Raw genomic sequence first — 144,179 nt, forward strand, 5'->3', positions numbered from 1 at the left:
AAATAAAATTAAAATGTAGGGGGAAATCTATTTTTAAAAAAATACTAAGATGTTTTGGGGGAAAAAAAGTGAAATGACATCAAATAGGAAAAGATACAATAAACAAAGACTTTGGTATCGAAACATGAAGAGCTGAACAGATCAATGGAGCAGAATACAGAGTTAAAAACAGCAGTTCACTTCGTGATAAAAGAAACATTTTAAATCAATGGGTAAAAGAATGGACTATTACATAAATACTGAACTTTTTCAGTTCCTTCTCTGTGAATGCAGATAGTGCCTTAATGAGTTTCCTGGGAGGATTAATTGGGATGATATATAAAGTACTAGGCAAAGTGCCCAACTTAACAAATGCTACTAGTTAGTGGTGGTAGTTAAGAGTAATACCGTGATCGGAACTAGTAACAAAAGACAGGAGGGTGTAAAAGCCAAACCATGTGGTATGTATTATTTACATTTCTACTTGTAGGCTACTGGAAGGCTGCAACAAGCCCCAGAAGTTTAATGTGGCCTTGCATTTCTACAGTGATTTTTGCTTTTTTTTCTGAGGCGCTTTTCTTACGTCATCTCATTTAATCCTCTCCATACCTGATCGACAGTTTCTAGGGTTTTTGTTTTTTAATCCCTCCAAGTACCATAAACAGGGCATGGATGGCAAATGCTCAGGCTTAGCAGAGCATAGACATCAGGATGGGATCTAGTACAATATTGTGAACCCCTCCCTCATTTGTGCCTAAAGATTTCCCCAGGGAGTCTCTGAAGTTGCCTTTTTTAAAGGCGGAGATGGAATGGAGAAGGGGCTTCCGTGGTCATCATCTTGAGCACCGTTTGAGCTGTGTCTGCAACGGATGGGTGTGGGTGTTGATGGCAAAAACACTGGTGGGGGTAGGCGGGTGGGCAGCAGGCCAGGCCAGCCCCCTCTCGGCAAGGTTGTGATGGGTCCGTTAGCATGTGGCACGGGGAAGGAGAACAGAGCAGGTGTTTTTCATGACCGCCCTTTTTGTGACACTCCTTTGTATCATCACCTTCCACCTTTACTTGGTTTTTCCTCTGGACACTGAATTTCTTTGTCAGGGTCTCTAGCAATGAATGAAGAGTCAAAAGCAGGCGTCTTCACAAAGGTCTTGTCCTTTCCCCCGTTGTAGGATGGAGTCCATTTCATACCTCTGACTTCCTTCTCCATGCTAAGTGCCTGCTTCCCCATAGCCTACCTCCCGCCTTCTAAGCTTTCTCACCCATGGCCAACCCATAGACAAGGACCCCTCAGACCCTGACGTGCCCCCTGCCACTCATCATAGCAGGGGATGAACTCATAGAGGCTCTCTGGCCATATGTGTCCCAGGGCCCAAGGAACTCTGTGGCCTGCAGGATTTCCATAGAGCTTCATGCTCTGTGAATCTGAAAGCCATCAGCTATACTCAATTTACAGAGGGGTAGGGGGGTCACAAAATGACTTCAAAAATAATTGCTCTGGCACCTTTTCCTTCACTAAATGACATTCTCAGCTCTCACCAGGGAGTTGAACTAAACCCAAAGTAGGAAACTGATATTTTAATTTGAATTGAAACTGAACTCAAATAACAATATTGTTCTCTCTTTGAAGTTTGAACTGGATCTGACCTGGACAAAATCCAGAAAATTTCTTACCCTATTCCTTCTCTCCAAAAACAACCCACAAGACAAGCCTAGATCATTCTGAATTCTAAACCTGCTTCATGTTTTGTTATATTTTTCCAACTCAGTAGAGTAGTATGTTAAATAATTTTTAAAAAGCTGTTTTATTACCATGATGGAAACATGACTTTCTAAATACAGACTCTATCTTTGCTGCTGAAAGAATAATAAAAGGAGTCGGTAAGCTTCAAGAGTTTCCTTTGGTAACCAGAAAATTGTTAAACGCTGCTATGGAATTTGAAGTTCCATACTGTTTTCCCAATTTTTGTGTTTCTTTTTTCAAGCGATGAGTTCAAGCAACTACACGGAAAATTTTTTTAACTTGGTGAACATTATATCACCATATTTTTGTTGCTAGGTCTTTAAGGAATTTCAGTATGAGAAGGTAAGGTGATAGTAAATGTAGATTTCTTGAGTCAGTGGTAATATCTTCTCAAGAGCTGGCACAGTGTCTACAACACAGCTAGAGCTCAGCACCTACTTGTTGAATGAATGAGTTGAGAGAAGAGGCCCCTCCGCCTTCTATTCAACAGTGCCCATGAGATTCTGTTATAGTGTAGACCTTTGGTCTTGATTTCAGATGTTTTTTCTGGTTCAGTCTTTTAGTCTTCAAGGCTTGTCTGAGGGTCTCTCAGCACTGTAACCACCTCCCTCATTCCCTGTGAATATCTCTGTTATTCATTTCCTTCCTGACTTGTTAATTCATCACAAGAGTTTGTGTGTGTGTGTGGTTTTTCTGAATACTTGATCTCTAACATGAGGTTATCGTTTTTGAATAACTCTTTATTAGAAGTTTCAATGTTACTTTCTTATATGGAGTTGTGGGGTTTTTTTCCTTAATGCACAAGAATAAAGGGACTATGTATGATTGAAGAATTTTTTTTTAGACACCTGACATAGGCTGGCTCTTACATTGTTTTCAGTTTGACTTCACACTTTTAAAAATTCATTTCTTCCATATTTATCTTTTCTCTATGGTTAGCGCTATTGCCTTCCCTTGGGCATAGCTAATTGGGGCATTTCCCCCAAACTGTACATGGAATCTCTGAAGAGCAGTGAACAGGAAGAAAGAGAAGTAACTTTCCCCTCTCTCCTCCAAACATACCTTCTGCCTTTAAGTTGCTCTTCTTGTCATTGCCTCCCTCTTCTTTCCACTGACAGTACTTGCTCTCTTTCTAATATTTCCAATCTCAATTCTAATGGCCAGCACTGCTATAAAATTCACTCTAATGAGAGCCAACAGGGACTCAAGGTGCCCCACACCCAACCAAACGTAAACACATGATCTGAAGTAAGCAAATGAGAATCTTGCCCCGTAGAAATTAGATCTCGAGCCATGTAACACAAGGATCCAAAATGGCAAAACAGGTTCATCTCAAAGGGGCAGGGCTGCTCCTTCCTTCTTGTTCCCTGGATCTCTGGAGCTGCCCTATTTCCTGTCGCTGCTGAGGCCTTTTTCTGTGATTCTCTGGGCTGCTGATCGCCTTTCAATATGCTTCTTTTTGTCTTCAGTTACCCAGAGCTCATCTCTGTTGTTTGCAGCCCAAGAGCCACAAGTGATACAAGTGTTTGCAATTCGTTAAGAGCTTCCTCTGTTTCTTCATTGTTGTGCTTCATCCAAGACTCTGCTGCTCCCACACAGATCAGTGTGGATTCTTCATCCTTGGCCACCAGATTGTTGGTCTCTTAAGCCCATTTTCACCAGCTCCTTTCCAGACGCCCGAGCACCCACCTTTGCTTCTCTTGATCACCATGTTTTTTAGAAGATGTGGAACTATCCTGTTTATATTAAAATCAGCTGTCACTTGGGGATGACAGGGTACATTTCACTGCCATTTGGAGACCAGTTGGAACTCTAGCCCTGTTTATTTACTTAAAGAAAAACCAGCTAAACCAGAATGAAATCAGCCTACTAGACTCCCTCCCACTTCACTTTCCACCTGGGCTCTCTCTGACAACAGGTGACCTTTGGGTGTAGTTGACACAAAACAGTGAGAGACAGGATTCCCAGTTGGATGACGTTTTTAGCACAGAGCAAGTCTTTGTGCGGCAGCACTGTGGAGAGCTTTCATGGGGAATGTCAGGCATCCTGTCTGGGACCCACACGGCCTGCCTCCCCCTCCCTCTTGCCTCTTCCCCTCTCCCAGCCTCTATTTCTGCTTCCCTGTACCTCTGGCCGGCTGAGGTCCCCTCTGCAGGGCAATGCCTCTGGGAAAGGCTCAAGGATTCCTCAAAGGCCTCAGATCAGAGTCAACATAGCCCTTCTGCGTGGCTGTTAGCTGGACCTAGCTGACAGGCTGGGTGGCCTTCAGCAACTATGTGGTGGGTTTTGTTTTCAGTAGTCAGCATGCACCCTGGCAATCTTGAAGCTTTCAGAGCAAAGTGCTTTAATATAGCTCAGTGTGAGCTTCTGGAGGGCAGGGTCTGGGTCTGGTTCCTCTCTCCTGGCTGATGGAATAAACAGGATAGCAGAGTGCACACACTATTTAACTTTAACCCCTGATCAGCACGGAGACACAAAAGTCACCTAAGCAAAGTGGAGAGAAGGAATGTTCCAGGGTCTTCCAGAGGAGGAAGGGTTTCACAGTGAGGGGCTAAGAGTATGAACACTGCACTCCAACAGGTCTGTGTATAAAGTCCAGCTCTGCCATTTAGCTGTTAATTTAGGTAAACTACTCATCTTTTCTGAACCTTGTCTCTAACATGGAGATAGTATTAGTACTTATCTCCTAGATTTTTTGTAATGATTAAATGAGATAAAACCTGTATGGAGACTGGTTCATAGTAAGAGCACAAAAATATTAGCGATTGTTATTATGGGTAGTAAAATCATCAATAACTAGCTTCTAGGGGAGGAGCCATCTATGTGCGTTTGGCCAGCACTGGGGCCTTTCTGGAAGCAAAGGCCTCCCCAGAGAGTTGGGACTAGCGACCACAGTGGGGGTACCCCCATCCTCACCCCCACGCCGCACGTTGCAACAGAGACCAGTATAGGGCACATCAAACCAATAAGAGTTTGTCCTTCGCCACCAACATCATGCTATTGCACAAGCCCTGAGGTTTAGAACTCATCCCAGGGAGAAGGAAGAGGCGAGGGTGAATCCTGTAGTTGCAGAAGTTTGTGGGTAGAAGACAGTCCTTGCTACACCTGCAAAGGTCTGTCCTGGTGGAACCGAAACAGTTGCCGAACTGTTTGGTCTGTGGAAGGCAGTGGTCCACCCCCCCCCACCTCTTCACGGCCGTCCTTTACCATCGTTCTGTCCTCAAGGGAAGAACAAAAGTCTCATCAGAGGAACAGAGGGACCCTGCTGCAGGGGTTCACTGGCATTCCGATAGAAAAGTCTGGACTTGGGGCGCCTGGGTGGCTCAGTTGGTTGAGCAACTGCCTTCGGCTCAGGTCATGGTCCTGAAGTCCCGGGATCGAGTCCCGCATCGGGCTCCCTGCTCGGCAGGGAGTCTGCTTCTCCCTCTGACCCTCCCCCCTCTCATGTGCTCTCTCTCTCTCTCAAATAAATAAATAAAATCTTTAAAAAAAAAAAAAAAGAAAAGTCTGGACTTGATCCTGTACGTAAAGGCCTCTGTTGCTGGTGGGGATGGACAGGAAGACATGGATTCTGCAGACATTCCTGAGTGAAAACTGTAGGGGATGCATGGAGGGGAGGAGGTAGAGAGGATTGGGGTTTTGAGCCTGGATGGCTGAGAGAAAGATGATGCCAGAAATTGAGACATCAGGAGGGACTGGCTTGAGGGTGAGTGGGATTGAGGAATATGCTCTCAGTCTAGCTGAGTTAAGGTGCTAACAGGATGCCCAAGTACAAATATCAGGAACACCACTGAAAAAGTGAGTATAAGTCCAGAGGAGTGGCTCTCCAACTTTCCATCTCAGGACTCTTTCATACTCTTAAAAATTACTGAGGACCTAAAGAACTTCTGAGTAAGTGGGTTTTATGTATCAATGTTTATTGTATTAGAAATTAGAACTGAGACATATACGGGCACCTGGGTGGCTCAGTCGTTAAGCGTCTGCCTTTGGCTCAGGTCATGACCCCGGGGTCCTGGGATCGAGCCCCGCATCGGGCTCCCTGCTCGGCGGGAAGCCTGCTTCTCCCTCTCCCACTCCCCCTGCTTGTGTTCCCTCTCTCGCTATGTCTCTCTCTGTCAAATAAATAAAATCTTTAAAAAAATAAAGAACTGAGACTATAAAATATTTAGTGATTTGTTTAAAAGTAACAATAACAAACCCATTACACATTAACATAAATAATAGTACCCTATTTTCCTAGCCAAAAAAGGAATAATCTTAGCCACTGCTGTATATTTTTGCAAATCTCTTTAATGTCCAGCTTAATAGAAGACCACTGCCTTCTCCAATCTGCTTCTACATTTAATTGTGACAAATTGTTTTAGCTGAAGTATCTGAAGAAAATCCAGATTCATGCAGATATTTAGTTGTCAAAAGGGAGGATTTCCTCTCTCCTCGGGGATCCTGGAATCGTACTTTGAGAACTGCTGCTCTAGAGAGAGGTCAGGGCTTTAGATGCTTGTTTTGAAATTCTCTGCCCAGAGATGAGAGTTGCTGACATGACAGCAGGAGAGCTCTTGCTGGGACAAGAGAGAAAGAGAAACGTGCGTAGAGCCAGGCTCTGAGCTGTGGGTACGTTTGTGCAGTTGGTCCTTAGTATTCACTAAATCCCATTCTGCAAATTTGCCTACTTGCTATTTGTGATTCCAAAATCAATACTGTGGTACTTTGGGGTCATTCCCAAACATGGTGCAAATAAGGGAAAATTGGAGTCACCTGATGCCCATGCGCCCAGCTGAGGTCACACCAGGCCACCCCCTGCTTTCTTGTTTCCGTTCTCATGCTGTCAACAAGTGTCCTTTCTGCAGCCTATTTAGTGCCACTTTTTTCCACAATTTTGTGCTTTTTGTTGGTGATTTTGCTGCTTAAATGGCCCTCAAGTATAGTGCTGAAATGCTGTCTAGTGGTCCTAAGCACAAGAAGATTGCGATGTGCCTTCTGGAGAAAATACTTGTTAGATAAGTTTCATTCAGGCATGAGGCATTGCGCTGTTGGCCCTGAGTTCAATGTTAATCAATAAATTGAATATAATATAAATCAGTATATAAAAATAGGTAATACAAAAATCAGTATCTTCAAAAGGTCTTTTTATTTTTTTTTAAAGGTTTTATTTATTTGTCAGAGAGAGAGATCGCAAGCAGGGGGAGTGGCAGAGGGAGAAGCAGGCTCCCCGCTGAGCAGGGAGCCCGACGAGGGGCTCAATCCCAGGACCCTGGGATCCTGACCTGAGCCGAAGGCAGACGCTTAACTGAGTGAGCCACCCAAGCAACCCCAATAAGTTCTTTTTAAACAGAAATACACCTGGGGCGCCTGGGTGGCTCAGTTGGTTAAGCGACTGCTTTCGGCTCAGGTCATGATCCTGGAGTCCCTGGATTGAGTCCCGTATCGGGCTCCCTGCTCGGCAGGGAGCCTGCTTCTCCCTCTGACCCTCCCCCCTCTCATGTGCTCTCTCTCTGCCTCAAATAAATAAATAAAATCTTTAAAAAAAAAAGAAAAGAAAGAAATACACCTAAAACCAGGTTATTTAGCAACCAATTGATGAAAATGCTGTGACCAGGGGCTGGCAGAAACCTAAGCTGTCTTTCTGCAGGTGCAGTGGTTCCACATTCATGGCCATGTTAGGGAACATAACTACCAGGCATAATGAGAATCTCTCGTCATTGGAGGGGAAGGGCAATCAGTAAGGATGTGGAGAGCCCAAGTACAGTCGTTCTAGTGAGAAGTGTCCAAAAGGAGGGGCTGGTCAACTTGTCAGAGCAGTGGAAGCAAAGTGGCGACGTTCAGCCTGTCCTGTCCCCAGCACCACCTGGAGGAGGCCCATCACCTCCTGCCTGGACAGGTTGCTCCAAGTCTTCTGCCTGCCTCTAGAAACAAGTAAAGCCTTCAGGCTTCCTGCAAGCAGAGGATGCATTCCTTCCTAGGAATGTAATGAGAGGGTAAGGGCTCCCCTTAAAAAAGAGGAGGAGAGGAAAATATGGCTGAAGACAAAGATGAGAGGACTAAAAAAGGAGGGTTCTGAGGCTTTGGCACTTTTTCTAAGTGCAGGAACCCTTCATTTTCTCAGAGGTGGACAGAAGGTGACATTTTTCAGCCAGAGTGCCCTGGGTTACAACACAGACCTTTCTTAGCCAGGAATGGCCAGAAAGGCAAACATCTTTTGATGAACTCCAGGGTGGAAGTGGCTGAAAGGAAAGGGGGTCCTAGCTGTCCCTGGTTTTAGGGTGATTTGCTGCAAGGTGAGCTCCACGGCTCCTCCAGCCGCTCAGACTCCGTGGGCATGGCCCACTTCCACCACCTGGTGACCACATACTTAAATTGCAAGGCCTGCTTTCAGAAGCCGGGGAAAAATCCTCTGGCTGAATGGAGAAAACCAATGAAATGAGCTTAGAGCAAACAGCTGCTAGTTCTTTTTTTCTTTTACCCAGAAATAATACTTGATAATTCTACACCACCTTACAGTGATCCCTCTCTTCTCTGGATTAGTATACATTTTTTGGTGTGTTTTTTTTCCACCAATATCTGGTAGACACTGAACCGTTCTTGACTTGACAGTCGATGTTGAATAAAAGTCAACTGACGTTCAACAGCAGGGAAGACCTAATAGCATCTTCTCCTCCTGGGTCCCTGAAGACTTTTAAACCAAGACCCCCAAAGAAGCTAGCACCTGGCTAGCTTCCTCCAAAGACAGGGTTTCGTTTTACTCCCCTGCTGTGATCTGAAAAGCCAAGGTGCCAAGGGCCCTAAAATCCCTGAATTAGTAACTAATTCTATTTCCTTTCTGAGTATTCTCTTTGAAAATGTAGACATCCATTGTTGAGGGGGGAGTTGTTAAGTCATTAACACTTTACACTTAACATTAACACTGTCTTAGCCATGCTCTTAGTGGGTTCTGAGAGGGGGAAAAGGGCTCAAAATGGGGAGATGAGGCCCTCAAATAAGGTCTCCCTGATTATCCTGGGGCCAACAGGGTCAAGGAGGACCCCTGGCAAGAACGTGCTTCACTCCAGCTTTCAGGAATGCTGACAAAACCCAAGTGGCTGACCCCAGGAAGCAGTGTGTGGTCTGACCGGGGAGGACACTGGGGGAAATGCTAAGGAAGACTGACAGCCTCAGGATCCCAAAAAGGGAGTTGAATCTTCTAGCTGGGGGGACACTTTTGTTTTCTAAAGCAGAGTGTGCAAGGCTTGTGGGCCCAATCCTCTACACTAATAGGATCTGCTTAATCCTCAATATTTAAAATTGGGGGATTTCAAATAAAAGTCTTGATTTCCAGCTTTTCCTGAAACAAGGATGAGAATGAGGATGATGAGGAGGAGACTGGCATTTTGCTATGACAGGAACTTGCTGGAACTGCATGGGGGCTGCTCCACTGGGAAGGATATGCATACTCCATTTTGCCACAGTCCCCATGCAGCCCAATTGCCTCATTCACCTTTCTGGGCCGGCTCCTAAAAACCATGTGGGGTGGCAACTCTGCTTTCAAATGCTGATAATAATGAGAAAAATGATAAGAATAATGAACACATCAGGGGCGCCTGGGTGGCTCAGTCGTTAAGCGTCTGCCTTCGGCTCAGGTCATGGTCCCAGGGTCCTGGGATCGAGCCCCGCATCGGGCTCCCTGCTCAGCGGGAAGCCTGCTTCTCCCTCTCCCACTCCCCCTGCTTGTGTTCCCGCTCTCATTGTGTCAAATAAATAAATAAAATCTTTAAAAAAAAAGAATAATGAACATATCAGTAATGACTAGTTACTTAATGCTACTACAAGCCAGATGTTTCGCTAGTAATATTACCCACAAATCATCTCTAATTCTCACAGAAACAATGGTGTTTATATTCCCGTATTAGAGAGAAGGAAACCAAGGGACAAGGAAGAGTTTTGTACTCACATGTTCCTTTTTATGTATGTATTAGATTATTGCCACTGTACGTTTTGCTGGCTATCTATTACATATTTTGTATATTAGAGACTCAGGTAAAAGTGAATAGTGCTACATTCCCTTTTAACATAAGCAACAATCTGGCTCTGTGTGTGGCACTTAAATTGCAACCCAACTGCCCGTCCTGCTCACCTCCCCTCTGCTGCAATTCAAGATTCTGAGCAAGATCCTTCCAGCCTTCCCATTCTGCCCAGGAGATAACGGGATTTCTGTTTAGCTACCAAGACTTGTTTTCTAAACTACAAATATGCATGGCTTTCCACTGGTTTGCGAATTCATTAACACTATGCTGCATTTCAAATGATCAAGTGCATTTGTGCCAATGGAGAGGGAAAAAGAGGTGTTTCCATGCATGCCCACTTATTTTTTTTTTAAGATTTTATTTATTTATTTGACAGAGAGATAGAGAGCACAAGTAGGCAGAGCGACAGGCGGAGGGAGAGGGAGAAGCAGACTCCCCGCTGAGCAGGGAGCCCGATGCGGGGCTCGATCCCAGAACCCTGGGATCATGACCTGAGCCGAAGACAGATGCTTAACCGACTGAACCACCCAGGCGCCCCCATGCATGCCCACTTATTACCAGTGGAAATCCATTTAAGTTGCTGTTTCTCTGTGAAGGGTGATCCCTAGGGAGGCCTCAGAGAGAGCCTCAGAGGGCAGCAAATAAGGCTTTCCTTTGAATATGAAAATAATCCTACTCAATTATTTGGAGCCCCCACCCCTTCCCATAATAGAGAGAGATCTTTATGGACTCAGTGCGCCATCCTGGTGCTCCAGGTAACCAAAGGCATGCATTTCCTCTAACTCTATGCTTTTCTTTCCAGGGAAAAAAAGCAATGTAGGAGAAAATTAGCCTATTTTTCTCATCTCATTAAACAAGCTTGGCCAGGGGCACCTGGCTGGCTCAGTCAGAGGAGTGTGGGACTCTTGATCTCAGGGCTGTAGGTTCAAGCCCCACGTTGGGTGTAGAGATTACTTAAAAATAAAAATCTTAAATAAGTTTGGCCAGAAAGTTAGTTTGATCATGTATTGGGAGTTTAATTAAAATAATAAAAATCTTTGGTATTCTAAAAACTTGGTAACTTCCTTTCCTTCCTTCCCTTTTTATTTGTTTCAAACCCAGTGATTTTCTTTTTATCAGTTTTAATTCCTATCAAAGTTATCTATGATCCTAAAGAGTGAGATACAAGGCTTGTTGTTTTTTTTTTTTAAAGATTTTATTTATTTATTTTAGAGAGAGAGAATGAGAGACAGAGAGCATGAGAGGGAGGAGGGTCAGAGGGAGAAGCAGACTCCCTGCTGAGCAGGGAGTCCGATGCGGGACTCGATCCCAGGACTCCAGGATCATGACCTGAGCCGAAGGCAGTCGCTTAACCAACTGAGCCACCCAGGCGCCCACAAGGCTTGTTGTTACAAAAAATAGCAGATCCCTCTCACTCCATTTCCTCATCCCTTTTTCAAATCTCCAAATAACAGTCCTGTACTATATGCTATGATTTTTTTTTTTTTCCGTTTTAGATCTTATTTATCCACTTCCTACTATGGAAGATAAGGACTTAGCTCTTTTCTGTGTCTCTCTCTGTCACTCTATGTCTCTGTCTCTCTCTCACACACACACACACACATACACACTTCCCAACCCCCCCTCCTTCCAAAACAATTGCATCAATTTTGGTTAGATAAGCATTCAGTGCTGAATTCATCAAGTCCAGGAGACAGAAACCATACTGTAATTTGTAGAGGGAATGCGTAATATAATATAATAAAAGAAAGTATAATATAAGAATTATTAATACAACATAAGATTATCTTATAGGCGAAAGAGAACTCTAAAGAAAACCCTAGAGATGAACAAGACTATTCAAGGAAGGAACACCCCCTCCTGTGGGTGGGCTGGCAGAGAAGGGTGCTGAGTTGTTCCAGGCCAGAGCCGGTCAACAGTCGCTGGACAAGCAGAAGATACTTCTCCAGGGTGCAAGTGGGAAGAAAACCAAGACCAGAACTGACAAGCAGAAAACACCTCTCCTGAGGGCTGGCAGGCCAAGGCTGAGAAGCAGGATTCTCTGGGAATCCACTCACAGGAGGGCTGTGGAAACTCGATGGGAGGCTATCCATGAGGGACTGCTGAAACTTACTGGAGGCCAAGGCCACTGGATGTCCCCCCCAATCCACCCACTGCTGGCAACCGAACGGCAGGAACAACAAGAAGAAAAACAGAAGACACAAGAACTGGGAAAAGACGCCCCTTCCTCCTGCACCATCCAGCCAGCAACCTCCTACTGACAAAGCTCTAACATCATGCCAACTGCAATGGAGAAATAGTTAAAGCACGCAGAACAATTTTCACAGGTCAGGCAATGAAGTTTGAATTTGGAGCCAAAAGGCAATAAATTGCCAACTGGCACAGTGCTTATCTTTGATGATTGTAAAAATCTTACTGACAGCTGAGCCGTGTAGTATACGGTAATCACTTCTCCTTCCCTACTTGACTTCCTGGCTTCTCTTGAATGAATAATTGACTTGGTGGCTTTTGTCTTTTTAATTATCATTAATCCCCAAACTCTCCCCCTAGTCATTTAAATCTCCCCTCCCACTGGGAGCAATAATCTTAGTCCTAATTCTGGCAACCTTTGGTGCCAGGACCACAGCTGGGGGAGGGAGACATGGCAGCAGAGACCAGTGTTATTATTTGAGGAAGTTGATGCATCTTCAGCAGGATTCCCCACAATGGCCTTGGGGCCAGTTTCAGAGGCCATTGACTCTTCTCTACCAGCTCCTTTCTTCTCCCCAAAGGTAGTCTCACAAATGCTGTCCACTCTTCTTCATCAAACCACTGATCTCCCGGTTTCTTGGCATCACATTTATTAATCAAACACAGCTATAAATATAGCTGATAAGCACGAACAGTGGGGCAACACACTGTCTTAGAGACAAGGAGAGGAACGAATGTGACAAAGTCAGACCCATACATCAACCTCCGGCTTCTTGAAAAGGTCCCCAAACCTTCCTGGAATTTCTACAACAGGCCTTTTCTTTATACTAAACTTTTAGCTTCCTTAAGAACTATCATTTGAGATAAATATGCCATGTCTTATTTAGCTGTACTGCTTTTCTCTTTTAACCACTAGTACATATCTGAAAGGTATTTCTCACAACAAATGTGTACAATTTCAGATACCTCTCATAGAAAGAGAACACATGTAATTTTAACCAAACCAAAAAACCCCCACAGCTAGGCTGGCTCTCATCACTACTTAGAATCTTATTTTTCCTATCACGTTTCTTTTCCTAAGATTTTATTTATTTAGCTGAGAGAGAGGGAAAGCGAGAGAGAGAGAGAGAGAGAGAGAAGGCACTTAGAATCTTATTTTTATAGTGACATGATTCCTGAGTATTGAACAACTGATTTAAAAACCAATCTTTCAAATTCAACACATTTGTGGATCGGAAACTGCTCATTTTCAAGGTTTGATCATGAAATAGTAAAATTGCTTTTACAGTATTAATTAAAATGTATCATGTAATATCACACCATATATACAACACATACATTTATATATTAACTCAACAAATTTGTACTGTGTCTCAAGTTACTTGCATCACAAATAGTCGTTTTGTTGCCCTGCACACTTTTTAGTCTCCCTTAACACAGGGCAAAGGCGCACAGTGGGGCACACGAAAGACTTGGGATTAAATGGAAATTTTAATCCAGTTGAATATTTAATCATTAAGATCATTTTACACTGTACTTGTTATATTATTACATACAGAGTTGTTGTTTTATAATCATTATTAATGTATAACGTACTAGTATTGTGTGTAGCTATTAATCATTGAGTCTGTGTCACAACGTTTAGAACTCACCCTTATGCGGGTGGGAGCTTTGGCCCAGCTCTTCACTCCCAGGCAAAGACATTTCATGCCAGCCTTGTGCAGGATACTAAGTGACCCTAACCGATGAAACCCAAGTGTTTTAAAGTCCAAATATCTAAATAGGTTTCATCCACAGTTAGGTTTTTTTCCACTGGTTTCAAAGATCAAATAACTCTGGGATTCAAAGGAATGTGAAAGCCGTAAGTACACATTCAGATGAACTGACCGTAAATTACTATACATGGAATGCTGGTCAAGCCTGAAATATTAAGGAAACGCATTGTTTCCTTTAAGAAAAGTTGGCTTTCATTGTTGGTCTTTTACTGAATGAATGGATTTTCCAGAGAGACAAAAAATAGTTTTCTACAACTAGCACAGAAAGGGGAGGAGGAACACGAGTTTCAACAGGCCAATATTTAGATGATGGCAAATCCAGAACCCCAGTCTCTGGTTAAAGGCTTATGTGCTTAGAGACGATTTTGAAGCTGTATTTAAAGGATAAAATGTTAACCAAAGTACTTTAAGTGGGCAAAAAACAGAGTCAGACCTTACCCCAAATTAGATTCCAGAATGATCAAAGTTTGAATGTAAAATAAGGCAGATCTATAAAAGTTTAAGAAGAAAGTGTGTGTAACACGCTAATGAACCTCTGGTGAGAGAGGTTTTGCTGAGCTAAACACATCACTGAAGCCAAAAAGCATTGAGAATATGATGAATAGATCTGACCATAGGAAAATCCAAAATCTTCCTGCTATGGACTGAATGTTTGTATCCCCACAAAAGTCATGTATTGAAGCCCTAACTCTCAATGTGATTGTATTTGGAGGTGGGGCTTTTGGGAGGTAGTTAGGTTGGATGAGGTCGTGATGGAAATAGTCCCTTATAAGAAGAAATGCCAGAGTGACCCCTGGGTGGCTCAATCAGTGAGGCGTATGCCTTTGGCTCAGGTCATGATCCCAGGGTCTTGGGATCGGGTCCCTCATAAGGCTCCTTGCTTAACAGGCAGTCTGCTTCTCCCTCCGCCTGTCATTCCCCGCTGCTTGTGCTCTCTCTCTCTCTCTGGCAAATAGGTAAATAAAATCTTTAAAAAAAAAAAAGGAGGAGAAGAAGAAACAATACCAGAGAGCTTGTTCTCTCGCTGCTGTGTGAGGAAACAGCAAGAAAGTAGTTGTCTGCGAGCCAGGCACCTGATCTTGGACTTCTGACCTCCAAAACGATAAGAAAATAGATTTCTCTTTTTTAAGGCACCCAGTCTATGTCTTCCATTATGGCAGCCTGAGCAGACTCATACACAGCCTAAGGAAAGTTTAAAAACCACAGAAATGTGTGTGTGTGGGGGGGAGAAATTGCAACATATGTAATAGGAAACATGTTTATACTCTAAAATATATAATTTTTTTACAAATCAGCTAGAAAAGTACAAATATCCTAATAGCAAAAGGAGCAAAGGACTCAGAGACAATTTATGAAAGAACTACATACATTGTCAACAAAAGAAAATGTGCTCTGTATCATCACTGTGATACACAGAACAATGGCCCCCAAGGAGATGTCATGTCCTAATCCCCAGAACCTGTGAGTATGTCACCTTAAATAGCAAAAGGGATTTTGCAGAAGTGATTACGTTAAGGATTTTGAGGTGGGGAGATTATCCTGGGTTACGTGGGTGGGCCCAAAGTCATTGCAAGGGTCCTTGTAAGTGAAAGAGGGATGGCTTTGGAGATGGAGGAAGGGGCCACAAGCCAAGGAATGCAAGTGGCCTCTAGAAACTGGATAAGGCAAGGAAATAGATTCTCTGCTGGAGCTCCCAGAAAGGAAGGCAGCCCTGCAGCACGTTGATTTTAGCCCAGTGAGACCCATGTGGAACTTCTGAGTTCCAGACTTGTAAGATAATGAATCTGTGTTCTTTTAAGCTAACAAGTTTGGGGAAATTTGTTACAGCAGCAATAAGAAACGGATACAACGACTTATCAAAGAAACAGAAATTGAAAGAGTGATATTTTTGCCTTCAGATCAGTATAAATGAAAAGTGTCGGCGTGGGGGAATACAGGCACACATAGGCTTTTCGCAGGAATGTATCAGTGTGCCCTTTCAGGGGAGAAGTCATTTGGCAGGATGTATCAGATCTTTAAACATGCATACTCTGACCGAACAATTTTATGTTTCTTTGACTATACCCTGAAGCACTGGGTTTCCAGCGGCATTTAGCGGTGGATCTCTTTGTTCACAGCAAACAGAGCAGGGATAAATGAACCTGTGATTGCTGAAGCAGGGTTAGAGGTGGCAGCCCTGACGCTTGGCCTTTACCTCACCCCTGCAGGAACCCCTCAGGCATTCCCCTGGGCTCTGTAGAACACATTTTGAGAACTGTGCTGGGGGAGTAACTATACAAGCAAACCAAAGACCCCAACACACAAGGACGTTTATCACAACACTGTTTATAATTGCAAAGAATTAGGAACCACCTACACGACCCTCAAAAAAGGGACTAACTTATTAGAGTTTATTAATAGTATATAATACTATGCACCTGTTTAAAATGATGAGCCATACCCATATTGAAATGTAAAGAGTTATGCAATGTATTGAATGAGCTACAAAATATTTTTGCATGCTAAGATTCATCTCTTAAATACATATACAGACATGTATAGGAAAGATGTATAAAGGACATAAAAAGATGTTCAACATCACTAATCATTAGGGAAATGCAAATCAAAACCACAAAGAGATCACTTTACATCTGTCAGAATGGCTAAAATAAAAACCGCAAGAAACAACAAGTGCTGGGGAGGATGTAGAGAAAAAGGAACCTTCCCGCACTGTTCATGGGAATGCAAACTGGTGCAGCCACTGTGGAAAACAGTATGTAGGTTCTGCAAGAAATTAAAAATAGATCTCCCATATGATCCAGGAATACACTACTGGGTATTTACCCAAAGAATATAAAAGCACTACTTCGAAAAGATATTTGTACCCTTATGTTTTCTGCAGCATTATTTACAATAGCCAACTAATGGAAGCAACCCAAATGTCCATTGACTGATGAATGGATAAAGATGATGATGATGATGATGTGTGTGTGTGTAATGGAATATTACCCAGCCATAAAAAAAGGATGAAATCTTGCCATTTGCAACAACATGGATGGATCTAGAGAGTATTACGCTAAATGAAATAAGTCAGTCAGAGAAAGATAAATACCATGATTTCACTTGTGTGAATTTAAGAAACAAATGGACAAATAGCCTCTTAACTACAGAGATATGTGATGAGCAGTGAGTAATATTGTTGAATCACTACATTGTACACCTGAAACTAGAACACTACACATTAATTATAGTGGAATTTTTAAAAAATTAAAAATAATTTTTTAAAAAGTAGAAATGATAATAAAAACCAAGTGACCATAAAAAAAGAAAGAAAAGAAAAAAATGTATAAAAGGATATAGATTAAAGCATTAACAGTGGCCATCTCTGTGTGGTGCAATTAAACGAGTTTTACTTTCTTCTTTATACCTTTATGTATTTTTTAAAAAATGAATACATATTTTATAATCAGAAAAAAATCTGATTATATATTGAATAACAGTGAGCAACAAATGAATGAATGGCTAGAATGTGTGTGTGAGAGAGAAAGAGGAGGGGAGAGGGATATAGTGGGGGGAGGTGGTGGGGTGAGATACAGATATTTTATGTGACGAGGTTCGAACGAAGCCACTAATGTTGGGTGCCTTCCATTTGCCCCACTAACTCCACTTTCTCCCTTTTCCTTTCTACTCTGTGTCCGGGGAGGCTGACCCATGTGGACGCCATTGATGATGACTTCCTTGCCTCTTGGCCTCCACTTGGGTTTTCCAAATGGAGAGTCATTGGCAAAGATTAGAGAGTGGGAGCATGAGATCGGGGTATACTCCCCAAGCTCCTTCCCTGTATCAGTGCCAAGGGTATGCTGCAGGCTGCAGACTGTGTCCTTCTAGCAAATTCCACAGCTCCTGTTTGGAGGCCCTGTCCGTGCAGCCACCATCCCCTCTGTGTCCCCCCCATGGACACCCATCAAGTGTAGTGGTGGTAAAGTTTCCCACTTTGGTTAGCCCCAGGGTACTGCATGATCCCTGATTCGTTTCTGGGAATTCTACCCATAACTTTGTAAATTACTCATTTTGAGTGGACCATCTGTTTCCAGCTGGGATCCTGACGTGTGTGTGTGTGTGTGTGTGTGTGTGTGTGTGTGTGTGTAAGCTATTATGAAGAGAAACAGTTTTCTTCCAAATATCCTACAGTCATATCTAAAAGTCCTCTTTTGTTCTATAAATATGCAGCCAGTATGTAACATACATCTCAGTCCACAAATACAGGTACAAAAAAAAATACTACTTTTGTCATTTTCTATAGCTCAATTTAATCTCTATTGTGCATCTCCATTCCACTGGGGTGGCAAAACACAGGGTCACCCAGCGTGGGACTTACTCCTCCACCTACTTTCCCCAGTTTCGTATCTTAGTAATGGGGAGCTTTCCTAGTGTTGAGGCACTGGGGGGGATGTCATCTGGCCGCGTGGGCAACTGCCGGGACACCCCATACCCCGCTCTCTTCTTGGGCAGCAATTCATGGGGTGTGGTGAACGCTTCTACTTCTGTGCTATCCACATGCTTCCATGCTGTTTGTGATTCTGGGGTGTAGGAGACTCTGGGGGGCTGCCTAAGCCCCATCCGTTGGGTCATGTGTACGGCCACTTTTTCTCTAGTCTTGCCACTTCCTCAGGGCTCCGCGGAGAAGCATGACACAAGTCCTATTGCTGCAGTCACCCCAGCATTCCACAGTGTAGCTCAGAGTCTCCCCGGGTCTCCGCCTGCGGTCTCTCGGAGACCCGCAATGCCCACCTGGAAATGGTTTCCCTCGCAGGGCTATTTCCCCTCCAGCCAGGGAAACTTATTTTCTAGTCTCTATTGTGGGGAAGCTTTCTCATTATGTATTCTCCTAAATATTTGGCTTAATGGTCGTTCCAGCTATGGATGTTCACCTGTGAAGCTAATTTGATAATAATGATGAAGCTGGTACAAAACCTAATCACTTCAAAAAAAGCCCAGCATTGGGACAGGTGAGTCTGTCGAGGATGTGAGAGTCATTCTACCCTAATTTTCTCTTTTACACACTCTACACAATCATGTGCATTTAACACTTTGGGAAGAACAGGCTTCAAGTAGGCATATGGTACTTTTTATGAAAGACAATCCTGTCCTCTTACAAGGGAAAATTCTGTACATTCCTTTTCTTTCAAAGTCGTTTCGTGCAAGGTCTTCCAATTTGGGTATATACAAAAGTCTCACAAATTAGGACTTCTTAAGTCACTTACTTGGAGAGAATCAGACAGGCCTGCAGATGTAATTTTCCGCCACTAGATGTCTCTGGATCTTAAAGTAGCACAGCAGTGAGGTTTGTGTCTATTTATACACACACATCACCTACCTCCCAGTTACAGAGTTTCATAATCCTCTTATGTAATGCTGGGTCGTCAGCTATAGTTATCATCAGTTGGGAAATGGGGGTGGGGGTGGTCCCAAGGGCTCTCTGCCCCCAAGACAGGGCCGGAAGTGTTGAGAGAAGGGTCTGCTCCCGTGTGACCACACACAACCCCCAATTCCAAAATTTGCCCACGCACTGGGCAGTGAACGCATGGGCAGGGAAAACAAGGAGCTGCTTGTGGCATGTGATCAGCTGGATGCAGAGACCAAATCATCCTCTTTCTTACAGTTTGGAACCAGCAGAGGAGCTAGCGGGCTGGGTAATAGCTCAGACTGCATTTCTCCCCTGGCTGCAGGCACCCCTCGAAACCCTCACCACGCCTGCCACACCTGCCCACCCCCACCACCACCCCGCTCCCCACCAGGGAACCAGACCGCCAGCAAATGCCATAGGATTCTCCCCCAGACTCCTACACACGTCGTCAGGGCATCTCATCGGTCTGTTTTCTACGGCGCTTTCCTGTACGCGTCTGCCTGCAGCCTAGACAGGCGGTCCCGGAGGGCACAGACCACCCTGTTCATCTTTGCAGCCCCTACGGCACTGCGCCCAGTGCTTTCTACAGTAGGCATATAGTGAATGTCTGCTGCAGCCCATGTGTGGTCATGGGAGGTGTGAGAAGGCTGATGAAATTATTCACCACTGATGAGATTTTGAATCTTAAAAAAAAAAAAAAAATAGCTCAAATCCTCCAATAACAGAAATCACCTTTAACGAATACCCGCCCCACACATGGTTATTTGGAGGTTGATTTAGGCAGCTCCTTAAAGCCTATCATTTCAGTGCAAGAGTTAGGTGGGTGCACTCTACAGTAAGACTGTCAGGGGTAAACCTGAGCCCCAATCTTTATTAGTTCTGTGATTTTGTGGCAAGAGATGGGCGATCTCTAGCTCAGTTACGGACAATCACAGTATTCATTTCAGAGATTTGTTGTGAAAATTCAGTAAGTTCGTTCTCATCACTTGCTTAGCACAGCGCCTGGCACACAGCAGTTGCTCAATAGTGGTTAAAAGCTGGGGACCAAAGTGAGACTGCCTCCAGGTCAAACCCTTCTGTTTCACTTAGACAAGTTACATAAACCCTCCAGGTCTCAGTTTCCTAGTCTGTAAAGTGGGGATAATGCTACTTAGTTCATAGGGGAATGACATAGGAGGCTACCAACCCACATTAGTTCGTATCATCATCACACTTGAGCTCTCCCAACATGAGGTAAACAGCCTGTGGACGGAGCTGCCAAGAGATCGGGCATCAGTCACTACACTACATTCACAATATTGACAACTCCTCGCTTTTCTTTTGTACCTTAGTCTTGGATAATTTTGTAAAGCATGTTTGTATTTACTATTTTACTTGGAGCCTAAAACCCTTCCAGCTCATTTTAATCCAGAGGATGCTGGTGATTCGGGAAATACATGGTTCCAGTCTGGTCACACATCAGACGACAAGGGAAAGCCAAGAATGAAGATAGTTGGGCAGAGGGAAGGAGGCGAGGAAGGAGACGTGGGGAGTTGTGAGCTTTATCTTCGTCAGTGATTCCTACCCTCTTCTGGTTGGTGGGGTTGTTCGTGGCTCTTCTGAAAATGCAGAAGCTGTGAATACTCACCCAGAAAATTGTACGCAAATGCAACATTTCCACAGCATTTGCACAGGGTCAAACTGAGATCTGTTGCAAGTGATAATTTAGCATCCCTTTCAAATGAATTTTTCAATAAACACTTGTTTAATATTCATTACTAGTGACAGGGGAAAACTAATTTTATATTCATAAAACTCATGTCCTCTTTGTGTTTGCAATTAGAATTTATCACATACATGCCGTTTTCTGAACTTCTTGAACCCATTTAAAAATTAGTTAAATAAATGACTAATTTCTGGTAGTTAGCACAACCCCCTGAAATACTCCATTGACTGCGAGCATTGAGCAGCTGCCCACTGGCCGGGCATGAGGCAGAAATACTCAACAGAAAGGACCCCAGTGAGGGACATTCTCTTTGTTTGCTTGAGGCTGAGAGCAAGGGCAGCTGAAGTGTTTCCACTCAGGTGCCATCTTTCTGCCTTACTCTCCTGCGGTTTGGGGGGCACTTTATAGATGGAGACCTCAGCACCTGCTGACCTACCTATCCTTTAATCCATACCTGGGTTCAGGGCCCAGGTGAAGACCCACGGGCTGGACAGTCAGGTTTAAACACCAAGGAGGTGATTAGGAGCTCTTCCTATATGCAAATGTCTCACTCCTCCCCTGAAGTTCATGGTGATGGGAAGAGGGGCTGGGGAGGGGAGAGAACAACAGGAAAACTGTGACACTCCCTGCAAGCCAAGGAGAGAGAATTCATTAGGCCTCCACGGAGGCTTTGAGAAGGGGACTCGAGTCAAGCGGGGCTGCCCTCGTGCACCCACACATCGTCTGCAGTGCTGACACCCCTGACCGCAGGCCCGAGCCGCTCCCCTCTGCCGGTCTGGGCACGCGCCTCTGGTTCAAGTACCAGGTCGGGGCGCAAGCTGTGGAGGGCCGAGGGCGAACACGCCGGGGGAGCGGAGAGCGCACTGAGTCAGGCGTCTGCTGCGCATGCGCAGCAGCCGGCGGAGTCCGGCCAGGCTGCGGAGGCCGGCCGAGGGGTCGGGTGGCTGAGAGGGCGGGGGGAGTTTTCCCATCAGCTTTCAGAGCCAGGAATCCACGGGTCCAACGTTATGAAGATTTGGTTCATCCCCCAAACACAGGGTGGTGCTTGTCAGCAAGTTCACGCCACAGTGAACGCTTTGTGCAGCCAGCAGGATCCAGTCAGAGGGCTGGGGCCCCCAGGGCTGTCGGGTGCGGGCGTCCAGGTGGTTTTGCTGATGCTGACCAACTCGGTGATGGGGCAGGCAGAAAAGACGGCCTCTAGGCTGCTCCCCGGCCGGGCAGGCAGCCGCGATTTGTCAGTACTGGGACGGTGACACGCCTCAGTGGAGAAGGCAATGCTCAGTAAAGCAGTGGCTCTGAAAGTGGGGCCCTCGTGGCAGCTAGCTGCATCGTCTGGGAACTCGTAAGGGAAGCACCTTCTCGGGCCCACCCAGGTGCACTGAATCAGAAGCTCTGGGGGTTACGGGGTAGGGTACTAATCCTTCCAGAGGATTCTGATGCATGCCCAAGTTTGAGAATCACCGAGATGGGCCCCACGGTCATGTCCTAGCCTGCCTTCTCCATGCGCCATGGGGGCTCCTGGGGGCAGGCAAGGATCTAGTTGTGCAAGATTCCCCCCAAATCACATACCCACCCCAGGTTTCACTCTTGGGGATCAGTGCAGGCCAAAGGCTTGTCTGTTAACCCTGCACTGCCCACAGCAGCTGGGGGGTGGGACCCAGGAGTGCAGGTGGGAAGGCTGTGTGCCTGAGGAATGCGCTGGTCCTGGCTTCTGGAAGGAGCTGAGGAGGGTGACCCCACACTCACCCAGGTCCTCAGGGAAGACATGGCTGAGGGGCTTCTGAGCAGGAGGGCGGGGTTACAGATACTGGGGGATAAACCTGCTTCCCTCGTCCTCTCTGGTGGCCCAGTTACTCCAAGGCTAAAGCAACAGGGAAGGTGGCCTGACATTTCTGTGACATCCTAGTAGCTGAGGCAGGATAAATGTTCATTGCTAGAGACCCCAGGCTTGGCCTAGACATGGAGGCACCCTGTGCTTTCGCCTATGAGCCAAGGGACCAGTCCTGGGGGCCAAGGAGGCTTTATAAGCTCATGTTTGTAAGGTACAGGTGGAGGTACTCTCTCAGACCACACCCAGCCGAGGGGACTCAGCCCCCGGGAGTCCAGAGCCTGCAGAGACAGGAGGAGCACAGAGGTAGCACGCACACCTCCTCCGGAGGGCCCACCTCATCCCTCTCAGGGCAGGACCTGCACTCAGAATGCTACAGCAGAGGAATCAAATGAGTGCAGAACACACATTGTCTGAGCTATCTGTCTTCATCTTGAGCCTCTATTTACTGGAACAGATTCCTTAGCAGCATTTCCACTGGAAGAGTCCAAAATAAAAACACACCCAAATAAACAATTCCCAAAATAAAGTCCTACAGCTCACCAGTTTTCACTTTTAGACATCCATTTGGCTGGAGGGCCGTACTGTCTTTGCATAATGGAATGGTGGGGCATATAAGCCCTGGAGTCAGACCATTTGGGTTTATAGCCCAATTCTGCCTTTTACCAGCTGTGTGACCTTAGGCAGTTTACTTAACCTCTCTGTTCTCAGTTTCTCCCTCTGTAAAACAGGGTTATTAATATCAGCTACCTCACAGGGGCATTATAAAAATGAAACGAGTAAATATTCATAAGATGCTTAGAAAAGTAGTTGGCGCATAGCTCTGTGTGTGTTATATGAGCGTCACGCATGCTACATGAGTTTTAAATAAGATTTCAAAGGACGTTGTGGTGGCCTTCTAATGCATCCACGTGGCTAGGCTGAATTTCCTTCACTGTATATTTTGGTTAGAGTAGGCCACAAGAGAGATTCTTAAGCCAAGACCTGGAGGGTGGAAGTGAATTGGCAACCAATTTGCAGCTCGAATTACCTGCTGGTTCCTCTCCTGGTGCGAGCAGTCACCAGAGATGCACCTGCTCGGCCTTCCCCTGCATCCTCCTTCAGCGGCTTGGACTCCCGGGCCAGGTAGGGTGTGTGTGTGTGTGTGCGTGTGCATGTGTGTGTCCCCATGACCACAGGCAGACCTGCCCACCACACCACCGAGGGCAGAGGCAGGAACCCGCACAGCTTCCACTCCGTCCCCGTGGGGCCCAGCTCGTGCTGTGGCTCCCCATGCCCTTGCTCTTCCTGACGGCCCGCCCTCTGGACTTCAGGCTGATCAGTAAGAGGTCCAAAAACAAGGAGCATGGAAAATAGGGTAGAAAGTGATCAAATGAATAGAAAGTAACTTTCTCAAGCTGAAGAACATAAATCCTCATGGTGAAATACTTATACTATGCCAAGGACCCTTGCTAACGGATAAGTATAGAAAAAGGGGGGAAAGGGGGGAAAAGGGACAACTCAGAGAAGGGCAGTTCTCAAAGCGACAAACATCCAAAAGGATACACAAACTCAGCAGAGAAGTGCAAAGTAAACTAACTTTATGCCTACCAGCCTGGAAAAAATGAAGATTCCCGCCCCCCAACCCGTGGATGCCTGAAACCACGGCAAGTAAGGAATCCTATCTCTACCATGTCTTTTCCTATAGGTTCATACCTAGGATACAGTTTGATTTATGAATTAGGCACAGTAAGAGATCCACAGCAATCAACAACTGTAACAACATACTGTAATACAAGTTATGTGAATGTGGTCTCTCTCAAAATATCTCATCCTTCCGTACTCACCCTTCTTGGGATGACGTGAGATGATAAAATGCCTACGTGATGAGATGAAGCGGCGTGAGTGACCTGGGCGCCGGGACGTAGCTTTAGGCCACTACGGACCTTCTGACCTCCCGTCCCAAGAAGTACCATCTGCCTTCAGGGGGCGGTGACCTCGGGGACCCGGGGAAGGGAAAGCGCGGACAGCAGAACGGCGGGTAAGGGGGGGCCAGTGCGGCTGGAGTGCGTTTGTTGGCCGCGCTGCCGAGCAAAGGGAGCTCTCCTGCATCGTTGCTGGAACTGCGAATGGTTCCAGGCATTTGGGCATTTGGGAAAGCGATGTGACAACAGCTGTTACGATGACAGATTTGAAGTTTTGACTCAGCGATTCCACTCCTGGGGTTCTGCCCCACAGAAGTGAAAGCACCCAAGGCTCACGTACAAGGATGTTTACAGCTTCCTCGCTGGCGACGGCAGAGGCCCGGGATGGGGAGGGGAGAGGCAGGATCACTCAGGGTGAGGCAGGGCGACACTTCATCATCGGGCTGGGGGCAGAGGACAGCCGCCACCTGGCTGGGCAGCCCGTTCTGTGCCTCTCAGCCTCCTTTTGGACACAGGCTTCTGTCTAGATGTCGGCACTGGAAATGCGAGCTGCTTTACCTTTACTGCTCTTCCCAGGCAGACGTTTGTTTTTAAATAGATTGCTCCTTTCAGGGCAAGGCTTGGATCTCACTGTTCGGTCATTTTATTCCAGAGTGGATACAATAGTTTACCTTACGTCACCCCGGGGACTGTGGGTGCTGAGCCCTCCTCCTGGAGAACTGTCAGCTGAGCCACAATGCCCACCGACTGCACAGACCCTCTGCTTTGTAGGAAGACTGAGAAGTAAATAAAAATCCTGCTGGGAGCCAGCCTTTAGTCATCTGATCTCACCCAGACTCGTCACTCTATCACCCGAGTCAAAATAAAGCACTTCTAGTTCAACTCACTGCTCAGGAAGAGAGATGCTTATTTGATCCCAAAATGAAACCCGTGAGTCCGCCAAGAGCCGACTCTGCTTTGGGAGTGTTTCCAGAATCCCTGTGCTTCATTCTACTTGGTATTAGGCAACCTGTCTCTCTCTCTCCTCGCTGGGAAGACAGCCTGGGATCCAGGCCCAAGTGTTCAAGATGTGGTCGTGTGCGGTTTTAAGGCAGAGTGACAGGACGGCAGAGTGACCCAGAGGAAAGGGACAGGCTAGCCTGGAGCCCGCTGTGGATTCTTCGGCCGGAAACTCTCTCTGTGCACTGGCTGTGGCCTCCCCTCCCCGCCCCCCCAGGCCTCTGGTCCAAGCCGCCCAGGTATTGCCCACTGATAAAGCTCCTCTCCTAAGATCCCTCCAAAGGAAGGGAAACACGTGGAGGGAGGGGGCTCTTCGTGGAGCACAGACCAAACCGCAGGCCCTGCAGAGCCGGGGTCTGCACACGCCCTTCTAGAAGGCTGATGGGAGAATCTGGACGCCCACGGGTCCTGTCTCTGGTTATGTGTTGTTCTCTGCAGCTGCACCTTCCTCTGATGAAGCACATTCCTTACCAATGCCATGTGAATTGTGCCATTCACCCCAATCCCTGGTGCAGGACGGTGGGGCGGTCAGGAAGGACACACCTTGCTGGGCAGGGCACAGGGTCTGCCGTCCTGACCGCGGTCCTGCTAGCAGGCCACGGCTTCTTGGGCTCCCACAGTGATGTCGGTGACACACAGGGGCACCTGGGCACACAGCGGACAACCCTGCAGGTTTCTCCTCGCACGCCTGCTACCCACCGACTGTCTGAAGGCAGCTCTCATGAACCCTAACTTATACAGGGGCAGCCTGACGTACGGGAAGGTAAGTGACTTATCCCAGGTCACTGGGCCGGAAAGTGATAAAGACTGGAATTTAAATCCAAAGTTATCTGACGGCTTTGCTTTATTCCCCTGGGCTGCTTTCCTGAACAAATGGGACTGGAGAACGACCAAGGACAAGCAACAGCTTTTAAGGACTTAAGGGCTGTGAGGAAGGGGGGGGGGGGAAAGGAGAAGCAGCAGCAGCAGCAGCAGCAGCAGCAGCAAAAGGCGTTTCTTCTCAGAAGTCTGGGAGGAATATATGCTCTGGAACCAGAAGATGAATGTGTGAGTGGATAAATGAATGTATTCCCTAGATACCAACTGAGCCATCCTCTGCTGCTTCCTTGCCCGTTTTCTCTTCTCTCCTACCCCGTGATCCCCTCTGCCACCCCCCGGGGGCTGCCACCACTCCCTTTCTGGGGCAGCATGGTGAGGGCACCCCAGGAGGGGCGAGAAGCCTGCACGTTGAATCCCAAGACAAGCGGCTCATACTCTCAGAGCTTCGGGTGCCTCCTCTAAGGGGGGTGAGAAGCACACCTCCAGAAGCTCTGGAAATCCACAGGACCCCTTTCTCCCTCCAGCCCTAGTCCTTGCATTTTAAAGTCAAGGCTTTTAAGGTTATTGCTTCTCTACTGGGATTTAAGAATGCCTCCTTAAAAATCAGAGGACAAGAATCTGACACCCTGTTCTTTAAGTGTCTGCCCTCTCTTCCCTGAATTCTGCTACCTGAGTGGTGGCCTGAGGGCCCTGCTATAAGGATGCATGCCAGAGATAACAATTCCTCGTCCCTCAAACCTTATTCAGCCATCTGCAGCCACCATACACAGCCGCTATGGGACGTGCGCCGCCCCCACCAGGCAAGGGGATGTGGGCAGGACTGTAATATTAGCCGCGTGTTAGGCAAAACAAATGTTCAATAAATATTTGTGACGGATTGACTCCTTCTATTCCCATCTATGAAAGAGAATACTACTGTAAAAGATATCATTGTGGGAGTTCTCTCCCTACTCCTCACAAAGCATTTTACAGACACTCATTGTTGAAGGAACACCAGACTCACTTTGTAAACTGGGACAGGAATGGCCCAGAGAGTCCGTGCCTCGTGCCTCCCTACACACAGCAGTGAGTATGGACGTGGGGGTGCAGAAAGAGAAAATGGACCATCTGGAACCACTGAGAGACAGGAGGAAAAGTTACAGCCCAAGTACCACAACCTTTCTTGAGTGCAGTTTTTGCGTTTCATCTGGGGTATGAGTCATTTCCCACTTTCTTCCCCTCAGCCTCCCCAAAGTCCAAGTTAACCAAAAAGGATCTCCAGATGGCTCACCCACGATCAGGTGTCCTCTGATTGTTCCGGGAGGATTAATTAGTCACCACCATGAGTACCAAGACCAAATCAAGAGGCAATATGGCAGAAAGAGAGAGAGGGAGGGAGTACTCGCCTGCCAATGAGGGGACCGCAGAAGGGCATGTGGCAGACACAGATGGTGTGCCATTCAGGAACTCTTCTGAGAAATGCCAACGTAGGTTGGACCAGGTGTGCCGCACAGTCCAGCCTGATGATTCATGGTCCTGGCCGCACCAGAACCACCTGGGGAGCCTTAAACATACTGATGCCCAGGCCCTGCCTGAGATACTGATGCGAGTCGTGCATCAGAGCCTGATTTCCACATTTCTTTTTTTAAAGCTCCCTGGATGATTTCAGTATGCACTTAGTGTTGAAGAATGCTGTTGTAGTGTCTATTTATTCAAGCTGCAGTCAAGATTGATGGCTTTTCCCCCAAGTATTTCTTATCTATCTGCCCAGTCCTGCCTTAGACACGACAGAGAAACCAAAGAAATGTGAAACTGGAAGGAACTTCGGTTTGGGAAATCAAATGGTTTGGGTCCAACTCTGCCACTTCCCAGCTGTGTGACTTTGGGGGAGTCACTTAAATTCCTTGGTTCTCAGTTTCCACACCCCGAAAGAGCTCGGGAAAGGGCCCAGAGAAACAAAAATGAGAAAACCTAAGGTTTACTCCTTCCTCAGCTCTTAAGCCACCTGAGTCCTCATCAAGAACAACGAACTATTTCCAGAATTTTCCTTCCTGTTGGAGCAGTGACATGCATTTCTAAAGCTTCTCCTAATATTTCAGTGATTTACTAGAATTTACGCCCGATAACTCCATGGCTCTGATTCGTCTTCCTCTGCTTCTTTGCATTGTTCTGATCCCCTCCTCATGGAATACCCCCCTCCCAACCACCACCCATCCCTGAAATTCCAAGGCAAGTTCCTCCTCCCCTTGAACCCCTGTTGGGGATTAATTCTGATCCCACGTACTACTCTCTCATCTTACCAGCTCATTGTCCCCTCACTGCAACATGTGTTATTTTCTCCTCTACTTTGACTCCTTGAGGGGTCATAAAACAAGTGTTCTCACCCTTCTATTATGCTCTCTACTAATTATGGAGCACGTACAATGTGCTGGGCACTGGCTAGGTGCTTCACTTCTGTCGTTTCTAATCTTCAAAGTAACCTGTAACAGAAGCTGCCCACATTGCACAGAGGAAGAAACGGAGGCTCTGAAAGACAACGTAAGCTTATCTGAGGTCCTGGTGTAGGAGTCAGGGCTCAGCCCCGGATCTGTCTGGCTCCCCAATCCATGCTCCTTCCATCACCTAACTCTGCCTCTGCAGCAGAACGTCTGTCAAATGATGGATTTAAATATCCATGAGGAAATATAAGTAATATATGTATAAACGACAACTTGAGGGAAAAGCAGGGAAATCTCTTTGGTATCTCCTCTGAACAAGAAACTGATACACTGACCCAGCCCCAGCTTGAACATCTGCTTGAGGTATTTGTCAATAAAGCTTGCAGATTATGTCCAAGCTGACATAGCCACTAAACTGACATAGCGATTATAAATTCCTTGAGGGGGTGGCATTATGAAGCAGAAAGAAAACAGGACTAAAATTAAGGGTCCTGGGTTCTAATCCCATCTACCTTTGCTATGAAATTGTTGTGTGACCTTAAATAAGTCATACAACCTCTCTGGGCTTCCATTTTTCTGAGGACAAAAGGAAGGGGTGAACTACATTAGCAGTTTCAGACCTGGGTTTGAGAGGCAGAGCCTTTGCGGTAGAGGTGTTTTGGTTGAAGAACAGGATGACAGGGAGACCCATATCCGTAGGGACCTCCACTTCTCCTTCCAGGAAATCCCAGAGGTAACCCCAGGGACCCGTTTGAAATCCACTGGGCTAGAAGATGTCCTAGAAAGGCCTATGATCCTATCTCTCACTTGCTTGGGACAACCCCTCCAAGCAGTATTTTCTGCACTTAGGTGCTTACTGAATACTTTCAGTTGCTCAGTGGGAACTGTTGCTGGATAATGTCCACCAGGCACATCCTCCTAAATGCACTGCTACTCCCTCCCCCCTGACTTCTCCTGGCATCCTGTCATTGATTAGTTCTACTTGGCAACTTTGTCTTAATTTCCAATCCTCTCTGCCAAGTGCTTCTTTTCAAAGCCAGGGATGAGCTGGCTTTGAGGGCAATGATGCATATGTCCACTGAGGATTCTAAAAAGGGACTTCCCGAAGTATGCATTTCTGTGATTTCCATGACCCTACTCTACCAGAAGCCCTTGGGCCACCTCACTCAGCCCTAAAATGGAAGAGTAATATTTACTCCATCAGTTAAGCCTGCTCCAGACCCCATTAAGGAGAAGGAGACAGGGTGTTTCCTCATCGATGAATCCTTTATTAAACTTTTATACCTCGCAAGCTGTTACAGGACCTAAATCAAAACCAGGAGGTTATGGCTACAGGGAGAAATAGAGTTGTCTCCAACTCTTTTGTGTCAGTTTGAGTCTTCTCAGAGGCAGATACCAAAATGGGATTAGGGGCGCCTGGGGTGATGGTGGTGTTTGATTCTCTTATAGTGCAAGCTCTGAATAAATAGCCTTTGACCTTATTTGATTGCTCTTCACTTATTTGCACAAGATGCAGCTCAGGAATTGGTGTTTTAATTTAAAAGTTCTCCAAGTGGTTCTAATGTACAGCCAAGGTTGTGAACCATGGCTCTAAATAAGTGGTTCTTTAAAAAAAAAAAAAAAAAGATTTATTTATTTGAGAGAGAGAGAGCATGTGAGCAGGGGGGAGGAGTAGAGGAAGAGGGGGAGAGAGAATCCTCAAGCAAACTCCCTGGTGAGCACAGAGCCCAATGTAGGGCTTGATCCCAGGACCCTGAGATCATGACCTGAGCTGAAATCGAAAGTCATATGCTCATCCGACTGAGCCACCCAGGCACCCCTCTATATAAAGTGGTTCTTAAAGTTTAGTCCTCAGACCAGCAAATCAGCATCACCTGATAACTTGTTACAAATGCAAATCCTATATGGCTTTTATTTTCAGGCAATTTCCTTCTATTCTCAGTTTGTTGGGAGTTTTTATCATGAAAGGACATTGAATTCAAATACTTTTTCTGCATCTATTGAGATGATCATATGATTTTTATCCTTCATTCTGTTAATGTGAAGTATATTAATTGATTTTCATATATTGAACCATCCTTGCATCCCAGGAATAAATCCCATTTAATCATGGTGCATGATCTTTTTAATGTGCTGTTAAATTCACTTTGCTGGTACTTTATTGAGGATTTTTGCATATGTATTCATCAGAGCTAATATCATACTCAATAGTGAAAAACAAAGTTTTTTCTCTAAAATCAGGAAACAAAGCAAAGATGCTTGCTGATTCTTGCTACTTCTATTCAATATAGTACTAGAATTTTTAGCCAGAGCAGTTTGGCAAGAAAAAGAAATAAAAGATATCCAAATACGAAAGGAAAATGTCTCTTCACAGATGACATATTATATAGAAAGCCCTAAAGACTACACACATACACTCATACATGTTAGAATTAATAAATGAATTCAGTAAAGTTGCAGGATGTAAAATCAACATACAAAAATCAGTTGCACTTCTGTACACTAATAATTATCTGAAAAGGAGATTAGTAAAACAATCCCATTTATGATAGCACTAAAAAGAATAAGATACTTAGGAATAAACTTCACTAAGGAGGTAAAAGACTTCTAGGCTGAAAACTACAAAACATTGATGAAAGAAATTGAAGAAGACACAAATAAAAGAAGGACATCCTCTTTTCATGAACTGGAAGACTTAGTATTGTTAAAATTCCCATACCATCCAAAACAATCTACAGATTCAATGCAATTCCTATCAAAATCCCAATGGCATTTTTCACAGAAATGAAAAAAATACTAAAACTCATATGGAGCCACAAAAGACCAAGAACAGCCAAAACCATCTTGAGCAAGAAGAACAAAGCTGAAAGTATCACACTTCCTGGTTTCAAAATATGTCACAATGCTACAGTAATCAAAAAAGTATGGACTGGCATAAAGACAAACATATAGATCAATGGAACAGAATAGAGAAGCCAGAAATCACACATATATAACACATATCCACACACATACAGTCAACTATCTTTGACAGGGTGCCAAGAATACACAATGGGGAAATGATAATTTCTTCAACAAAACCACCAGGGACATGCAAATAAACCCACAATGGGATATCAGCTCACACCTGTTAGGATTCCCAGTAGGAAAATAAATAAATACATAAATACATAAATAAAGAAAGGCGGCAGCAAGTGTTGGCTGAAGATGTGAAGAAATTGGAACTCCTTACACTGCTGGCGGAATGCAAAATGGTGCAGCCACTATGGAAGACAGCATGGAGAGTCCTCAAAAAATTAAAAATAGGACTACCATATGACCCAGCAAGCCCACTTGAAGTATTTATCCAAAAGAACTGAAATCAGGATCTCAAAAAGATATTAATTCGTACTCCAATGTTCATTGCAGCACTATCCACAATAGCCAAGATGTGGAAATCATCTAAATGTCCGCTGATGGATGAATGGATAAAGAATATGCAGCATATACGTATAATGAGATATCATTCAGCCTTAAAAAAAAAAAGAAGGAAATCCTGCAATTTGTGACGACATGGATGAACCTTGAGGACCTTATGCTAACTGAAATCAGCAGTCATAGAAAGACAAATATTGTATGACTGCCCTTCTTTTTTTTTTTTTAAAGATGTTATTTATTTGAGAGAGAGAATGACATAGAGATAGCATGAGAGGGGGGAGGGTCAGAGAGAGAGGCAGACTACCTGCTGAGCAGGGAGCCCGACGTGGGACTCGATCCCGGGACTCCAGGATCATGACCTGAGCCGAAGGCAGTCGCTTAACCAACTGAGCCACCCAGGCGCCCGCATGACTGCACTTCTATGAGGCATATAAAATAGTCACATTCATAGAACCAGAGAGTAGAACTGTGGTCAGCAGGGGCAGGGAGGAAGGAGAAATGGGGAATTGCTAATCAATGGGCATAAAGACTCCAGACACATGGGGAAGTTCCAGAGATCTCCTATACAACACGGTGCCTACAATTAACATATAATACTATATTGTACTATGATAATAATAAAATAATACTATATTGTACGCTTAAAAGTTTAAGAGGGTAGATCTCATGTTGTGTTCTTACAACAATAAAATAACTAGAAATTTAAAAATAAAATAAAAAAGAAATACAAATCCTTAGGCAGTATAGGACCTCCTGCATCAGACACTCTGGGGGTGAGGCCCAGCTGTTTTTAAAGCCTTCCAGATGATTCTGGTGCATGCTACAGGCTGCAAACCACTGCCCAAATAAAGTTTGAACAGATATTAAATAATATTGGTTTGAAGGGTCACCAAACCATTAGCTTCCTTAGGATGCTCGTGTGCCTTCATGTTGAAGGAATGTTCCCTTTACCCATGAGTAATAACTTATTGAGCACCTACTGTATGCTTGGTGCTATTCTAAGTGCCTCACATGCATTAAATTTCATAACACTCCTGTGAGGTAGAAACCATTATTATTCCTATTCCTAGCAGGATCCGAGCCCAGAGAGCCTGGCCTACAATGTCCCCTGTTCTGGCTCAAACTCTCAGGGAACATTTAGCTCACTGCCTGGCACAGTGTGTAATAAATTCTCATTAATTCAGAAAGTGAAATGTCAAGGATATGGGTCCTGAAAGAGAATTCTGATGGGGTGGCATGACTGGGGGGTGGGGAACTTCAGGGGTGGGCATGGGATGTAGTGGTAGGTGGGAAAGGAGAGAAGAGGAAGGGAAGGGGTAGCCAGGAGGCAATGTGGGCCAATCAGGTGCCTGGGAGAGGATACCGAAAGGAGGAAGAGAAACAGCAATGTCAAATGTCACTCCCTGCCAAGTTTTGGGGGTAGCCAAGGTCAGCCATGGGGTCATGATATCCTTGGGCTGTGTCGAATTCCTGACCAGAAAGGAAGCAAGGTCAAGCCAGAGCCTCTGAGGCTGAGGTGCTTTGAGGGAAGTCCAGAATGAGGGGGTACAGGTTTGATTCCTCGAGGCCCTCTATCTTTCCCCTTCTGAAACAGTCCCATATTGGGGCTACTTCTGAAGGCATCTCTACCCCAATCCATGTACCATGTCTATGCAGGGAATGCATAATTGAGATAACTAGCCAAGAACTTTGAGCCACAGACCTTCCTTTTACCAACATATTCAAGAAATTGTACAAATTGAGCTACAGACAATAGAATTGAAGAAATGAGGAAGACTGTGCCCTGCCCACAGGGAGCTCACAGTCTCATGGGGAGCCAGACACGTAAACAAACACGAAGTCAAGAGGGCAAGTTCCAGAATGGGGCATGCACGGAGCCTTGAGACCACAGGAAGGACTAACAAAAAGCTTCAGAAGAGAAGTAACGTATGAACACAGCCTTAAAGGGCAAGTAAGAGTGTCAGAGACCAACAAGCTATGGAAGGGGATTGCAGGCAGAAGGAACAGCATGACCTAAGGCACAGAGTGATGAGAGTGGGGCAAACGGTAAGCAAATGAGTGCTTTCTTGGCTGATGCAAAAGCTGAATGCACAAAAAGAAGAGAGGGAAGGTGGGAGAGCTGGTAAGAGAGATGGGGAGGAAGGATGGGGTCAGATTAGCTGGGTCTTGGATAGCATATAAAGACCCACTGAAGTTGGCTTAAGCTACAGAGAAAAATGTACCATAAAGCAACAGGAAATCTCTCAGAACCCAAAGGCGGGGACACACTGGGGAGTGCCAGGAAGAACAAAAACTTGAAGTAGAAGGTCAGGATGAGTCAGCCAGCGTTCACTCTCCATCTTTTCCTCGGCTTCTCTCTGCAGACAGGAATTGGTGTCCTTCCCTCTCCCTCCAGACACCATCCAGTACAGATCACAGAATACCTGTCCTGCTCAGTGCTCTGTAGAGTGTATGTGCTACAGACTCAGGCCCAGAGAAAGTGTCCCGATTCCCGTTCTTGGGGAGAGAACTCTTGACTGGTACAGCTCCAGTCATGGGACCTCCCCTGGTCCAATCTACTAGCGCTAAGGGGTGAGGTCACGTTTTGCAAATTTGTACCTGGTAGCCCAACTCATGAGGAGAGGACAGTGCCCAGAGAAAGGGGAATCTGTGGCTCATTTCTGGGTGACTATCCCAGAAATTCTAGACCACGGCATTGTAAGCCACAACAAGGAGTTCAGGCTTTATCCTGTAGGCAACTGGAGGGACTAAAAGGAATGATAAGACCGAACCTGTCTTTAGCAGTGTTGCAGACAGCATGAAGGATGGATCACAGCGGGAGAGACCGAAGGCTAGGAGTCCACTGGGGAAGTGTTGAGATATCCAGGCCACGAAAGGATGAGACCCAGAGTAGCGCAAATGTGGTAAGCATGGAGAGGCCTTTTGAGGACTGAAATATGAAGACTTGAAGGATGCCTGGCTGGCTCGGTCAGTAGAGGATCCAACTCTCAATCTCAGGGTCATGAGTTCAAGCCCCACATTGGGTGTGGAGCCTACTTAAAAAAAATAAATAAAGGGAACAAAGAAAGAAAGACATCTGAGGACTTGGTAACTGCTTGAAAATGGAGGCTGATGGTGAAGGAGCCAAGAGACTCCCTGGTTTCCTGCCTGCTGGGACAGGCAGGACAATGATGATGCTAAGTGGGACAGGGGCTGCAGAAGAAGAAGAACCGGGGAGGGGCACATCGAATATGGAGTGTGAGGAAGTGAGGCTAAGTTGAGAGCACACTGAATCTGAGAAGTGATGAAGAAATCGATGGTTCTCATTTCTCTTCCTTCCCCAGATCCCTTGAAATAAGCTATATCGCTAACATAGGAAAATTGGGTGGCATCATAAACTGATTCTCATCTCAGTTGGTAATTGTGAAATCAGGAGGAAGCTGGGTCTAAAAGACAGAGTGTGGGCTTTGGAGTCAGTCAATGTGTGTGCCAGTCAGCTGTGTGACCTTAAGAAAATGACTCAACCTCTCTGATTCTCAATTTTCTCATATGTGAAATGGTATATCCAGCTGACCTTACAGAATTATTGTGAAGAATAAGTGTGATAATATCTGTAGAGTTCTTACAATATAGATGGCCCTCAGGAAGTAGGTCATTAAGATCATACTGTTTTTCTCCTTCACATGAGCTGGGACTTTGCCCTGTGCTGGGCAGAAATGCTATACCCACAGCCTCGGGACTGAAGCTGGGTTTCCCTGAAAAACACGCCCATCCACTCCCTGCCATAAATGCCCCCTGAAATCAAATTAATCAAACCTACTTACCTTTTAACTGAACTCTTCTCTATATAGCTATGGAATCCTAAATGGATTCAAAATTTGGGTCTGTACTAGCAATCAACTGACTGAAGGAACTGATGAATTCGACTACGTAGATCAAACTGATGCTGACCACAATAATAATAACCATCTATGTTGGCTGCTCACTGCATGCTGAGCACTGTTCTGGGGCTTTACAGAGTATAAACTCATTAAATCCTCACAAACAACTCCATGCAGTCAGTACTATCATCATCATCCCCATTTTGCAGATGAGGAAACTGAGTTCACAGGCCACAAATTCTGCATACTTCACACTCTTGTCTTTCACCGTTCTTCCAGAGTACATCTTGCTGTTCAAGTGAGCCTTGCTTCCCAAGCCTGTCTCAGCCCAGTGCGAGGTATGTTGAGCATAACTTTTTTGGGATTGAGTCCCTCTTTAAAACAAATGAGAGCAGTTAGATCCTTCACCGGCCCTCATGTGCATTCGAATATTCTCTTAGGAGGAGGAAAGTGAGTCCTACTAAGGGAGCAGAGGTGGTTATGGCATTTTTGAGCCATCCTGGTGCCCTACTTCCTGTCACACTTTGGGGTGGAGGCTTGTCTCAGGCGACCCAGTCTCAGAACTAGGTAACTCGATCAAGATTCTTAACCTTGAGGGGTCAAGGGCCCCCTTGAGAATCCAGGGAAAGCTGCTGTCTCTGTCCTCATTAAAATGCAGGACCTTACATAAAATCGCATGTAGTTTGGGAAGGGCATAGATCCCCTGAAGCCCCTCCCTGAGCCCCAAGTTAAGAAGTTCTGACACAGAAGATAGACCAACCAGGTACTTTAATCATCCCTCCAAATTCAGTCTCAGCCTATTAATTTGTAATGTAACTCCCTGGAAATCTCTCTGTAATACTGAAATTCATATGCTGATTGTGCTCTGCCCTTGAGACACTTAGGAAGTTAGCTGCAGAGAGCGCTTTGGACGGGCAGGCACCATTTCTCACCCGACATGGCATTATATCAGGAGTTATGCCCTGCCTTGCCAGCCTGCGGTACAGACTAATGTATCTCTGAAAATTCAAGTTCGATGACTCTAAGCCCTCATCTTGATTATAATGGAAACTCCTTCTTATTAAAAGATTGTCCTACCCAAAATAATTTCTGAAACCCCTGAGAAATGGTTACACAGTCTACAGTCAATCCTTCTAACTGCTTCTGAAGCCCACCCCACCACCTTCTGGGACAGCGGTTGTGCTGGTCAATATATGAAATGCTCCATGCACCTGAGTAAGTCCGCAGTTCAGTAAGGAGTTCTCTTCAAACTCCTTAATTTGAAGAGTCACTGATAATTATCCCACCCTGTGGGCACAGCAGCAGCGATGGATGGGGATCTTAATCTTGTTTCCACTGACTAGTTCTTCCAGCTAACTCATTGCTTCACGTATTACTCAAGTGGTAGATAGTAAAGACATTCCATTGAATCAGGATCTATGGAATGGAGCTGCTCATAAGCTCACTATTCAGGAACAGAAGTATATAAATACAACGTATTTACTTATGCATTGAACCATTCAAGTGATAAATGATCTGTAATGATTTCAAGTCAGCACACATTACATACATTTCCTCCAGCTCTTCCCAGCAGGACAACTGCAGTCCACAGATTAAGTAGGCAGGAGTCAGGGATCAGGATAGGAAGGGCTTGGTCCAAAGACATCTCTCTTCTATGCTTCCCCAGGGCCTGAGTTTAATAATTGCAGTGCACTCGTACCTTAGGGGAGGGTACCTACCTAGCTGGCTAATCGTTTCACTCTCTCTTGTGAATGTGTTTGACTAGACAGCTATACCTCCAGGGGCTCACAGGTCATCCACAGCTGAGAGACTAGAAAGATTAATTGGAGGATTGAAAGGAAGACCTAAGCAAAGCTGGAAAACCATAGCAGGATGTTCAGGGCAGCCAGAGAGCAGTGAGTATCTGGGGGCTGAGGCTCCCATCACATCAGATGGGAATGATGGAGAAAGGAGAGAGACAGAATATCGAAGACAAACTTCACCTCATTCATAATTAGGCCCAAGGCCAGTACTTCTCTTTCCAGACTCACCCAAGAAGTGTCTAAACTAATAAATGCCTATTTCTACAAGGGTCAGGTGAAACTTCTTTCCCCAGAGCTTGATGTCGTTTAGGTCCTGCCTGACTTCTTCACATTGGACCTGTGATAAATGCTCATTTGCAAAGTCATTCTACAATCCCTTGCAAAACAAACCACCCAAACATAGTGGTTAAAACAACAACCATAGCTATCTTGAGTAACTTTCAAGCCAAGTATTTGAACCATCTATCCTGAAGCTAGAGACAAAAATTATCTGTAAACATTGAACTCAAGTCAGTAGTTCCATTTTGCTTTTTTTTCCTGCAGAGGTATGGGTTAACTATTTTGAAACTACTCTCTGTATATTCTAGGATTAAGAAAACATCCTAGATGATAGGAGCCAGGTTTTTTACTGTTGGAAAAGGAAGTCATAAACATGGAAAGGGAGTGAGTTAAAATGAAGCTCTGTGACGTTAGGTTGGAATTAGAGATATCAGTATAAACTTATGGTTTGAACTAATGGTTTTTAATGCAGACAGATAGATATAAAACAAAGTGTGGGTGTATGTGTATGTGTGTGTGTGTACGTGTGTATACAGAGATACTTCCTAGGTCTGCCCAGTAAGAAAGCTAAAAAGCGTTGACACTCCAGTGGCAATGGGCTTCCCTGGCACCCAGGTCTTGGTATCTAAATACCTTCCCCACTAAAAAGAAAGAGGGCACCTTAGGACAATGGTTGTTTCCAAGGCTGGGGCAGGGCAGTAAAACATAAGAGGCCCCAAAGACCAAACCTGGGACAATTTAAGCGTCAGAATAATTCATAATAGTAATAGATTATTGATTCAAATAAGAATGAATTAGTTAAAACTGATTTAAATAAGTAAGCAGGGGAAAAGGAAAGCTCTTTTTTTTTTTTTTTAAAGATTTTATTTATTTATTTGAGACAGAATGAGAGAGAGAGAGAGAGCAAATGAGAGGGGGGAGGGTCAGAGGAAGAAGCAAGCTCGCTGCCAAGCAGGGAGCCTGATGCGGGACTCGATCCAGTGACTCCAGGATCATGACGTGAGCCGAAGGCAGTCGCTTAACCAACTGAGCCACCCAGGCGCCCAGGAAAGCTCTTTCTTACAGTAGACTATTAATAAATACAGAAGGAAGGATGAAAATTAGAAAGTCAACATTTGGCGATCATCATGGTAATAATTGGTTCATCAATTGAATCATCAAATCATCCATGACTCCTAAAGCTAGTGGATCAAAGTGTCACGAGAAACAGGATGTTCACAGGGTCTCAACATATCTAACTCTGGGAGATACTTATTAATGAGAAAGAAAACTATAGTAACCTTATATGGACAAAACCGTCAGACACCATCATAATCCCGCTCAAATTTAACATCACCTGATCCGCTCTCTCATATTTCTGCCAAAAATGTATAGCCTGAAGGTAATGAGAAAACACCACATAAACCCAAACTGCGAGACATTCTACAAACTCCCGCCCTTCTCTGCCTCCTAGACCATCCACACCCAAGGACTGGGCAATAAGAACGCGTGTTCGGAATAAACAGCCTTGGGCACCGTCCCATACCGTCGTCTGTAATAAACTTGCGGATTCATTTCGTCAGCCAGGCGGGACTCGGAGCTTGCCAGGTGCCGGGCCTCATGAGAGGCCCTGGGGTTACCACACCAAGCAAAACCCGACTCGGGCCTTGTGTCCCAGACTGCTAAGGACAAGTCAGCCGTCAGTGGTTGCGTTACTGTCTGCATAGGCCCTGTACTAAGGCAGGGAACGTACACATTTCCTGGAGAACTTTTTGCTAAAAGAGTTAAATTCCTTTTTAAATCTCACTTACCCCGAAAAGCCAACTACTCGGAAGATCTCTGCTCCCAGCCTGCCCCCACCTGGCCCCGCCGCCAGCGCCAAGCGCGCCGGGCAGCGCTGCCGCTCCGGGGAGGGGGGCGGCGGGGGGGGGCGGGGGGGCGGGGGGTGTCTGCCCCGCCTCTCCGCCTCACTCTGATTGGCTAACGGTCCCTCCCCTTCTTAGTATTGCTTTCACCTGTTGGGTTGGTTTGGCTCCCAGCCCTCCTCCTGCCTCTGGTTACAAAAAGATAATTAACAGAGATTAAGAGAAAATAAGTGGTTGGCTAATGATTAAGTAGCCTTTCCCAAGAGCACTGAAGACAAAAAATTGTACACAGCTCTCTCCCCATTAGGTCACGCAGGCCTGTAAACTAGTGAGGGGTTTTAAATCTCTCCAAAGGGAGCAAGAGTGGAAAATGTACAATTTAAACCGAAACAACTCCTCTTGCGCCCTAAGAGCGTGATGGGGTTGGAACGTGCCTTCATTCCCACTGACACCCTTCCTAGGGAAAATCGAAGCGAGGTGGAGAGCCAGAGCAGAGGCACTGAACACACGGCCAAGGCTTTTATGAGTGTCTCTGGCCTTACATATTAGAGAACAGTGCTCTGTTTGGGTTATTGTTGTCCTGGGGGTTACAGCTGGAAGGGGATGAAAACATAGGGAAGCAAAGCAAACACTGGAATACACTCTGTGAGTTGTTTGAAATCCTTATGTCTATTCATTTCACACAAAAAGAATTTTTGTGTTTTTAAATTTAATGCTGAAGAGTCTCGACTCCTTAAAAAACAAACATGAGCTGTGGTCTGAACGTTTGTGTCACTGCGAAATTCCTGTGTTGAAATCCTAACCCCCAAGGTGATGGTATTCAGAGGTGGAGCCACAGGAAGTAACTGGTTGGAGAGGGTGGAGCCCCCATGCGCGGGATCAGGGTCCTTATGAAAGAGAGCAGAGAGCTTGCTTGCTCCTTCCGTCTTGAGAAGCCGTGGTGAGAAGACCACCATCAGAAGACCACCGAGGAAACCAACCCTCAACAGACACCAAATCTGTTGGTGCCTTGATCTCGGACTTCCAGCTTCCAGAACAGTGAGAAATAAATTTCCGTTGCTTGTTGGCCCCCTAGTCCATGGCATTTTGTTACAGCATCCCGAATGGACCAAGACAACCCGGAAACTCCAAAATGTGCAGTAACTGTGAGGACTCACCAGTTAAAGTTGTCTCCCTAAGGCTGGAGGGCAGGAGTTAGTTGCTGAGTGTTGAGTGGCGCTAACCAGCCTCCTAGAAGTCCCCTCTCAGTGTGGCTGTGTGGGTCCCAATGATGACTTGATTTCAGTCGATCCTCATGAGCATCACCCTCTGGAGGAATGAAGTGACGTCACCGCTGCTCCCCAGTATGTCTTTCTGTGAGGGAGGATTGTGCTTCGTTGTCCCCTTGAAATAAGGTTTGGCCACTTAACTTGCTTTGGCCAATGAAATGTGAGTGAAAGGGACACATTTCGCTTTTGCATGGGAGCATGCAAACTCTGTCTTCTCTTCCAACAGTGATCTTGGAAGCGCGTGTTGATATAGAGGTGCCTTAAGACCAAAGCACCCTGGAAAAATGAACGACCCCATGGAGAACAGCTGCCCTGGAAGATGACTATACCCACAATAGACTTTTTTGCATGAGTAAGAAATAAACTTCAGTGGTATTAAGCAACTGAGATTTGGGGGGCCTTATTACTGCAACATAAAATAAACTTGGATCACTATGACATAAAATAAACTTGGATCACTATGACATGGTGGAAATGACCCAAATGCCAGTTCTTGTGACAGCCCTTGGATGGTCTGGCCTTTTCCACCTCCTGTCTCTTGGAAGCTAGCCGCCATGTAAGAAATGCAGCCTCCCCCGAGACCACCATGCTGTGGGAATGTCAGCCACGTGCACAGGCCCTGGAGGACGAGATATTGCCTGAGAAGAGAGGGGCCATGAAGCACTAGATGTGCCAGACATTCACGCAAAAGGCCCTTTTGGTAGTGGGTCCCCCAGTTGCTCCAAATGACACTGTGTAGAGCAGAGATAAACCGTTCAGCCAAGCCCTCCACAGATTCCTCACCTACAAAATCAGGAGCAAAATAAATGGTTGTTCTAAACCATTCAATGTCAGGACATTTTGTTTCCTAGCTGTACGCCACCAGAATACTGAATAATAAATATTTTACAGTGACCAACAGCTCTTCTGTGAATTGCCCTGTATTTAGCATCTAAGTCATGCTGCAGGCTTCTATAGGCTATGAGTTCCAAATCAGATCAGCATCGATGTCAAAGTACAGTAGCTCTGAGCCCCCAGCCCCTTGACTGCAGCCCTATAGACCCTGCCATCATCCTTTCTCTGTTCTGTTCTCCCAGTTACTTCAAGGAGCCCCTCTGTGCCCTCAAACCAATGTGTATTAGTCGCCATGGGGTACTCAGTGTTACTTCTCCTGTGCTCCAAATACCACGCACTCCTGTCTACTGCCCAACATGCCACCAAAAACTGTCTCACCACCGCTGCTGCCCACTGGTCTTGTCACAGGTGCTGTCCCTGGGTGTCATCTCTCCAGTGGCCGCTACACAATGCACAGCCCCCCACCCGCTCCTCTCCTCTACCACGCACCACACCAGCAGCTCCGGGGCAACTAGTGGGTGCAAAGGAGCCATCAGAAGGAATGCTGTGATCCTTCTCCCAGCTGCCTCGCCAAGAGGCCCTGTTTGAACAATTCACAAGCATCTTGAAAAAAAAATAAGCAACAAACAAACGAAACCTCTATGTGTTGCTACACACAAACCCTTTTTAAGCATGGTGGAGAACTAAAAGAATTCTTAAATACACCTTTCACCTTTAGCATCTCAGCCTGTGCTGGACAGCAAGATAGAGATGCAGGAAACTGTAAAATCTGGAAGGTATCCACGCCCGATGACAGGAAGCAGCCTCGGAGAAAAGAGGAGAAAAAGAAAATGAACACCAAAGGCAGAGGGGCAGGGAGAAGGAGTGAATGGGGAAGGCATCCAGCCTGGAGCAGGATTCTCCAGCACTCAGGGGCAAGGCTGTAAGTGCCCGCTAAATAATGAATGGAACCAGTCAGCTCCGCAGGGAATCCCTGGAGCCTCTATTTCTGAGATTGTTGAATTATTGATGGAAAATATGTGATGTTCTGGCCCGAGCTGACAGCTGGAAGACAAGCCGCTGCAATTTAAATTGATTCTGCCCCCAATAAAATGGAGGCCACTTTCTGATTTTCAGAGATGCTCAAGGTCCCCATGGGCAGAGAGGGTGAGGGGGTCCAGGTTTTCCAAGGGTCCATGACTCTCCCTCAGGTCTGGAAGCAGCAGGAGACCTTGGCCAGAATGATGGGCTTACCCAGTGCTGTTTCTCACTTATGTGTGAGTCCCTGGGGACCCTTGATACTTCCTTCACGTCTCTGAGCACTTCTCAACAGCTCCATGCCCTGCTCAGATCTGCTCCATCTGGCTGACTTCCGGTTGCAGCTGGGGCTTGGGTAACAAAGCACCCCAACCTGGATGGCTCCAACAACAGAGCTCTACTGTCTCAATTCGGGAGGCTGGAAATCTGAGACTGAGGTGTTAGTAGGGCTGGTTACCTCTGAGGGAGGTTCTGTTCCAGGCCTTTCTCCTTGACACTAACGGTTTGTTGGCAATCTTTGGTATTTCTTGACATGTACATGTATCGTCCCGATCTGCACCTTCATCTTCACATGGCACTCTCCCTGAGTGTGGGTCTATCTCCATGTCCAAATTGCCCCTTCTCGTAAGAACACGGTCATGTTGGACTAGGGCCCACTCCAGTGACCTCATCTTAACTTGGTCAAGTGTTTGATGATCCTATTTTCAAATAATTATCCAAATAAGAGTCCAGAAGATTCTATTCATTTTGCAATTGATATCAAATCAACACATTGTACACCTTAACTTTACACAATGTTGTATGTCAATTATATCTCAATAAAGCTGGGGGAGAAGAGGAAGAAAAACAAAAAGACCCTATCACAAAATAAGGTCACATTTGCAGGTACTGGGGGTTAGGACTTCAACATCTTTTGTGGGGGACACAATTCAGCCTATAACCAAGCCCTTTATACCAGACCAGGCTTCCTTTTCTCTGCACTGCCTCCTGGCCTCCATCGATGTAGAAGACTCTGCGTTCTACCTATCTCTGGAACTTTCTTCCCTCACCTATAAAACACATGCCCTGAACTAGGGATCTCCAAGCTCTTCAGCACTAAGAATCAGGACAGGCAGGCAGAAATCAGGCAGGAAGTATGTGCTATGTAGGATGATATCTATTTTCCCATGAGACAGGTTCTTGGGTATAAACTTAGGGTCCAGCACACTGCCTGGAGTATGAAAGGTGCTCAACAGGTATTTGCCAGCTAAATAGAAGGATCAATGAATTACTGAATGTCATGGAAATGCAATGTTTTCATAAGTTCCATTGTCTTTACCTGGTCTGAGACAAGCTTAAGGAATAGGATTTCCTACAGGCTAGTTGACTAGATGGACACAGCTGCAGCACTGGGGGGCCTGAGAGCAGGGACCCCGGCAAGGAGACCGAGGCTGAAGGCTCTTCTCAAACAAGCTTTGTCTTCCCGCTTCTCAGATACTCTTTTCCAGCTACTGCTCACTTGTCCTCGTGTGGACACACCCACTCTCTCTGGCATTGACTCAGCACGGGAAACTCTAGCATGTAGCCATGGCCCCATCCCAGGAAGATCTCCCAATAAAGGGGAAAAACACGGGAAGGGAGGAAAACGCCGGGGCATGGCGTCACTGCGCCTGTTTGCAGGGGGCAGAATTCAAAAGAATGAAAAAAAAATCCCTCAGTGATGAAAAAAAAAAAGTGAGATTTTCTTTCTCCCTCTACAATTTCTCCTTGTTGTCCTTCTCCCACCTTCTAGAAGTAGCTCCCCCTTGCCCCTGCCCAGGAATAGAGAAATGAGAAGGTGGAACAAGTACAGGGAAGATAGAGGCAGAGGGAAAGGCATGGCCTAGAGAATGATTAACAGAGTTCTGGGGAGTTTTTCCTCTTTACCAGAAAAGGGAGGAAATTATGATGTACTGGCATTTCCACAAAAGAGAACTGGAACATTCTAGGCTCTCCCCGCCCCACAAAGCTCTTGCATAACTACCTTTCAGACCCTTTGCCTTTCAGAATGGCTTCGCCCTGGGTCCCCGGACCTCCCTCCTGGTCGGATAACTGCCTCGGGAGCTGGCCGGGGATAGGGTACAGCTTCATTCGGGGAGCAGGTATTGAGGTCACGGGGCAGTGCGGTGCTGGGGATTAGGGAGGCCAAGATGGGAAGGCAGGGTCTCTGCCTGCCCGCACAGGCTGTAACACAGGAGCTGAGACTTGGAGGATAAAGAGGGGTTCACCAAGCAGAAAAACAAGGAGGACCTTCCGCCAAAGGGAACGGCATGTGCGAAGGAGCCCTGAATGTTCTGTCAGCCAGAAGCAGTTAAGTATTGCTGGACTGCTCGGCTCAAGGTGGGAAGGAGCAGGAAATGAGGCCAGGCTGAGAGCCTCAAGTAACAGGATACAGAAAAGGGAGTCGGTGAGGTTTGTAATCCACGGAGAGCACTCCTCAAGATGATGCAACCGGGAAGAGAAGGAGTCCCTAGAGTTTGAAAGTTTGTGTCTCCCCCACCCCACCCCACCTGCAAATTCATATGTTGAATCCTAATGCCCAATGTGATGGTATTAGGAGGTCCTTAGGGAATGAGGGTGGAGCCCTCATGAATGGGATTACTGCAAAAGAGACCCCACAGAGCTCTCTCGTCCCTTCCACCAAGTAAAGACACATGGAGAAGTCTACAACCTGGAAGAGGGCCCTCACCTGATCATGCCGGCACCTTGACCTAGGACTTCCAGCTTCCAGAACCGTGAGAAATAAATTTCTGCTGTTTATAAGCGACCCTGCATATGGTATTTTGTCATAGCAACCCAGTTGGACTAAGACAGGAGCCAAGAAGAGAATGCAGATCTAGAAGCAGCACGGTGAGGTGAAGGTCGGGGGTTGGCAGTACCTGGCCACTGGACAAGTTCCTTGATCTCTCTGGGTCTCTCCTTTGAAATGGGCATAATGGCATCTGCACTTCATGGCGTTGTGATGACGAGAAATCGTGCAGGCGCCTGGCGGGGAGGAGGCCCCCCGTGCCCAGAAGCCATGAGTAGCTGTGCAGCCGAGACCTACTTAGTCCCGCTGCGGTCGTGCAAATTCAACTATCTCTGCTCCGCATCCCTGCCCCCACCAAAAAAAAAAGTGCAAGAGGAAAAAAGGATTTCATTTTACTTATTGTGGTGTTGTAAGGATGGCCACCAACTCTCTGACACTCCTCCCATAGGTAGGTGGGTTCCGGGTCCCCTCCCCGGAGTTCAGGCAGGCTCTGTATAGCCACACAACGGAACAGTATTCAGCCTCAAAGGGGTGAAGCACTGACAGATGCTCCCTGTGGATAAACCTTGAAAATCCCATGCGAAGTGAGACAAGCCAGACATAAAGGGTCTCGTGTTCTCTGATTCCATGGACATGTAATATCCAGAACAGGCAAATCCACAAAGACGGAAGGCGGGTCGGTGGCTGCCAGGGGCTAGAGGGAAAGGGAAATGGAGAAAACTGCTTGATGGATCTGGGACTTCCTTTTGGGGTGATGAAAATGTTGTGGACCTCCACAGAGGTGGTATTTGTACATCACTGTAAGTATACTAAAAGCCACTGAGGTGTTCACTGTAAACACGGAACTGTTCGTTTAAAAATAATTAATCTTATGTTATGTGAATTTCACATCAATAGAAAAAATAAATGTAGTTGCTTTTGTGGAGCATGACAAAGTATTTATCACAATCTGGGGATCTTTTTTCCCCTCATACAGGGCTTCCAAAAACATTTTGCATTTGTCAAAAATGACACATGACGCATGACTGAGTGCAGAATATGAGAATAAGCCATTTTGACAAATTCAGTAGCTTTCTAAGTTTTACCAAAATGCTAAAATGATTTTTATCATATTAATTATTGGGATGTACGCAGATTACTGATTGGGATGTACCCAGTAGTTTTAAGTATCTTATATGTAGAAAAAAAATCCCCTAAATGTGAACACTCGGAATTTGGGGATTCCACCTAAAATCCTGCAGAGAACTGTTCTCTTATTAGGAGCATATGGATTAAAGGAGAACATTTTGAGGAACAGACATCCCACACACTAACATTCTTGGGGGGAAAGTGGTGAATGGGAGCAGGGAAGGAGTGAAGTTTGCTCCTGGAGCTTGCGTGTTGCATTCAGCATTCTCCGCAGTGCGAAGAAATGATGCATTGGGGGGGAGTCACCAGGAATGCTTTGGCAATGAGCTGGGTGCGTTGAGGGGGAATTCGGGGAATGGGGACACCGTGGAGTTCTGAGGCCTGACTCTCATGGTTTTGTGAGGGGTTACAGGCCCAGGAGAGCACCAGGGAGACAAATGCTGGTGCAAAGCTTTGAGAGGACAGGGCTGCCCTAATTCCAGAGAGCCGATGTCCTTTAAAACCTTGCCCTAGATTCACTGATCAGTCCCCAGAGCATAGGTTAGGGCTCTCGGAGGTGGGACGAAAAGCTTTCTTCGAGGATTGCCTTGGTATTTTGGGGATCACACAACCTATTTCATAAAGGTGGAGGTAAATGCAAATATACAGGCTATGGGTACAGGAATACCCCAATTCAGGGTCAGGGGACCTGACTTGCAGTCCTAGTTATGTCACCAACTGTGCAGTGTCAAGCAAGTCACTGAACTTCTCTGCTGCCCACTGTCGTCAAGCGAGGGATAGCCACAGAAGTCTTCACCAGCCACCAGTGTCACATCTGTGTCATTCTAAGAAACACACAGTGAGGTGGTTTGGGTCATCTATAAGCTAGAAGCCTGGGGATGAGCATGTTTTATAAACTATAAAGAGTACGCAAAGATAAGGCATTTTTATTGGAGCTTGAAAACACAGGTACATTTAGTTCTCTCAGTCAACAACCATGTATGAGGCAACAGATCTTCAGTGAGCTCCGTGCTGGGTGCTGAGGATACAAGGAAAAGAGGATAAACCCCTCCTTGGAGGAGTCTGGAACTGAGAGAGCGTGACAGCCAAGTGCCGTGACAGCCAAGTGCCGCGACAGCCGGGGGCCATGTTGGGGTTGCACGTGTGCAGAGCTGGGGGGTGGGGGGTGGTCATTCAGTCTGAGTCCCAAAGGAAAAAAATCCAGCCAAGGCTCTTTTGGCTTCAAGCAATAGACATCTCTTCAAACTAGTTAAAGTGAAAAAGGAGCTTTTACAGCAAGGATTGAGGAATGTCATGGAACCCTAGCTCAGGAAATGAGTTACATAGCCCTGGGTTATTGAACTGGAACAGGACACTGGAAAGACTAGAGGCCCAGTGGCTCCCCAACCCCCTCTTTCCCCTCCTTCCCCTCCTCTCTCTCTCTCTCTCATTTCTCATTCCCTCTGTGTCTCTTCCTTTTTCTCTGTAGATCAGCTTCTTCTGCCTGCTCATCAGCTTGGAAATGACCCCAAAATGGCTGTCACAGGCTTCAAGCCTAGAATCCAGATACACTTCTAATACCATTTTTTTTGTTTTGCTTTTTCTTTGTGTGTTTCCTCCCTCCCTGGCCACAACTTACACAGAATTAGTTCAAACGCTAGAAAGAAACAGCGATCTGATTGACCCAGCCGAATTCTTGCATCCAGGACACTGAAGTCACGAGCCAGACGGTGGTTAGCTGTTCGGGGCTCAGGGGACCACCTCCAGTCCCATCGGCGGAGCGATACAGTCCTTGGGGCTCTCTCTTCCAAGGGCCATGGGCCAGGCAAGTTCCCCGGGAGTGTTGGGTTGGTTTGCTGTATAATCTGGCGGAGGAGGGACAAGAAAAGAGGTGGAAAGGGAAGGAGGGCATACCTGGCCAGGGGGCAGCACGTGGGAAAGCCTGGAGGTGGGACGTTCCTGGCGGCTGGAGGCTCCCGGAGAGGCTCGGTGAGGGCCGCCTTCGTCCCCAGCTGCTGTCTGCACTAACCACACATCGGACCCCCGGTGGGCCGGGGGCACCAGCCAGTCAGAATGGGCGACAGCTGTGAACAGCGGGGATGGCAGAAATGCCTGCCTTGATGAGAAAACCTCCCCGTGTGTGCATGTGGAGGGAAGGCTGTGGCCCCCTCCTAGCCTTGCGGGGCCTCACCTCCTCCGCTACCAGACGCACTGCCCCGAGAGGGGGACCAAGCGTTGGCTCGGTGGGGCTCCGCCAGGGCTGCGTGTCACCCCCGGGTCACCTGTGGAACGCGCAGGGCAGCCGCCCCTTCCGGGGGCTTCCTGGGTCTTACTTAGGGCGCTCGGTCTGCCTGAGGAAGTTGAGAAGCCGCTCTTGCTTTTCTCAGCCTTTCGGAGAAGTAAGAGAAGGAGGAAGCTGAGAGTCGGAGGCCCGCTGGAGGCTGCGGAGAGTTCTGCGCCAGTAAGCACTACAAGCGTGGGAAGTTTCTTGAAAAGGCTTCTCAGCCTCTAGCGAGTCACCGCCGTTCTGTGCGGACAGATGACTCATTGGGGCTCCTCTCTGCCTCCGTGGGGGAAGCCAGTTTATCTGCGGCTTTGTGGACGGGGGTGGGGGCGAAGGGACTGGCGACTGGTACTGACCGAGCATTTCCTCTGTTGCAGACACTGTGCGAGCTGCCGCCGAGACATCGTCGTATTCAATCACCCCGAATTCCTGGTGACGGCTCTGTCCCGATGCTCGGGCTCCGCAGCCCGCATTCGGACCCACTACATGAACTTCCCCATTCTTAACATCCCCAGAGCCCACCTAATGCATAGGAAGATCTGGGGACTGTCAGAAAAAAAACATCCAACGCTTGGAAATAAGGCAGATGAGATGGACGTCTGCCTTCAATCCTTCAGTATAAGAGCAGGTCAAAGACCAGCTGACGACTGGCCATGGAGCTCCTAAAATGTGGCTGGTCTGAATTGAGATGTGCTGTTTAGTGAAAAATCTACATCAGATTTCAAAGACTTAGTTGGAAAAAAAAAACTAACATATTTGATGATAATTTTATGTTGATTACATGTGGAAGTGATAATATTTTGAAGGTATTGGGTGAAATAAGATACATTATTAAAATTCATTTCACCTGTGGCTTTTTTATTTCTTTTTTAAAACGTGGCTACTAGAAAATCTAGTTACAGTGTGGTTTGCATTATATCTCTATTGGAAACCTTGGTCCAGTGCAATGTAGTGCATCTCATTGTTTCCTATTGATCAGAAGTCCCAGACTTAGTGTGAGGTCACTTGCTAATTTGTATATTTTTGTCCAGTAGAGATGCAGGTAATTTCTGTTGACTAGAACAGAAAACCCCTAAGATTTACAGCCTGTTGGACATTAACCAGTTTTATATCTAACCAAGCAAATGCATCCTAATATTTTATTGTTAATTTGTCTATAAATAGTTTAGCTTTTCGTATGTCCTTTGTGCTGGTCATAATACCTTATTAGTTCCTTCATTATTAATGAGCCTTCAAAAATTCTTGATACATGTTCATTTCATATTTGTCTGAGATTTGTGATTATCTTTTAGAACAGCACTGATAGAAACAGAATGCAAACTGCATGTGTAATTTAGAATTTTCTAGCAGTCACATTAAAAAGTAAAATTAATCTTAAAAGTGTGTGTTATCCAACTCGAAATGCCCCAAAGATGATCATTTCTACATGTAATCAAGATTAAAACATGATCAATGAAATACTTTATGTTCTTTTTGCATCCTTCAAAAATCTAGCATGTCTCAGTTCGGACCAGCTACATTTCAAGTTCTTAGTAGTCGCACGTGGTGAGTGGCTGCTACCATACTAAACAGGGTGAGTTGTGACTCTCTCCTTAGAAGTAAAAGAATATGGCCAACAAATAAAGGCAGCTCTGGACATCTAGGGTTCGTGTGTGAGCTGGAAGGCAGCTGTCTCTGCAAAGACAACATAGGTCCAGGGGGAGCGAGAATGTACCTGGAACGATATTCCAGTCCTCAGGAAATCCTTATCTCACCTTCGGATACTTTCTTCCGTTCTGCCCCCCAACTGCATGGCCTTGAGCCGGTCACCTCCATTCTCTGGTTCTGTTTCCTCATTTGTAAAATGAAGGGGTTGAACTTGAAGATCCCTGAGGTCCCTTCTGGCATCCTTGTGAATATTCTCTGAATGTGCTTGGGTAGCACATTCTGCAGAAGGACGCTCTTGGAAGTTTTCAGGTACTTTTGAGAGTCTCCTTCCTATTGTTGGGTTTGCGTTCCGCAACCTCTACAATACGTGGTGCTGAGAGGCTGGAAACCGGATCGGGAGCTGCCTGCTCAACCGAGAAGGGGCTGCTCCCTTTGGGCAGGTGGGGAGATAAGAGTTACGACATGTAGGACTGGAGGCTTGCAAGCCGCGATGATCTTCCTCCGTGGCCTAAAAGTGTATTTTGTGGGGCGGGGTGGATCCCTTGCTTCGTGGAGTTCTGTAGTTAATCTTAAGCAATAGAAGATAAAGGAAGTTAATTCCCTTCTGAGGATCCTCAAGAGAGTGTGCAGGAAATTAGAAGTGAGGGTATACTAAAGAAGAAAGAGAAACTGCATACTGATTGCTCCTTTAAGGAGGTGTGACTAAGTCTTGACTTCTGCAGGTAAAAGTCACTGGAGCCTTAGGTTAAGACAAGGGATTAGTCTGTGGATGTTCCTTTTAAATAAATCGACGAGGGGAAACCAAACTGGATATGCCTTTCCCAACCTAACAAAATGTATGTCCCGTGGGGACCCCCCAATGAAATAAGAGAGCGGGCTTCCCGGGGGTACCGTGAGACTGGCCCCGCACACGAACGCATGGACGGGAGAGAGACGCAGAAGACAGAGGCCGGCCACGCCAGATTGGGAGGTGGCAGGTCTAATAAGCGAGGGAACTTACTTACAAGGCTTGTCTCGGGCGGCGGCAAGATGAGTAGATCTCCGCACCAGCCGGCCAAATCGTAAACATTTATATAGAGGCCTTAACTGGGTTGAGTCCGGGATATCTGTGGGTGTTCTCACCATCACAGCACTATCTCTAGGCTATGTCCGTGCAGCAGGCTCTGGGAGTGGGAAAGGCAAAAGAAGACCACATTGCAAGGGCACGGGAGGGGGTGAGGAGCCTCTGATGGCCAGGGTCCCGCCCCCGGGTCAACCAGAGGCTGGGTCCTCTCCAAGACCCCTCACAAGAACAAGGGCAGTAGAAAATCAGTGGCATGATTTGTGAGATGCTAGGGAGGTCTCCCCCACTGCCTGAAATCCCACCATCCGGGGTGCATTCAGAACTCCTTTGTGTCTGGAAGGTTAGTCTAATTTTAGGAGCTCTCTATCACAGTGCATGTAAATCTGGAGGCGCGGGCATCCTCGGGCTTCTCAGTTTGTGCATGGAAGCTGCGGGCAGCGGAAGCAGCTCACGCCTCATGGCCCCATAGGAAGGAACCCCAGCAAGCAGTGCCTGAAATACACGCTGTCCTTCTCCCCCGACGCTCCACAACAAGCTCCCTGGAGCTGGAGGATATTCATCATCCCTGTTGGAAAATCCAGGGCCCTACGCATCTTCTGGGGCTCCCACCTGCCTCTCCATGCCTACTGCCTGCCCTTGGCTTCCATGCATGAACCTTGGTTTCCACAGACATGCCTCCCACATTCCCCTCCCCGATTGTCCCTTCATGCATTCCCCTTCACCTGGCCTGCTCTCCCCCTCCAAACCCAGGCTCCAGCTCTGCTTGGCCAGCCAGGACGTCGGATTCGGAGCAAGCAGGTTAATTCATCTAAACAGTTTTTTCAGTGTCAAGACGGGGAAACTATTATCAGCCCCATTAACCTCATAAGGTGGTAATGAGAATTTCCCGATTGTAAAAATGGTTTAAGATTTCAAAATGCCACACAAGTGTAAAGGATTACCGTAATAGTGATGTTAAAGGGCCAGCAAACAGGCACGTAAGGTAATCCTGAATTTTTAAAGTCTGCTGTGATGTCTTAGAAGGAATTTGATTTGTGGGATTGCTAACTCTGTGAAAGTGTGCCTGTGTAAAAGGTGTCACATCACTTTCTCATGAGGCAGGTGTGTTAAATGTGAGAAGGAGAGAAGAGCCTTCTGTACTTTTTCCCTGTTCCGTTTTTATCATGAAAATCTAGTAACAGTTCCTCTGGACTTTGGCAGATAAATCCACAGTAGATCGTTTTTTTCTTTCTTCCAGGCTAAGAGTCTTTGATGGGGAAAACATTGTATTCTGCAGTTCTAGAGAGATGACATGAATAAGCAATGACTTTTTTCTCTTTTTTTTTAATGTCTTCAGCTTGTACACCTGAAGGACAACAGCAGCTGAAAACAGCCCCCCAGCCCTATCTGTGGAATCCCAGCTTCTTACAAATCCCCTTCCTCTTCTGGGAGGATGTCTGATTCCAAAGCCCATGGTTAGAATCCTTTTAACAGATGAGGAAACTGAGCTCATTAGCAAGAAAGTTGTCACTTGGACAAACTCACAAGCAAGCAGTGGAAGGTGGGCTGAGGCCTGATCTCCCCAGTGGCCCAGGACGAATGCTCAACACCAGATAATAGATTCTTTTCAAAGGCTGTTTTATTCACTTACAATTTATACACATGGGAGCTTAAAAGAATGATACCTGGGTCCTACCCCAGATACTGATAAGTAGAAGGTCTTGAGTAATACTGGGGTGATTCTAATGGGCAGCCAAGTTTAAGAACCACTGTTCTAGAGTTTTTATTCCTTACAACTCTACGACTCATTGTCAGTGTGGGAACAGATGGATATTGCTTCTCCCCACACCTGAGACTGCTTTTTCCAAATCAGGGCTTGCAAATTTCCACTGGGTCTACTATCTTCTTCCCTCTGTCACACACACACACACACACACACACACACACATGGGCCCTAGAAGTTTCATTTGTATCACTGCTGTCACCAGGTAAATGTGGCTCTGGTCCCAGCCTGACCAGGTCACACCTAGAGACGAGCTCTACATTTTCAAAGACTAAGTCACAACAGAATCCTGAGACCACAAACGAGCATCAGAACTATGGCAAATACTCGATAGATCCAACACGCCAGTTGTAAGTCAAAAGGAGCAAAACAGATCCTAGTGGAGGTCAGGGAGCAGAAAAGGCCACAATTCCATGCCTCCATGTGAACAAGAGCAGGGCCCACCAATCCCGAGGATGGACACTTACAATAAAACTGACCTTGGACTAGAAGCCAAGGGCATTTATCACTAAAGTCCTTTCCAAATCAACCAAGAACTCAAAGGGATACTACTGTTATCAATATCCCTGTGACATTTTTTTAATATTAAAAACCAAGTGGCTGTTAAAATACAAAACAAACTTGATTCTGGAAATAAGGTCTTGGGAACTGGATCTTCAGTTGCTTGTAATTGCTATGTCTCCTTAGTCTCCTTAATCTGGAACGATTTCTCAGTTTTGACTCTCATGACCAATTGATTTGTAGAATGTCCCCGTTTTGTTTTATCCTGATGTCTTCCCATTAGTTTCCGGTTATGCACTTTTTCCAGGAATCCTACTGAAGTGATGTCAGGTCCTTAGGGCATTGCAAAAGGAGGCACATGATATCTCTTTGTCCCATTACTGATGCTACTAAAGAAAAATAGCTTCTCAAGAAAATGGAGGACACATTCAACATTTTCATTGGTTTAAAACCAACCCGAGTTGCATTCTGCACTGCAGAAATTTCTAGTCTTGCCCCTCGCCGACTGGAAACATGTCCACATTCTCTGCCTCCACAAACGTTGAGAGAGCAGGCGATTCCTAATGCCGTTACCTCTCCCCACTCTGCCGTTGGCAAAGCCAGCTAGACACCATCCTTTGACTGGAGAATGTCCAATGAGCCTAACTATTGTCACTATGTGCCACATGGATTAGATTCTGGAATAATCTGTGAAGTATCCCCATTGGAACACCATCCCCTCCTTCACTGAGCAGTCAGGTGATGGTGCAGAGGAATGCCCAGCACTCCAAAGCTTTCTCCAAATTCTTCCATTTCCAAAATTTTTGGCTCAACTCTGACCCCTTATTAAGTTCTCCAAGAATGGACTAAGGTCTCTAAAAAGACTTTCTGGGAAAGAAAGAAAGACAAATCCTGGGAAAGAAAAAAATAAAGAACCAACAACCATATATTTTATCTAGTACTATTTAAGGATTATAGATTCTGTACCTTCAACTCTCGTCAGTAGACTTTTCCTACAGAAACCAGTTAAACTTTTGAAGAATCCCAGAGGAATATGAGAAAAAATAGTGAAAATCTTGCCTTGGCTATTCATGAGGTGTGACAGATGCCTCAGGGATTCAGGACTGAATGCAGTGCATTTCCTCTAAAGGTTGAGAAGTGCGGAACCTTCAGACAGTCTGAATTCACTGAAGTGGTATGGCTGGTAGAACAAAAAATTCTTCAGGCCCGACAGAGATAGGCTATGTGCTACCAAAAGTTCTTACAGACTTCCTTGCTCCTTCATTTTGGTGACCTGGACTTTTCACTAGTTTCAGTGTTTCCTTATAATGTCTTCCCAGCTGTCCTTCCTCTGACTAAATCTCCAGTTCTTGCTCCCTGCTCCTCCAGAGTCAAACAGAAAGGACAGTAGGACAATTTTAGGGTGTAACGACTAGGACAGCAATTAACCATCTTGTGTGCTGTTTCTTCAAACTTGGTGATTACTTTTCATATTTTCTCTGCTAATCTTATTACCATCAAGCAAGCCTTTGACTACTGAATTTACTGGCCCACTGTACTGTTCCGCTTTAGTTCTTTTCCTTTGTGACCTCTAGTGCCTAGAGCTGGATTAAACATAATCCTTGTTTTATCCCTATTCTTGAATGGATTGCTTTCTAATGAGTATTTGTGAACTCACCATCCCATTCCCACGATGGTCACATTACCTAATAACTTATATTTACCGATGTCCTTCTGTCCTAGCCTGTCTCCCTGCTTCTCCATAGGTAACCTCTATTCTAAATTTTGTCTCAGGAATATCCATGGTAGAGGAAAGAAAAGTTTTATCATGTATATGTATGCTTAAGCAAGGCATTTTGTTCATTTTTATAAGGATATCATACTGTATTATGTTTTTCACTAAATATTATTAAAATCATGTTACCAACTAACTGGGCAGTAGTTTCATTTTCATAAATGAAGATTATGTCATTGGGTAAAATAACTCTATCCGTTCTTTCAATGGACATTTGGATTGTCTCATTTTTTTTGCTTAAATAGTGCAGCTGTGAATTTCCTGGTGTACAATCCAAGTGTTCCAGGAGATACACCCAGGAGAGAATTGCTCAACTGTAGGGATGTGAATGCCAACTTTGAGATAATGCCAAATTATTTTCCAAAGGGATGTAATAAACTCCCATCAGTACTGCGAGGTCTCAAACCACATCATCTCCAACATTTGGTATGACCAGACTTCCAAATTACATTATGTGGGGGTAAAATGGTATCTCATTGTGGTCCTGGTTTGCATTCCCCTGGTTAAACCTCTCTTCATATATCTACTGGTCATGTATTTCCTCCTCCACAAAAATGCCTGTTCAAAACCTTTGCCCACTTTCCTATTGTTTATATATGTATACCAATTTTTTACGTTATATGTTACTTTTCACTTCCAGTTATCTAAATTTTTATGTAGTTGGATTTATATTAAGGCTCATATACTGAGTCTGAGTTTACGTATAATTATCCTAGTTAGGCTTCGTGTGTCCATTTTAAGAGATGTTTCCTCACAAACTTCGTATCACCTACATCTTATGAACATCAGAGTTTAACTCTTTCATTCTTCTGTATTTGATTTTTGTGCATGGCAGGATTTAAAAGTGCAAATGGCATTTTCTTAAAATACTCAAAATCGTTACTTTTCTCTCAACACAGTTGAAGTTCTAATATAGTACCCGCTCCCAAACTAAATCAGTCATTAATGTGGAGAACCTGTTAGGACAGGTAAACTTTACCCTTAATTTCCTTGCTTTGGGAATCATCTGCCAAGGAGAGCCACAAACTTTTGCTTTAGAAATAGCATTTTTTGACTCAAAATGTAATCTTACACACCTTTGTTTTGCCAAATATTATGTGTTCCCCATCCCCCTACAGACTTTGGCAGCATGGACAATCATTACAGCACATGGGAACCTATTTCTTCTTTCTACAGAGTCCCTCACTTTTGAGTGCACGGAAGTCTTTCAAGTTCTCGTAACTTGATGCCTTTGCACATGCTGCAACCTCCATCTGGATCCCATTCATTCTGCTAAGTCTTGACTCAAACATAAATCTGAGAAGCCCTTCTTTAAACATTCAGAAAAGTGGCTGGCCCAAACCAACATCCAGTAACAAAAAATGTCAAGCACCCTCTTAAAATACTGATAGCTTCTAAGGAATTGGAAATTAATACTTAAGTCTTTTAAGAACATTTGGTTAAGTTTGGGCTTTCAGAAATTTCATAGAATGAGCTCAAATACAGAAGAAAGGTACTCATTATCAACTGAGTCTCTGGCATTACCTAGGGTCGGTAATAGCTGTGCCCAAATATATCCACTTTCAACTTGGTTTCTATACCCAAAAGACACATATACTTGCTTGTCCAGGAGAGTCATTCTTATAAACTAATTACGGGCAGGTACAGATGTCTCCCCAAAGTTAGCCTATCAAGTCTTGCTACTTCAGTAACTTCCAAGTTCTTTAACACTTCGGGGCTGACAATCATATATAAAATAGACTTCGAAGAATCCAGGTTGAGTAGCATGATCAGATTTTGATGTACTCAGCAATTTTATGCTTTTCAAATTCTTAAAGCAGATCTACTGTGATGAGATCTTGAATACCATATTTTGTCATTCAAGAGTACCATTTTCCTTAGAGGCCATTGTGAAGTTTCTTAAAAGAAATACCTATACAGACCCAGCAGTATCTTTAATTTTAGGCCTTTAGTCTAAAGGAGAGCTAGAATTAACCAGTAACACTGTGACTGCTGTAAGCGACACTAAAGAGAAGGGAAGAGTACTTTATTGACATTAATTTCACATTTAGAAAAAGACCCACGTCTAGCCATCTTCCAAACGCCCAGTTTCAGAGACCCCCTTAAAACTATAGAGGTTTCAATTCCACCACTTATTTTCCTACATACAACAAAATAAAGCAATTTATGGTTCCTTGATCTTTCTCTGCAGGAATGTTTTGTAAGACTATCTTCTCAGTACACAGCACCAGTCAGGAGGAAGTTCCTAACACACTGTATAGACTCTCATGCAGTGATTAATATACTTGCATCCAAATGAAGTGCTGTTCTCCCCTAATGTAGATATGAAACTGTTTCAATGATAACTGCCACTGCTGGAAAAGTCTCCAAAATTCTTGGATTTGCACCCAGAGGCTTTTCACTGTTGGTAAGAGTTCAATTATTCAATCGAAGTTTCACTCTCAAATGCAGGTTTAACCACAAATAATTGAAGACTGCAGATTCCAAACTGGCCATTATTAGTTTTAAGTATGTTTTGGGCCATGGCAGGATTGGTGACTATTTTGTAGGGAAGACAGGAAGGAAAAAAATTGGAGGCCCTCTAGTTAAACTACTTGACATTCTTTTTCTCTTATACTCCCCCCTCACCCCTCACCATTTCTATGATCTTTAGAGCATGACGTAATAGCATAACTATTAAATGGAAAAGCTAGGACCATAGCTAAGAGCTGTAGCCAAGTCCATCCTTTCAACTGATCTCAATGGGGCTCCTCTCTCAAAAGGACAACTGTGAAGTGGACATTTTTTTTTTAACAATCCCAATACTCCACACACAGAAAATACATTGTTTTCTCCAATTTCCTGGAAATATCAACGTTATAGTGACAAAAACAGACATGAAGCCTGGATTTGGGACAATTAAAGAAATGTCATAAAAATTTATTATTCAAATCCCAAGGCAAAAAAATCTCAGGTTGGAATCTTCCTTCATCTATTGGGCACTAGTACGTAGAAACATTAACAGCTAATATTAAGTATTATCACAATTTATTTCAGAATCAAACTAGTTTAGAAGACTAATGCACATAAATAGGCAAATGTGACAAGCTTTAGTTTTTATTTATACTTGAATGAAATCCATCTCAAGTCTAGTTTAATGCTCCTTAGCTATAAACGATTACTTCATGTCCTTGGCCTGGGGGTCAGGAGAAATCAGTTTAAAAAAAGAGCCATGAAGATGATTATTTTGCCCCAATGCATAAGAGATCTTTTCTCCTTGAAAGAAAGACCCCAAGGCCTCCATTGCACTTTTATTTGAATGTAGTATTTGGGACAACTGTGCCAAAGGGCTGGTATTTCCCAATTTAATCTGAGGTCATAATAAAACAAGCAACAAAACAGTTATTTGGGATTTCCGTCTCTCACCCTTATCATCAAGACTCACTGCCTCCCGTCATCAATATTTATTGAGCATTTACAGTGTACTAGGCACAATAGAACATACAGAAAACATCGTCCCTGCTCTTGAGGAGCTTACATTCTAAAAGAAAAAAAAAAAATACACCTCTTTTAAAATGATATTTTTGTTTGGTGTTTTCTGCAAGGTACTGAGGAAAATAGTCTGAGGGTGAGCTTTGGGTATAACTTAGCCCCATCATTATTTAAAGAGAGGAAGAGGAAGGATTTTAAAGGCAGACAATGACAGACCATTCAGAATAGGTAGGGCTTACAAGGAGATAAACACAATCTCATCAACTAAGGAGAGATTTGCTGCAGTAAATAGGATGAGGGAAATAGTTTGTGGGATGCAAGCAAAGGAAGCAAGGTATCCTTAGACACTGAGTGGAGCCAGAAAGATCATGCGGCCTTTTTTCCAAGTACACGGCCACCAAGTAGGAATGGTTGGTGACAAGACAGAAGGCTAAAAAAGGTAATCCTGTGCACCTGACAAATAGAATAAAGGATCAAAATTGAAGGCAGGCTATAACAATATCAAGAAATTCTTAAAAACAAAAGTGATTTGGAAGCACAAAACTTAATGCTACCCAATGTCATGATGGGCCAAGGACATTGTGGCTTCCTAAGTTAGAAAATGCCCTATACCAAAATTTTAAATGGAACACATTACTTTTTTCCAATCAATCCCGTCTCTGAAAAAAAAAAAAAAAACAAACCAAAAAAAACCCCCAAAAACCAAACAAACAAAATACAAAACTTTCTCCCCCCGCCCAGGGGAGGGGAGGAATATGGGACATGGTTGGGAACAGTAGTAGTTATATTAGTAGTATTTTGTTACGATAAACTTTGTATTTAAACTTGGTAAAAGCCCATTAGCTGCCAAGAGGGAATAAGGAATAAATTTCCAAAAATGTACAATTTAGAGAAGTTTCAGAACCAGAAGACTAATTTACATGAAAAGCTGTAGAGAAAGTAGTTGAAAAGTCCATTCATAAAACTTTTATTCCACTTACATGAACTTAATACACGTGTTCTTAACAATTATGCTTGGATTGTTCATGAAAATTTCATAAGACATTAAACAAAGCTAGCCATCATCTCAAGTTATTTCCCTGTTAACTATTTTTACAGCACATGCATGTTAGGCAAGTATCAAAAAAAAAAAAAAAAAAAAATCACAAAAGCAAAAAAAAACCCCAAAACAAAAAACAAAACAAAAAAACCCTAAAAAAAGTTAAATACATGGGATTTTTATTTTGCTGCTGTACTTGATATACATAAAGTAATGGATATCAAGCAATTCATTTTTACTGCGTCTTTACTTGTACATTTGTTCTTAGGTTGCCTAAAACATTTAAATACAAATAAAAGGAGTGTAGCAAAAATAATGAAAGCAAACAGCAGGTAACTTTACAAATAATGGAATGTGAACCGTTTCTGCCCTTATCCAGAGTAAATTGGGTCACAATTAAAGGAACACTTCTGCAACTGTAGTCAAAGGTGTGCACATTGAGAGTATTCCACAGATACTCATGGTTCAATATGTAATATCTACAGAATACCCATTTCTACTACAGCCTTATAAGTGCTCCAAACCTTAAAGTACCCACAAAAACTACACCTGTATCTGGAACCAAGTATCCCTTTTATTCCCCACCAGGACAAACCAATATGTAGGCAGTTTTCTTTGCTTAGACATGGAAGCAGTTTTAACACTGGCCCTTGTGAAGCCACAATGTACCAAAAGTACTATGCCAAACATTTATAACTAGTATAAAAATTCCACATCCCCATATTGGCCACCTCAAGATGAAAACAGATAACTCCCTAAATGTTAACTGGCTCTACTCCCCTAATATTCAACATAAAAACCACATGGGAAATATAGAAATTCAAATAGAAGTAACATAAACCTGTCATAAATCGTAAACAAAAAACTATTTGTGGGACAGCATGGATGACAAATGGTCTACTATGTAAATTTTAGAATGAGGCAGACAAAAGTTGGAAGGCCGGTTAATTTTCCCCTCCTTCTCCTGCTTCAGCTTCGTCTCCTTGGGTGTCCGATGTCCACAACTGGCAAAAGAAGGAAAGATTTTTCAGCATGTTTCAGTTTGAAAAAAATCTTAATAAATTTGTCAGAGTTACCAGAATATAACCACAGCTTTTGCTGAAAGCTTTCTTTAAAAGATTACAGCAATGAAGACAGCTTCAAGATACAAAACACCCTCATTTTCTCCCTAACCTTTTTGTGTCAAGCACAAAGCAAGTTGTCTTCAAATAAAGTCAGATAACAAGAAACTCTTGGTTATCATAGAAGAGAAAGCAAAATAAAAAATACAGAAGTGCTACAAAAATGAGAATATCAAACTGCTCTGAATAGCCCCAATATGAGAGACGGATGTTTAAGTTTAGTGTACCTAAACGAGAATCATCTTAATTCAAACCCAAGTTCAAGCTCAGGTTGATTTCTTTCGTACAACATAAGACTCCCACTGCAAAGAGAATCTCACACTCCATGAAATTTAAGAGTGAGAATATCAAGTCTGAACTAAATTACAAATTTAGCTTTTCTGATGTTTTTAGCTTAGAAAAACATACCTTTTGAATCTATAGCATTCAAAATAAATAGTTGAACAGAAAACAAACAGTATGGTCAGAACCCAATCTTCTAAGAGGTAAAAACTGAATTGTCCCATAGTGTTAAGACTATGGATTCTATTTTTTTCATTAATGTTAATTTTGCAGGTTAAAAAAAAATCTCAAAATTATTTCAGCTTCTTCAAAAATTAGTATATTTTACAAGTCTTAACAGTCCATAATGACTTTTAGATGTAATTTTTTATAAAAGGACTGCTTATACAATGAAAAATGAAGGAAAAAAATGCAATAATACTTTTCTAACTCCCAAATCATCCATTAGCTTTATTTATTTATTTTTTAAAGATTTTATTTATTTATTTGAGAGAGAGAGAATGAGAGAGAGCACATGAGAGGGGGGAGGGTCAGAGGGAGAAGCAGACCCCCTGCTGAGCAGGGAGCCCGATGCGGGACTTGATCCAGGGACTCCAGGATCATGACCCGAGCCGAAGGCAGTCGCTTAACCAACTGAGCCACCCAGGCGCCCCCATTAGCTTTATTTATTAACCAAATAGATCTCTGCCCTGGAAAGGAGATTTCTTCCAAGGTCATATTAAGCTAAATGACCTCTGGAAGTCTGTGTGTTCCTGTTAAACGGGTTTTGTAAGATGAAATTATCTTCTAACATCTCTTCCCAGTTTTAACCTTCTAGGATTCTCAAATTTTCCATAAACACCTGAAAAAGTTGATACATTTTTCTACCAGGGTTATGTGTTGGCAATTTAGTCAATCACATCCAATCTCAAATACTAGGTAGTTTTGGCAAAATTTCTTAACAGATAAATGATCCAATCAACCTATAATGATAACAGGTGATATTACTAAGGCTCAGAGAAGACACACAGTAATTAGTAACAGAATCGGAATGCAATCCTTGGTTCTCTTTTCAGTTGTTGGGAGTATGCTCTTTCATGCTATAATAATAACCAAATCAGCTGGAAGTATGTATTTCAAGCCAGGCCCTCTCAAAAAGTGATGACAATGTAACAGCAAGTAGGTCTCAATTTTTACCTTTTAGGAATGACAACCATCTCATCACTTCAAATCAGAAAATAGGAAAATTCTTAATATTAAAAATACCTAACAAAGTGCTTCTTTCCTTTGACATAAAAAATTCATTCTTTAAGAAACTACAGGTTATTCCCTTGACGAAAATAAAAATCCCACAAATTTGTAAGTAGCCCCCAGTTACACTTTCTAAAATAATTTTAAGTGTTTAATAATAACAAAGTATACAATGTGGTTCAAAAAACTCTTTGATGATGATAACAACACCAGAATATAGACCTGGTTCAGAAAATTGGCAGTGAATTAGAATAAAGCTGGAAGTGAAATGTATAAAAGGATATACAGTCCTCAGGCTCTACACTGCAACTGTTCACTCCTAGCTCTCATTACCTGGCACAGCAGGTACTTGATAATTTTTTCACCTAAGATTCAAAACTTCAAAATCAGTATTTATCTGAAGGAGAATGGGGAAACCTATGGGACTAAAGAGACATATCAACCACTTTGCAAGGTGTAGACTTTATTTGGATCCCAATTCAAATAAAAAACTGTTTATTAAAGACAATTTAAAAAAGAAACAACTTGAATGAGTACTGTTTAGATATTAAACATTATTAAGGAATTACTGTAGGTTTTTTCAATGTGATAATAGCATTACAGTTCTTTTTTCTGAGTCTGGAGTATGCTAAGGATAAGCATGACATTCCATGACAAGTCTTTTTTTTTTTTATTAAGAGGCTAGCTAGCTAGGCAAAATAGATTTCCATTTGAATTCCGTAAGGTATATGAAATTTTTTAACTGAAGTTACTGATGGAGTACCATAGCTGTATAAATATGGAAGCAACTTTATCGTCAAGAAAACGTTTTTTTTAAAAAAGGTTTTATTTATTTATTTGAGATAGAGAATGAGTGAGAGACAGAGAGAGCAGAATGGGGAGAAGGAGGAGAAGCAGGCTCACTGCTGAGCAAGGAACATGACATGGGGCTTGATCCCAGGACCCCAGGGATCATGACCTGAGCCAAAGGCAGATGCTTAACTGACTGAGCCACCCAGGTGCCCCAAGAAAACCATTTTTAATGGAATTTAAACATGAAGAGAACTTGTATAATTTTGAATATAGAAACTATTCTGTGACTAAAATGGAACAAATGGAAACACCCAAATTGAATTGGAAAATAAAACAGCCTATGTGATTGAAAGTCCAAAACCAGGGCTTCCAAATTAATTTTAAGAACTAAAACTCTAACAATAGATATGTAACTAACTAAAGTATACATTTTTGGTCCTTGATCTAATCTTAGTTTCTATAAGGCAGTTTTTCTTCATAGCTTTAACAGCTGATACAATTTTATATTCAATAAAGAGACCAGAAATATTCCTTGTAATAATCTATAGAACATAATTTCAACCACACTGGCCATTCATGACACTGTCATGTACTTACTGTCAAGTTGTCTCTCAGTAATTGCATTATTAGCGTGCTGTCTTTGTAGGACTCTTCACTTAATGTATCAAGTTCAGCAATGGCTTCATCAAAAGCCTATGATGAAAGAAGGACATTTCAGTGCTCAAATAATAAGGATTATTAAATTTCCACAAAACAGGTAAAATACGTACTGTCTTTGCAAGAGAGCAAGCTTTCTCCGGGGAGTTCAGAATTTCGTAATAGAACACAGAGAAGTTAAGGGCCAGACCCAATCTAATAGGATGTGTTGGTTGCATTTCCTTTTTGCTGATTTCAAAAGCTTCTTGGTATGCTTGTTGTGACTGATCCACAATCCCTGGAAAATAAAACATGCCAAAACGTATTGACAAAGTTTGCACTTCATCTTCACCCCTCAAGCCAGACCTTTAATATCCAATGGTATGCTCTGAAATACTGTTGTAGCAACCTTGATTGAATGAGGATCTTAAATTAAAAAAAAAAAAAAAAAAAAGGCTTCTCGAAGGAACACCACCACACTAACCATTGGTCACTGTCAATACAACAACTCTTGCAATCATCTCAATTAATAACTAGTTTTCACTGCTCTATAGTTACGCTGTGATCACTATCTCTTAAAATTGTGAGGAAACGGGGTGCCTGGGTGGCTCAGTCGTTAAGCGTCTGCCTTCGGCTCAGGTCATGATAAATAAAATCTTAAAAAAAAAAATTGTGAGGAAACATTCCTATGCACAAAATTGGCTTTTCAACAAGCATGCATTTTAGAACACCAGTATTAGGCAGTAGGTATACATTCTCAGGACTTAAAAAAAATTAATTACTGGAGCACATGGGTGGCTCAGTCGGCTAAGCCTCTGACTCTTGACTGGCTCAGGTCATGATCTCAGGGTTGTGAGATTGAGCCCAGCGTGGAGCCTGCTTAAGATTCTCTCTCTCCCTCGCCCTCTGCCCCTCCTACCCCTCCAAAAAAGAAAAAAGTTAATTACTGCTCTTCATTTAGAGCTCTAAGCAATTATGTTTAATTGTAAACGTACAACTGTTTACCTTTCAGAGAGACTACTTCCATACTGTGTTATTTTATACAAGTTCAACAAACATGTTTAAAAACAGTTTACCTTTCTTGTCATCACCAGCAGCAACCTCGGCCAAGTAACGGTAGTAGTCTCCTTTCATTTTCAAATAGAAGACTTTGCTCTCTGCTTGTGAAGCATTGGGGATCAAAAACTTTTCCAAAAGAGACTTTGGAAGAAAAGAAACAGTCACAATAAGAATATTTACAAGACTGAAAAAATCTTCACTTCTTAACAGCATACTACAGCCTAATACCCAATTATTACCAGAGTACAATAGTTGAACTGCAGTAGGCTCATAAATTTGTGGTTTAAAAGCAGAATGCGCTAGGGCGCCTGGGTGGCTCAGTCGTTAAGTGGCTGCCTTCGGCTCAGGTCATGATCCCAGGGTCCTAGGATGGAGTCCCACATCGGGCTCCCTCCTCGGCGGGAAGCCTGCTTCTCCCTCTCCCACCCACTCCCCCTGTTTGTGTTCCTGCTCTCGCTGTCTCTGTCAAATAAATAAAATCTTTAAAAAAAAAAATCTTTTAAAAAGCAGAATGCTTTGGATAGCAATGCTTAAAAAGTGAAGTTAGTGTTGGGTTTATTACTTAAGGACACATTTTGAGTATGTGCCTCCCCCGCACAGTGCTGTTTACATGCTGATAAAGACCACATGCTTCAGTGAATGTGAAAGCATGAGAGCTCATAACAAGCTTTTTCTACTAAGTTGACAAACTTTCCATTTTCAAGGTAGTCATTAGAATGGAAAGAACACAAGAGATAAACTTTTGGGACTCTTGGAGGATTATGACTCAAGCAAAAACCAATCATGTTAAGAGACACTACCAGAGTCCATAACCGAGAAAGCAGAACAAAACTTCATTTAGAAGAACACAATTCAAGCAAAACCTCACAACAGGTAACAAGTTGTTCAAAGTCAAAGTTTCACTGTTCCTAATTAAAGTTAAGACAGTGGTATGGGGCACCTGAGTGGCACAGTCGGTAAGCGTCACACTCTGGTTTTGGCTCAGGTCATGATCTCAGGGTTGTGAGATCCAGCTCCCCACCAGACTCCCCACTCAGCAGGGGGCCTGCTGGAGATTCTTGTCTCCCTCACCCTCTCCCTCTCTCTCAAGTAAATCAATCTTTAAAAAAACTAAATAAAGACAGTGGTAGATAGGTTTATGAGAATTACAGATCTGAAGAGTAAACCTTTTATTAATTTCCTTAAAGTGATTTTTAGCTAATAAAATACATATTTACAGACCATACCAACAGATAAAATTTCATCCTGTATAATTTTGTTTAAAACTATTAACAATCTAGACTAATTTAAATCCTAGCATGCTAATAATTATATTCTACAATTGATTTAAAGCAAAAAAAAAAAAAAAAAATCAGATCGTTGTATTAACGGGAGAAGGCACAATAAACTAGTGGGTTTTTTCTTTTAAGAGGAAAAAAGGTAATTCCAGTAGTACAATTAGGCAAATGTTAATAAAAATACTCAAAAAACAAAACCATCTCACCACCCCCAATTTTCCTCCTAGCTAAAAATACCCTAGGAATCAAGGTGAAAATCAGTTTTCAACTGGGCTTAGCCCCAACTAGTCCATTTTTACAAGAAGAGTTATCGAATTCTTGATTCTTGGTTTCTGTCCTTCTGGCAGTCATGCAGTTTAGTCTACTTATATGCAAAACAGTTTGAAGCTACAGATAGTTTGAAGCTACAGATACCCACATGAAGTGGGTAGGGGCCAACATGGCAGTAGGGCCAAGCTGCACTGCATTACTGGAAGGGGGTCAAGGTGAGAAGTCAAACTACTACGTTTCCTGTGGTTATTAACCAATATTTGAAACTACTGGCCTAAAATCAGATGAACACTTTGGTTAGGATAACAAAAACTTTATTATACCACAGCCATACCTTCATATTCAAAGGCCTCTCAGCTGCATTTGTCCTTTGAACACCACGCTCTTTAGGACATAAGCACTCTTTGTTTTTCTATTTTTATTTTTAAAGATTTTATTTTATTTATTTGACAGAGAGACAGTGACAGAGGGGACACAAGCAGGGGGAGTGGGAGAGGGAGAAGCAGGCTCCCCGCGGAGCAGGGAGCCCGACGCGGGGCTCGATCCCAGGACCCTGGGATCATGACCTGAGCCGAAGGCAGACGCTTAACGACTGAGCCACCCAGGCGCCCCCATAAGCACTCTCTGAACACTGACTATGGCAGCTCTTTTGGGATCTGCCTCAAAAACAGAAGATAGTTCCATTTATAGTAAGTGGATTTTTCACTTAAGTGAATATGAATTTTTCACATAAGAAACAAATGACCAGGCCTTTTCAAGTTTTATATCTTAATACAAAATACATTATTCATTCAACTATGGAAGATGGTATAGCATAATGGCTTTGGAGTCCCTCTAATAAATGGTGGCATTCCACACTTTAAATGGTAAATTCAATTTCTGACTGGCTAAGCTGAAGGTTAGACTATGAAGTCTAACTAAAGAAAAAGTAATAACGTGACTAACCAGAATTCACAAATAACTTCAAACAGCAAAAGAAAAATATATAAATTTAAAGAAGGCTCCATATACATGTCTTTGACTCATTTACATAAGATTATACTAAAATATCTTCAAATAAAACTGACAATAACTAAGCCCAAACATGAAAGTTATTTTTCACTTATGCAGTTCTATTTCATATTTTACTGCTTAAACCTATTTTTCACATTCACTTAATTCTCCAAGTATTTAAATGCCCCTGTGCTAAACACTGAGAAATAAATGGTGGGCAAGGTCATCTCTAACTTTGTGTTAAGTGGTCTAGCAAGGAAGACAAATGAAACTGAGAACAACATTGCCTAGTCACGTCCTTCAACTTTGCTTTTTTTTAAAAAAAAAAAAGATTTTATTTATTTGACAGAGAGAGACACAGCAAGAGGGGGAACACAAGCAGGGGGAGTGGGAGAGGGAGAAGCAGGCTTCCTGCTGAGCAGGGAGCCCGATGCGGGGCTCGATCCCAGGACCCTGGGACCATGACCTGAACTGAAGGCAGATGCTTAACGACTGAGCCACCCAGGCGCCCCCCGTCAACTTTCCAATGACTTTAACCCATTCTATGTCAAGATGAAGGCCACAAACGTGTAGTCAAGGTGACAAGAAATGTTACAACCCATCTTTAGTAACACATCTTTTATGAGTACTAACTTCTATATCCCTAGTAACATTGTGTGTAACTCACAAGGAAAATTTTTTAAACAGTAGTTAAGCACCTCTCCCCCCAAAGTGAACACTGCTTTAGCCGTAACATATAAAACGTAACAGAAACAACTTTAAAAGATATTAACCAGAGGGCACCTGGGTGGCTCAGCTGGTTAAGCGACTGCCTTCGGCTCAGGTCATGGTCCCGGAGTCCTGGGATCGAGTCCCACATCGGGCTCCCGGCTCAGCAGGGAGCCTGCTTCTCCCTCTGACCCTCTCCCCTCTTGTGCTGTTTCTCTCTCTCTCTCTCAAATAAATAAATAAATAAAATCTTTAAAAAAAAAAAAAAGATATTAACCAGAAACTACAAGTAATAGGAAGGCAAAACAGTAATCAAGCAGCTTACTGACCCAACGAAAGACCAAAAGGACCAAGAGTTAAGTATCAACGGTGGCAAACAAATGTTTCCAGTGAAATGCTGACTACAAGTTGAGAAAGCAAGCTCATTAAACTGTACACTACAAAAATGTGCAGTTCTTTGTATGTCAGTTATACTTCAATAAAGCTGTTACAAGTAAAAAGCTGAGAACGGGATAAATGGCATACTTTTGTCTATTGTATCTTCTGATGACAAAACTCTAAGAACCATTAAAACTTAAAACACAAGAAGACAGACTGGATATTAAAGATTAAATAAATATTTAAATAAATATTATTAAAGATTAAATAAAGGGGCTAACACTTGGTTCAACTGGCTAGGAAAAAACAGAACTGTGGTAGACAATCTCCAAAGACAGCCTCCACTAACTCCCTTGCCATCCCTGTACACACATATGCCATTCCTCCTCTTGTCAAGATGTGGAATTTATTTCCTTTCTCCTGAGTCCGGGCTAACTTTGATGACTTGCTTTGACCAAGAGAATGCAGTGGAAGGGACTCAGTTCCATTTCTGAGCCTAACCCAAGAAGACTGGCAGCCTCCCCTTTCGCTCTTGGAACCCTAGGCTAGCATATAAGAAGTCAAACTACCCTGCTGGAGAGAAAGGCCAAGCTAGCCCCAGGAATGGGACAGGTTAGGTAAAGCCATTCAGGTGTTTCAGCCCCAGCCAAATGCAGAAATGAGTGACTCCAGCCAATACCATGTGAAGAGCTGCAGTTGAGGCAAACCGCAGGATCACAAGAAAGAATAAATCATTGTTTTAAGTTACTATGTTTTGAATGGTTATGCAGCAATAGACAAGAAAAAAGTTTATAAAGCTATTTCAATAATAAAGATAACACTTCTAATACTTACTTTAATTTGATCCTTTCATAAACCTACCCATGAGAAACTAAACTACCCTACAGAAGACAATGGAGCCCAGCTCAACTTGTGAAGGTACAACTCCAACTAGGCAATCTGACCTGTACTACTACAATTATGCTACATTTTTTTCTGCCCTAATAGGGTGCTATGCCTATGAAAAAGGATAATGTGATTCCAAGATACTAATACAATTAGGAATCAAAATTAAGGAAAATGATTCAGTTCTATAATGTACTAATGAGACCAAAGCTATAGTATATTGCTTCTTTAAGAAATTTATCAAGACAGGCATTGACAAACTGGAGAATATCCAGGAAAGCAAGCAAGAATGGTAAAGAAACTAGAAACTTGTCATGAAAATTGAAAGAATGGCTCTAGACAAGACTAGTTAAGTTCAGCAAGAGGCAGATTTCTGCTCAATAAGAGATTTGTATGAGTGGTCCAAACTTGGAATAAGCCACCTAATCAAATAGCTCCACCTACTCTTACAGAGATTTTAAGGAAAAATAAGGTGATTACTTGGGGTATTTTATAGATTCATAAATCAGATGTGGTTTCATTCAACTAATGGAAGATATGGAAGATACAGAGTTCATTCAATTAAGTTAGTTTTAGCATTAAAGAGGTGATTAAGTATGTTAATTTGTCAAACTGACCAAAGAAAAATAAAATATACATCTTCCAGATTTAGAAGCCACAGGAAAGAGGCAAAGTAGGAAGACCAAGATGGAAAGAGTAAGAACAAAAGGAAAAAGGAAGCAGCACTTATCAGAAAGCAGCAGTGACAAGGAAAAAATTGGAGGTGAGCAAATTTAAAAATCAAATAGAGGAAAGGACTAATAGCTATTTTCAAAAAATACAAAAACTTGAGAATATCCTACTCAATATATAATGCAACCTTCTAAATTTCATTCATTTACTATAGTATAATGAAAGTGATGATTACTCTGGGACACTGTTAAGAATCTGAATTTCTAAGGGGAAACAGCATTATATAAGTGGTAGATGAGACATTACAACTTCCAATCATAAACAAAGGGTAGGCTGACTACTGATGTACCTCCACTTACAAAATTCTTCATATAACATAGTACATTAACTTTCTAATCCAAATGTAATTAAAATGGAAAAGGATATTTAAGTCAAACACAAAATTAAAGAACATCTTACACTCAAGCACCGAGGCTATTAACCCGTATGAATCTTGCTAAAATATAATTTGATTAAAAAATTCACGGTATTGCCTCAGCAATTTAAAAATCTGCTTTTGATGACAACCACTGTCTTTTAAAGATACCATGGCCAACATTTTCAAAAATATCTATGATTAATCTGCAAAATTAGAGTGAACGCATATTCTGACTTTATATATATATAATAAGGTAAAATGGGATAGGAAGCAGCAAGATGCTATTAGAAGCCCATATTCAACATCTTTCTGTAAATGGTTCATAATCCAGTGCTAAATGATATGTTCTTAAGAAAAGACACTGAAACAACCTATCAATGGATAAATTATGTGACCCTTGAGATCTTAAAAAGACTTTTCTCTCTTTACAGGCACAATTAACCTCTTAGGTTGTGAAAACACTTAAGATATATGGGGACAAGTAATGACTTCCCCCCCCAAACCAGTCAATTTACCAGAGCAGAATATATTAGCAAGTTTCTTTTTTTTTTTTTTTTAAAGATTTTATTTATTCATAAGAGACAGAGAGAGAGAGAGAGAGGCAGAGGGAGAAGCAGGCTCCCCGCTGAGCAGGGAGCCCGATGCGGAACTCGATCCCAGGACCCTGGGATCATGACCTGAGCGGAAGGCAGACGCTTAACCATCTGAGCCACCCAGGCGCCCCTATTAGCAAGTTTCTAACACATGCTTTGATCAAAGGATGATCTACATACCATAAATGCTTTGACTTTGGAGTGTATTCAAATTAAGGAACCATATGAACATGTCATCTAGTTCTGACTGCCCTTCCTGGGGTAGGTTCAACCTGCCTTCTTCATTAACAAGAACTTAACATTCAATCCTGGCTGTGGTCAAATATTTCTAATGAAAGGTTTATAAACTGAAAAATCTATCTCTATTCTACTGATATACCATACCACTGGTCCTTTAGTATGATTATAGTCTGAAATTAAGAGTAAAACATCACCTTAGGCAACAATTAGACTAGAAACCACCTAAAACACCAAAACTACTACCTTAATTGGTAGCAAGACCCTAATCTCTGGGTATCCAAGCACTTCCTAGAGCATCAGCTTGGTGTAATAAAGCATAAACTCTAAAATCAGACAGACTTTGAATGCCTCCCTCATCATTAATTTTGAAATATTAGGCAAATTAATCTCTCAGAGCTAATCTATAAAACTAAATGAAAATCTAGTTATATAAAATGATCAACATGAAAATCTACTTCAAAAGGCTGCTATGAGGTCTAAATGAGAGTATAAATAGGAAAATCATAGTTCCTGACAGAGCAGGCACTCTATTCAGATGTAACATATGAGATCTTGACGTTCAAAAATCTGCTCTAGTGGCTCTTGTAATCTCATTTTTAACACTTTGAGTTCAGTAATCTAAATCTGTGTAACTATTAAGAGGGGTAAAATAATGTGAGTTAATATATAGAAAGCATTTAGAACAGAGCAAGAAGGGATACCCTTTGGAGGACAGAACAGTCTAATCTGAACTAGCATTCTCTAACCAACTATTTTCCTTCAAGTACTGTCTAAACTAATCAAGTAAGTAAGTTATTATAGGAAATATTTGCACTATAATTAACTTTAAAATGACACCTTAACCAGCCAACCCACCAACATCCCAGAAACCCACCTTAGTTCCAGACTCCCCCTCCTCTTACATGATCTAATTTCCTTATGTTTAAAAAATGCTAACTTATTCCTCCCAACCATAGTACTTATTCTTTCTCTCTAAACATACACTTTCGGGGTGCCTGGGTGGCTCAGCCAGTTAAGCATCTGCCTTCAGCTCAGGTCATGATCCCAGGGTCCTGAGATCAAGCCCTGCATCCGGCTCCCTGCTCCTCCCTCTCCTCTGACTGCTGCTCCCCCTGCTTGTGCTCTCTCTCCAAATAAAAAAATAAAATCTTAAAAAAAAATAAAAAACTAATCAGATACATGTTCTAGAAAAAAACTAAGTAATAACAATAAATGCTCCATATTTAAGGTTTAAAGATTTTTGGTTTTAGGACTGCTTTATACTCATTAAAAAAATTTAGAAAGCTGGGCACCTGGGTGGCTCAGTTGGTTAAGCGACTGCCTTCGGCTCAGGTCATGATCCTGGAGTCCCGGGATGGAGTCCCACATCGGGCTCCCTGCTCAGCAGGGAGTCTGCTTCTCCTTCTGACCCTCCCCCTTCTCATGCTCTCTATCTCATTCTCTCTCTCAAATAAATAAATAAAAAATCTTTAAAAAAAAAAAAATTTAGAAAGCTGTCAAGATCATGGAAGTGGTGGATACAAGTTTTCCAAAATTCTCATTTGTGTTTCAAAGCTTAACTTTATCACTGGTCACAAATACCATTTGTTTTCATCAAAGTGACAAGATCACTTCTTCATTTTCAAGATGTCTGCCAAACACTCAAGCCTGAATAACCATAGCTTGCCTTTCTGTCATTCTTTGAAGTAAAGAGTGTTCTGTGGGGTAAAATAAGGGAGCAGCTAGTTCAGCTCATGATTCAATCACAAAAACTTTTCCTGGAGGTTAACTGTTATACTTCTCATTATGCCTCACAGAATATTAAAAAGATTATCTACATAAGGGCTATTAATGATTTTATAGCTTCAAGGACAGTATCCACCCCCCCAAAAAACTAGATGGGTGGTGGTGAGGAATACATAAATTACTAATTACTAATACAGTATGGTCCCACTCTTTGTTAGTATTAGGACCAGCAGTTTTTGCATCAGTGCTAATGTCCACACAGTGAAGAATCAATGGTGACTCAGTATTATCATGAAAATAATTGTGACCTCAGGGACCCCCTCTAAAAGGAGTCCATGCATCACTATTGATTTAAAGCAATCTGTGCTAAATACCATCCACCTTTAAATATCCAGCTCTAATTCTATGTTCTCCCTAAAGCTAATTCTCAAAACTATTCAGTTTAGGCCTATGTTTTCTATACCTCTAGTGTTTAGTGAAGAGCCTTTTTTTTTTTTTTTTTTTTAAAGATTTTATTTATTTTAAAGACAGAGCAAGCAAGCAAATGAGCGAGCTAGCACAAGCAGGGGTTGGAGCAGAGGGAGAAGAACAAGCAGACTATGTGCTGAGCAGAGCCCAACATGGGGCTCAATCCCACAACTCCTAAGATCATGACCTGAGCTGAAATCGAGAGTTCGATGCTTAACCAACTGAGTCACCCAGGCACCCCAAGAGCTTTTAATTAAAGAAGAAAAAAAGGAAATATCCTAATTTGTCAATAATGGACTAGTTAAATAAATTATATTACACATATATACACATAAATTATAGTACACATATATAACTCTACAAAACATTTTAAAAATGAGGTGTCAATATGGAATAAAGCCTAAGACATACACCAAAGTGCATATATGTGTGCACAAGTTCCAGAATACTTTGGGGAGTTTTTTGGTTTTGCTTCTTTCTTAAAGATTTTATTTTTAAGTAATCTCTACACCCAACGTGGGGTTCGAATTTACAACCCTGAAATCCAGAGTCCCATACTCTACTGACTAAGTCAGCCAGGTGCCCTCAGAGTACTTTGTGTATGATCCTAACTCATGTGTCTTCTTCAAGGATAGAATTGTTTGCATAGGAACCATAAATTCCCAAAAGGGTAAAAATAGGACTAAGGCTAATACAGATTACCTCTGAGCAGGTAGGACAAAAATCAGAAAATTTTAATTTTTTTTTTACTTCATATCCTATGCTCTATAACATCTAAATTATTATCCAGAGTAAAAAATTTAATTTTATACCTTTAACTTTTCACATACATATCTATTCTTAACCTACTTATAGGCTCTTTAAAGAAACAAGTTTTATACATATTAGGCACTTAAATATTAAATCCCCAGGCTGAATTACATATGCATAATTCAAACAGTTTCATTTTAATAGAACAGAAGAACCTAGAATAATCTTGAGGAAATAAACTTAGTTCAGCAACCTGAAAACTATCAAAAGTTCATCATCTTACCCAACTTCTAGTTAAAACATGATAGAAATTCTTAAGGTTGGTACTGTATGTTAGATAATGATTATTCTGCAAAAAAGAGAAAAAACAATATTCTGTTTTCTCTAAAGACCTAAGACATTGCTCCAAAATGACAAATGTTTGGGTGTTATAAGCACATATACAGATGACCCATGAACAACATGGGTTTGAACTTCATGGGTCCACCTAGAAGTGGTTTTTTTTTTTATAGTATGGTACTATAAATGTATTTTCTCTTCCTTACGATTTTTCTTAACATTGTATTTTCTCTAATTTTAAGAATACAGTGTACAACACCTATAACATACAAAATATGTGTTAACAGACTGTTTATGTTACTGGTAAGGCTTCCAGCCAACAGGAGGCTGTTAAGTTTTTGGGAAGTCAATAGTTATACAATTTTCAACTGCATAGGGGGGTGGTCTCCACCCCAACCCCCACGTTGTTCAAGGGTCAACTATATTCAGAAACAGCAGCCAAGGGGAGGCTAGGTACATATATATCCTAATATGCTTGCAAGACCCCTGGATAAGCTGCAGGGTTCTATGTAATGACCCTGAAGGAGGCTAAGGGAGACAAAAATCCAGAGATAAAGTCTTCCTGCTTTTCACTCCAACATTAATTTCAAAACCTCCCAATTTTATCCCAGGAAAACTTCTCTAATGCACTTCCTATCCCACCACTATTCATTAGATTTTCTTTAAACTTAAGGTCACTTTTTCTTCCTTTCTTTCTTAAATGAGAATCAATTTATAGACTAAAGGTCCTTAGACTAAAATCTAAAAAATTAACAAATACCCATTAGAAAATACACATTTATTTCAGCCCTAAAGAACAGTGACTATGCACTTAAATTAAATCACTGGCCTCTAGGCTGTGATTTGGGCTTGCCAATTAGAATACATGAAGCCAGCTAGCTAGTGAACTATGTCTTTCAAAGCAAAATTACAAGTTACAGAACTGGGATATCTTCCCTTTTCAAAGAGTAATCCATCAGAAAATGACATAATCTATTCAGAAAGTACTTTGGCAAAATACACCCAGTTCATAACCTTTGACAAAACAATCATACTATGTGGCGTCTATCTTAAAAAAAAAAAAAAAAAACTCAACTGATTAATAATACTTTTGTATCATACAGCGTTTCTACAAGGCTTCAGTGGTTTAAATTAATGTCCTATCTAGATATCTTGGTGAAGTAACAGGATAGTATCACGTGTCTCCTAGAGGGCACAATATCACTTCCAGGAAATGGAATTCTTCCCAAAACGCACAATCTGAATTATAAGAACTCACCGGAGAAATCCAAATTGAGAGACAGTCAACAAAATAATAGGCCAGTACTCTGAATTAGGGAAAATAACAGGCCAGTACTCTGAAGTAGGGGTTATAAGTGGTACTATCTGTGAATAAATTCTCTAGGTTATACAGTTTATTTCATCAGTTATTTTACAAAATGCTAATTTTGATAATTATACTGTGGTTATATACGACATGTTAATACTCAGGGAATTGGGTAAAGGATATATGGGAAATACTTCATACTATTTTTCCAATTTTTTTCCCTACATTGAAATTATTTCAAAATGAAAAGTTAAAAAATAAGGTAACTGGTTAGAAAGAATTTAACTACCATATGTAAAAATAAAAAGGCTATTTTCCATTTTTGTTATTTAATATTATATAAAAATAAGTTTTAAAGAAAAATCCTTTTTAATAGTGACTATTTCTAGAACATGACAATACCAGTGAGTTTGCTCCTCCACGCTCAGACCATTTTTGTGCTCAATTGTATTTTTCAAATTTCCTTATTTGATTGGTAAAATTTGTATTTAGGAGAGAAACAGCACAAAAACAAGTGCTGATACCTTTGTAAACAAAAATATGAGGGGTAGAAAGGAGGCTCCCACTTTTTCTTAGTATTCCACTACTAGTACTAAATTTTATTTCCATTAAGATAAATATGCATGTCATTACCAAACAGTAAATAGCCCCAGAATATCAAAGCAAAAGAACCCCTAATGAGACATTTATGGACTGCAATTTGAAAATATGCCCAGAGTATGTCTCCTTTGACTTGACCTCACTAAATACGTGAATGGGAAAGATCAAGCTCCCATAACCCATTACTGTTTTAGATTGTACTTCCATGGCCCTCTCCTATGAAAACAAATGGAGAGGTCAGGATACAGATATTCTACTTTCATACAAATCATGTATGAAAAATGCCAGTAGTTAACAAGAGAAAGGGGGGCAGGAAACTGAGACACAAAGGCTTTCACAAATGAGATTCTCATTATTTTCATTTAAGTACAGAATCCTAAAATGCAGTCTAAAATTGAAGCCACTGTTTTTAATGAAATTAAAGTAATTTTATCCAGTTATTCCAACAATCCTCAATCCCTCCTAAAAACTCATGCATTTATAGCAAAGTAAACATCATGTCTCAATCTACAACTAAGGTGATATATAATAAGAGACAAAGTATTATGTTTATGGTATGACCTAACATAAGTCATTAAACCTCTGAGCTTCAGTTTCTTATCTGTGAAAATAAAAAATCTAGGATGGATGCTGCTTCAAACCTAAAATTCAATAAGTCAACTCCCAGTTTATTTTATTATTTAGTTACAAAACTTTGTAACATCTCAAAGTCATTTTTAATAACAACCTCAATAGGAAATCCAATTTTACAGCACATTGTGTAAGTTCAAATTTCTAGTCTTGCACAATTCCCTTGTGTAAAGAGTTTTCTCAGAACTTTCACTTTATTCTGCAGAGCCACTGAGCCTTTTATCATTCCTAAATCTAAAATTCTAAAAAGCAAGCAGGCTTTTTGTGGCAACTGGGGCCCACTGACTTGGAAATTAGTCTCTTGCTCCCCCTTGTGGCTGAAATGGCCTCTTTCAACTGCAACTTCATTTAGTTGCTTCCAACCAACCAATTAAGAAAAGTGCTCCCAGAAATGCTAATGAATCAGGCCATGTCAAGAATTAATTTGCAGACATTTTGACTTAAACTCATCTTTCTATGCAATGTTGGCCTACAAGAGTAAAATTTTAGGTGTCCTATAAATCAGGTCATATAGTATGAAAAGACAAAGCCACTTAACTTCAAGGATGGGATCACAGAGGAGTGTAACCAATCACTTAGCTGAATGCATTTTCCATTAATAAATAAATGGCAAATCTTCACCATTTAACTTCTAAAAAATCAACAACTGAATTTGAGAAAACCAAGATATATTAACCCTGGTGTTTAAGGAAATGTTAAAGCCAGCCTTTAAAATTTCATCTTAAATCCTGTTGAAAGCTAGAGTAGTTGCTCCTTAAATTTTCCCCAAAATGAATCAAAAGATACCTGCAGAAAACTTAAAGCTGATAAAAAGCCTGGTGTTCTAAAACATTTTGTATGTATGTCTTTAAAAAAATCACCTCGGTGGGGCGCCTGGGTGGCTCAGCTGTTAAGTGTCTGCCTTCAGCTCAGGTCATGGTCCCAGGGTCCTGGGATCGGCCCCCCACATCGGGCTTCCTGCTCAGCAGGAAGCCTGCTTCTCCCTCTCCCGCTCCCCCTGCTTGTGTTCCCTCTCTCACTGTCTCTCTCTCTCTGTCAAATAAATAAAATCTTAAAAATAAATAAAAAAATAAAAAATCACCTCGGTGAAAAGACTCAAAATAAGTGGGATGAAAAACTGCTAAATTAAATCAGGTTCAGAGAATGTCTGCCTTTGGATTCTTAATACTAGGCAAAATAATCCCAGGATAATCAATGTTTTTACCTCATATTCAAAATGTAGCTCCTAATGATAAAATGATAAATGGTAGAAGGTACCAAAAAGAATTTATAGAGCACCAATTGATAACTGTTAAAACTGTTCTAACATGCTTGGGGGCTTTCCTCCTTCTCCCCTGACGCAGAACCCTTTTTATACTTGGCATCAACCCTGACCAGGGCTGACCACCAACCAAGGCCCCATTTCTCAGTATTTCCACCACAAAACACTTTTTGTTTAAAACACCTCATTTTTTATAGTGTTTTTCAATTTGCACATGCACACTGTATTATATTATTATAAACTCCCTAGTGGGACTAGATTTTATCAGTTGCTCTTTAAAAAAAGGTGAAGACCAGCTCTTTCATAGTTAACCAAACACGAAGTCTTTCTGTTGTATTATTTGGGTATGTGCCCACTTCCCTAAGTTGTCAAGATTTTTTAAGAGCAGAGGCTTTTAGTATTTATTATATCTATATATATAATATTTATTTGTATAAATATTATATATTTATTTTTCAATAACATAGGGAGCTTATAAAATAATTATTAAATATACAGAATTTATGCAATTAAAATTCTCACATTTAACCTCAAAATTAATAAATCAAGTCACACTGAAGTGATATCAGAGGTACAAAAAAAGGTAAGCAGTATATTTGCTTACCTTTAATATCACCATGGGTGTGTGTTAACTCAGTAATTCTCAAAACATCCTCAAGGTAGATACTATCACCATTCCCATTTTGAAGATGTGGAAACAGAGTCACAGAGATGGAATAACTTGCCCAAAGTCATAAAATGAGTAAAAATTTCAAACCCCAAAAGTTTGCATAGCCTGTGCTAGATTCTATCATCCCTTTAAAGGTAGTATACATTTAGAAAAATTACACAAGTTTATTCTTCAAGTCTTATCCCTGTGATCTAATTAAGTCTGATGAAAAGCCCCTCTATCAGATGAAAACCACCAAAGGAGAAACTGGAGGGAAAAGTCATTACTCATAGCAAAGAACACAATCACTTTAGGATGTCTATTTCTGAACATCTTCCAAACACAGTAGTAAAGTACTCAAATTATTGAACTGAGAATTTGTTCTAAGTATACTACAGCCTGCCTATATATAATACTGCCCTCAACTGTCAATTTCACAGAATCGCATTTTAAAAGTAATGCGTTTGGGGTAGGATTTCACCAAATGTCCCTGGGTTAAATGTGGTCCAAGCATGTCTACGTCCTCCTAAACTCTGGGCAATGGTGTTTATTGTATGTTTTAAGAAGCAAAAAAATTACAAGCAGACAATTCATGAGTCTTGGATCAACAAGTAGGTTTTTCTCAGAAAAGCATTTGCAATTGATCAAGATGAGACAATACACAACTCAGACTGGGTTCCTTGGTAATACTAATTAAAAACAAACAAATAAACAAAAAAAAACCCCTCTTAGATCCCAAAACTTGTTTTCAAGATAGGAATTAACCTCCACTAAAAAACGTTTTTAACTACTCATTAAACAATTCAAGTAAATGAAATCCCAATACAACAAAATTGGGCACTCCTTGAAAATTAAATGCAATAGGGTCTTTCCTACATTTTTAAAAAAATGAACAGGCATACAGGTCAACCCATTGAACAAAGTCTTATTTTGGTCTATTTAACTCTACATATTAACATTTGACAGACTGTCCTTACATTCTTAACTTGCCATCCTATCTGTGGCTAACACCACTGTAAGCGTATCTTTATTTGGGAGAAAAGAGAAGAATGCTCATACAAATTGTATCAAAAGAAAAGTCACAAAAGTTTAGATGTTGAAACCTTTTAGTAATCTATTCGAGTGTAAACAAATGTAAACAAATGTGCACGTCCGTATCACAGGATCATACTGATACCAAATCAGCTATACCTCCATGCTCTGTTGCCTTAAGAGCCACACTGTAGCAATAAAATAAGCCAACAGAAAAGAAAAGTGAACTCTGACAAGATATAGGACTCTTCTACAGAGCACCTGGGTGGCTCAGTTGGTGAAAAGTCTGCCTTTAGCTCAGGTCATGATCCCAGGGTCCTGGGAGTGAGCCCCTCATTGGTCCCTCTGTCTGCAGCTCCCCCTGCTTGTGTTCTGTCATATAAATAAAATCTTAAAAAAAAGACTATTCTATACACATTACTACTTATGTCACATTATCTTACCAGAAAATGCACAACTAAATCAATGACAAATGACAACTGGTACTACATTTTTGCAGATAGAAGTTTTTCATTCAGAAAGAACAAACGAAGAATGACCTGTAGCACAGCAATGTGCCTAATATCATGGAAACTGCTGAGATATGGTGGCTAAACACTCCATTCCTCCCAAGCCAAATTAAAATCTGTGCTACTTAAAAAATACTGATATGCTTAATATCAAATTAAATACCACAAACATGAACCGTCCATTCTGTTTTCAAGGAGAATGAAAGAATGGAGCCAATCCTCTGAAGTTGGAAACAACAAAAACAAAAACAAGACTAAAGTAAATTCTAAAGCAGAGTAATGAAGCAGAAATGCTCAGGCCATAAAGATGGGAATTAGCAATGGCTTGTGTATCAGGGACAGTGGTTAAGACCAAACTAGAGCCAAAGGCTCTATGTACGGGATTTTGGCAAAGATCGAACAGAAGGACAGAAGGGAATCAGGGCTTTACAGAAATAATAAGAGCTGTATGCAGCACAGAACTGCCAAAATTAAGTCGATAGAAAGGAGAGGTAACTTCGAAAGAAAGATGAACTCTGGCTTTTGGCATATTGAAACTTAGAGCAATTCCAAATCCCCTAAAGAGCATTGTTTATTCTCAATGTAAAACCATCATACTAATCAAACTACAAGAACCAGGATGAAATCACAATAGGGATCTTAGAAATTCTAGGGGGGAAAAAAATTTCTAACACCTATTATAATTTCAATGGAAAAGTTTTTTTTAATATGGCTGACTTCAGAACATCTATAATTTTAACTTTTTAAAAGAAAATTTCTCATATGCATATACATTCTTCACTATGAATGCGCCAAAGATCACTTACTTTGGGATCAAAAATGTATAGTCAGATTAATCTCAATGGCCCAGTAACATTTAACTCAGTATTGTAAAGGCAAAACTATTTCACATACGGGAGTCCCTTTATATGCTAGAACCACTTACCAGGTATGAAAAGATACTATATTTATGGGGGAAAAAAAAACCCAAGTCTTTCATAGGTTAAAGCCCCAGGTATAAAAACAAGATTAATGTATAAACAATGGTTAACTATATATCCATTATATGGGCACTGAGAATCTATTCTGATACTAGTAGAAGAAAATGAGTCCAAAGAACCAGATCAAATCTTCAAAAAATTTGTAAAATTATAAAAGCTGATTTTCCTTATAAAAACAACTATTTTTTGCATGTCTACCAATCTACCTTCTAAGAGGCAAAATTTGGTGTCACCTTCCAGGGCCTTAAGTTTTTCCACGGCCTTTGAAGTCCCCCACTCCTTAGTTTATAACATTATGCTAGCTATGTATGATAGTATAGTATAATCTAGCCAGTACCCATCTCTCCTAGTCTCATCTCTTGCAAAATTATTGAAAAAGCCTTTTAAAGGAAGCATTGTTCCCCCCACCTAACGTTCTAATAGAATGATCTAGAATGCAACAACTCTTCTACAAAACCTTAACTGCTGGATTAACCAAATTTCACTTAATTGATAACCGGGATTATACTATATTCTTCACTTCTAGGTAAGCAAACCCGACAATGCCCACGACTTAGGCTAAATGCTTGAGGATAGACTTTTCAGCTACTCTCTGGACTCCCCCTCAGCTTCTATCAGCAGTTATTGACATTTGTTAAGATATCCAACCAGTAGTCTGATATTTGTTTCCAAAACCATGCCACTATACAGGCTATAATTACTTAAAATGTTCTGTTATTTAAATGTTAGGATACACAAGTGTGAAAAGATATGTTACTATGAAAACTAAATGGAGTGCTTTGGAAGAGCATTTTTGGGGGGGGGTGAGGAAACAACTAGTTTTTAAAGGGAGTTACATACAGAAAAATAGCATGGGTTGGGCAACTAAAAGATTAGAAAAAATCACACATTTCTAGAGGGATTCTGAACTGATTGCTTACCAAACATTTAAATTCTCACTCTACTATGCAGACTCAAACTGTATTTTATAAAGGATACATCATTGATAGGGGTAGTTAGCAAATTATTTGAAAAGGCCTTCGCCTCACATTAAAAATGGACAAATGAACATATACATCTGTATTTTAATTTAAAACAAATGTTTAAAACAAGTATGATCATATAAACTACTTTTCAATTAACCAATTAGGATGCTTCTATTGTACCACTATTGAGGTGTTACCACTAGGATTTCTTTACTAGTAAAGCTGAGTGTTCTTAAAAGAACAAATGAAAAGCAAAATTACTCTTGGGGAGCTATTATAACTCAAAGGGAGCTTATTTTCCACCTTTCTAATTCAAAATGCCTCTGTGGGGGCCACATACAATTTCTTCCTTTTTCTTGGGTAGATTAAGAGTTGAATCATTTTAAGTGTGCCTGTACTTCCTATTCTTGAGATTTTAACTCAGGTTTTTCACTCTAATTCCAATTTCAAATCCTTTAAACTTTTCCTCTTAGTCCACTTTTAACACACTAATCATCATCATCATCTTCACAGCTCATCACTAAAACTAAGCATCTCCATCTTTTACTAGAACAGGTAGAAAGGCATTCTTAGTGAAGTACTGCTATACTGAAAAAGGATAGGTAGCCTGTTGCTCTTAAGTTGTTGGTTATTCTTCCCCTTTCCACCAAAGAGCAATCACCTGCCTTTCTATTTTCATTCCTTTATTTCCTTTCATTTTCACATCACACACCTCAGACTTTCCAACTGTATAAACTACCTTACCAGGTGCAATACTACTTATCATAACTCTCCAAAAATAATGAATTTTATTATCAAGAAGAATCTGTCCAATGTATTCCTCCCTGGAAGAGACTGCAGGTGTATCTACTATGCAACAGAAGGTCTTTGTATTTTCAAACATACCAAAAGCCATCTGAAAAAAACATGTAAATATATTAAGTAATAAAGATAAGTATGACACTGCAGAATTCTTTTGAGAAGCCCTTATTCCAATAAATAAGCTGCCTAGTGGTTGTCAGCTTACAATTCCAAATAGTGGTTTTTAAAGCCCAAGGCACACAATATATTCAGACCAGCAAAGCCCCAAAAGCTACCTGGTTTCCTAGCTTGTTCCTGCTTAATGGCAGTTCTGTAGTCTACAGATAAAAACCAGTGCCCAGCAACCACACCTTAAAACTGCCTGGGGCAAATAAAAATGTAGAGCATAATAAAATGGAACTCAAGTTAACTGAGTAACTATTGCTATTACTCAACTACTGTTGCCAACTGTTCCAGATGCCAGATTCAAGATTTTACTGCTTCACCTCCTATAAGCTGTTTTTTGCCTTATACCAGTGGCTTTCAGATTTTTTAATGAAACTCTGGAAAATTTACTAGTCAAAATGGACCCTCTGCCCCACAAAAATACAGTTTTTAAGGCTTCCTGGATCTTTTAAATCCCATTCCTAGACTCTAGAGTTAAGAGCCTCCTGATTTTCATTCTCTGTAACAATCCTATGGGGTAGACATTACTGACATTTAATTGAACTCAGTTTTCTCAGAGGAACTGATTGATTTCCTTAGGCCTTGTAACTATTAGATGGTAAAAAGTTGGTTCGACTCAAAATGTGGTGTTCTTTTTACACCACTACATTCTTCTTAGAACTGGAATTAGGTTTTCTAGTATGTATTTTGTCATTTCATGTTCAAGACAAAACTATCCAGTTTTTGGCTGCTTCTTGTGGATTTATGCAGAGGAGGTAGTAGAGATCACTAGTGTTGAGTCCTTACCCTACTACCAAAAGAGCTTTTGTCTAAGATCTGGCAGGAAAGGCAGATTGCATTAGTTCACATACTGCAAACTTCAAATTAACAACACAAGGAAGAACCCCAAGTTCTCTTGCAAAAAGAGAAGTCCATGTTGTGAAGAATATGCCTGTGACCATTTTCCACAATAATGCTCTATAACTCTTACACAAAGTAACAAGACTACCTTTTCTCTGTTTAATAAATGATATTAATTAAACACTTGATAAACGCTTATACCAGAATGGCAGTAACCATTTAATAAAAGACTAAACAGCTCTTCAGAAAAACTTAGCTCCTTTTTATGGGAAGAGGTCTTGGCCAGTATGATGCAGGTGCTCAATAGAACAATGAAGTCTGTTTCATTACTGATGCAACTGATCAGTAACATTAATTCTGAAAAAGGATTACCTGCTTATTGTTCTCAAACAGTGGGGAGGGGATTCAAAGTTCAGAAAAAGCTAGAATAAAAATTGTGATTATATATATATATATTTTTTTTTTACCATGTAAGACCTTACAATATAATTAAGGGAAACTTTCCCTGATCATCAAATATATCAGAAAGTTTTTTCTCTAGGAGAAATGTCAGTTCTGCTCTATTTTATTCTTCCATTTTACTCAAAGAGGGAAAAGGAATTTTATGCAAGATGTTTCCACAGCCAACATGACCTGTTTGAAAAAAGATGATGGGTCTACTTGAAAAAGAACCACAGTATCTGTAAATACCGAATTTTCCCAAGATGAAACAGAAAAGGTCTTGGAAAATTAGCAGTGCTGCTGACCTAGTTCTATTATCCTCTTTTCTGAAGAAGCCTTTTTGTTCATTTACTCCGCAAATACCTGAGTAGATACTAGATGTTAGGAAGCGTGAACTATGCAAAGATCACTAACAGAGCAGAGCTAAAAGATCTGCTTTTAGGTCACTAAAAGACCAAGGCTGGAAGCAAAAATTTGTTTAGCTCTGGTATGGTAAAGGAATTAAACTTTCATTTATCTATACTCTCAAGATGGAAATTTCATTTAGACTTAGTGAGAGGCCAGTACTCTTCTGAAGAACATGGATAGTCACCAATATCAAATCCCCTTAATAAAGATCAAAGATCAATCAAAGATCAATCAAAGAAGCTAGAAATTAGTCTAGTTATTACCATCCACTGATCCTATGCATTTTTTTTTTTTGATAAGGAAACCAAAGGGAAGCAAAGTTAAAACTGCTAGTCTTTTCCTAGAAAAATCCTCTCAATGACAGGAGCTTTTATACTTTGTGTAGGAAAAACATGCAAATACCTACCTGGAATAGCAAAGAAGCTTGTTAGTAAAGAGTAAATGTTACTACATCCCCTTTTATTCCTAAAATTGGCTTTTGTCTTAAGTTATAACTCAACAAATTCTTTGAAACCAAAATAAAAATTATCAGATGTAATTGCAGGAAAAACACCAGCGCGAAAATTCAGTAACATCTACACAGGTATTAGTCCGCATAGAGAGCAAGGGAGAAAAAAACCCAACACGTTTTATTATTATAGAAAGATGTATTTTTGAATTTTAAATATTACTACCTTAGCAAATCACAAGATAAACATGTTATTTAGCCTTAATAAAAACACAGAATTCCTTTCCCACCTTAGAAATAAATGACGCCTATTAATGTAAAGATTTAAAAGAAAAAAAAAAACAAAATAAAACCACAAAACCCAAAAACCCCACCCAAGACAGACACTACATGAGAAGACTTTGTGAGCCCCTGTTAAGATAAAAAATACTGTTCTTTGAAATACAGCCTAAAGAAAATACCATTTGAGAATAATTTAGGACTTAAAGCTATCCCATTAGTAATTAAAAACTTCTGTGAAGGAATCTTAATACCAACCCAACTTTAACAAAAGCCCTAAACCTAAAACCACAGAAATAATCCTATGTTGCTCATTAGAGTACCCCTTCCATGAACAAGTTTCAAGTAAGTGTGCACCTGGATTTCTATTCTGAGTCCCAGAACCAGTAACCTGTCCAGAGAAATTGGGATGCTCTCTCTATATATAAGTGCCCCACCATACTGAGTGAGACCCAAGTCCTATAGGTAATCATTTAATAAAATCAGTCCTGGTTCATTAAAAAGAAAAAGTATTGATGTATATGTTATATACTAAATGACTGGATCTCCTACCAATTTATCCTAAGATTTAAGCTTTTCTCAATGAGAAAGCTATCATTTTTAAGAAGGTTGATTAAAACTAGCTAAAATGCAATGTTCAATTCTTTTAAGCTTTTTAGAGAAGCAGTGCTTCAAAAACAGTATGTACTAAATTCTTAAAATACTTCTTGATTGAACCTAGAAAAATCAAGTTTGAGTTATTCATAATCTTTTATTGTGGTTGTCAGTGTTCAAAGTTGACTTCTAATACTTAAATGCAGGAAGAGGCAAAAAGCAACTCTGAAGCCACAGTTTTTTGTATAGCTGATTCATTACATTTTAGTGGCTAAACCAGGGAAGGATATCATGTCTACAATGAGTCTCCTACTACCTCTCTCTTACATAAAACAAGATACGTAAAATTCCTGTATCCGCAGATGTACAGTTAAGAAAATGAGCTCTATAACTACTACAAATACCTTAACCATAACTGAAATGATAATAGTTTATTTTTTCAATTAGCACAAAATACACTACTAGTCTTTTTTAGTCTACCTGAACTGATAATCAGTACTGCATTTATTTTATACCAATTTACCCACAACTGTTTTAATACCTTTTAGTAATGACACCCTGAAGACTTGAAAATTTAGAACATTCAATTTTTTAAAGGAAAAGAAAAACCAAAGAAAGAAAAAGTTGAAAGTAACACTTGACATTCATTACAGGAGCCCTATATTATAATGAAGCTAGTCTGAATGATTCTCACCAGTACATCATTGCAGATATCTCTTAGCTCGGTCTCAATTTTCTCTCTGTATTCTCGAGCCATCTGCTGTTTTTTCTCAGCACCTTCCGTCTTTTGCTCAATACTTGAGACGACCCTCCAAGATGACCTACGGGCTCCTACAACATTTTTATAAGCAACTGAGAGAAGATTCCTCTCCTCATTGGATAATTCAGCTCCTTGCTCAGTTACAGACTTCATGCAGGCTGCCATGTCATCATATCGCTCAGCCTGCTCGGCCAGTTTGGCCTTCTGCACCAGCTCATTTTTATCCATGACTGGATGTTCTGCAGGGAAAAAAAGTAGCATTTAGATTTTTCCACCGAACAGACTCAAAATTATACCTTTTGTAAATAAGTTATATTAACACTTCAAACTTTAATGCCTATGGAAGAATCTTCATGTGAGGAATTTAATGCAGCCTCACAAAAGGATGACCAGAATAGGAAAAAAAAAGGGAGAGGGCATACTCCGCATTCAGGGGACAAATTTAAAGCCATAAATACAAAGCAAATGAGAAGCAAAACTAAAATTGCATTACACCATCTTTGTTCAGAAGATCCTCATTTCACATAAAGCCAAAGCACATTTGGTAAAGAGGCTACCTTAAAATCTAACCCTTACCTTACTTGGCCCAAATCTCAATTCCAATTTCCAGTACCATAAGTAATCCAAAATTAAGCAGTTGTGTTTGTTTTTTTAGTGAAAGCACTGTCAACAAACAACATTACAACCTCTACCGTACTTCCACAGAATCATGATTCAGGTCAGTTTAATGTAACTCATGTCTTTTTACTTTAACAATACCTACTATTCTTGTCAGAAATGTGTAAGTTTAAATTTTATTAGTATTACCCCTACCCCAATTGCCAGCTGATCACAGCATGACAATTTTCTGGGAGAATAGGCCAAATTGCTTGATTTAAGGCATTCTGAATATAAAACAAGCACCCACATTCGCTAACAGATCCTAAAGCCTCATTACCTGTACCTTGTTTTATGCATACATGCTTCAAAAATACATCCATGAGTCCTACAACTTACCATGATACATGAGCACTAAAATGTGTATGTTAAGTGCTTCTAGTGCGGTCAGTGTTTTCTGTCACTGCTCCAGTTTCAATATAAAATTAGTGTTTCTAGTAGTCAAAATTTAACTGTCACTCAAGCTGCCTTTACCCTAACTTCTCACCTCATTCTTTCATTTTAAAGCTCCCTAGACCTTTTAATTTACCCGTTACACTTTTCCTTAAAGATATCCTTTTGAAAGGTGCTAAAACAGCACAGAAAGATACTAAGCCATACACTGATCCCCACAGAATAAGTGATTTTAAAGATAAATATACAGCCTGAAGTGCACTATTAAAAGGTGAACAGAAGAGCCACAGTCACTATAGGAACAGACTCCCCAGTATCACATCCTTTACCTTCCCAGGGAAATCCCATAATACCTTTTTTAAAAGCCAAATCGAACAGGGTAAAGAAGTAATCAGCTCGCTTATGTGTGAGGTATACCGTGCCAATGCAAAACTATTTAAAATTTATGATCTCATACCCCCCCCACACACACCCCTGAAATTACTAATTTTTCCCTTAGGAACTCAAAACGCTCTCAGGTTAATGCTGCTTCTAACGAAAAATTATCAAAAACCAGTACAAAGGTTTCTCTCCCCAACCCCTCGGGTACAAGGGGAAGTGCATTTCTCACAGAGTAGTACTCCAAAGCCTCGCCTCTGTATTGCGGAGAGGACTCGCCGCACCCATTTTAACCCTTAACCAACCTAAGACGTCGACTGAGGTGAAACGAACACCGACAGACCTTGACTCTAAAGTGCAAATCCTTCCGTGCGCGCTATCCGCAACCACCCCTCCTTGGCTCCGCCCAAGTCCCCGATTCTCCCTCTTTGTCATGGCGGATCTGTGTCAAGGAGCCCAACCTACTGCTGAGTGCTAATTCCCCCCACCAGAGCGAGAGGGAGAGGGAGGAGCAGCGCGCCCCCGCCCGAGCCGGGGGAGGGGGGGAGCCGCCCGCCCGCCCCGGGGGCAGAGACGCCAGCGCCTCCCGCAGAAGCGGAACCAAGACCGGCCGGGCGGCGGACACACCCCACTCTCCCACCCGCGTCTCCTCCGCCACCGGACACCAATGGTGCTCATTTAGTCTATAAGGACCCGACAGCTGCAGCAGGTGGGGGAGGGGGCAAGAGCCACACCCAGGCGAGCTGGGCCACCGCCGGCTGTTAGGCTCAGCCTCACCCGCCCCGAGAGGAGAACAGCGTCTAAAAAGCCAGCACGGGGACCCTCCCGTTCAAGCCCACCGGGCAGGCGAGCCAGACGCCGGCCCACCGCCTTCCCCATTCTCTCCTCTATCCCCACCTGGGCTCGGAGCCCCCCACTCACCCTGAGGGGGAACAAAAAAAACACACAAAAAAACCCCCACCGCAGCCCCATCCCCCACCCCACTGAGGAACCCAGGAAATTCGGCCCCAGGTCCCAGGCCAGCCCCACCCCAGAGCCGGCTCCCCCTCGTGCCAGAAACGAGGCCTCGCCCTAGAGTACCTGGCGGGCGCCTCCGGGCCGGCCTCGGCTCGCGGCCCGGTCCCCAGGCCCAGCCCTGCTGCCGCGCCGCCGCCCGGATGGGGGAGGGCTGGGTGCCGTCGCTGCAGCGCTGGGCGCGGAGGCTGCGCGGAGGAGCGGGCGGGAGAGGCAGGGGGAGGGGAGGGCGGCGAGGGGAGGGGGCGGCCTCACCTGCGCCACTGCAATGCCCGCAGCCACCGAATCATTATCTCGGGCGGGAGCGGGGCGGCGACGAGGAAGGGGCGCGGGTGGGAACGGATCGCGCCCAGAGGAGCCTCGGCCACCCCCGGCAGCCGGCGACCGGGCGGCTCCCCGGGTATCTAGCGTGTGGGCGCCCTTACCACCCCCGGGACGGGGTCCGGGAACGGACGCTTATCGGGGCCGAGGCGTCGATCCGGAAGCAAGTAGCCCGAGGCGGCCGCGAGCCGCCCGCCCGAACCAGGCGGAAAAGAAGCCGCCGCCCGTCTCCGCCAGAGGAGACTCCGCCTCAGCCCAGCGCCGCTACCGCCGGGCGAGCGGGGCTGAGGCGCTGTGGAGCGGAGACGGCCCCCACGCTTTCGGAAGCTTGGTCTGGGAAAGGAAGGAGTGAGACTAGGCGGCGGCGGCCGGGTCCCTTACCTGTGTCCGGAGTGGGTGGCGGCGGACGGACGGGGGCTCAGCAGTCTCTGGGCGGCAGCGGCGAGGCTGAGACTCTGTCCGTGGATCTCGCTGCTCACAGGCTACAGCGGCTCCGCAGACACGGGGTTTCCTCCAATCACCAGCCCCGACAGCAGGGGCACCACACGCACGATGACGTCAAACGCTGCTATGGCAACCGTTGATTGGTGCCCACAGCTCTGGGGGCCCAGTGTAACCGCCGCTCCCTAGCGCGCGCGTCCTGCCCGCCCGCGCTAGAGGGCGAGCGGAGGAGCGTACACTTCTCCCGCTACCAACGCTCCTCCCCACCCCGCTCAGCTTCCAACTTCTCTGCTCTTGGGAGAGTGAGCCCGGGTAGGAAGCTCCTTCCTTTTTCCTTCCACCACTGCCTGCCTACCTCGCCTTCTCGAATCCCCCGCAACCTCCACAGGCTCACTCTTCCTCTAAACCAGCAAGGAAATTCCTCCCCACCCCCACCTTAGCTTTCCGTGCGGCCCTTCTGCGCCTGTGCCAGTCACTCCCTCTAGAAGGGGCTCCGGTTCAGCAACATCCGGGACCTTTCACATCCCCCCCAACCCCTCCCCGCGCCCAGGCCCGCCCCGCCCTCCGTGCTTCGCGGTGGTAACTGCCTCCTGGGTCGTCCCGGGGCTGGATTACGCGAGTGGCTCCGCCGCTCTGGCATTGTGATCAGGATTTGGGGGTGGCAGGGGAGGGCGCGGTCAGACGGTCGGGGAGGGGCGGTGTGGCGCGCTACCCCCCCAGCCCGCCGCACCCGGTCGGCAGGCGGGGCCAACCTTAGCGCGTGGCCCCTCCCTTCCTCTCTTCCGCCGCGACTTTTACCTGCTGGCTCGCGGAAAGCGGCCTTAGACCTTTTAAGGCTCGGAATAGAGAGAGGAATCCGGCCACGGAGTATGGGCTGAGTGACGGGAAAGTTTTCCAATAGAGGACTCGGGATCTGTGCGCAGTGACAGCTGCGAGGGGACAATGGGGGCGCGAAGTGGGGGTGAGGTGGGTCGGGTGGGGCGGAGCTGGTGGGAGGTGAGGCGGCCTCTTTCAGAAAGCCTGCAGCTCCGGCGGGGAAACGGCAACCTTCTTAGATGGAGGGTTCGGGTGATCGTGGAGGCCTTAGTATGAAGAGAGGCAAAGAATAGAGGTTGGCCCGTACCGACTCGTTTCTCGTAGATTGGATTTTTCTATCCAAATAAAGCGTCCACTGGAAGACTTCATGTTGCAGTGATTTAAAACATAAAGATCACTACCTGCTTTCTCCTGAAGCAAGGTTTGAGGGACGTGGTAGTTCCCAGGGCCCCCGTTGACCCAGCTGGCAGTGGAGCAAGGACCTGGAGCCAGGAAGAGGGGGAAAGAGAAGAGCGGAAATTGCAGGTGCCATACAAACGGGCCAGCCTAAAACGGTAGAGCCTCCACCCAGTCAACTTAAGGAAGTTCAAAGAGCTACATGAACAGTGTAAAATGCCTCTGCCTCTTCTCCCTTTAAATGTTAGAGCTAAGAAAAGATTAGTGCTGGCATGACCTGCAAAACCAGCTGCAAAAGTCATCTAGAGTTTATAGTTAGCAATGAGAACTTAGAACTCTTCCTACTACCCCTTTGCAAACTCCATTTTGGCCTTACTGAGTTTTCCAGCATATCCTTTTTTAAAATCATTTTCCCTTCACCTTGATAAGTATACTCTTTAATGCCCATTCCCTATTCCCCCATCTCCCCACCTACGTCCCCTATGGTAACCATCAGTTTGTTGTTCTTTGTAGTCAAGAGTATGTTTCTTGGTTTGTCTCTTTCCCCCCCCTCAACATACCTTTATTGAGCACCTACTAGGGGGCCTGCCTTAAGGCACAGGTGACAAAGGAGCCTCACAAAAGAGTTCAGCCTCAAGAAGTGCAGAGGATTGAATTTATCAGTAGCAGACACATAAAGTCTGTCCTCACTCTTCCAGCACCTTGTCTGTTCTGAATGTTGGATACAGTGTTTCTGCCACAAACCGGTCTACAAATTACATTTTGCCTGAGGCTCCAGCTGGCATTTAGATAGTAAAGTATAAACCAGGAAGAGAGTTTTCCAGTGACCAGTTCAGTTTCAGGGTATTTTATTTTTTCCCAACTTTCCGCATCAGAACAGATTCATACTAAACTTGATGAACAAATTGATCGGGGTTTTATTTCTGAGATATTAAAGTCATCGTTCTTTTGACTCCCAAGTAAAGTCTTTTAGAGAGTGACTCATTTAAAATATTAATATTTCAACCCCCCCCCCGGCTTTTTAAGTTGTCTTTGGTTTTGTGCTAGGCATGGCACCAGAAATTTGACAGAAGATACTAAGTTAGGGGTACCTGCTGGCTCAGTCGGAAGAGCATGCAACTCTTGATCTCAGGGTCATGAGTTTGAGCTCCACATGGGGTGTAGTGATTACTTAAATAAATAAAACTAAAAAAATAAGTTAAATCTTATTAAAATGGAAATTGATGTTTCTTTAATCTCAACTATGTGTCTAGATAGAATAATACCCTTTTGTTTTAGAGGAAGTTTAGGGATTTCTTTGCATCAATAAATTGTGGATTTACTTTAGGAAACAGCTAAATTAGGTGTTTACCTCATGTTTTAAATAGCAAGGCATGTGTGTATGAAACAACAGGAATTATTAGGTTTACAAACTCAAATCAAGGAATTTGAGCTCATGGAATAAAGGTGTAATGCAGTTGCAGGGAAGCAAGAATAGAGAAAGTCATGAAAGCCCAAGTGATAAGTATTTTGAGGAATAGGAATATATATGGCAAGGATAATGGCAAAACAAAAAATAAAGAGGACCTATGAACTTGAACTCGGGAAAATTACTGGGAGAATTTCATGTAGCCTGACCTGTTTTATTTTCTTCACTGCTCAACTTTGTTGCTTCAGTCAATTTACTCAACCTTCTATGCCTTAATTGCCACATCAATAAAATACTGGTAATAAAAACACTTAGCTTGTTAAGTGGTGTTGAGGATTAAATGAAGTTTTATATATATGTAATATATAAGATGTAAGTATCTTATATAAGTACTTATAATTATGTAAGATGTATCTTACATAATTATAAGAGAAGTAATTATAATCATATATACATTGCTTAGCACCATTCCTTGCACAAAGTAATTGAACTATTATTATTCATTAATAAGTGGACATATCTGATGTCTCTACTGTTCAAAGGTTATGAAGATAAAATGAACGATATGGGGCGCCTGGGTGGCTCAGTCGTTAAGCGTCTGCCTTCGGCTCAGGTTATGATTCCAGGTCCTGGGATCGAGCCCCGCATGGGGCTCCCTGCTCCACGGGAAGTCTGCTTCTCCCTCACCCACTCCCCCTGCTTGTGTTCCATCTCTTGCTGTGTCTCTCTCTCTCTGTCAAATAAATAAATAAAATCTTTAAAAAAAACAAAATGAACAATATATTTAAGATGTCTTTAAAAAATGAGGTATAGGGGCGCCAGGGTGGTACAGTTGGTTAAATGATTCTTGGTTTTGGCTCAGGTCGTGATCTCAGGGTCCTGAGATTGAGCCTCAAGTTGGGCTCCGCTCAGCACGCAGCCTGCTTGAGATTCTCTCTCCCTCTCCCTCTCCCTCTGCCCTTCCTGGTTACGCTTTCTCGCTCTGTCTCTAAAATAAATAAATACAAATCTTTAAAAAGAAAAAGTGAGGTATAAAGATGTTCCCTCTGGAAACACAAATTTGTGTTAGTTTGTTAGCACTAATGAGACTTAAGGGATGAGACAGTGAGTAGGCACCACTCATGTACAAGGGACTGTCGTGACCTCTTCAGATCTATGCCCTACATTAAAATAAGAGTCCAGGGGAATTTGCATAGGTGCATTATTCAAATTGGAAAAACTTCAAAAGATGGACTCTACTGATGAAGCAGTAGTTAGGTGATCTTTTAATTTTAATTGCAATTCAGTCAGGTTATAGTCTCGCTTTATCATGATTTAATTGGAGAAATGCTGCATAGGGCAGTGGGCTTTGGAATCAGAATTGAGTGCAAATCTTGGTTTGTCTATCAGAGCTATGTTACCTTTGGCTACTAAATTGCACATACTAACACCCAATCCCATCAGATTACTGCAAGCATTAAGTAAGAAAGTAAGGAGAGAGCTGAACAGAGTGCTCTAGATCACGATTATCTATTGTTGGAATAATCTGGAGTTTGCGGCAGAGACAGACTTGTTAGCTCTTGACCAAACCCATTCTGCTCCATCAGAGCACAGCTGGACTCCATTGCCTGGGTCTCCCTTGCTGTTCGGTGTGGCCATGTGAGTGAGCACTAACTAATGGTATATGACCAGAGTGATGTGCTCCACTTGTGGGCCTGTCCCATAAAATCTTCCAGTTTGAACCTCTGTTCAGTCCCTGAATCAACCTCTCTCTGCGAACTGAATGGAGAGGATTGCAAGGCTTTAGAGGAGAGTGGGAACATGAAAGGATCCTTGAGAGCCTATTTGCTGATCATTTTAGACTTTATTAATTAGACTTAATTTTTAAGCTACTGAGAATTAGGTTTATCTCTTATAACAGCTAGCATTGTAGTATCTGTAAATGTCATTGGCAAGTTCAAAGCATGGAAAACATTAAAAAAAAAAGGAAAGAAAAAAGGGGGAGGAAAAAAGTGAAGTTAGGGAGTAAGAAAAAGGAAAGTGATCTTGTGGTAAGCTCAACTACTCTGTTGACTTCTAGAATGACCTTTAAAAAGTAGCATTTCCTCTCTTAATTCTAAATTAAACTAATTGTGTCACTACTTACTCTATTTTTTTAAATTTACTATTTACTTACAAAAAAAATGAAAAATAGAGCTATCATATGATCAGGTAATCACACTACTGGATATTTACCCAAAGAATACAAAAACACTAATTTAAAAGGATATGTGCACCCCTATGTTTATTGCAGCATTATTTACAATAACCAAGATATGGAACCAACCCAAGTATCCATCGATAGATGAATGGAGAAAGAAGTGGATTCAAGAAGGGATATTACTCAGCCATAAAAAAGAATGAAATCTTCCCACTTGCAGCAACATGGATGAATCTAGAGAGTGTAATGCTAAGCAAAAGAAGACACCATGTGATTCACTCATATGTGGAATTTAAGAAACAAAACGAACAGAGGGAAAAAAGTGACAAACCAAAAAACAGACTCTTAACTATATAGAACAAACAGATGGTTCCCAGAGTGGGAGGTGGGTGGGGGGATGGGTGAAATAGGTGAATGGGGATTAAGGGTACACTTATCTTATTTTTTTAATTAATTTTTTTGAAGTAATCTCTATGCCTAGCGTGGGAATCAAATTTATGGTCCCAAGATTAAGAGTTGTGTGCCTTACTGACTGAGCCAGCCGAGTACCCCAAGAGTACACTTATCTTAATGAGCACTGAGTACTATATAGAATTGTTCAATCACCGTATTGTACACCTGAAACTAATTTAATACTGCATGTTAATTATACTGGAATGAAAATAAAATTTAAAATAAGTAAATTAATTTACTCTTGATGTCATCCTCATTCCTTTGTCTATTACTTTAGCTTTGTTTTTCTAAAAAAAAATTATATTTTTTCAGCCCATATCTTTTATTTATTTATTTTTTAAAGATTTTATTTATTTATTTGAGAGAGAGTATGAGAGACAGCATGAGAGGGAGGAGGGTGAGAGGGAGAAGCAGACTCCCTGCTGAGCAGGGAGCCCAATGTGGGACTCGATCCCAGGACTCCAGGATCATGACCTGAGCTGAAGGCAGTTGCTTAACCAACTGAGCCACCTGGGCACCCCACAGCCCATACCTTTTAAACTCTAGCCTCACATCCCACACTCTGGCCCTATGTTCTATGATACTTTGGTCATAGATGGGGTTTTTTGTACAATGATTTAAAAAACAAAAATGTAAACAAAACCAAGGCAACTGTGAGCTCTCATTTCATACATTCATCAAGCACTTAATGAGGACCCACTGGTTAGGGGTTATGTTGCTCACTGGGGATAAGAATGTGTAGATCATGGTCCCTCCCTGAAAGAACTCATAGTCTCAGACAGACACAGACACCAAATGCAATTACAGTGAAGCACAGTGAAGTAACAGCTAGTTGTATGTAGGGAAATCTGAGCTGTAAGCATTAACTGTCCATAGAAAGGTGAGGAAGTTTCCCTGAAAAAACTCACACTCATCCTATAAATTACTGATTTGATTATCAACAGAATCTATTTTGCTTTCTTGCCTCCAATGAAATTTTTAATTCCCCAGTGAAATTTTTAGTTTCCTCGCATTCTTAATTGATGGGTCACTATTTGATAGATATCATGTCTCCTTGCATTCTATTAAGGACACAGACATTTTGTAGAGTATTCTTTTCCTACAGTAAGTCATTTTCAGATATATGCTCTTCATTGGAATCTTCAGATAGTGTTCTGTTTCCTTGAACTGTAGAATTTTTGGTCCCTCTTATGTTGTGGTGATGATTGTTTTCCTATTACATGTCAACGAGGGAAGTTCCTTCCAGTCTGAGTTGGCCAACAGATAGATGAAATTTCCTCTGCTTCTCTTTACCATCCTCTTGAGAACTGTTAGGTCTAAAGTTGTAGGAGGGTACAAGTACATGCTCCCTTGGCCAAATTCTGGAATCCAGCAGACGTTTACATTTATCACCTGTCGAGCAGCCACGGGGTAAGATCTTGTCCTGACTCACTGTCCAGTTGTCTGCAATGAGGAGACCTTATGTTGTCAAGAATCAGAGGTTATCTGTGGTTCTTTTTTAATCAGCTGTGATAAATGTAAAAACTACAAGCATGAATACTGTGGGCTCTCAGTGTGCTTCCACGTGCTGCTTCATCTGCAGCTCTTTATTCTTGGGGCCTAGCCATCACATTTTGTAACCGGCCTCACCCGCCTCCCTAGCCCTCTGTACTTTGTGGTGCCACCTTTGGGGATTTGTAGATTCTGATTGAATAACAGTTTGAAGGCTTAACTTCTACCTTGCAAATTTGCTCTTCTTTTTTCAAAATTTTTTTTGAATTTTTATTTTAAGTAGGCTTCACACCCAATGTGGGGCTTGAACTCACAACCCTGAGAGAATAGTCACATGCTCTACCTACTGAGCCAGCTGGGAACCCCTGCTCTTCTTTTTCAGAGGATAAATTATCCATGATAAAGTTTCTAGATTTAGCCTCCTCCGTACTGTAAGTGGAAATTCTTCTTGTAAATAGTTGACTCTTATTTTTCAAAAACTTTTTCATGGTATTTTAGTGGGAAGATGAATTTAGCTTGACACCGTTTTTAGCATCTTAACACTCAAGTCTCCAGTCAGTTGTGTATACACACACACACACACACAATTTAATATATATATATATTAAATATTTTAAAGAGACAACAGGCCCCAAATGGAGTCACTTGTACTAAGCCCACATCACTAAACCAAGATTTAATCCCTAATGTAATTGCATTTTCAGCTTCTCCCAGGAATGCAATCTTAACCAGACAGTTTGGAATTTCCTGGTCAGGTAATCCACCTGATAGACCCCTACCATCCCCAAAAGGAAGGTGACCTTGCCTGAAACAACCCACTCTTTGCTTCTAACCCCCTTTTCTTTTGTCCTGCCCCCTCTGCCTATAAAAGTCTTTCATTTTATAGAGGTCTTTGGAGCTTCTTTCTATATGCCAGATAGTATGCTACCCAATTCATGAATTGTTGAATAAAGCCAATCGGATCTTTAAAATTTACTCAGTTAAATTGTGTTTTTAAACATATATAGTTTTTTAATTTTTTTAAAGATTTTATTTATTTGCCAGACAGAGAGAGAGGGAGAGTACAAGCAGGGGGAGTGGCAGGCAGAGGGAGAAGCAGGCTCCCTGCTAAGCAAGGAGCCCGATACGGGGCTCGATCCCAGGACCCTGAGATCATGACCTGAGCCAAAGGCAGACGCTTAACCATCTGAGCCACCCAGGAGCCCTAACCATATAGTTTTTTAAAACATATATTTAGTAGAACTTATTTTTTATTGTAGTTTTACATTCACAGCACAATTGAGAGGAAGGTACAGAGATTTCCCATATACTCATAGCCCCAACTCATGCACAGCCTCCCGTTTTCAGCATCTTGCACCAGAGTGGTATATCTGTTAAAATTCCTAAAATTGATTTGTTAAAATTGAATGGTATATTTTGCCAGAATACATTCACAAATCATCATGACCTGAAGTCCAAAGTTTACATTAAGTTTCACTTTTGGTGTTGTACATTCTATGGGTTTGGACAAATGTATGATGACATGTGTCTACCATTATAGTATCATACAAATCATATCATACATCCATACAGGCATACCATATAGTATCATACAAAAATCCTCTGTTCCACCTATTCATCTCTCCTTCTTATCCATGTCAACCACTGATCTTTATATTGTCTCCATAGTTTTGTCTTTTCCAGAATGTCATAGAGTTGCAATCATAGAGTATATAGCCTTTTCACATTGGCTTCTTTCACTTAGTATTATGCATTTAAGATTCCTCCATGTCTTTTGGTGGCTTTCCTTCATAGCTTTTTATTTCTTTTTAGTGCTGAATAATATTCCATTGTCTGAATGTACCACAGTTTATTTAGCTATTTGTTTCCAGGTTTTGTCAATTATAAATAAAGCTCATCTACTTTGGAGAAATACAAAGGAACACCATTGCTGGATTATATAATGAAAGTATTTTTAGTTTTATAAGAAACTGCCAAACTGTCTTCCACAGAGACTGTACTGCTTTGCATTCCCTCCAGCAATGAATGAGAGTTCCTGTTGCTCCACATCCTTGCCAGCATTTGGTGTTGTCATGGTTCTGGATTTTGGCCATTCTAATAGGTATGTAGTGGTATCTCGTTGTTGTTTTTCTCACTGTTGTTTGAATTTGCATTTCCCTGATCAGATACAGTACGGAACATCTTATCATATGCTTATTTGCCATCTGTATATCTTCTTTGGTGAGGTGTCTGTTAAAGTCTTTTGTCCACGTTTTAATCTGGGTGTTTGTTTTCTCATTGTTGAGTTTTAAGAGTTCTTTGTATATTTTTGGATAACAGTCCTTTATCAGATACATCTTTTGCAAATATTTTCTCTTGTATGTGGCTTGTCTTCTCATTCTCTTGACCTGTTAGGTTTTTTAATGTATCATAGTTTTACATTTTGTAAAAGCAAAGGTAAAGACTTTAATTTGGTGTTAAGTATTAGAACAGCTTTTGGAAGTTACCACTGAGATTAGTGGTGCAAAGACGAAGGTACTGGTTTATAATACATACCAGGAATTTTGTCTGAATTCAGGAGTCATTTTATATGAGGCGTACTCATATGTACGAAGAAAAATGAGAAAAAATACAGGTACTACCACATCTGCTCAACCAGTGGAGCTTGTCCCCAGGTGACAAGGCTTGGGGAAGGTAAAGGCAGCTGGGCGCTTACAGTTTCAAAAGTGCATAATTTACAATTCAGAAGTGATCAGTGGCAATCATGGAGTAAAAGGTTAGAAAAAGAATTTGTTCCTTTCTGGCATGTATTTCAGTGCTGGAGTACCCAAGAATAAGCAAAGGGAACATTTGGAATTCATTAAGGATTTAAAATACAGTAAGAATGCATACATATCAGAAGACACTTAAAAAAAAAACAACTCCCCCCTCTAGTAAAACAGGCATCTGGAAAAGGAATCAAGGGCAATGCGAATTTCCGGCAGTTTTCCCAGGACCCGATACAAAATTTTTCCTGGACCTAAGAGCAGAATTTTTGTTTTCTAGTTCTCCTGGTCTTCCTCTGGGGCAATTGCTCTCAACTTGAAATTATTTTTAGGAGGAGTTCACACACTTTCTTGGCCATGAAATCCTCAGGAATCCCTGAAATATTTCAATATTTCAGCAACTTGATAGGAAATTTACACCAAACCCCCTCTCTAGGACATAAGATGGTTATTCTGGGTAAGTCATATGTGTGTTTTTGACATGACTAACTTTCATACAGTTAATGCCTCACTTATTTGTTAAACATTGATTTTTTTCAATCAGGCTAATATATAGTTAGTAGCCTTCAGGCTTGAACAATTAAAAAAAGAATAAGTAACAACTAGAGGAACATTTGAACTGGTTAGTGATCAGTGAAAGGAAAGGACACAGGTGTATAACTATTTCTCTAAACCACCATTTGTTAAAAGATCTATCTAAGCAGTTTGTGAGAAGAGGTCACCTTCCTTTTGTGACTTTTCCTATCATAGCAGCACAGCTAGAAAGAGCTTATGCATGCGAGCAGCATAAATAAGTTAAAATATATCAGCTAGGCAGCATCTGTGGATACGAGGGGGTAGGGATTAAAAACAGTACGAAGGTCAAGCTTTAGAAAGAACAATTAACCCTGAGCTGCTGACAAAAAAAGGCTTGATTGTTTTATAGGAGTAAATTGAGAGTCAGAGGTCAGGGAGAAGTGGGTGTTGTACTTGACCAAGAATAGAGGGAATGTTAAACGCAGGGAAAGCACCTGATCTCTTCTGAATAGCCAGAAAGGAGAGCGTGTTCTATGATGATGCCTTGGTTATGATATCCTACCGTTCTCCTTTGCTGAAAACTCTCAAAGGCCTTTCTAGAAGGGCAAGTAAATATTATCAGGACCAGGGAATTCTGGAATGTCAGTGAAACGTGCAATATGACCGTGAATAGCTTTTATGGTCTTTGGGAAAACAGAACACCATCGATGGATCTGGGTTCTGGAAAGACCACATTTATTCTTTTTCTTCTTTCATTCATTCTTGAACAGATACTTATTGAATAGCTCTTGGGTGCCTGGGTGGCTCAGTTGGTTAAGCGTCTGCCTTCGGCTCAGATCATGATCCCAGGATCCTGGGATCGGTCCTGCATCAGGCTCCCAGCTCAGCGGGGAGTCTGCTTCTCCCTCTCCACACCCCCTCCACGCCCCCCCAACCCGTGCTCTCTCTCTCTTTCACAAAAATAAATAAATAAAATCTTTTTAAAATATTAATAGCTTTTTTTTTTTTTAAGATTTATTTATTTGAGAGCAAGAGAGCGTGAGCAGGTGGGGCAGAGGGAGAGGGAGAGAGAATCGGAATCAAACTCCATGCTGAGCGCAGAGCCTGACTTAGGGCTCCATCTTACAACCCTGAGATCATGACCTGAGCCAAAACCAAGAGTCCGCTGCCTAACCGACTGTCACCCAGGTGCCCCTGAATAGCTCTTTAAATACCAGATGTAATATGCTGAGTGTAGAAAGATGGAAACGAAAAAGACACTTCTGGACCACAGTGGAGTCACATTTTAGTGGAAAAGACATATCCTTATAAGTAATTGGTAAAGATTGGTAGAATGGAAGAAAGAAGAATAAATGGACTTTTATAAGAAGAGAATAGCATTTTGGAGATTCCTAATTCTACTATATATGAATAATAACACAAATAAATGAAATTCACTGATGAACACATTCTCAGTATTTATTTAAATCCAGAAATTCCAGGAAGTATTTCTCTATTCATTAAAGCTGAGTAAGTTTTCTTTATGTTCATTTCTCTGCAAGGAACCCTGATAGAGATTTGGTTACTGATGAAATGAGCTAAGGAATAAAAGAAGAGAGATAAGACCTGGATAATCCAATTATGTATAAATACTGAAAATAAATGGGACATTGTCATTTTTGAAATATTTACTTGATTCAGGGGACAGATTCAAGACATTTAAAGGGCTATTAAAATTCAAATATCAGGGTGCCTGGGTGGTTCAGTTGGTTAAGCAGCTGCCTTAGGCTCTGGTCATGATCCCAGGGCCCTGGGATCGAGTACTACATCGGGCTCTTTGCGCAGCCGGGAGTATGCTTCTCCGTCTCCCTTTACCCTCCCCACCACCTCCACCCCGATAGTGCATGCTCTCTGTCCCTCAAATAAATGAATAAAATCTTTTAAAAAAATAAAATTAAAATATCATCTTTAAATCTTTTTCTGAAAAAATATCCAAATAAACAAAGGGTTATATACAACAATAAAAAGTAATATTTTTTAAAAGCCAAAATTTAATCCCTTGTTTCTTAGATCATTTCTATAGAACTAAAAAAAAAAAAAACAGGTATACTTAAAAACTACATATCAGTAATAATGATGTGGGAAACAAAGGCAAAAGAAAAAATACATTTCCTTACTGCCTACAGTCCATTAACAAGTCCTTGAAACAGCAGAGTGACCTTACTCTGGGAGCTCAGCTGGCTCGATGTTGACACTTTGCTAAGGGCAAAAGACAATCTTAGCCCAACCCCCAGAATCCTGTAAGTCTTCTTTAACACATAAAAATTCCCTTGGAGGGGTGCCTGTGTAGCTTAGTCGGTTAAGCGTCAGACTCTTGATTTCGGCTCAGGTCATGATCTCAGGGTCGCGAGATCAAGCCCCGTGTCAGGCTTCATGCTCAGCGACGACTCTTGAATTAGGCTCAGGTCATGATCTCAGGGAGGGGGGCGAGATCAAGCCCTGTGTCAGGCTCCATGCTCAGTGACGACTCTGCTTCGCTCTCTCTCTCTCTCCCCCCCGCCCCCCCCCGCTCACTCGTGTTCTCTCTCTCACTCAAATAAACAAACAAACAAACAAATAAATAAAATCTTTAAAAATTCCTTTGGAAACTTCCTTTATCTCTACCCCCATGATACATGTTAGGAATCATCCTCTAAGCATATGGCCCACTGATATACATCTGAAGGGTCTCATGATGAAGGTTTACTAAACAGTAATAAATGACCTTTTCCTAACAATAGCTAGCCCCCTTGTTTCCAAAATATCTTGGAGGGCTGTGCTATCCCTAACCCCCTCCCAACTTGGAAGTATATAATGGGCCACTCCTCATGACCCCAATGCAGCTCTTTCTGCCCATGGGTCCTGTCCCTGTGCTTTAATAAAACCGCCTTTTTGCACTGAAAGCATCTGAATAATTCTTTCTTGGCTGTTGGCTCCAAACCCCAACCTTCAAACCACATCAGTAAGGTTTTTTTTTTTGTTTTTTTTTTTAAGTAATCTCTATGCCCAACATGGGTTGGGCTCGAACTCACAACTCCAAGAGTTGCACATTCCACTGACAGAGCCAGCCAGGTGCCCCAATAATAAGGGTTTTTTAATTGCTACTAAAAATGAGGTATTTTTCCCCTTAACAGTGTGTCTTTATCTTAATAATTTAGCAACTAGCACAGTTTCTTAAAAAAGGAAAGTATTTCTATGTTATTTCTGTGTTTATTGAATGAATGCTACCTCAGTTAATGAGTGTTGGGTGTTTTTAGATTTTTATAGGAAAACTGTACTTCTTGTTCAGAGCTTTCAAGATGATAGAGGCTTGAGAACCTTTGAAGAAGAAAATGTAAATGTGGCCTGTGGGAGACTCTGCAATTTTTCTCCAATATACCTTCCTCCTTTTCTCTTAGTAATATCAATACAATTTCTAATAAACAGCTGGGCACAGTGCTACCCGGAATAAAGACCACATTTCTCATGGCCCACTCACCAAGGTGGGCCTTGTAAATTAAGTGATGGACAAGAAGTAGAAGGGGAGGTTTCACATGGCAAGTGTCCATAAAGGAAAAGGATGACCACTGCTTTGTCCCTTCTCTTTCCTGATGGCCAGAATGTAGACATAGGGACAGCTAAGGCAGCCAACCTGGACCAAGGTGGAATTCTAAGGAAAGTGAACATCAAAGCACAAGTGCCTTGGGCTTTCACAGTTTATGGGATCCGGGGTACCATCCCTAATCTGTATTTTGGTTGTTGTTAACAAGTAGAACCCCATGTAATTAAGTCCCTGCTAATTTGGGGTTTATGTCATTTAAGGCATACCTAATCCTAACCAAAAATGGTATAAATAGCCCTAAAATGGTTATCTATTCTGTATACTTGTCATGGATACTGTGACTCAAGGTTGAGGTTCTTTTTTTTTTTTGGCTATAGATGTCCAGTTATCTAGAACTATATTTTGGAAAGGCTGTCCTTCTTCCATTGAATTTCTTGTGTGCCTTTGCCAAAAATCAGTTGGGCATTATTAGCGTGGGTCTATATAATTCATTCTTTTTATTACTGTTTAGTATTCCATGTATGGACATACTAAATGTCTTTATCCATTCACTGGATGTTGGACATTAGGTTGGTCTATTTTGGTTTTGTTTTTGTTTTTGGCTATTATGAATAAAGCTGCTGGAAACACATACCAGTTTTTACATGGACATATGCTTTTGTTTCTCTTGGATAAATATCTAGGAGTGGGATTGAAGGATTGTATGGTAAGTATATGTTTAATTTAATTTAATTTTTTTTAAAGATTTTATTTATTTATTTGAGAGAGAGAATGAGAGACAGAGAGCACGAGAGGGGAGAGGGTCAGAGGAAGAAGCAGACCCCCCGCTGAGCAGGGAGCCCGATGTGGGACTCGATCCCGGGACTCCAGGATCATGACCTGAGCCGAAGGCAGTCGCTTAACCCACTGAGCCACCCAGGCGCCCTAATTTAATTTTTTAATATTTTTTTTAAGATTTTATTTATTTATTTGACAGAGAGAGAGAAAGCGGGAGCACAAGCAAGGGGAGTGGCAGGCAGAGGGAGAGGGAGAAGCAGGCTCCCACTGAGCAGGGAGCCCGATGAGGGGCTCGATCCCAGGACCCTGGGATCATGACCTGAGCCGAGGGCAGACGTTTAACCAACTGAGCCACCCAGGCGCCCCAGTATGTGTTTAATTTTATAAGAAATTGCCACACTGTTTTCCAAAGTGGCTGTATTATTTTATATCCCCACAAGTAATGTATGAGAGCTCTGGGTCTACATCTTTGTCAACATTTAGTATTGTCAGTCTCTCATAATAGCCACTCTAGTGGGCATGTGGTGCTATCCCACTGTGGCTTTAAAATGCATTTCCTGGGTGCCTGGGTGGCTCAGTTGGTTGAGCGACTGCCTTCGGCTCAGGTCATGATCCTGGAGTCCTGGAATCGAGTCCCGCATTGGGCTCCCTGTTCAGCAGGGAGCCTGCTTCTCCCTCTGACCCTCCTCCCTCTCATGCTCTCTCTCTATCATTCTCTCTCTCAATAAAGAAATAAAAATTATTAAAATAAAATAAAATAAAATGCATTACCCTAATGACAAATGATGTTGGGCATTTTTTCATGTGTTTACTTGCCATTTGTGTATCTTCTTATCTTTTTTTCATTTTTAATTTTTTTTTTGGTCTTACTAGTTATGTGTCTAAAAAACACCAAGTAAGTGTTTTGAGGAAGCTTACCTTCATAGGAATCTTGAAGTAGTTCTTCCCAGGTTCAAAGGATCTTAGGTCTTTTAGAAAACGAAAAGTTGCTCCTCATTAAAAAAAAAAAACAAAAAGAGAGAGAGAGAGAACTATTATAATTTATCTGGTATATATATTTGGATTTCCATGTACAGTACTAAGTTGTTTAAAGAAGGATATATAACTGAATAACTGAAAAAAATATAGTGCTTACTGCTCATTCTTTGGTGACTTAAAGTAAACATGATATTTTGGTGGTCAAACTGCTAACTAAATGTTGAAGGAATTAACTTCTTTAAGCCAATGTTTTAGCATTTTAGTGAATAACTCCTCTTAATAATTTTTCCAGCCCCTCCCACAGGTAATCATTCCTTCTTCTAACTTTGCAAATCCTCTCTATGTTGCAAAAGATGTGTCTTGGGGCATGCCTCTTCTAGAAATGGCAATAAGTGCCACAAATCCAGAAAGTATTGGCACTAGACAGGGCTGGAGGACAGTGGAATCTTCCATCTTGCTTTTCATTTCAATCCAGTAGATTAAAGACTGGTAGTAGATTTGAGACCAAGGTCCATCAGGCACTATAGGAACTATGATGCCAACCCAGGAGTACAAGTTAATCACACTGTAAAATGTGTTAACATACTGATTGCAACAGAGGGCAATTCCTCTGCTTTCACTGCTATAAACCAACCATTATAGCACAATTCACTAAAGTAAAGGAGAATTCTGTAGGCATCAAGCCCTTTGGTAGTGAAATGTGCTGCCTCAAAGACAGTAAGCTTCCCATCATTGGAAATATTCCCACCAATGTTACATGACATCTGCCAGGAATGATGTGGAAGCTGCAATTGGTTACACTGTTTAAAACATTGTAATTTTAGGGACGCCGAGTCGCTCAGTCGGTTAAACTCCTGCCTTCGGTGCAGGTCATGATCCCAGGGTTCTGGGATAGAGTCCTACGTCAGGCTCCTTGCTCAGCGGGGAGCCTGCTTCTCCCTCTGCCTGCTCTGCCTGCCGCTCCCCCCTGCTTGTCCTCTCTGACAAATAAATAAATAAAATCTTTTAAAACATAAATAAAATATCATAATTTTATTTACAGATTAATTTGATTGCATTACAAGCCTTAGAGGCAGTTGGCATAGTAAGGAGATTGGGGCATAGAGTCACTTGCCACCTCTCTGACCTTCTGATCCTCGGTTTGTTCATCTAATAATAGTACCAGATATAACATGAAAATCAGTGTTTTGTGAACAAAATGTCTGCCAATATGCTTGGCTCAGAGTAGAGGGTCAATCAGTAATAACTATTATTCTATTTCAGTCTTCCTAGTCTATAGCTTAAGTTAACTACTTAAACATTAGAAGTGATCATTGTGATAAGGTTTTTATTTTAAGGTTGCATTTTGTTGTAGGTCATTTTCATTAACTGGCCACTTAGCATGTGCCAAGTTGTGTGCTAAGTGCTTTATATATGAATTCTTGCAAAACTTATATGAAGTAGGTTTCTTTATTCTCATTTCATAGAAAACAGAGACACACAAAATTGAAGTAACTCGCTCAAGATTCTTCAGTTAGGAAGAGGCAGTGCAGGAATCCAAACAAAGCCAGATTCTGACACTGGTATTTTAACCACTACGGTCTCCTGCCTCCCATCTTTATTTGTACTTGTATTCTAAGCTTGAACTAACCTAAAACTCACCTTGCTTTAAACCTGCCCTCAGCTAGGTTTGCAGATATCATCCCATATATTATCCTATAAATTTTTTGGAAACTCACATGTATAAACTTGAACAATGTGTGATCTATTAAGCATACCTAGGTTTTCTCTCCTATAGGCCTAAGATCTGGAAGCTGATTTCTTCCAGTTGATATTCCATTCAACTAAAAAATATCAAAAAATTCCCAAGGATTAGTGTAAAGGATGAATATTGGTATTTGCTAATATTAATTTTTAATTAATGTATTGAAAAGAAACAAACAAGTTTGAGTATTATCCTTATAACTTTTGCTTATCTTTTCTTTTTCACCTTTGCACTTTTTAAAATCTTAATTTTTGAATTACAATTTTGATTTTATTTCAAAATTAAAATCCCCTGCAACACAACCTCTTAGTGGTTCCCCTTTTCCATTTTAACCTGGCTCCTACCTGGTCAAAAGCTCAAAGAAATAGAAGGTTCTTATTCCATGACCTGAAGGTCAAAGTTCCAAACCTGTAGTAGAGGGATGAAATTACAGGAGCAAGGCTCCCTGCTTCTAAGCTGTGTGTGTGTGTATGTATGTGTGTGTGTGTGTGTGTGTGTGTAGCTCAATTCTAGGTTTTGTTTTTTTTTTTTAAAGATTTTATTTATTTATTTGACAGAGACATAGCAAGAGAAGGAACACAAGCAGGGGGAGTGGGAGAGGGAAAAGCAGGCTTCCTGCTGAGCAGGGAGCCTGACGCAGGGCTCGATCCCAGGACCCTGGGACCATGACCTGAGCCGAAGGCAGATGCTTAATGACTGAAACACCCAAGCGCCCCTCAATTCTAGCTTTTAAGTATGTTTTTACGATTTTACATATTGGGGGAGTGCACAGATTTGGTATAGAATGTATGGTATTGTAAACAGTTCTACTTATATAGAATAACTTTAAATGAGATCTGCTTGAGACAGGGTCCTGCTAATTAGATTGTGAACTATTAGAGTCAAGGATAGTTTTCTTTTTTGTATCACCTGCCGCAGGTGACGAATGTTGAATTCTCATTAGAATCATAGAACCTAGACTTTAGAATTCATGTGGCCCAATCACTCATTCGATAAAAACAGCCTTCTGAATAGCCCAGTGCCAGGAGTTTCCCATCTCAGGCAGCAACTAATTTGACTTCTGTTGAATATTTCTAATTGTTATTTTTTTTTTAAAGTGAAAGAAAGAAGAAAGAAAAGAAAAAAGAAAAAAATTATAACATTGAACCCAAACCTGGTCATTTGTACCCATTTTTCATTTTTTTCACGTGATGGTTATTCAAGTTTTGAACATATCATTTCTGTTTTCCTTTATACCTCTCCTGTCTAGGAAAAAGTCAGTGGTACTTTCCACCGTTCCCAATTGGAAATAAGAGAATCACTGGGACGGGTGCAGGATCTTGGGAGACTTTTTCAAACGATACCATGCATCCTGCAGTGGGATCTGACAAACCCTCAGGGTTAAGGGAAGAGAGCCACTGTCACAGCCTAGGTTCTCTAAGGAAGTAAAGGCTAAAAAAAGAGGCACCTACAAAAGGTTTACTGGGAGGGAAGACCTACCAAGGAAAAGGGGAGGAAGCAGAACTGGGCAGACAGAGCAGTCAAAGGGCCATCAGACTTGACCAAGTTGGCTAGCCCCATGAGGAGCGGCGTCTCAGACAGGGCTTGCTAGAGGAGGCTCGCACTGAGGGGAAATGGCTGTCTTTGCACCACCATCTTGTTCAGTTATTGGCCGGGGATCCTCCCAAGAAGAGTGTGACCTTGACTTGAGGAGCTGAGGCAGAGCCTGAAGGATCCGACAGCTGGAGGCTATTGGACAATCACACTCCCCGCAGTTGGACAGCTAGTCATTTCCTGAAGCAGGCTCTGAGCAAGGCATGTCTGTCTGCCCTGGGAGGGGAGGAATGGAACAATCTGACAGAGAAGTCATGAGAAGTCTTGATGATTGGTCAGATATACAGGCGAGAGGTTACAGATAACCCTGATGGCTAGGACAGCCCTGCCATCAATAGACACAGTTTGGGTGGGAAATAACTTCTTCCCATCATACTCACAGCTGCCTTTTACTGAAAGTAGCCTAATCATTTTCTGCATAAGTTGTCATGGCTCGTGCCTTCTTTATTGACTGACTAACCATGCTCTTTGGCTGCAACTGATAGGGCTGGCCAGGGGATTAATCCACAGCCCAAGGCAGCCATATGTAGGCTAAAGGTGGCTTGATGTGAAACTGTCCGTTTTAAATGGGGACAAACCAACTCAACACTGTCATTTTGGAAGTCTCAAACATTAAGTGAACGAGGAGAGGTTGAAGCAGGTGCTGAGGCCGTATTTTGAAGGACACTAAGCTATTGTTCTCCTTCTCTCCTGCTGCACTGAGCTGCCCAGAGAGCAGAGGGACCTAGAAGCTCTAAAGAAGCAACAAGTCCTTTGCCACCCAATATCCTTATATCATCACAGGTGATCTGGGCATGTCACTTCCTTAAAGAGTCTGTTTTTGAATTTCAAAATGACGGTGCTGATGGTTATTTCTTCTTTGTAAAAGTGGGTGAAAACATTGCTTGGCCCTGAGCCTCTAAGAACTATCCCTTAGTTCTTGGTTTGGGCAAATTCATATGCCTTGAACATACCCAGCTTGCCTCCTCACCTCCCATGGTTATTTTGCCCCCAGTGGGAGCTGTCACTTCTCTAAATTTTGAATGTCAGGCTGGTCTGTCTTCTGCACTTTTATGGCATTCCAAAACACTAGCAGGCTACCCAAAAGTTGCCTAAAGTGATTATTTTCTGCATAATATGTTTCTGCATTATTTTGCCCCCTTGCCCTGAGTTCCAAAAAGATGGAATGACTTGTGCAATAAACTTCTACTTTGCTTTGCCATAAAGCAGTCCTACTATCTGTTTTGTCACTCATTCATTTATATGTTTATTCATTTTTGCACACCCCCACCCTGACCATTACACGTATCCTGCCCACCAGAATTCAAGTGCACTGAGTGGGCAGATGTATTTTAGGATCTTTGTAATTCTACGCTGCCCTCTGTATTTTGAATCATGCCACTCAAGAAGACAGATGTGATGTTTATGTGAAGCTTGGGCATGATAAGGATGGGTCAGGATAGAATAAGGGATTACAGTTCCACACCCAATTCTAATGTGTGTGGAGCTTCACCCCCCCACCCCCCCGCCCCAAGCAATTCTCAGCCACCAGCTGGGTATCCTACAATTCAACTGAATTCTGACACTGTGTATGGGAAGATAGCATCAGCTTCCATATGGTAAGGGCTCCCTACTACAAGACTGCTCCCTCCCCCCATCTTCAGATGCCAGGCACAAGTCCAGGTTATCACCTGCACTTCTGCCCAATGGATTGTAGATCAGTTAACTTGCTGGAATGGCTCACAGAACTCAGAGATACTTTTATTTACTAGATCACCACTTTATTGTAAAAGGAGATAACTCAGGAACAGCCAGGTGGCAGAAATGCATAGGGCAGGGTATGGGGAAGGGATCAGGGGCTTCCACACCCTCTGGGAGTGGGCCACTCTCCCCAAACCTCCACGTGTTCACCACGTGCTCTCTGAATCCTGTCGTTTTGGGTTTTTACGGCGGCTTCCTGACATAAGTGTGATCTTGATTAAATCATTGGCCACTACAGCCCCTCTTCCCTTCCCTGGAAGTCAGGGGGATGGGACTGAAAGTTCCAACCCTCTAATCACTAGGTTGGTTCCCCTGGCAACCAGCCCCCATCCTTAGGTGCAGTCCAAAAGTCACCTTATTAACATAACAAAAGACACATTTGTCACTCTCATCATTTTGTAAATTCCAAGGGTGTTAGGAGTTCTATGGCGGAAACACGGGACAAAGACCAAATATATATTTCATATTATAAATCACAATACCACAGGAATAATTACTTGCTTCATAGAAGGATTTTTGTTCCATGTTTTAACAAATAAAAATATTCACCTCAGGATCATCTTAGAATGTCTCCATGATGCATTTGAACTCTTTGATTTACAAAATTTGAATTTACACTTCTCTTTTCTCAGAAAGCAGCTATTAAGTTAAGTAGATATAATATGCTTGAAATAATTGCTCTTCATAATTGTAGATGACACACAGTGATAGCTTGCTATTCTTTTTTTTTTTTTTTGCCTTTATATGGCCGAAAATACTTGAAAAACTGAAGAAACACTGATGCACAACTTAAAAGAGACCCAGAGGCTCTCAAAATGAGGAATGAGGATCTAAAACAATCTGTCATTTTATGTTATGCGAACAATAAACACAAGCCAGTTTTACAGCCAGGGTAAATGAGACATGGTAAAAACAGCTCTGGTGTACGAGACTCCTATACAGCAATGTGGAGATGGTGAGGCAGGCATTATTGGCCCCATTTGGTGAAAGGAAGAAACGGACCATGTTTTTCTTTTACATTTCAATTGTTTTAAGTAGCTACTATTTTCACAGGACTCAAAACTCAAAAGGTACCATACAATATGCAGTGAAAAGTCTCCCTCCCACCCCAGCCCAGGGGAACACTTTGAGACCTCCTTGGCATCTGACGGGCATCTCCTTGCCTACCACTCACCACCTCCACTCATGGGCTCATTCAACAAATATTTACTGAGAACTGTCTCGTGCTAGGCACTACTCGCAGGTGCAAGGAGACAGCAGAGAATAAAACAAATCCCTGATCACCTGGAACTGACATTTTAGAGGTGCAGAGGGCAGACAACAAGGAAAAATGAAATCCACAGTATACCTGATGGTGAGAAGTGCCATCCCGGATAAGGAGTGCCAGATTAGGGAAGGTGCAATTTTCAAAGGTTGGTCTTGGAAGGCCTTTCTGAGGAGGACATATTTGAACAGATACCTGAACGAAGTAAGCAAGCGAGACACATGGCTCTTTGGAGAAAGCCTACTGGAGAGAGGCAACAGGAAACACAAAGACATATTCCAGGAAGACTTGTTTCTTGGACTGCTCTACTGTAAGAGCAACTTCTGTTCCTGTTCCAAAGGGAGCCTCATAGGAGAAATCGCCTTCTCGATATTTTATTTAAATCCCAAGGCTGAACTTGAGTTGGTCATGGTGTTGCCTTTTTTTCAAACCTAGCAACAGTATGAATTGGGCCATTAAAAAAAAAAAAAAGATTGACTTATTTATGAGAGAGAGAGTGGGTGTAAGAGTACAAGTGGGGGGATGGGCAGAGGGAGAAAATCTCAAGCAGACTCCCTGCTGAGTGTGGAGCCAGACTGTGGGGCTCAATCTCACAACCCTGAGATCGTGACCTGAACCAAAATCAGGAGTCTGCCGCTTAACCGGGTGAGCCACCCTGGTGGCCCTGGGCCATGTACTTTTAAGAAAGGATTGTGGTGGGGCGCCTGGGTGGCTCAATCGTTAAGCGTCTGCCTTCGGCTCAGGTCATGATCCTGGGGTCCTGGGATCGAGCCCCGCATCGGGTTCCCTGCTCCGCGGGAAGCCTGCTTCTCCCTCTCCCACTCCCCCTGCTTGTGTTCCCTTTCTCGTTGTGTCTCTCTCTCTGTCAAATAAATAAAATCTTTAAAAAAAAAAAAAAAAGAAAGGATTGTGGTGTTTTTTGTTTTTGTTGGGTTTTTTTTTGTTTTGTTCTGTTTTTATTTTTTGACTAAGCTCTACACCAAATGTGGGGCTTGAACTTATGACCCAGAGATTAAGAGTCATGCTCTACTGATTGAGCCAGCCAGGCTACCCCCCACCCTACCCCCCGCCCCCCCAGAAAGGATTGTTTTTCTATAGGTGTACTTTGCTTAACTAAGCACTTTTTTTGGTGGTGGGGAGAAATAAGATGTGTTGATTAGATTTTTGTAAATCAAATATTTTTAAAACATTATAAAATTTTGTACCATCTCTGAACCCAACAAGTATTGTGCATACTTCTAATCTCTCTTCAATGATAACTTTAGAGCAGTGCTTCTTAAATGGGGGCAATTTTGAACCCCAGGGCACATTTGGTAATGTCTGGAAGCATTTTTAGTTGTGACAATTGCACTGGAGGGGAAGTTACTGCTGGCATCTAATGGGTGAAGCCTAGGGATTCTGCTAATTGTCTTATAGCAATGAACAGGACTGCTCCTCAAACAAACATTATCTGGTTCCAAATAACAACAGTGCCAAGGCTGAGAAACCCTGCTCTAGGATAACAAGCTTAGGCTAAAACTTACAGGAGAGAGGACAGCTTTACCTTATGGGGCCAAAATTTCATCTAGTGCCCAAGTAGTCCAAGCAGGGAAAGGAAGACCCAGAGGCCAAGTCTGACCTTGGGACACGCCTCCTTTTTTTACAGAAATCAAACACCAATTTACAAAGCCATTCAATCCCAGAAAGTCAACCCCCAGGAAGGTCAGCCAGGCCCATGGACCAGCGGGCTTTCCTGCTTTCTAGCGCCTTCCTTCCTTCTCTTTTCTTGTCTGTGTTTTTTTTTTTATTATTCCCTTCTTCTGCCTTATGCAAGAGGTGTTTTCTTCACTATATTACAAAATAGGTTTTGCATGCATTCAGGAAAGAAAAAGAATGTTTTAAATAGATGGCTATAGCAGCTTGTATAATGGTAGATTAAAGTTTTTTTGCTAAAAGCTTTTTCAGCAAAAGTCGTGGAGGGTGGAAAAGGTGTGAGTGTGAGGGGAGGAGCAGGATCATGACGTTTTCACCCAAGTAACCACAATCTGAGTGGAAGAAAATCACCCTAGCTGCTGAGTAGCAGGAGATAGAGGAGAGGAGTGTGATCTCTCTCTTCTCAGTTTCTTACTAGGTTTGGGAAAGCTTGGGAATGGGAGGGGATGTTAATATTTATGTTGCATTCAGTGTCACTTTGTATAGGAACAAAGAGCTGGGGGGGAGGGAAATTGGTTTAGATTTTACTGAAACCACATATGTACCCTTAGCAATGTGGTGTCCCCACTCCTCAATGACATGGGCGCCACAAGGGTATGAGCTCTGTTTTTTGCTCTTGTGACTATAAATACTACAAGAATAGCTCCCTTTCCTATTGTGGGCTTAAAGGCAGGTGCTGGGTTAAAAACTACATTCATTATCTCATTTAATCCTTAGGATACCTCTACAAGGTCTGTATTATTATATTCTGAGGAAGCAGGGCTCAGAGAGGTAAAGTAACATGCTCAAGGTCACGTAGCAGAGACAGGAAAGACACCAGGACTCCCCACAGCTGAGTTCTCAGGCCCCTTCCATGTGCCTGTCCTGCTGGGACCTAGGTTGCCTTTTGTGTTCTTTTTTTTTTTTTTTAAGATTTTATTTATTATTTATTTGACAAAGAGAGACACAGCGAGAGAGGGAACACAAGCAGGGGGAGCGGGAGAGGGAGAAGCAGGCTTTTCACAGCTTTTGATGAAAGACATATTGGTTGTGCTACTGAAGGCCCTTCCAAGAAGGAAGTGACTATTTATTTTTGGGGGGGGTTCTCCACTTTCTGTAATTTTATCAGGACCCAGTGTATGCTGGCAGTTTTGAATGGGGTTTCAGTATAAGCCCACAGAGAACAAAAAATAGACTTGGTCAGCAATGATGAAGCTTATTCCTTTTATGGAAAAGATGAGACATGAGAAATTAGAAGGCAAGAAATAATGCCAGTGTCAGAAAAGGAGACAAGAAAAAGCGATGAACAGAAACAAGAAAGAAACAACAGAGAAAAATGTAGAAGAGAATGAACTGGTAGAAAAAGCCAGAGCCCTAACAGGAGAAACCTCCAGACCCTAACTCTAATGTGGCTCAGAGAACTGGAAAGAGGACCTCGGAGCAGGGAGAGGGGAGGCCTCCGCTAGTGAACCCAAGGCAGAGAATCCCGATTTATTTCTATTTTTTAATGATTGTAACTATTCCTGAAAGTCTAGTAAGAGCTTATATCTCCTCCCATGTGATACAACTATCTAAGTGATCTTCACAGTCCTTGACATCAGAAGGAGAATCTTTGGAAAGGAGCACCCACACTAGACAAGACTGTTAGGTGACAGATGGATCAGGAAGGGCCGTGACTGTGGGCATGGTGGGTTCTCCATGGGTCAGCACAAATCCTTGCTCACGAAAGTTAGCAGGGGAAAACACAAATAGGCAAATGCGAAACTTTACTAGATCTATTCAGAAATCTTTGCTCATGCCATGTAATAATACTCCTCAAAAATAGTCAAAAAGCAAGGGGTGAGGTCTCTTTTTAAGGACCGCTTCATTCATGATCATTTGAATGTATTTAACACCTGTCTTACAGGTTGAGGATTCTTGTCCATCCGTATATGGTGGCACCCACCACACCTGCTTTTTGACCACTCATTAACCTGGGAGAAGGAAAGGCAAAGAGATGTCACATGACTGTAACTCAGGTGGCTGCAAGTAGGTGGCAGTTGGCAGCCAGGTGGAAGGACCAGAAGATGAGTACACGTGGGCACTGGTAAGTGCTCCATATGGCCCACCACAACATGTCAAAGGCTCCTCTTCATGGTGGTATTTATGTACTCTCCTGAAGGCCTTACATCACACTGAGACCATTAAAGAAGCTCCTCACGTCCTCTAGAACCTTCACCATCTCACAGGAATGGGGATTAGCATGGTCTACTACAAAGTTATTTCAGGAAAACCAGGTATTTTCTTTCCTTTCATTCTCACAAAAGCTCTAGGAGTAAATGGAGACACAAAGTGGTCCAGTAATGTACTCTGGGTCTCCCTGCTAATAATCGCTGGGGTCAGAATTTGAACCCAGCCCTGACTTGTTGGAGTGCTTCTTACGCCCTCTGGCTGCTCTGTGGCATTCACATGAGGGCAGCTGCCGAGCACTGAGAGGGTGAAGAGCTGAGGATATAAAAGGGAGTCATTTATGGTTGTTTCACCCGTTTTATTTATTTTATTTATTTATTTTCCCTGAAAACGTCCTCCTCAAAATAAAAAAAAAAAAATGTTTTGCGTTGGCATGCTTAAAAAAAAATAAATTACAACTGAAGATGAGATATTCATAAGACTTTTCAGCTGTATCTTCCACAATATAAAAAAGTCTAAATGAGATCCTTACAGTGAATAATATCCTACACCCATCCGTCTAACTCTTCGTGTACTTCTCGATCTAGAACTGCCACGGCTGCCTTCTTTTCTTTTTCCAATGCATCATTGCAAGGAGCATCTAATCATTAGTCTCAAGAAATCAAATATTTGATGCTGTCCTATAAAAAATGTTCCTGGCTTTGTCACTGATCCAGGGGCTGGGGGGAAGGGTAATGACTAGACAAATTTATATTTTCTAGAGCGTTTACAGCCTACAACCAAAAATGCATCCTGGCAGGAAGTGCTTTAATTATTAAGATCAGCATATTGTTTGCCTTGCAGCCAGGCTCTGAGAAAAGTCTTCCCTTAGAGTCAGAGTAGGACTGGGGAAGGGAATCTGCTTAAGTAGCAATCCATCAAGCATTATCTTTCAAAATATTTACAGATTAACAGAGAGAGGTCACGGTTTCTGTGATATCAACACCCCAACGTATTTTTGGTTAGCTTGTTTCACGGAGAGTAGAAGACAGAAAGATTGTAGATATCAGGTATCAATGTGGGAGGCCCCCCAAAAGACAGGGAGAGGTGACTGGTTTGCTGACTGAACAGAACAGGGGCACAGTGGAGAAACAGAAAGGAGGGCTGCAGATTATCGCAATAGGATGCTCTTTGCAGGGCCCAAACTCGCTTCCTCGTGACATCATCAAGTTGGGTGTTCTCCAGAGCTACAGGAGATCCAAGAAAGGGAGAAGAAATATAAAAAGCTATTCATAGGAGAGCTGCTGTCTTCAAAAGAAAAGAATGCGTAGGATAAAACAATATCATTTAAAACCCTAGCAAATTGATAGGAGCGGTGTGGTCCTATATTTAGGGAGGCCACTTTTTAGTTCCTTAGTTTTAACATAACTGTACCTGACGAGGATGTTGTCTCCAAGTGGCCCTGAAGACTTTAAAGCGGGGTTTATGCGGCGACTCAAAGGTGGGGGGAGGGGAGCATTGCGCTGGGGCCTTGGGTTTAAGAGCTTTGCCTTTATCTTCAGTTGAAGAAGTACTATATGCTGGCTGACTGAACATAATTAAAAAAATTAAAAAGATAAAAAAGTAAAATAAAATATTGCATGATAAAAAAAAAAGTACGGTCACAGAAAAGCCTGATGGGATTAAAATAAAATGATCTTCATGCAACTTTGACTTAGTCCCATGACAAGCCGCACCAAGAGTTACGCATTCTAAATTAATATTTTATTTATTTATTTATTTATTTTTAAGATTTTATTTATTTATTTGAGAGAGAGAGAATGAGAGAGAGCACATGAGAGGGGTTAGGGTCAGAGGGAGAAGCAGACTCCCTGCGCAGCAGGGAGCCCAATGCGGGACTCGATCCAGGGACTCCAGGATCATGACCCGAGCCGAAGGCAGTCGCTTAACCAACTGAGCCACCCAGGCGCCCCTAAATTAATATTTTAATAAATTCTGCAATTGTCTAGCCTTATTTTATTGCATTATTATTATTACTTATATTATTATTTCTTAATGCATTGTATCTTCATATGTGTGTGTGCATTAAGAGCTTCGGTTTATTAAAAGTATGCATTTGAAAAAAATACCAAATATTTTTACCCTACCCATTTGAAAGTCTCCATCAAAAGAAAATTAGACCTGGATCTTCAAAGAATGAAAGCGACTCCAGCCTTTTTTAATCTCCCAGAGGTCTTGTCTAAAGCCAAGTGCCCTTGTGCCAGCTATCAATCAGGCAAAGACCTTGATAAATACAAGTAAAAAAAAAAAAAAGAAAAGGCTTCACGTTTATTTCCATTTGGAAGGTTGGGAGGAAATCAAAATGCTTACTGAGAAGCAGGAAGTAGTCAGAGTGCTGCTAGCTCCTGGGCCAGAAGGCATGTGCATGAATTATGGTGCTCCTGAATTTGTTTTAATTACAAAGCCCACATGGCCACTGATGTGGGGGGTAGGGCTTTAAATTTTGCAGGACAGGAAAAGCTTTTCAGGTGTTTTGTACAGACGTTTGGTCTGAGATTCTGCAAACACGCCCTCCTCCCAGCTCTGCTTCTGACACATCCACCCTCTAAAACACGAACAGGAATCTGCCTCTGTCTGTCAATACTTACAAGGGAAAATGCAACAATATGGTCTTTAGAAAGATAAAGACGTGTTGTCCCAAGAGAAATCCTCATTATTTCCAGATCCTCTGAGATGATTAAAACACAGCAATAAGTTTAAAAGACTCTTCTGGCAATGGTTTGCAAGAATAAGGAATATGAGAAGGTTACTTGTGTGTGTGGCAAAAACTGTATTTGGCGAGGCTTTCTCCTCCTTTCTTTCTTTCTCAGCCTTTTTCCTGAAAATGGGGGAGGGGTACTTCTTATAATTACGGGACACTTAATGGACACACAAGCTTTTTTATAGTATTGATGGCTTATTCTTAACTTGGCTCCATTCCTCATGAACTGGCAAACCCCTAAAAGATGCTATCAGCAGCTTGGAATTCCGGGTGTGTTAAAAAGTGCAAACAATTTAGAACAAAAATCAATCAGCACATTTATAATTAACAATGATTAACTTTAAAGGCAAACTATACCAAGCATAATAATTTTATGGCAAAACTAAATTACACATAATATCTTTCATATTCTTAAACAGGTTCTTTTTGACTTTTAGAGTATTAAAATTAACCACTGACCTTATTTTTTTTTTAAAGCCTCTACCCCCCCCTCTACTCTAAACCACTACACAATTTTCTCTCTAAAAGTAGATGAACTCCATTTCTCATGAATGCTACTTTTTTCCCCCGTGCCTTTGGTTCTTTTTGTTGGCAAGGAGTTTCAGCTTCTAGTGATCTTGTAAAAACTTGGCACCCTCAGGCAGCGGGGACAAACACGTGTCTAAGTCTCCCCTCTAGGTTTGGAGCCATCACAGGACCCACAGGGGGCTCTCTCTGATTTGTCCCTCGCTGCAGCCACATTCCGGGTGGATGCCAAGTAAATATTTGTTGACCAAAGTGTCCAAACGCAAGCCATTCTTGAGGTTCTCTGCGAGTATGCTTGTTATTTATTAAGCGCCCACAGTGGGTCAGAGAGTCAATGAATTTCAGAGCTGGAAGGGATTTTAACGGTGACCTGGTCCAACCCCTTCATTTTATAAACAAGGAAACAGATCCAGAGAGAAGGGTCCTGCCCAAGGTCAAACACCTCGTACTCGGCAGAGCTGGAAATGAAACTCCCAGCCCAGGCTCCTTCTGCTTTCCCTACGGGAGCATTATGCCTCTTCGGACCTGATCCTTGCCTGCTAAGGATTTGTAATTGAATTAATACCACATTTTTGAAGTTTTAGATATTTGCATAATGAGAATGATGGAGTTGGGATCTACTTTTGGGTTTAGGGGGAAACTGATGAGAAGACAGAAATAGCAGAAAAATGAGCACCCCTAACATAGATATTTTTAAAATGGATTTGGCTTTATTTATATTCCACTTTGTCCCCAAAAAGATGTTAAGAAGTTTTATTTTTATTTTATTTTTTTTTAAGATTTTATTTATTTATTTGAGAGAGAGAGAGAATGAGAGAGAGAGAGCATGAGGGGGGGAGGGTCAGAGGGAGAAGAAGACTCCCCGCCGAGCAGGGAGCCCGATGTGGGACTCGATCCCGGGACTCGATCCAGGGACTCCAGGATCATGACCTGAGCCGAAGGCAGTCGCCTAACCCACTGAGCCACCCAGGCACCCGATGTTAAGAAGTTTTAAAAGGGACATACAATATCACAGAATGAGACAAGTAAAGACGATACTATAAAACAAGTAAGAGAAACGACAGAAAAGAAATAAAGGAAGGGCGCCTGGGTGGCTCAGTGGGTTAAGCGACTGCCTTCGGCTCAGGTCATGATCCTGGAGTCCCGGGATCGAGTCCCGCATTGGGCTCCCTGCTCGGCGGGGAGTCTGCTTCTTTCTCTGACCCTCCCGACCCTCCCCCCTCTCATGCTATCTCTCTCTCAAATAAATAAATAAAATCTTTAAAAAAAAAAGAAAGAAAGGAAGTAAAGTAAGTTGGGAATTAGAGCGAGATTAGTGTACAAAGTACAGGTGATAAGGCTCAGATACTCGCTACATGGAGGCAACAGATTTGCTAAGCCTCCTCACGAGAAGCCGGAACTGTTACAAGATTCATAATTCCCAGATAAAAAACAAACCCAGCCCTGGACAAACACAACTCTTCTTACTAATGAGGCCAGAGAGAAGGTCCTCCCGTGTGTCCTCAGATATCCCAAAGTACATCGGGATAGACTGGAATTGGAATGACAGCCTTTCCGAGCCATTGGTGATCAGCCGGTCAACTCCCGCCCCAAGAACTAGAACAGAGACTTCTCAAGGTCACTTCCTGGCAAGGAGTATACTGGATTTGGAGAAGGAAGAAAGGATCCTGGTAATTTCCCTTCCATAGCAGACCTCAGGAGAAGGGCAGGATGCATCTTGTAAACACAGGTGCCCTTTTACCTGGCCGAGGAATCATTTTCCTCCTCTTTGAGTGCCCCGACACCAGAGAGCTGGCTGGAGCTGCAGCTCCCCAAAGTTGGCCCCCCTCCCCCTCAGTTTCGAAGATTTCCCAAGGGAGTTCTCTGAGGCCCCAGAAGGGACGGCCAAGGAGATGGAAGGAAGAACCTGGGGCCAGCTTCTAAAATAGCTGTTTATCCTGAATGGCTGGCAGGATTGGTTAAAAATGCAGAAATTACTGCTCTGGGTAGAAGGCAGAGGACCATTTAGAGCTCTAAATATCTGGTATATAATGGAAGGAGGCTGAATTACTTGGGGGGAGGGGAAAGGAGGGGAGAGAGAAGTTGACTAAAGGGACAATGGCGTCCATCGACCATTTCCCCCTTAGTGAAAACACCAAAGATGACACCTGGGTTCAAAGGTTGAGAGTAAAGGTGTATTTAGGTTACTTTGCAGTAGAGGCAGAAGGAAATCTATGTTACAAAAAGGTGATTTGTATTTTAGTTTTTATTTCTCATTTTGTTTTCTAGTCTAGCTAGGAAATTGCTATTGAGAACAATAAGTAGAACCTGAACCAGCTCAAATGTTTAGGCTGATATCCTACCACACAGGGGAAAAGGAATATATATGCAGATGGAACAAACACTTTTTTTTTCCTTCAGTTTTAAACTTCTTTTTGATCTTTATTACTATATCACATAATCATTGTGAAAAATGCAGGAAGTAAACTTTAAAGGAATAGAGGATAAGACCCCTGTAACCTCATCCATTTTAAGGTTCTGGTAAATTTCCTACCATCTTCATTCTTATGCATTATTTGTATACCTAATTATGATTCGATTAGGAAATTAATTTGAAAATCAATTTCAAGTTGCAAGACAGTTCTTGGATTCGCTTCTTGTCATCATTCTCTAAGCCCGGAAGATTGGATTTCCTCTGCAATAAGTCTGTAAGTTATGACTGTAAGGACTTGATTTATAGCAAATCTCTCAGAACTTAACCATCTAAGTGAGCAAGTCCTCTTCAAGGTGTCTTGGGAGTTAGTGACATAATATCACCACACGTTTATTTTAATGCTGCTGACTTAGCTCACAATATTTCTGGAATTTCTCCTGTGGAATTACTTTCTGAGCACTTTCTTTTGAACATTATCAGATTGACAAGTTCTCCCGCTTTGAGGATGAGTTTGATGTTTAGAAACTGCCAAAAATTATCAGAGGTCGGATCTGATGAATAAGGTATGTGATTCCACAAGCTGGGCAATATTGTTTTTGGTTAAAAACATGTTGGGGCACCTGGCTGACTCAGTCGGAAGAGCATGTGATTCTTGATTTCGGGGTTGTGAGTTCAAGCCCCATGTTAGATATAGAGATTATGTAATAATAAATTAATGTAAATATGTATGATTTTTTACAATCATACATTTTTACAATCATACAGATATGTAAATAAATAAATTAATAAACAAACATAAAAAAATACCAAGTCCTAAATCTAATGAAACGTTTTCTCATGTGGTGAAAAGATTTTGAAGTGGAAATCTTTTAGTAGAAGGGAGATTTACCCTCTCTCTATGAATCTTAATGAATTCTATAGTGTGGAGGGGAAAATTATCTCTGTAGGACCAATTTATTCCAGATTTTCTGACTTGTAATTACACTTTTGCTGGCCAAAACCTATTTGTTTTATAAACTCCATAATTCCATTCTCAATTTCTAGCAAAGCAAAAAGTATTCCATATTCAAATATATGAGAGTCACCAAGGCAAATTGTTCTTACCCAATTAATGAGCTAAAACTACACTTACCATTATCATTATCTTGAGATATAGGCTTCATGCTTTAATTATTCTGTTACTCATTTAATAATGTTCTTTCTATTCATTTCAGCCTGAACATTCTTTCCCTGGTTTCTACATCAATCTGGTAGCATAAAAGAGGAAATTAGATGGCCCTGTTTCTCAGTACAGATTGTTAATATTTCTGAAGGTTGCATACAGAATCATGTGTAGCTTTTTGAATTCTCAAGCTTGCATAGTATTTTAAGTACAAAGTACAACTCTACTTAGTGTTCTTTTATCATGTTTTTTCTATTTGACAGCAAAAGATTGCAAGTGTTTTTATCATTCAAGGATTTTAGTAAACATCTTGAAGAAGAGCCAACAATATTTCACTTTATACTTTTTTCCCTTTCAAATTCTTGTTTATTCCTGAGAAGTTGAGAAATAGAAATGGTGAAACCAGGGTGGGGGTCAGTGAATAGATATACATATATTAAAAAAAATTTTTTTTTGCTCTCTTGATATTCACTAGTTTTCTTATTCCTTGAACACTAGTCTCTTCTCTTCCACCTAAAAATGTTTTTCCTCTTTTGGTTTGGTCAATTCTGTAAAAGGAAAAAGAAAGTACTATCTGTGTATTAGGCAGCCATTTGAGTAAAAAAAAAGGATGTGGGCATAATTGTGTATACATATTGCTTGTAAAAATCGAATCTACAATATGTAGACTATTCCTGGAAATACAAAAAGACCTGGTAATATTGGTTGTCTCCAGGAAGAGAAATGGGGTGGCAGAGGGTGAGGAGGGAGGGCAACTTGATCACTCATCTTTTTTGAATCTTTTTAATTTTTGGACTATGAATAATGCTTTTATTAATTAAAAAAAAACCCAAAAAACAAAAACCAAAACAACAACAACAACAACAACAAAACAACCCTGCCAGTTTAAAAAAAAAAGAAAAGAAAAATCAAGGATGAAGAAAAAAAAAACTTTCTGTTGGTCTGAGTCTGGAACTTAGAGCAAAGATCCAAAGAAAATCATTGCCTTTCTTGCTAACTCCATCTCTACTAAAAGCCAACAGCTTTTAGCTCCTATTGATCAGATAAGAACTTAGAACTCACAAGGAGCAAATGCATTAAGTGTCCTCAAGCTGCCCCTAAATTCTGCAGGATCCTCAGTAGACAGCCGGGTGTCCTCCACAGAAAAGATGGAGGCCACCTCCTCTGGTTTCCTCATCACAGCCTTAGCCTGGACACGTGGTAAGTAAATATCTTTTAATCAATGTGTTCAAAACCATGTCCTTCTTGAAGTACTCTAGGAGTGTTCTTTGTCCTTTGCCATTCATTAAGTACCCATGTTTTTCTCACCTCTAGGCCTTCGAGCAGGTAGCCTCTCTTTGTCTAGGTAACTCTTACCAACATTTAAGGTCTTTCTTTCTTTCTTCTTCTTTCTTTCTTTCTTTCTTTCTTTCTTTCTTCTTTCTTTCTTTCTTTCCTTCATTCAAGATTTTATTTATTTATTTGAGAGAGAGAGAGGGAGTGAGCGAGAGAGAGAACACAAGCCGGGGTTGGGGACAGAGAGGTAGAGAAAGAAGCAGACTCCCTGCTGAGCAGGGAGCCTGACGTGGGGCTCAATCCCAGGATCATGACCTGAGCCAAAGGCAGATGCTCAACCAACTGAGCTACCCAGGTGCCTCTAAGGCCTTATTTCTTGAGCTCAATGAGACTTAGTGTCTGATTAGTACAGGCTGCCTCCTCCTTAAGTAGAAGGTGATTGTCTTTGACCTCCCTGCTTTGCATTTCCTCTGTCCCCCACACCCCACAGCCTAATTTAGGACTTTCTGCTTTTGCTCCTTGGTGTCTGGCAAAGCAAACATCTGTGGAATAAATAGATGAATAAATGAATGAATGAAAATCTTGTACACTTACCCTAACTTTACCTCCTAGCCACTATATCAGAGGATCTCTGTCTCTCCTGGGTCTCGGGGGCAGGGTAGGATTTTCCCAGGCCTTAGCAGTATAGTCCATATATGTCTGATCTCCGTAAACTGAGTGCCCATCAAGTTGAAGAATGCTGTTATCCTCTTGCCACATGATGGGTAGACACTATCTAAATTGGAGTTTCAGTAGACAACTTGGATGAAAAATAAAAATCTCAAGTCCCACCTCTCAGAAATGTTATTTCTTGTCCAGTACCATTGGGCTTATCTCTTTCAGGCTTATTTTCAACTGTTTGTTTATGAATAGCTATAATAGAAGCAAAGTTTTAGGTAAACAGTAATCTTTGAGAGCTAAACCATAAAAACCTTACTATTCTATGGGAAGTTGACTTACATAACATGCATATACTATAAAGTTGGAAGAACTGATGACAAAAATTATCCAAAAAGTTTTTGAAACACTGAAAAAAGTTGAAACTAAAAAAGATGAAGTTTGACAGGATTAAATTAAAGCTCTGCATTTAGATTAAAAAAAATCAATTGCACAAGCAGAGGGTGGGAGAAAGCAGGCTTGGAAGCTGTTCATATGGAGAAAGTCAGTTATAACTGACTTAAATGTTCAGCCAATGGTATGATGGTGTTACTTTAAGTTAATGCATTTAGATTACCTTAAAGACACCAAGGTTTGGACTCAGGAAGTAGAAGCCCCTTTTGCTCGCTCAAATCAGTCGGCTGTATCAAGGCTCCACCTTCTGAGAATATCTACAGACCAGAGCACATCTGGAGTAGTGATTTTCAAACTGTGGGTTGCCACCTATGAGTGAGTATAAAATCCACTTAGCAGACAGCAATGAGCCTTTCAAAAAGTAGAACTGGACACAATAGATTACTGTTTTCTGGAATTTCTGCTTCACTTACATCATGTATATTCGTACTGATGATATATAAAATGGATTTCTTTCTGTGGGTCGTAGTCAACGGAGTTCCAGAAACACTGATCTAGGGAAAGATACCCAGATGGTGAGAGGGATGGACACCTGGTTATTCAAGAAACAGTTGCAACAATCAGGAATGTTTAGCTTGAAAGGAGAGGACTACAGGATGACATAAGAGCTGTCTTCCAATAGTTGAAGGACTGTCATGAAGAGGAGAGAATGGCTTTGTTCTCTGTTATTTCAGGAGACAGGGGTTCAAGGGAGGGCGTTTTGAGATGATTACCCAGATAAGCTATCTGACAATTGGAGCTGTCCATCAATGGAACTGCAAAATAACACATTCTAAAAGTGCTTAAGCATAAGACAGGGGACCATCTGTCAGGGTTACTGTGGCAGAGATTCTTACATTGGAAGAGAGGTTGAATTAGACATCTCTGAATGTCCCTTTCAACTCAAAGATTTGACCATTCTATTTTCCCCCGTGGGTGTGTCTGAATTTCGTAAGTTACGTGCTTTAGATCAGGTGATTAATTCAGCCGACACTTGAAACTAATGCTTATCTTATATGCTTATCATATTCTGTGTCACACCATTTAATTTTTAGTCATGACGTAGCTATTATTTTACAGATGACATTACTAAGGTCATTTGGATACTTGGGGAGAAGTGAGATGGGACCGAGGCCTCCTGAATCTAGGCTTTCCACTTACCTGTGGCAGCCTCTCAACCCTGAATATCAGCACTGACATTGCTTGGGTTGCGACTCTGTTGGGTTCCCACCTCAGGATCTGTTCTCTTCTTGCTTGTAAGAGAACTTACAGTTTTTACCTGGCCATGACCACCTGCTGTAAACCCCATTGTCTTCCAAGCTCCCTTGCAGCTAGATATGGTTAACTGGACCCAATTATGTCCAAGTAATATGCATGGAAGGCAGTTTCTGGAAAACTTGCCAAAAAGACAGCTGCTATATGCCCTTGGCTCCTCGATCTCCTCCTTCTTCCCCTTCTCCTTCCTGTTGGGTGGATCTCAAACAGCCATCTTGAATTAGGAGGCGGAAACCATGTGCCAAGGATGGTGGAGCCTGGGTCCCTGAAACCATGCAATTGCCATAACAGCCCTAGAGTGGTTCTTTTATAGGATGAAAGAGAAGGAAACTTCTGTCTTCTTTAAGCCAATGTTATTTGTTTGTTATATGCAGTTGAAGCCAATCTCAATTGAGAAGCGCTGTCTTTCTCTCGCATGTGGACATTGGGCATCCTGACTTTATTTGCTGTAAACCTGACAGGATACCAGATCTTCTGAAGTTAGAATTTTGGCATCTTAACATCTTTCATAACAGGTGAACACCTAAAAATGAGCCAGTTTCTGTCTAGGTATTCCCAGGATTAAAATGGGGTATATTTGCAAGCAAATTGCTCTTCTAGTATATTAAATGCTTCCTTCCTTCCTTAGTAGCCCCAGTTAATGAGACTTCCAAAGCTTCCTGACTCAAACACTCAGAGAACTGGACCCACCCATCACCCTTCTCCCCTTCAGACATTTTTTGCAATAACAATAGTCCCCTTCCTCTTTTTCTAGTCTCAATTCATCCTTGCAATCAAACACGACCTTGGTTTGTCATCTTTTTCTCACCACTTAACTGCTATAAAATGGGGCTTTAGGTGACTAGGATTCTGGGCAGCACCGGATTTTAAAGAACACAGGAAACTTGTACAATCCTTTCCATTCTCTCAGGAAAAGGGGAGTTTGAGATGCTCCTTGCATGGTCATACAAACAGCTGGCTGAAAGAGTCTGTCAGAGTCCTTGTGCAAAGAACAAAGAATGATGTGTAAGACCTGAAGATGGAACTTTTCTATTTCTGCTGCTACTGTCTCTTTTCAGATTTGCAGCAACAAGTAGAATCTACTAGATCTTCCAGTCAATCTGATTCTATTCTATTGTAACTTACTCTTGTAACTTGAAATGACTATGATGTTTGAGGATAATAGACTTCTTGATTCCTGGTTCAGAGCTCTTCAGTAGTCCCTGGTGGTGGTACTTTGGAATAAATTTGATATACTGGAAGTTGATATCACACACACATGTCCTTCATAAAATTATACTGTTAGAACAGAGAAAACGTAATAGAAAGGCAAATCATTGTTTTGGGGCTGTGATTCCCATAGCAACCATTCTGATGATGCCATGAATTTGAAGGATTTATGGCATTATAGAGCTTTGATCTAAAATCTGAGGTTCTGCCAAGATTTCTTTTAAAAGTGCATTTTACTTAAGAGTAAAAAAAAAAATCCACATATTTAAATGATATTCTATGCATATACCATAGCAGAAAAAGAATTATAATCCACTGAATAGCATAGCTAAAAATGTTTATTTCAAAGACAATCCAGAGTCTCTGTAAGAAAGTTCCAAATTGGACTAAGAGTAGAATAAACATGGCTTTTGCAAAAGCATCTGGTGTGGTCCAGCAGAGCCACAGTGCCGCTCGAGGCAATCTCCATAGCCACATTGCACTTCCATTTAGTTTAATGCCTCAAAAATATATTTAAAAATCATGTTTAAGACTCATTCATAGTGAGGCATTAAAGAAATATTAGATCTCTAAAATCTGACTTTGTAACACATACTCTCACACTCACACCCTTCTCTCTTCCCCCACCCCCTCCTTTAAAGTGAACTACCAGGCTATCATACTCATAAGAAAAACAAAGGGAGAAACCTACTCAAGCAGAGTTGCTTCACTTTTCAGATCAAATCCTTTTGAAGAATTTTTCTTTCTTTCTTTTTTTAAGATTTTTATTTATTTATTTGCCAGAGAGAGAGAGCACAAGTGGGGGAGAGGGGCAAGGGGAGAAGCAGACCCCCTTACTGACCAGGAAGCCCTATGCGGGGCTCAATCCCAGGACCCTGGGATCATGACCTGAGTTGAAGGCAGACACTTAACTGACTGAGCCACCCAGGTGCCTAAGGATTTTTCTTTTTTTGGTGAATACCTTTAACATGAGAGAATGATGACAAAACCACAATAAAGATCCATAAAAGATGAAATGTGTCAAGTGGTTAGGACAGGAATTCTTTGGCTCCTATTTGGCATCCCCCTGTCACTTTGGACCACTCAGATTTCATACTGGCTCAGCTTCGCCAGCTCTAAAGGGGAAAGCAATACCTGCCTCTCGAAGACAGAAATACATTATTGTCTTGATTTAAAGGAAGTCCATCCTCACTACCACAAATGTGAGAACGAGAATCATTTTGAGCCTGAATAGCTCAGTTATTTAATTACAACAAAATCCTAGTGATACAGGATACACTGATGCTCATGGAAATAAAGTGGACTTCTGTGTAGTCTGCATGAAATCAACACAAGGACCAAATCTCGTTTAAATGAAATGCCTCTGAAATTCCTCAGCTTGAAAAACTTCACTTACAGGAGTTTGCTGACTAAGACACATTCTCTCCTGCCCCTTCAGAAGCCTACATTACTCATTCTCAGCCTTGCCCCTCCCAGGTGTCTCCACCCAACATGATCACCAAGTAAGGCAATCCCGCAAGTGAGTTTTCCTTCTATTTACTGGAATTATTTAGCGAACAGGAGGATTTTTAAAGCAATAGAGGGTTCCCTTTCCTTTTTGACACTCTTGACTCATCAGCCAGAGAGAGGTTTGGAAGCCTATAGAACAGTGGTTCTCAAATTTGGTGCACAGCAAAATTACTTGGGGAAATTTAAAAATACTGATGACCGATTTATGGGGTTGGCATCGGGATTTATTAAAGTTCCTCAGGTGCTTCTAACGTGTGTGTATTTTGGGCTGGGGGAGTTGGTGAGAATCACTATTAGCTCTTAAAATTTGTGCTCCTTTAATTCGAGAAGCCACAGTTGATAATAAAATTAGTTGTCACTAAATTGAGCACTCCCTGGGCCAAGCACTCTGCTAAGTGCTTCACATGCATGATGTCATTGTATCCTCCCCACAACTGTGTGTCAGGCCCTAGTGATAATCTTCATCATCAGTCTAATGCAGCAAATATTTATTGAACACCGCTGTTGTTCTGGGCACCACTGTGAAAACATAGATGAGTAAGACACGGTTCATGTCCTTGAAAAGTTAATGGTAACAGGGATTCATGACAACCATAATATAATGAAGAATGCTTTTCACGAGAGAGTTCAAATTACCAACAAGGTTCAGAGGAGGGAGTGCATACCTCAGATTGGGGGAGTCTAGGAAGGTGACACTGTAGGCTCAGCGGTGTGCTGGAACCAGCTCCTTTGGTCTCTGAGAACTGATAGTGAAATTTTCCGAAATTTTGTGACTCAGTTGAACTCAGGTTGGTTAGCTTGAAATTGGCCTTGGTGGGAGTATTAACACTATGAAAATTGGCAAAATGCTACAAATCCGGGCTCTTTCTGTTCACATAGCTTGTTGTTCAATATTTACTGACACACCACTGATGCATCTTAAAAGGTCTGTAGGATTTCATCCTGAAGAGGGGGCACGTGCCAGGTAGAAAGAAGAGTAGGATCGAAGACAAAGAACTGGGAGAGAATTCAAGCTTGCTCAAGTAAGAAAGAATAGTCTAGTTTGCTTGGAGTAAGATACATGTGGGAGATTCATTGGAATTACAGCTGAAAAGCTGAGGGAGGACTATGTTAATCAAGTCTAAAGCTTCCATGTAAAATGTCTAATAGAGTAGACACATAGTAGGTGCTTAGAAGAAGTGAACACTTTTTCCCCCTTTTCTTTCCCAAATAAAGTTCAAACTTTTGACATCTAAGGCTCTCTGCAAAAACCCTACGAAGGAGGTATTTTTTTTTAAATGATGAGACTGAGGATCAGAGAGATAAGAAATTGGGCAAGAACCACAATTAATCACTGAGTCTTCAGGCAGCAAAGTGAGGTGGATAATCACTCTGAGATGGTGACTGGGAGGATGGAGGTACCATCTACAGAAATGGGGAGTAGAGAATGAGGGGGGACTGACAGCAAAAGTGGAATTTAGGAGAGAAGTAGGGGCTAGAGGTACATGGTTGGAAGGCCACTACCCAGGGCTTGGTGAACAGGAGCCTCTCTTCCATTTCTTTCTTTCCTTTCTTCCTTTCTTTTTTTCCCTTCCTTCCTTTCTTCCTTCCTTCCTTCCTTCCTTCCTTCCTTCCTTCCTTCCTCTTCTTCTTCTTCGTTTCTTTCTTTCCTATTTATTTTTAATTTTTATTTTTTATTAACATATAATATATTATTTGTTTCAGGGGTACAGGTCTGTGATTCATTAGTCTCACACAATTCACAGCACTCACCAGAGCACGTACCCTCCCCAGTGTCCATCACCCAGCCACCGCATCCCTCCCACCCCCCTCTTTCTTTCTCCCCCTTTTCTTTCTTTCTTTCTTTCTTTCTTTCTTTCTTTCTTCTTCCTTTCTTTCTTTCTCTCTTTCTTTTTTAAAGGGTTATTTATTTATTTGAGAGAGAGAGAGCACGCGTGCAGGAACAGGAGTGGGGGGAGGGGCAGAGAGAGAATCCCTAAACTGTTTCCCTGCTGAGTGCGGAGCCTGAAGCAGGGCTCAATCTCAGGATCCTGAGATCATGACCTGAGCTGAAATCAAGAGTTGACCACTTAATCAACTGAGCCACCCAGACGTGCCCCCACCCCCCACTGCCCCACTTCTTAGGATCTATTGGGTGTGAAGGGCCCTGGTTTCTCTCATTCTCATTCCCCTCTTGGAGGCTGGGAGGCCCTTCACTTTAATCTGTAGCAATTTTAGGGATCATAGATCAACAGTGGCTCCCCAAAAGTACTAAGGATTCTGGGAACGGCACATAATATCCCTGGAGGTTTTGGCCAATCTCTGGAAGCTAGGATGCTTCTTGGGAGTATCGAGCTGTACCAGGCTCTTGAACTTTCAGACAGACTTCAGTTTTCAGGGTGGAAAAACTCTGAATCAAGTGTTTCTGTCTCTCAAAACCAGGAGAACCTGACCTTTGGCTAAGAGAATGAAGCAGATTTCCTGAATCCATCCCAGTTAGGCCTGACCACGTGAGGAGAGCTATCTGCTTCATCTCCCTGTAACTGGCCCATGGCAGACAGTCCACCCCAGCAAAACTCTATTAAGTTGAGCTTCAAGAATGGGTTTGAGGGTCAGAATAGTCTTTTTTAGAAGTAGCTATTCTGTTCACATCTCAGCACTGGTGGAAGGCCCAAATGGAGGATTCTCCTGCCACATCTTTTTTTTTCCCTAATTTTTTATTTTTATTTTTTTAAGATTTTATTTATTTATTTGACAGAGAGAGACACAGTGAGAGAGGGAACACAAGCAGGGGGAGTGGGAGAGGGAGAAGCAGGCTTCCTGCCAAGCAGGGAGCCCGATGCGGGGCTCGATTCCAGGCCCCTGGGATCATGACCTGAGACGAAGGCAGATGCTTAATGACTGATTTTTTAGAAGGTAGGCTCCACACCCAACATGGGGCTTGAACTCACAACCCCAAGATGAAGAGTCACATGCTCTACTGACTGAGCCAGCCAGGTGCTCCATCTCCTGCCACACCTTGAACAAACTCCTGAAGTACAAAGACTCTCCAGGTGTGGAGAGGCCTGCCTTCTTATAAAACCCTACATACTCTGAGGAACATCTTTTAATCCTAGATTGCATTTAAAAATTTCTGGGTACCGATTGTTCCAATTAAATTCTTCAATGTCAAAAGTTTCTTAAAATAAAACTCCTTAAAATAAACTAAATCGGCCATTCTGGATTCCAGCCAACATAAATCAAAGTACCTAACCAGATGGGGATTCTGTAAACTAAAGGTAAGAGCAGTTGTTCACAGCTTAGGGCCTGCTGAAAAAAGCAAAAGGCATGGGATAGGTCATTTTTCCTTTTCCAATTGTTTTTCGAAACGCAGGGCTACATCCCAATAAATGAATTGTGCTTCCTGCAGCACCTGTTCACAGAAACCCCAAAATATGCCTGTGACATTCTGAAAAAAGCTGTAGTCCAGTTAGCAGAACAACTGAATTTATTGAGAGTGAGAGAGGAATCCAGTAGCTGCTTGTCTAACCTGGGGAGAAGTGTGTGGGGTCCCTCACTCCAGTCGCCGTCAGCCTGAATGAGAGCATCAGCAGGATGCAACCTGACCTGAGCTAGCAAGCATGGTCCCGCTCACCGTGCCACCGAGACCTAGCGGGGTGCTTGCCACCAACAAGACGCAGCTCTGCTAGAAACGGTTCCCTGTACAACCACTGACCATACCACAAACAGCAACCCTGCATCAGGCCCTGAGTTCTTGTCTGGAGAGCAAAACAGAATTGTTTGGAAAGAAGGGCTTTCTAATAACCTAAGGAAAATGATGCCATCGTATATCTTGCTACCCTGCTGGGTGGGGATCCTCTGAGCTGTCAGCACCAATGCAGGAGAAGTGGGTGGGAAATGACCCAAGCCAAGGTCGAACACAGACAAGAACAGAGGCAAGTGTCCAAGCCTGGGCTGTGGAGCTGTCAGCACCACAGGGCATTGGACAAGGTCAATGTGGTGTCAACAGCCCGAGCTGCCAAGTGGGGACAGGGGTAGTTGGTTGGCGGACAGAAGGGGTAAAGAGGCCAACCAGGGAACAGGGAGACCCCTCTTCTTGCTTTTCCTGGCTCACCACTGAGCATCCCTTGGGCCTGGGCTCAGACCTCATTTTCTCCAGGCAGTCCCCAGGGCAGGGTCAAGTGCCCTCATTCACTCTCCTAAAGCCCTGTGAGTCTCCTACAGAGCACTTACAACTGAAGTGATTTATTGACGAGTAATTGTGCCGTCCTCCCTGCTAGAAAACTCGACAAGGTGGGCCTGGGTCACATCTGTCTTCTTCATGGCCCCATCTCCAGTATCCAGTGCCGTGAGTGGCCTGTTGTCAGCCCTTCGGACATCTTTTTGGGAGGAAGAAAAGATTAATAAAGGGCACACAGGAGAACAGAGGGCTGGAGGGAGGTGCACAGAGAGCTTGGTTCCGTTGGGGATCTCCTTTCTGAGAGCTGTGGGCAGGCTCGCCAGCGTGGGTGGGCATGGCTGACCCAGCCCAGCAGCTGACGCGCGTGGTCGACAGTCAAGGGCAGATGGTTGTGAAACCTGAAACACGAATCTCTCCTGGAAAAATGGTCTCATTTTATTTCTTGGCGTTCAGCTCTTGGTGAGGTTTTTTTTCTTTCTCCAGTGTTCTGAGATGAAAACGTGCTGTAACTTGAACTACAGATACTTCTCAAGGATGATGGTATGTTAAAAGAATGTAGTTAAAATGCTCATTAGGGATCATCTACAGTTGTGAAGAACAGGATAGAGGAACAGACTCCCTCACTCCTTGAATCTACCCAACAGGATATTACCAAAACAGGATGAACCTCTGAAAAAAAAAAAAAGCATTTATTATACCATTCAGACAAAATCTAATAAAAGACACCTGAAGGATACAGGCAAAGAAACAGTTCTAAGAAGACTGCATTTGACAGGCAGAGACGTTTAACAATAGCTTTGATACCCATAGAATTATTGTCGTTGGCTATCAGATCAGTGGCAGATGGGAAACCCAAGAGTGGAAAGGTGACTGGGACAATGGGTTTGGGACTATTAGCTGGGGAGGGGAGCAGTGCTCCTTACACTTTACCGTTCTCACAATTTACTGGGTTGAGTAGGTCTGGGTTGGGGGTCTGGATTCTGCTTTTTTAACCATCTCCCAAGCAATGTCCCTGCGGGTGGGTTTTGGACCACACCTTGAGTAGCAAGGCGGTAGAGCGCTCACTGCAAGAGGCTGTGTTGCTGTGGAGAAAAACGCGGGTGAAGACAGGGAACTCCTCGAGCGGAGACACCATCTTCAGGAATTCTGTTTTTCCCTGTAGTCTCTTGCACACATCCAGCACCCATGTCTTTCTGTTTTACTTAGATTCCTCGGGCTGCAAGAAATAAACAGTCACTCAACCTCATTCAAGGGCTGAAGTTGGTGGTGAAGAAACGGCAATGCAGTGAGGGTGATGGAGACTTCTGGAACACAGGATCTGTGGACCAGCCACGCCTTGAAGAGACTGGAACCCGATATCGTTGGGGAATCCGGGGCAGCTGGAGGGACCTCAGGGGCAGGGATTTGTGGAATTCGTCACCCTCTTGCTATTCCTCAAAGGGCTTTCCTCTGTCTCACAGCTTTTACCTCCCTGTATCTCCTCATGACTTCTGTTTGTTCGCAGGCTCCCCAGGGCCGCCTCTGACCCATGGCCCCTGTCAGCTTCCTGTCAGCATCTCTCCTGCTGAGGGCGGGGCCCCTCTCGTTCCTTCTTCAGGCTCCCGGGAGCGAGGACGGGACTGGCTGCCCTTGTGTCAGGCAGAACTAGTCACTTGGCTTCTCTTCCCTTGGGTCAGGTGTGCCTCAGGAAAAGGATGAACATGGAGATGACCAGGAAGTCTGCCCCGGCTGCTGGGGGCAGGTGCATGCTGTGTTCCAGTGTGTGTGTGTGTGTATGTGTGTGTGTGTGTGTGTGTGTGTGTGTGTTGGGGGGCATGGTGTTTGCCTTCTCCAGGAAACCCAGGGCTTGATTTCCAGCTTTTGTGGTCCCTGGAGAGTTACTTGCTCGTGGTTGCTCTCTGAGGCAAAAAATGTCTTTCCTCAGAAAAGCATTGGGAGACTTCCTATTTGGAAAGTTCTGGTCTGTTCTCCTGAAGGTGGGGGAAGGGTTGTTCATTTTGCAGTTTTTAAAGGGTTGATGGTTTTCTGAAGCCTTCACTGAGGCTAAACCCCGGATCCTTTCCCACCCCTGCTGCCTGTGGGGGATGATTGGCTTGGGGTCAGTTGGTCGCTGCTCCTTGTGGTGGGCTACGGGATGCGCACCCATGCATACGTGTACATGCATCATCCAGCCAGTCCTTCTATGAGTATTTATTGATCCTTCAATGTGCCAGGCACTAAAATCAGGCTTAGGGATACAGCAGTGAACAAAAAAGAACATCTCTGCCCTCATAGAGCTTACACTGTAGTGAGGGGAGGCAATGGATAAATATAACAAGAACGCAAATTCTACATTATCTTAAAATGTGGTATGTACTTTGAGGGAAAAGTTACCACAGAGTTTAGGGGTTAGGGAGTGCTGGTGAAGGGGAAAGATGGGTTGAGATCTTTAGTAGCGTTGGGAGGATAAGTGTCATTGAGGAGCTGATGGGCATAATAGCTTGCACATAGCATAATATTTCTGACCAGGAGCCAAGCCTAGGAGGAGGTAAGGGAAGTCTCGAGGATTTTGCAATATCCCTCAGGACAAGACACTAGAGGCACCTTGGAGTCTTGTGAAACCAGCCCTGAACACACAGGGAATAAACAATGGAGGAGTAAGAGTGTGACAAGTCAGGAATATTCCATGGCCATATACCAAGAATGGCCCAATGCAAATATTTTAGGCTCAGTGGCAGATTTGGGAAAGAAGGAAGAAGCAATAATATGGGAAATAGTAGCAAAACCAAGGTTCACTTTAGTGTATTATTCTTTCAACTTTTTTTGTACTTTTGAAAAATTCAAAATAGTTGGAAAAGTCTCAGCTGTTGACAGTGGTATTGTGGTTATGGAGGAAAATGGCTTTATTATTAGGAGGTAAAGTATTTAGGGGTAATATGTCATGAGGTCTGCAACTTTCTATCAAATGGTGCTTAAAAATATCTTACAGAGACAGAGATAAAACAAATATGGCCCAATGTTGTCAATTGCGGATCACGCTAAAGAATGTACTGTAATGCACCATTCTAGCAACTTTCCTATAGATTTGAAATTTTTCAAAGTAAAAGGTTAGATTTCACACTTACGTATTTACTCAAGATAAATGAAAATATATGACTATACATAGATTTGTACGTGAATGTTTATAGCAACATTATTTATCATTGTTCCAAACTGGAAACAATAACAGTGTCCATCAATTGTTAAGGGTTAAACAAAATGTGGCATTTCTATGCAGTGGAATACAACTCAGCAACGAAGGAGAAACTACTGATATTTATGCTACTGGGTGGATCAACGTCAGAATATTATGCTATGTGAAGGAAGCTAGAAGCAAAAGACTATGTATTAGGTAATTTCATTTATGTGAACCATCCAGAAAGGGAAAAGGGAATACAGATCAGAGATTGCCTGGGGCTGCACTGAAAGTGGGGATTGACTGCAAACAAGTATGAGAGAACCTTCTGGGGTGATGGAAATGTTCTAAAACTGGTCTGTGGTGATGACTGCTCAACTCTATACATTCACTAAAAATTCTCACATTGTAAGCTTATAGTGGGTAAATTTTGTGGCAGGTAAGTGATGCCTTTATAAAGGTGTTGAAAACAAAGTTAAGAAAAACCTTGAAGTTCATTTCTCTACCTGGGAATCTGATGGTGAGACTTTATTCATTCAACAGATATTTTTTTGAGTCCTATTATGTGCCAGGTACTGTGTGCTGAACCCTGGGGGTATGGTTTCGCGGTGTGATAAGCTTTATGAGCTATCTGTTGGGCCCATTTTCTAGGAGACCTGCCTGGGGTTAGAGGCATGGACTCCATAAGCTGTATCTCCTTTGCTGCTTGCTTTGTTTCAGTTCTACTGAAAGCAAAGCCTGAGATGAATGTGAGTTATTTATTTGGCAGGTGTAGTGGGTAAAATGGTGGCCTCAAAAAGATCTACTGGCATCCCAGGCTTCACAACCTGTGAATGTGACATTTGGAAAAAGAATCTTTGCAGATGTGATTAACTTAAAGATCTCAAGATGTGAAATCATCCTGGATTACTTGGGTGAGTCTTAAATCAACAACTAGTGTCCTTAGAAGAGACAGAAGAGGGGAAGACATGGACAGAGGAGGAGAAAGCCATGTGGGGACGGGGACAGAGACGGGGACAGGGATGCAGCCAGAAGCCAAGGGACACCTGGAGCCTCCAGAAGCTGGAAGAGGCAAAGGAGGATTCTCTTCTAGAACCTTCAGAGGGAGTGCAGCCACCACCTTGGCTGTGGACTCGTGGTCTAGAACAGGGAGACAGTGAATTTCTGTCATTTTAAGCCACTGAGGGTGTTGTGATTTGTTCTGACAGCCTAGTAAATAAATCCAGCAGGTGACTGTAGGTGAGGGAGTGAGGAGGTGAGACACAGAAGGGAGGCAAGCAAATCAAGGGAATGTAAAGTAGTGCATCTCTGCCCTGGGGGCCCTTCCGAGAAACAGTGAAGAAGGGGTAAGAAGGCTTGGGCATCCACCAAGCCCACTCCTTGCTGGTTAAAGGTAGCTCAGTATTATTAATATCGTTTATTAATAGTTAATGGAAGGTTCTCATGTTCCCATTACAGTTGTCTTACGTGTGAGCTCTACAATCCTACCCTGAATCAACCATCTCCTTGCACATATGCCAGAAATGCTGCCAGATGCTTCATGTGGAGCCCGGAGCTCCTGACTTCAGCCCTCGTGGCGCCCAGCTTAGTGTGGAGACACAGCAGGTGAACTTTTGGGGTTCTCACTCCCCTTCCCTGTTGCTCCTCCTGCCTCTGGGTCCCAGTTGTAGTCACTGCCAAGCAGTGCTTCCTGCAGCTTTTGCTTTTGCCTGCCTGTACTTTTTTGCTCCCAGAGAGCGATGGTCTTTTTTTGTGTCTTCTCGTTTCTCTCAGTGGAAGCCTGCAGTGCTCTTGGCCAAGACTGGGTGGGGAGCTCTCAGTGCCCAGCTGTATCATTTGATAAATCTCCCAGCATCAGACTTGATATTTTATATATAGCTTTGCTGACTGGTCGCCTGGTCACCAACCCCCCCACCCACCCCCAATGGGGGCTCCAGGGTACCATTTATCACAGAATACATGTGCATATTGGAAATGAAAAAAGAAAATGTATCTGGTCATATTAAAACTCAGCTCCTCCTTCTTGGGTTGGGGAAGCTCCGGGAAATGGCATGTCTTTGCTTGTGGGTTCTCCCCCGGGCCTCTTGGGTATGATCCTGGCTGTGGCCTTCCTCTTTGCTTGGCTGTTTACCTCTCCTATGATTTGAAACCAGGATGGAAGAGCATCCAGAGGACTAAGGTAATTTAGTTACTAGCCGTCTTTGGCTTGAATCCTTCTGGCACCTTCTGACAAGCCGAAATAGCATCTGCACTAATGGCATTATCTTAGCTGGAAGAAGTGATTTTTTCAAATGCTCTAACAATAATAGCTCCCATCTACTGAGTGTTGGCCATACGCTAGGCTCTGTGATAACTGCTCGGCATTCTTTATCAATTTTAATCCTCACAACAACCTTCTAAAGTCATTCCTTTATCATCCTCACCTCACAGGTGGGGAAACTGAGATGTGGGGAGTTCAAGCCCATGTCTGGAGCTGCATGGAGGGAGGAGCTAAAATTCAAGCTGAGGTCTGTCTGACTTCAGAACACGTGTGTTGAACCTTCCAGTTGTGTGGCCTTAGATCACAAAACCCCTCGTCTTTTGTTCCTTCTCAGAGAGAGTTAAATGGAGACACTGAGAAAGCAACCGCTTCTGAAAGTGTCCTTAGGAAACCCCAGTGTCAGGAGCCAGGTCCATCAGAGTCGTGCAAATAAAGCAATGGGATGCTGGCCAGCCCGAGAGTGGCCTTTTGCTGTGCAGGAAGACAGTATTGCCTCTAAATGGAGATTTGCTGCAATGGGCACTGGAAGGAGAGAGTGAACGCTTTGGACCACGGAGATGGAGGGGGATCGAGGCCTGAGCATCGCAAGGACCATTCAGGGCAGCAAATGAGAATGAAGCTCGAAGCATAGGAGCCTGGTATTCTTGGGGGCATGGGAAGAGATGGGTGGACTGTTGGCATTCAAGGCCCCATGATATGGGGTCACTGGTGCACGGGGTGTCAGTGAAACAGTGGTAACCTGACCCCTCATTTGGTCAGATGGGAAGGCATCCATTGTGAGAATTCTGGCCCAGCATGTTCTCTGCCTGAAGTGTGGCTTGGCCTCCTGTCTCTCCTGGATGTCTGGCTTTTATCACAGGAATAGAGGAGAAAAATAAATTGGGTATATGGATAACATTTAAGTGACTCTGAAAAGTTTTGTGGCAACATGGACCTGTTTCAAGAATTATTTTTAACTGCAGACATTTGGTCCCAGTGGGAAATAAAACTTAAAAGGACAGTTATAATTAGGTCACATTTTGAGAAACTTATTACATTTTGCTGTATGTCCCATGAGTAGTGTATCTTAAATGATTTCAGTATTTAGATTCAATCATGGTGCAGAATTCCATTTTTCTATGTGATAATGGGAAGCATCCAAGAGAAATTATGATAGCAGTATTAGACGAAAGCAAAGACAGGAATAAATTTAATTTGGGAGAGAAGAGAGAGAAATTTCATATAATTTGTCTCCTTACTCCCCTCTCTGCCTTTTCTCCCTGGCTGCATCCTAAAATAGTGTCTACGGAGGGAGCCTGGATCATTCCATCTGTATTCCCCATTAAATGCCCCTTTATTTCTGCTCAGGGCGCAAATGTGACTAAAGATGACCGTGTCATTTCTCAAGTACAGCATAGTGAAGCAATTTAGTGGAGAAAGGCTGGTATCTCATTGGAAGCAAGAAAATAAACATTAACTGCAGCTGTAATAATGTTTCTATGATCTCTGTACAGGTTTCAGAGCAAGGCCCCACGGGAGACTGTTTATAGGACCCTTGGGAGTGAGGCTGGTGGGAAAGAGGAAGAAAGGTTGAAGGTGGGGTAAGGGCATGACAGTGGCAAAAATAGGGGTCATACCACCCTTCCGTGAAAGATGTCCCACGAGAACTTTATTAGAGCAGAGACTGGCAGAACCCAAGGGCCCTTGGCTCTGTGTTCTATAGACAAATGATGAGATCTGATCAATCTCTTTTCCCAAAATCATCCCATGCACCTGTGAAATTTAAAAAAGGAACACTAAAATTTATCTACATAGTAGTGAATTAAAATGGGCCAGAGATGTTTTCCTCTGCTGACGAATATGTAATATATTCTTACAGCTAAGTATCTGCCCACAGAAATGATTTTACTAGATTCCCTTTAACCCTTTTTAATATAAAAGGTTTCATAAAATCTCTATTCTTTACCCTTCAACTGGGATTAAATCATGATTTGCCTTGGATGAGGGTGTGTGTGGCTATTTACCAGGTTAAATAGATTGGATTGTGTAGAGCGAGCAGAGGTATGTGTACCAAAATACTCCTTGCATTTGTTTAGGGAAAAATGGCACAGTGGGTCCTCTCCCTGACTGGAGAAAGTGTGAGGAGTCAGCAGCCTTGGTAACCAGCTATATGAGGGTAAGTGGCAGCCATTCATGATGCAATGGCCATGGTGACAGATAACTCATACTGAGCGTCCTCTCCTCTAGGCAGATCAACATGTCTGCTGCTTCTTGCCTCATTGGCCCTCCAGCTTGTACCTATTCTTTTTTTTTTTTTTTATTTGAGACAGAGAGAATGAGAGACAGAGAGCATGAGAGGGAGGAGGGTCAGAGGGAGAAGCAGACTCCCTGCCGAGCAGGGAGCCCGATGCGGGACTCGATCCCGGGACTCCAGGATCATGACCTGAGCCGAAGGCAGTCGCTTAACCAACTGAGCCACCCAGGCGCCCTTTTTTTTTTTTTTTTTTCCTATTCTTCTATACAGAAGTCAGAAAGTGTATTTTGCTGACACAGAACATATACTGGGGAAGATCAGTAGAAAAAAATACTCAGGGATCATCAGTTAATGAGCCTTTCTATCTTCCATGTCCAATAGTCCCACTGACCTGGTGTCCAGGCAACTCCAGCCCACTCTTTTCCATGCCATTCTAAGAGACGGCCTTTCCCCTCTAGATTTTCCTATCTGACAGATATTCCTATGATCTGATAGACTATTCTGTTATTAGTTAGTGATGGATGTGTTACAACTTCCAGAATATACACCAACACCTTAACCTAGGTATCACTAACTCCTGTGCTTAAAGGAGCCAGGCAAGTAATATGAGTGGGCACAGGTCCAGTGGGGACTAACAGAACTGTAGAAAAGATGCCGCTTCATAATATGGGTATTATGCCAGAATTTCCAATTTTTTAAGAGAGAGTTTGGGAATCTGAATTTTTATATGATCTCCTAATATTCAAATGTTGGGTAATCAATTCAAAAATTAAATAACTCTTGTAGTCTAAAGAAACAAAATGTGCATGCATGTGCGTGCACATGTGCTCACACACACACACACACACACACACAGATGTTCTAGACTCCATGGTAGAAAATATCTTGGCACACCAAACTATTGTCAGTGATTACCTCTGGGAACAGGCGTGGGAGTATATGGGGACTTTTACATTTTTCTCAGTATACTTTTATAGTGTTTGAGTTTTTGACAATGAGAACACATTTATATATTGCTTAGGTAGTTATTTAAAAAAATCAACAGCTGAAAAAACACAAGAGAGACTGGATTTAGGAGTTGGAAGACTCCAACATTTGAGAATGACTAGAGACTTATGTTTAACATGGCAGATTGATTGCATGAAAGACAGAAACCAAATAAAAAAAGGAACTTGAAGGAATAGGAAAAAAGTCAGGGAGCAGAAATAATCAAAAGCACTGTCAAATTATGAAAAAGAACAGGATCCTATAAAAATCAGAGAACAAGAAAGAGCACTTAGAAATTAAAAGTGCAGTGATGTGGGGCACCTGGGTGGCTCAGTTGTTTGAGAGTCTGATTCTTGGTTTTGGCTTAGGTCATGATCTCAGGGTCATAAAGATCAAGCCCTGTGTCAGGCTCCACACTGAGCATGGAGCCTGCTTAAGATTCTCTCTCTCCTTCTCTCTCTGCCCCTCCCCCAGTTTGTATGCTCTTTCTCTCAAAAAATAAAATAAAAAATAAATAAATAAATAAAAGTGCAGTGGTGGAATAACATTCAATAGAAAGGTTAGTAGATGAAATTAATGAAATCTCATAGAAAGGAAATGGAAGATACAGATTTGGAAAGTAGGAGAGAAACAATATGAAATGAAGAGTATTGATTCAAGAGTCCCACATTCAACTGATAGCATATTCAGAAAGAAAGAACAGAGAAAACTGAAGAAAGAAAATTACCTAAGAAATAATTCAAGAAATCCCATGGAATGCCCAAACACAAAAATAATTGTAAAATAAAACGTCACATCGAGGCACATCATCATGAAAGTTCATGGGACGCCTGGGTGACTCATTTGTTAAGCGTCTGCCTTCAGCTCAGGTCATGATCCCAGCCTTCTGGTATCGAGCCCTGCATCAGGCTCCCTGCTCAGTGGGGAGCCTGCTTCTCCCTCTCCCACTCCCCCTGCTTGTGTTCCCTCTCTCGCTGTCTCTGTCAAATAAATAAATAAAATCTTAAAAAAAAAAAAATTTCAGGACACCAGGAATTAAGAGAAGATTCCAGAGAGGTTTCCTGAGAGAAAAAATAAACCACAGCAAAGGACTAGAAACAGGATGACATCAGACTTCTCAATAGCAACACTGGATGCTGGAAGGAAATGGAACATTTGGAAAAAGTATTTCTGAACTGATCTATAAAGCCAAACTAACACCAAATGTGAAGGTATAATGAAAACATTTTCAGACATTCAGAACCTCAAATTTTTTCTACGTACTCTTTCTTAAGGATCTTCTAGAGAATGTATTTTACTAAAATAAGTGAGAAAATCTAGGAGACTCGGGATCCAGACCACATGATGAATGGATCCAACACATGAGTTCGAGTGAACAAAAGAAAGTCTCAGGATGACAGTGAAGACAGGTCTTAAGATGGCTCTCTGCAGCAGGACTAGAGGGAAACAAGTGCATACAGCAGAAGAATGAAGGGGAAAATTCTAGGAAAAAAAAGAATTGTAAAGGATC

General features: G+C 42.4%; 1 protein-coding gene and 5 long non-coding RNA genes across 8 annotated transcripts in view; 1 reads left to right on the plus strand and 5 right to left on the minus strand.

Annotated features, from left to right (window-relative positions):
- Positions 1-28,847: 28,847 nt before the first annotated feature.
- Positions 28,848-39,985, minus strand: LOC145720949 (uncharacterized). The gene is made up of 3 exons (XR_014144314.1): positions 39,886-39,985; positions 34,926-35,186; positions 28,848-28,947 (listed from the first exon to the last, which is right to left on the minus strand). It is a non-coding gene; the product is annotated as an uncharacterized LOC145720949 (long non-coding RNA).
- Positions 39,986-57,968: 17,983 nt separating this feature from the next.
- On the minus strand, positions 57,969-91,507 carry YWHAZ (tyrosine 3-monooxygenase/tryptophan 5-monooxygenase activation protein zeta). 3 transcript variants are annotated; one of them, XM_006745896.3, is made up of 6 exons: positions 91,122-91,507; positions 87,912-88,216; positions 65,611-65,734; positions 64,669-64,832; positions 64,496-64,591; positions 57,969-61,477 (listed from the first exon to the last, which is right to left on the minus strand). In XM_006745896.3, exons 2-6 carry the CDS (start codon positions 88,203-88,205, stop codon positions 61,418-61,420), a joined length of 738 nt encoding a protein of 245 aa, XP_006745959.1. In that variant the 5' UTR covers positions 88,206-88,216; positions 91,122-91,507; the 3' UTR covers positions 57,969-61,417. The 3 variants fall into 3 exon arrangements, with proteins under 3 accessions (XP_006745959.1, XP_081672444.1, XP_030897888.1); XM_081816318.1 differs by lacking the exon at positions 91,122-91,507 and adding an exon at positions 90,675-90,696; XM_031042028.2 differs by lacking the exon at positions 91,122-91,507 and adding an exon at positions 90,486-90,592.
- On the minus strand, positions 68,457-79,834 carry LOC145720951 (uncharacterized). Its single transcript, XR_014144319.1, has 2 exons — positions 69,129-79,834; positions 68,457-68,916 (listed from the first exon to the last, which is right to left on the minus strand). It is a non-coding gene; the product is annotated as an uncharacterized LOC145720951 (long non-coding RNA).
- Positions 91,508-102,661: 11,154 nt separating the features above from the next.
- On the minus strand, positions 102,662-135,575 carry LOC145720952 (uncharacterized). Its single transcript, XR_014144320.1, has 4 exons — positions 134,089-135,575; positions 130,542-130,619; positions 106,439-106,512; positions 102,662-102,761 (listed from the first exon to the last, which is right to left on the minus strand). It is a non-coding gene; the product is annotated as an uncharacterized LOC145720952 (long non-coding RNA).
- Positions 135,576-136,459: 884 nt separating this feature from the next.
- The window catches only part of LOC145720953 (uncharacterized), a 12,579-nt gene continuing 4,859 nt past the window's right edge, over positions 136,460-144,179 (minus strand). The window contains exon 3 of the long non-coding RNA XR_014144321.1: positions 136,460-136,552. This is a non-coding gene — a long non-coding RNA (uncharacterized LOC145720953). The remainder of the gene's footprint in view (positions 136,553-144,179) is intronic.
- On the plus strand, positions 137,679-140,346 carry LOC145721147 (uncharacterized). The gene is made up of 4 exons (XR_014144612.1): positions 137,679-137,709; positions 137,959-138,103; positions 138,648-138,794; positions 139,784-140,346. It is a non-coding gene; the product is annotated as an uncharacterized LOC145721147 (long non-coding RNA).

The sequence above is a fragment of the Leptonychotes weddellii genome, chromosome 4 (assembly GCF_054177405.1).
Source record: "Leptonychotes weddellii isolate Sample4059 chromosome 4, ASM5417740v2, whole genome shotgun sequence".
In the NCBI taxonomy this organism is placed as follows: domain Eukaryota; kingdom Metazoa; phylum Chordata; class Mammalia; order Carnivora; family Phocidae; genus Leptonychotes; species Leptonychotes weddellii.

What these genes read in the sequence shown, in the direction of transcription:
- YWHAZ (XM_006745896.3), bottom strand. Translation starts at nt 88,205, where the DNA reads ATGGATAAAAATGAGCTGGTGCAGAAGGCCAAACTGGCCGAGCAGGCT. An exon ending in TGCTGGTGATGACAAGAAAG is followed by an intron (nt 64,833 to 65,610) that starts GTAAACTGTTTT and finishes TTTATTTTCCAG; the next exon opens with GGATTGTGGATCAGTCACAA. An exon ending in TACTGAGAGACAACTTGACA is followed by an intron (nt 61,478 to 64,495) that starts GTAAGTACATGA and finishes TTCTTTTGCCAG; the next exon opens with TTGTGGACATCGGACACCCA.